The sequence below is a fragment of the Lactuca saligna genome, chromosome 7 (assembly GCF_052625555.1).
Source record: "Lactuca saligna cultivar CGN05327 chromosome 7, ASM5262555v1, whole genome shotgun sequence".
NCBI lineage: Eukaryota > Viridiplantae > Streptophyta > Magnoliopsida > Asterales > Asteraceae > Lactuca > Lactuca saligna.
Genome location: NC_136423.1, coordinates 159,829,629 through 159,973,807, shown reverse-complemented (window position 1 = coordinate 159,973,807; position 144,179 = coordinate 159,829,629). Strand labels below are relative to the sequence as shown.

The window sequence follows — 144,179 nt, the reverse complement described above, 5'->3', positions numbered from 1 at the left end:
CCAGTATACGACTTACCCACACACGCCTTCCGGCCCGGACCTTTCGGTCCACATAACATTGCCTTCCGGCCCGTAACATAATCGCCTTCCGGCCCATAACATATCGCCTTCCGGCCCGTATTAAATTGCCTTCCGGCCCATAGTATTTTGCCTTCCGGCCCATAATAGAATAAAACATAACACATGTAACATAACGCACATATCACATAAGTCATACATCATACCGTTCTTTCTATCACATAAAGTCTCGCCTTCCGGCCCGTATAAGCGTACATCACATATAAGCATACATCACATATAAAGCATCTACCTCTCTAGACATAGCATAAATATAACACATACGACCTTCCGGTCACGCAGTCAAACCCTTCCGGGTGAAGTATAGTGAGAAGACTCACCTCGTAGTGTGCAGGCTATAAACCCTTCGAGCTACCCGCACTCGATCCGCTAATCTGCAGGCTCCCTATAATACCACATACCTTAATTAATGATCTTATCAAACAAGACAACCGACCCTACCAAATTTCACACAGGTCAACGGTCAACTTGACCGGACTCGTCGAGTGCAAAGGGCAACTCGGCGAGTATAGACACCCCGACTCCACTCGTCGAGTCTAAAGAACGACTCGACGAGTTCTAGTAGATCTTCAAGCTACTCGCCGAGTCTGAAGAACAACTCGGCGAGTCCTAGTGAATCTTCAAGCTACTCGCCGAGTCTGAAGAATAACTCGGCGAGTCCTAGCCATGCAGTCAATCCGCTGCCTCCTGTATTTCGCATGATTTCGAAGTATATAGATATGGGGCTTCCTGGACTTTCACATATACTATTACAGGGGTTTTTAAACACTTGTAACAACACTATAATCTAACAATTCCTTAAATGGGTTTCCTAAACCCTAAATTCGCATACAACGTAAAAGCTACAGATTATGATCCGAAGATTACCTGGAAACGTGTTCCCTGTGTCCCCAACCTCCAGTACTCGACTCCTTGGACTTCCTTTGATCACCACCTTGCCTCTCCTTGTCTAACAATCTCTTCAAGCTTCCTCTAGCCCTCACTCTTGCTCCAGATGCCCACAAACTCCCAAGGTATCTTCAATCGGCCAAAAGACGCGACATGACGGCCATAAGATCATTATATACGATTCAGAATTGAAACGGCTAGGGTTCAGCTGAATCAGCGTCGACTCGCCGAGTCCCTATTTGGACTCGTCGAGTCCAGTCGTGTATCTGCGACCAGGACCATGGCCCTACTCGGCGAGTCATGCACCAACTCGCCGAGTCCCCCCCTAAATGTGCCCCGAAAATAATTTAAAGAAATACCTGAAATTCCGGGCTGTTACAACTCTCCCCCACTAGAACTAGACTTCGCCCTCGAAGTCTCATTCTGCGAATAATTCCGGATGTTGCTCCCGCATTTCTCTTTCCGGCTCCCAAGTCATCTCCGATCCCTTCCGATGTTGCCACTGAACCAACACCAGAGGTATCTCCTTGTTCCGTAGAACCTTGATCTTCCGATCCCTGATAGCTACTGGTCTTTCGGCGTAATTCAGGCTCGCATCCACCTGAATATCTTCCAACGGAACCACTGCTGCCTCATCGGCTATACACTTCCTCAACTGTGATACGTGGAAGGTATTGTGAATCTGACTCAGCTCCACTGGCAACTCCAACCGATAAGCTACCCGAACTACCCTTGCAATTACCCGAAATGGACCTATGAACCGGGGCCCCAATTTGCCCCTCTTCCTGAACCGGATCACCCCTTTCCAAGGAGAAACCTTTAGGAGAACGAAGTCGCCGACCTGGAATTCGAGCTCGGACCGGCGTCTGTCCGCGTAACTCTTCTGTCGGCTCTGGGCGGTCAATAACCTCTGCCTCACTCGTTGAATCTGTTCGGTCGTTTGAAGTACGATCTCTGTACTGCCCATCACTCTCTGTCCCACTTCTCCCCAGCAAATGGGAGTCCGACACCTCCTACCATACAACAACTCAAAAGGTGGCATACCAATGCTCGAATGATGGCTGTTGTTGTAGGAAAACTCAGCCAACGGCAGATGCGCATCCCAGCTACCCCCGAAGTCTAACACACACGCTCTAAGCATGTCTTCCAATGTCTGAATCGTCCGCTCGCTCTGACCGTCGGTCTGGGGATGGTATGCGGTACTAAAATGCAGTTTAGTACCCAACTCCTCATGGAATTTCTTCCAGAACCTGGAAGTGAAACGTACATCGCGGTCCGAAACAATCGAAATCGGTACCCCATGCCGAGACACTATCTCTCTCACGTATAACTCTGCCAACTTCTCTACTGATGAACTTTCGCTAATGGCAAGGAAGTGTGCACTCTTTGTTAGCCTATCCACAATCACCCAAATCGCATCGACTCCCCTGGCAGTTCTCGGCAATTTAGTGATGAAATCCATCGTGATCTGCTCCCACTTCCACTCAGGAATCTCCAAAGGTTGCAACTTACCGTGCGTTCTCTGATGCTCGGCCTTAACCCTACGGCAGGTCAAACACCTCTCAACGAACCAGGCGACGTCTCTCTTCATGCAAGGCCACCAGTACTCCTTTCTCAAATCCAAATACATTTTTGTAGCACCGGGATGGATTGAGAATTTCGATCTGTGTGCCTCCTCCATCAAAGTAACACGCGTACCGCCCACGAATGGTACCCAGATCCGACCCTGAAACGTCATAAGTCTCCGTCCATCCATAACGAACTCTGAAATCAACCCGACGACCCGCTCCTGTTTCTGCATCCCAGATTTCACAACCTCGGCCTGTGCCCCACGAATAGCATCTAATATCGGAGTCATCACCGTCAATCTCAAACATACGTCCCGCAATGGAGTGCTCTCCGTCCTACGACTCAATGCATCGGCTACTACATTAGCCTTGCCTGGGTAGTATAGGATCTCACAGTCATAATCGTTAACCACGTCTAACCATCTCCTCTGACGCATGTTTAGGTTGGGTTGATCCATCAAATACTTCAAACTCCTATGGTCCGTGTATATGGTACAACGAACCCCGTACAGGTAGTGACGCCAAATTTTGAGGGCGAACACTACTGCCCCCAACTCTAAGTCATGCGTGGGATATCTCGCTTCGTGAGGCTTTAGCTGCCTCGATGCATAGGCTATCACATGGCCCCTCTGCATCAACACTGCACCCAGTCCTGAGATCGATGCGTCGCAATATACGACAAAGTCCTCCATCCCTTCCGGAAGAGCTAATACTGGGGCTTCGCACAGTCTCTGACGAAGTGTCTCAAAGGAAGTCTGCTGCTCGGGTCCCCATGAAAATGTAACACCCTTCCGGGTCAATCTGGTGAGTGGCACCGCGATCTTGGAGAAGTCCCTAATGAACCTCCGATAGTACCCTGCCAACCCAAGGAAACTCCTGATCTCCGAAGGTGACTTCGGTGCCTCCCAACTCATCACCGCTTCCACCTTGGCCGGATCGACCAATATCCCTGCCTGATTTACAACGTGCCCCAGAAATTGAACCTCCCGTAACCAGAAGTCACATTTGGAGAATTTTGCATATAGCTTCTCCGACCTCAGTACCTCAAGGACCTCCCTCAAATGCCCCTCATGCTGCTCCCTAGACTGCGAATACACCAGAATGTCGTCGATGAATACAATCACAGACCGATCCAGCATCGGCCTGCATACCCTGTTCATGAGATCCATGAACACTGCTGGGGCATTGGTGAGCCCAAAAGGCATCACCACGAACTCGTAATGCCCATACCGCGTCCTAAAAGCTGTCTTCTGGACGTCCTCATCCCGCACTCTTACCTGATGGTACCCTGATCTCAAATCAATCTTGGAAAACCAAGATGCCCCTTGCAACTGATCAAATAGATCATCGATCCTCGGTAACGGATAGCGGTTCTTGACCGTCACCTTGTTCAGCTCCCGGTAATCGATACACATCCGGTGTGAACCATCCTTCTTCTTGACGAACAGAGTCGGTGCTCCCCACGGCGAGCTACTCGGCCGAATAAATCCCTTCCCCAACAACTCTAGAAGTTGCGAGGACAATTCTTGCATCTCTGGAGGTGCAAGACGATAAGTCACCTTCGCAATAGGCGCAGCCCCTGGAACTAGATCGATACCAAACTCTACTTGCCTCGCAGGAGGTACTCCCGGCAAATCCTCGGGAAAAACATCTGGGAACTCGCGCACCACTGGAACCTCCTTCAGTGTCTTCGGTCTCTCGGAACTCTTCCGCGTATCCATCACATACGCCACAAAACCATTACATCCCCGCTGCAGGCATTGTCTCGCCCTAGCGGCCGAACAAAAAGCTGCTCCCGAACGGGTACCCTCGCCGTATACCGTAAGAACTCCCCCACTAGGGTCTCGTATAGTCACCAGCTGACGCTCGCAGTCGATGACAGCGCTGAATCGGCTCAACCAGTCCATGCCTACAATGACACAGACATCCCCCATCGCAATAGGAATGAGGTCAATCGGAAACGCGACCCCGAAGATCTCCAGCACACATCCCCGAAGAACCTCCGTAGCACAAATCACCCTCTCAGCCGCAATAGAAACGCTCAAAGGCCGCCTTAACGGCTCACGACTAATGTCGATGTGCTGACTAAAAGCTAACGATACAAACGATCTACTCGCACCCGAATCAAATAACACTAGAGCAGGCATAGAGTTCACAAGGAAAGTACCTACACATACATTAACATAAGCATAGCATTTCGATCTTTAAGTACATACGTGAATGATAACATACCTGCCACAACATCGGGCGCAGCGCGGACTTCCTCCGCAGTCAGCTGAAAGGCTCTCCCGCGAGCCCTCGGGGCCTCGACCTTCGCCGGTCGGGTCTCAGTAGTCCGGGTAGTAGGTGTAGCTCCCTGACGAAGTTGCGGACACTCGGCCTTCCGATGGCCTGTCTGGTTGCAGTGAAAGCAAACCATAAACCCCTTAGGGAAATCCCTGGCAATATGTCCCTCCTTGCCACACTTGTAGCAACCACCAGCTCGACACACCCCCTCGTGACTCTTGCCGCACTTCGCGCAAGTGCGACCCTTCGGACCTCCCATCCTCGAATCAGCGAACTTAGTCCGCTTGGCTGCCGGCTGAGACTGAGCCGGTCGTCGATCCACCTGCCGAGACTCAGCCTCCTCCCTCGCTTGAGTCTCCAACTCGATCTCGCGCTTCCTGGCGTTCGCCTGAAGCTCAGTGAAAGTACGATAGGTGGAGTTTGACACAAACTCCCGGATCTCCCTCTTCAAAACACCCAAATAACGGCTCATCCGCGACTGCTCCGTAGATACCAGCTCGGGGCAGAACATTGCCCTCTCATGAAACTTCCGTGTGATCACTGCCACGGAATCAGTACCCTGCTTAAGGGTCAAGAACTCCTGAATCAATCGCTCCCTCTCTACCGGGGGAACGTACTCATCCTTGAACATCTCCGTAAACCTCTCCCATGTCACCGCCGAAATCTCTGCCTGAGTGAAGTTCGCCGTCACGAACTTCCACCAATCCTTCGCTCCCAGACGAAGCTGATTCAAGGTGAACCGTACCCTCAAGTGCTCCGGGCATGAGCAGGTATAGAAGCACCCCTCGATGTCGGCGATCCACCTCATAGCTGCAATCGGATCCTGCGTCCCATCAAATTCAGGGGGTTTCGTGTTGCTGAATTCCCTGAATAGTAATGAATCACCCCCTTGCGGCCTAGCAGCAGCCACAGCTGCGGAAGCGGCTGCAACTGCAGCTTCAGTAAGTGCGGCGTACCGCTCCTCAAACTCCTCCATCAGCGTGGTCTTAATAGACCCAAACATCTCCGGGATCTCAGCCCGAACCGCCGCAGCTACCTCTTCCTGAATAATCTGACGAATCTCCTCGTCACTCGCACCGCTCGAACGCGCCCCATTGCGTGTGATGACCATGATGTCTCTGAAATATAACATAAAATCATCAGAGACTCCACCAAGTACAATTGTACTCGATACGCGCCCTACTCAGTCTCCGATTTCCAGGGATTCTTACTTGGGTCTTCCACCGATCCAGTGTCTTCGGTAGTACGGGCCCAATACTACCGCCCACACCGTATCAGTATTTGTCCCAAATCTTCCTCCCCAAATCCCGAATAATGAGTACTCTACCTCTAGTATGCACTATCTACTTGCACGCTACCAAATATCTCATATGAGCAATCTCCCTAGACTAAGGCATCACAAAACAGGCAATTCTAGTCCTATCATGTATACCTAGTCTCCTAGCATGCATAACAATTCATAATTCAGTGCATAACATAACATCGTAAGGTATTCTGGGGATCTTTACCGTTCGGACGCTGGCTGCTCGTACACACTGTTCCATTCTTGTTTTACCGCCTTACCATTTATAAAATGTTGTGTCCTTATTATTTAAAAAGGTTTTTTCCTCAAATCCCCGGTCTGAGTTCAGTTGCACCCAAAAGTACACCCGAATCCCTCAAACCAAGGCTTTGATACCAATTGTAACAGCTCAAATTTTCAAATAAATTTTTCATTTAAAACAAAACATCATTATTCGACAAAAGAGTTTATTCCAAGTTTATTGTAAAAGTATAAATAATAAATCCCCAAGATCTTCAACAATGGCAGTGTGTACGTGTCACGCCGGCGCCTTCCCACGGTCATCACTAGTACCTGAAAAACATAAACACAACTAGTAAGCATAAATGCTTAGTGAGTTCCCCAGTATACGACTTACCCACACACGCCTTCCGGCCCGGACCTTTCGGTCCACATAACATTGCCTTCCGGCCCGTAACATAATCGCCTTCCGGCCCATAACATATCGCCTTCCGGCCCGTATTAAATTGCCTTCCGGCCCATAGTATTTTGCCTTCCGGCCCATAATAGAATAAAACATAACACATGTAACATAACGCACATATCACATAAGTCATACATCATACCGTTCTTTCTATCACATAAAGTCTCGCCTTCCGGCCCGTATAAGCGTACATCACATATAAGCATACATCACATATAAAGCATCTACCTCTCTAGACATAGCATAAATATAACACATACGACCTTCCGGTCACGCAGTCAAACCCTTCCGGGTGAAGTATAGTGAGAAGACTCACCTCGTAGTGTGTAGGCTATAAACCCTTCGAGCTACCCGCACTCGATCCGCTAATCTGCAGGCTCCCTATAATACCACATACCTTAATTAATGATCTTATCAAACAAGACAACCGACCCTACCAAATTTCACACAGGTCAACGGTCAACTTGACCGGACTCGTCGAGTGCAAAGGGCAACTCGGCGAGTATAGACACCCCGACTCCACTCGCCGAGTCTAAAGAACGATTCGACGAGTTCTAGTAGATCTTCAAGCTACTCGCCGAGTCTGAAGAACAACTCGGCGAGTCCTAGTGAATCTTCAAGCTACTCGCCGAGTCTGAAGAATAACTCGGCGAGTCCTAGCCATGCAGTCAATCCGCTGCCTCCTGTATTTCGCATGATTTCGAAGTATATAGATATGGGGTTTCCTGGACTTTCACATATACTATTACAGGGGTTTTTAAACACTTGTAACAACACTATAATCTAACAATTCCTTAAATGGGTTTCCTAAACCCTAAATTCGCATACAACGTAAAAGCTACAGATTATGATCCGAAGATTACCTGGAAACGTGTTCCCTGTGTCCCCAACCTCCAGTACTCGACTCCTTGGACTTCCTTTGATCACCACCTTGCCTCTCCTTGTCTAACAATCTCTTCAAGCTTCCTCTAGCCCTCACTCTTGCTCCAGATGCCCACAAACTCCCAAGGTATCTTCAATCGGCCAAAAGACGCGACATGACGGCCATAAGATCATTATATACGATTCAGAATTGAAACGGCTAGGGTTCAGCTGAATCAGCGTCGACTCGCCGAGTCCCTATTTGGACTCGTCGAGTCCAGTCGTGTATCTGCGACCAGGACCATGGCCCTACTCGGCGAGTCATGCACCAACTCGCCGAGTCCCCCCCCTAAATGTGCCCCGAAAATAATTTAAAGAAATACCTGAAATTCCGGGCTGTTACAGCGTGACTTCAAATCTAGACACCTCTAGGCCTCCTTGGGCCTAAAGATTCAACCTTTATCAAGATTTGGCCATCCTCTATTCCCTAAACCCTTATTAAGCTTCATATGAGTGTATTAACCCATTTGATGCCATGCATGGATATAAAGTTAGCAACTTTACGTGGTATCTTAACCCTAGGGTTTTCCCGCTTTCTGGATTCTGAATAAACTCGACGAGTTAGTTAGGGTTTTTCCCGATTTTCTGAGGTTTGAATGAACTCGACGAGTTACTAGCTGCACTCGACGAGTTCGGTCTACATGGACTTTTAACTTTGGTTGTTGACTTTGACTTTGACCGGGGTTCTGAGGGTATTTTGGTTATTCGGGTCTTGTTGGAATTGGTCCTATGGTGGTTGTAGGTGTTTGGGTTTCGAGTCATGATTCGAGAGCTTGACCTTTTCAGTTCAGTTCGACATTGTGAGGTGAGTTTTCCTCACCATACTTAGGGGTCGAAGACACTAATGCCGACCCATTGGATTGGTATCCTGATAGTTGTCGATATGCTGAGTATGAGTTAGCTATGCATGCAAGTTTGATATGATAGTCTAGAAGATCTGTAGGACTACGTGTGATATTTTCTGATTATATGTATGTGTATTTAGCTGTTAAATGTCGACATGTTGTGTGGGTAGGGTTGAGGTTATACTTCTCCGTACAGTAACCAACAAATCCTAGAGTATGCTAGATATGAGCTAAGAGCCAAGGAAAGCATGCCAGACTCATACTAAGGACATCTAAGCATTCTAGGTGCAAGTTGATGGCCAGGGGAGCATGGCAGACTTGCACTGAGGGTTGATCATTTATATTCCAGACGTAGCACTGAAGTGTAAAACCCAATCTAATGTGTCAATCAAAGTAACTAGAATTGATGTGAAATCCCATTCTAATGATTAATGAAAAATAGTTATAATGAATTAAGAACATAATTATCGAATCTTAAATGTACACTATATTGATCAATAGTCTAGTACATAAGATCTCTATGTTTCTCGGATCTCTCTATCTCTCTAAACGCGATATCATCTTCTTAGAATGATCAACCCTTTACATGGCCCAAATAATATTGTGTGTGTGTGTGTGTATATATATATATATATATATATATATATACACATACATACCTAGACATAATTGCAAAGGCCCAGCCCAAAACCCAACTGAAAGCATCATTAAGCCTACTGAAATCACATGGTGATTTCGGACCAAAAACCACTGAAATCATGGTGTTTTCGGTCCTAGACCGAGAACTCTAAAAACTATCAAAAGTAAAGTATAAATGTTTTGCTGTCAAACCAAAAAATAATGAGATAAAATAATAAGAATAATTAAAACTCAAATCACTGCTACTTCATACACTTAAGATAGTATATAGTAAGCAGGGTCAGTCCATAGGAATACGAGACTACTTATTTAGCCATATTCTCACACATTATACAAAAAATATTAAAGTGGGAGATTATGTTTGAACTAAAATTGAAATTCATAAAGAAATAAGATTGAAAACAAAAGTCAATAAAAGAAATACATTTCCGATTCTGATTTCTATACATATATTATGTTCAAATATGTAATATGGTTATGACTCATGTTTAATCAAGGTTGGTAATTTAGATATTAATAAACTCTAATATTTAAGTTGAAAAAATGTTTTATTCAAAACATCTTCTTCAAATAAAACTTCATTTAATTGATTCAATTTAAATAAGTTCTTGCATCAAATCATTGAATGACATTGAGTTCTTGCAACAATTACCAACAATGTTCAACATTCCTCTTAAGCTTGGGATTATGAACATTTAATCTTTGATTACTCTTATTTTGATCTAAATACAACCAATCAGGTGCATGTTACTAACATCAAATCCTAAAACAGATACGAATTTTTGATTAACTAGATTGATAAGAACCCTAATTCAGTGATCAAGTGAATAAAGAGAACCAATCAAACACATAATTAAGATCAAATAAAAGATTAGTAGATATTAAACATAAGTCAAGTGTAAATTACAACCTAACAACAAGTACTTACGAATTCAGAATCATAATTGATAAAGAAATCAGCTACACATGTCTAAATTAAACTACAAATTCAACAAGTTTAATCCTCAATTTGACATACAAAATGCAAATTAAAGTGTTTCCAGATGTTAATCAACTTCCAAAATCTCCCAAAATCCTTTCTCTTCTCCCAAAATACGACTTAACTTCCTCTAGAACTGGTTGTATCCCTTTTACAAAGGATGAAATTGTTTTAAAACTGACGACACGTTTACATGTACACCCCGTGTAAATTAACAATGACCATTTACACGACAGTGTAAACTCTAGAAGTAAAATGCTCAAATCTGCCACACCTTCGAAGTACACTGTTGTTAAAATATGTGTTTACACGGCCTGTGTAAACTCAAGGCTTTCATTTACACGGCCGTGTAAAACTCTGTAAAGTCAAAATCTTCATTTTCTTCTTAACTTCCTCCTCGATGCTCCAATAGTCCCGAAACTTCGTCCACATTTTTTATTCATCACTTCAACTAAGATCATACCTTCAAAAGTCCCTTAAATATCACAAAAGTATGTGAATGGAATTGGATCATGAAAAATTCAGAAAAATATGCAAAGTACATGAGTTTAAACCTAAATGCAATGCACTTTTATGGATTAAAACTACAAAATGAATGCATGAAATGCACCTAACAAATCTCCCCAAACTTGAACCTTTCTTGCCCTCAAGAAAGAACAAGAAAAGTTTTAACTGGAGAAAATAAAATAATATAAAAATAAAATAAAAGAAAAAAAATCAAAGCTAAAACTTTTTGAAATTTAATTCATGAAATTAAAACAAATATGATAAAGATCCAACACAATTAACCCTGTTTTTGTACCAAAGTTGAAAATGTACCTGTCGTGCCTTGAGTCAACTTGGCTTTAGTCTGAAATTATATAACAATAGAAATAATACTTTAGCTACTCCCTAATACAACTCAACAGAATCAAAGATCACAACACTTATTCCCTTTTTATATCATCAAACCAATTCATGGAACAAACTATGGTCTTACTCTAGTGAAATTGTATGTGACAGAACATGCTCAATCCTCTTTGTTTCACAAAATACATCAATGACCGATTCCAGCTATTTGTTGGTCGTCAACAATCTTTTTTTGAAAAATCTTTTCTAAAAATTCCCTAAAATTTACCCAGATTGATACAAACTTCAAACCACTTACTCCAATCAAAGTAATTAATATTCAGTCCCAATGTTATAAGTTCAAATCCAAGTCCAAATGAATCTTTTGGCAGCCAAACATTTTTTGTAAACATATTATTCAATTAACTATAAACAAATATGTACAAACTTCCAAATTACATTTTTTTCTACAAATAAAGCTCATGGCTTTTTTTGAAATCCATGTAACGGGATTACAACAAACATATCCAAATCAAATGACCTTAGTGTGTTAGATTTAAAAAAGATCCTTCGGGTTTACTTGCCCGAACCTCAAAAGTCACAGATTAGCTTTATTTGCTATTATTAAATTCATGACTTTCTATGGAACCCGTGTAGAGAACTTTCAACCCAATCAGTCCCAAACAATATTGCTTTAGGCGATTAAGTGTAGAACACCCCTGAGAATTTACTTATTCGAGTTCCAAAGGTCACATATTAACTTTATATATATATATATATATATATATATATATATATATATATATATATATATATATATTACTATTATTATATTTTTTTATATAACTAAGATAACACATAACACTCTTATTAATATATTTGCTAGGCCTAGTTGTTTATATTTTCATCATTGACTTTTCTATTGTGGGATATCTCACGGTCTATTACCATGAGGGGCTTCTAGACATTTTTTGGGGGACTAAAGTTAACAGGCAAAGACTCATACGTATAATCGGAAACTATGTCCCCAAGCAAGGTATATAAAAGGGAATGAGTAGAAGGGACTTTTTAGAGCACTGGAAGCCTCGAGACGCTGAAATTTTGTATTTTTTTTTTTTATGATTTTTTGAATTTTGCATTTTGAGTTCAATTGAGCATTTACTACTTATAAGACCAGTCATACGTCCAAAAGAATTGACTCATACCTGCTGTTATGCTCCAATATTGACAATCTTCTCACTTTCTGTTTTGCACAAGTAGCTTCAGGAGGTGTGTTCGTGTGTGATTAGCTTGCTTTAAGATTTTTCAATAAAAAGAGCAAGCCAATCTCAAGGCATATGACTCACTTACCAGCTCAAGTGTTTTGAAAAGATTCGGTTGCTTGGAATTGGATTAAAAAAAATTATTTATTTTTTATTTTTTTTTATTTTAACAAATGAATCAATGCAAAATGCAAATAATAATAAAAATTAGAAAGAAAATCTTTTTGGTTTTTTGGTTTTTTTTTTGGTTTTTTTTGGTTTTTTTTTTTAATTTTCTATGCAGAAAAATGATAAAGAAAATACAAATTAATGCAAAATTACATGCAACCTACATGCAACGGGATTATGCACGGATAGATGCCCCTCCCCAAGCTTAAAATCTAGCATCATCCTCGATACTTAAAGAGAGGCCTAGCAGGCCTATTGAGGGTCGGGCGGTGGTGGTTATGGTGGGAACTGTGAAGGATAATCAGTGGGATAATATGGAGACCACTGGGGTTGGATGATGATGGTTGCTGCTACGTGGGAAGGACAAGTACTCGGTGAAGGTCACTCAACAAAAAATGGATATTGCAATTTTGTTGCTCTTGAGCAACCCATCGCTGATCTTGTTCAGCCCATCTTAGCTCTTGCTGGGTCCAACGCTCTTCTTGAAGGTTATGGTAGTCTTGAAATTCGGAAGTGATTTCAACAACACCCGTGTAAATCTCTCCTACTTCCTACCGGAGGCTCGAATAATGATGGTCTAAGCGTGCAAGCTCTCCCATGTAAAGGTTGTGTGAGGGGAAACGAATGGGGAGAGACGAGCTTGAAGCACCTGTAGTTGGAGTTTGAGCAGTAGTGGTAGGAATTCTACGGGTTGCAGTGTAATTCCCGCAAATCCAGGCTAGTCAATTTAGAGACAATGAATGTCAAAATTGAGGTTTTAATGGAAGATTATTTAAAAGTATTAATCTTAACCAAGTTGTAGAATATGTCTCAAGGGTTCCGTACATATAAAGAACGCCAAAATTCGAGTTATAACGAAGAAGTTATGGCCCGTCGAAGTTTTACGGCAAAACCAACATGGTACCGGGAGACATAAATAGTGAATTTTTGATAAAGTACTTTTTAGCCTTAGTGATCTAAACAAAAGTTGTATTGTACGTTAAACCGAGAACATACAAAAAAAGAACACCCAAATCTGACTTCATATGAGGAAGTTATGAATTTTCTAAGATTTGGCCTAGTAGTGCACGACCCAAAGCTCGAATTTTAGTTCGAGCGGTTTTTGGCCTACGCAACCTAAATGAGAATTGAAGATCTCATTAATAGGAACTCAATGGTAAAAGGACAGATGAAAACAGAGTCCGTATGTAGAAGTTATGAATTGTACACGGACATTGAACATTATAATCTTCTCGTACTGTTAAATTTAAGATCGGTTGAGACTTAGCCAACGGAGTCTAAATGAAAGTTGTAGATCTTGTTTTTACCTATGCGTGGATATAAAGAACGTGAAAAACGAAGCTAGTATATGAATGTTACGGGGTTTAGAAGTTGGCAGGGTGTTGTGCGAAATCGGGTGACGTAGTTGAATTTGGACGAAGGCTTTCTCCCCAAGGCAAGCCACCTGAAGGTGACATGTGGCATGGACTCGATGAGTAGGAGGACCTACTCGACGAGTAGAGCTGTTTTCCAGCCTATAAATAGAGGTGTCGAGTTCCCTAATTAATAGGCAACATTAATTCAGCGCCGGTGAGCTCAAGACAATCAGCGTGGCATAAGTGTTGTGAGGTCCAATTTTCCTTGGATCTCTTGTATCGGATGGAAATGTCTGTTTGTGTGATCTATTGCATTGTTGGGACTGTAGACTATGTCTTGGGAGTGGTTTGTAGCCCAGTTTAGGGCATAGGTTGTTTCACCTGCTGCCGTCCAGTTGTGGGCGTTTGAGTTAGTGAGTGAGTCAGGGTGTGAACCCTAAAGAGAATGATTTCTAAAGCCCGAAAGCGGGAAGCTTGTTTGGACACCTTTGGAAAAGGGGTTTTATGTGGGAGGACTGCGGATGGAGTCCCACAAAAGGGGTATTCAACATGGTCAGGATTCAGTGGTTAGCAACCATTTGTGGTTGACAAATTAAAAGCGCCAAGAGAAATAACTCGTTGCCGAGGTATTAGTTGGAGCATTTATATGGTGGTCTTCAGGAAGTGAGTATGGAGTCAATCATGCATTAGTGGCTGTCGGTTTCACTGGGATTCAAGAAGTGATTATTTGATTCTTACAAGTGTGTGGTGTGTCGGGTCTAGCTAAGAAAGGAACACAAGTGGAAAAGAGTTGGTTGTCATCGAATAAATCGTTGGGAAGTGAGGAGGATTGAGAATCCTCGAATCTTCATGTATTATGAAGGATTAGTTGAATCTAAGTGAGGGAGTGTTACCCTGAGATGCTGAAGTGGAAAGGTTTTGAAACGGGGATAAGTTTCACATGAGAGTGTGGGTTATTTAGCGTGTATGGTAGACACGCGAGCCAGGGAACAAACCTCGGATTTCAGGAGAAGGTGAACGATCGACAGAAGGCCTGGTAGGGCGGTCCAATCATGCTGAAGGCTCTGTTTATGTTTGTAGATCTATGTTCGGGTATTGAGTAGGCTGCTATGCTTTAGCACTCAATAGGTCTGTTCCACGTTTTGAGCATGCTGCTAGAGTAGGCTGAGGATTCCGTTGTATCTTGGTTGATTGAAAGTTGTTATTAGTGGTCAGGCGGAGTTCAAAGGATCTTGGTGATCTCATCAGTTTGGAGTGTCTCCAAGGTTTCATCTTCTTGGATCAGGTAATACTCTAGTTGCGGACAGAGAGTGGATCCGAATGGTGTTTTAATTAAAATGTTGGATCCAGCAGTGTTTTAGCCGAGAATGTGGTAATAGACACAGGGGGCTGGGAATCGGCCATGGTTTTCAGAGAAAATGATTGATTGTTGTAAGGCCTAGGGTTAGGCCGAAAACTAAGAATATGGAATGGAGCTGGAGTTCGGAACCCCAAGAGGGCGAGAACAGTATGCATGGGAGAGATTCCTGGAAAGAATGGTTTAGGGTGATGTACGAAAATTTTGAGCGGTCCGGATAGACTAAAGCGCCGGTGGGCGTACCAGTCAGGCCAAAGGCTCGAAGAACGGTCCAGACATGTTGAAGGTTCTGAGGGTGGTCCAGATACGCTGAAGGCCTGGTAAGGCGGTCAAGTCATGCTGAAAACCCTGTGTGTGTGTTAGTCGATTGGTATGCGGAGAATGAGTGGGTATGTCGCCATGCAATGGCAATCGATAAGGTCTGGCCCCAAGTATTGATTAGGATGATGAAGTTAGCTAAAGGCTGTGTGTGGGCCTTGTTAGTTGCGATCTGATTCAGAGCATATGGGAGTTAGAGAGTAGCAATTTCTCTACATGGGTAGCATAGAGTGGAGTTTTAGCGATGTGGCACTTGTTCGTGTGATAAGGGTTGTTGACTAGACTTCCTTAAAGAATGGAGGAGAAAGGTATGTAGATCCGACAAGGAGTGTTGGACATCTGAAAGGAAAGCAGTAGTGTAAATGGATGAGCGAAAGTATTTCAGTTATTGATACTGAGCACTGAGATTGTACCAGTTATGTGGAAGCACATCCGGGTGGGATGTCCGTTGAGGTTGTGGAATGGTTAGCACTGATGTTGAATTAGAAGAGCTCGGAAGTGATGCAAGGGTAAGTCCTTGGGTTCCAATTTAGGGTTGTGGTCATGAGTTATGTATGTGGTGGTGTTCCATCCTAAGGATGGCTGGACCCATCGTTGGCATGCCTGGTTTTCTGGCTTGAGGTTGTTTGGGCCAGGTACGACGTGTATATGTGTTATAGATGGGTATCCATGAGAGTTGCTCGGAAGTTGTGGAATGTCTATCATGACAGCGCGGTAAGGGATTTAATCCAGGGAGCAAACGGGATGATTTTTCATCGATGCAGGTTAATAGAGGTGGCGCCAGATGGGCGAGAGATAGCGGGATAATACTGGGTTAAGACCCGGTGGTTTAGAATGGTATCAAGTTTTCGTAGGTGGCGAATGAAGGCGTAAGACGGAAGTAAGGTAGTGTCTTCTGGTGGCACTTAGGGATAAGTGTTATTATCAGAAAAAGGAAGCCGGTGGCCGGCTGGAAGCCGTTATCAGGACCCTACAAGGAAAGAGATGGATTTTAGGGATTCGATAGCAGTGTTTGAAGGAATCTGGGTCAGTTTGAGATTAGTGGATGCTTTGTGGGAATATCATCCGGAAGTTTGTGTTGCAGCACGCTTCGAGGACGAAGCCTAATTTAAGTGGGGGAGAGTTGTAACATCCCAAATTTCTGGAGTACAAATTAAGGGTTTAAAGTGTAATTTCAAAGAAGGGACTCGACGAATAGGTAAGCTTACTTGCCGAGTTGGAGCAGGTTTGGGTCGCGAATTAAGTGACCAACTCGCCGAGTCGGAAGCTGGACTCGACGAGTTGGTGCTGGGATGAGAGAAACCCTAATCTTAGGGTTTCCATCCTATGTAAAGGACTTAATGTCCTCTCCTCGGTTCCCTTAGCCCCCTTTGAGATCCAGTAAATCCTAGCTCGTGTGTATAAGGCCATTGGAGGGAGATTGAAGCTTTAAGGGGTGTTCTAGTGGAAGAAACTTGAAGATCAAAAGGGTTTGCATCAAGAAAGCAGTGTAGATCCAGAATCTACGACAATGTTGGGCACATCTTGGAGGTAATGAGTTGTTACCTTTCCTTTGTTACTCCTAGATTTATTCTTGAACGAGATTTGGGGTCATTTTGGTATGATTGGGATCCACTTCGGGTTTGGAGTCCAGATCTGAGGTTGCTACTTTAGATCTATAATTGTTGGTCTAGAAAGTCATAAAGCATCAGTTATTGAATTGTGGGTGAATCCCTTTCATCCAAAACCCAAGCCCTAGTGTGTTTTGGGCCTATATCTCCTTAGTTTCACGTAAAGTTTGCAACTTTATGTGAGGGTTAGACTGTAGAAGAGTGAACCTATGGATTGGAGCCCCTGCATGGCTCGAAAAGCCACTGTATGGGTTAAGAACCAGAGAGACTCGGCGAGTCACATGGGTGTACTCGATGAGTTTTATGGACATAAGCATGGACTCGGCGTGTTGGAAGAACGACTCGGCGAGTCAGTTGAAGATTGCCTTGGACTCGGCGAGTCTGGTCGCAGAACCCAACCCCTTTTGGTTAAAGCTTTGGATTAATGAGTCGGTTGGCGACTCGATGAGTTGGTCAAGACGGAATTCCGAGATCATTGGACTCGACGAGTCTTGGGGCGACTCGGCGAGTTGAGTTGTGTTATGGGAGTTTCTGAGTATGGGGACTCGACGAGTCGACGGGTTGACTCGGCTAGTAGAATCCACCAGGAAGGTTGACTTTGACTGAGGAGCTTGACTTTGACCAAGAGTTGACTAGTTTGACTTCCAAGGGTATTTTGGTAATTTTGGTATTTATGGAATTGGTTCTTTGGTAGTGTTCTGTGGTGAAGTTCGTGTCGGTGGTCGGAGCAGCTTGGTCTTATCTCTTCAGTCGGCAATTGCAGGTGAGTTATCCTGACTATATTATTAGGGTCTAAGGTACCAAGGCCGACCCTTTTAGTTGCTATCTTGGTTACACTATGCTACATATGGTTATGTTTTGTTAGATTGGTATCAGAATAGACAGTCTGTTGTTATGCTTATGTGATCCGTTAGGATTGGTATGTTAGTGACCTGGTTAGGTCGATGCCTTGGTCATGAGAGATTGCTATGATCGATGATTTGTGAGATAGCTATATCCGATATGTGTACTTGTACTGTTGATGTGCTTATTGATCTGTTAGGTCGGTGTCCTGGTAATTGGGACAATATTATGTTAGTAACCTGGTTAGGTCGGTATCCTGGTATATAGGAAGATGTTATGTTAGTGACCCGGTTTAGGTTGGTATCCTGGTATAGAGGATGATGCTATGTTAGTGACTGGTTCGGTCGATAACCTGGTAAGGATGATGCTATGCTTTATGATCTGCTAGATCGATTTGTTTGCCTATGGACTGTTATGTGATTTCCTGTTATATGTACACACGGTTATTTGCTTGATGTTGGGTTGAGGCGATCCTGCTTTGTGCTGAAGGCCAACATACCCTACTAGTGGTCCGGATAGATTGTAGGCCCGTATGGCGGTCCAGTCATACCGAAGGCTCAGATAGATCCAGATAGACTGAAGGCCTGGTGCGGGCGGTCCAGTCATACTGTAGACTCAGAGAGTGGACCAGGTTAACTGAAGGCCTGTTGAGGGCGGACCAGTCACGCTGCAGACTTGAGAGGCATGGTTGTTCTGTATTGTGATACAATATGTTATGATTATGGTTGTATGTGGTTGGTATTTTGGAGGTAACTCACTAAGCTTTCGGGCTTATAGTTCGGTGTTTTGTTTCAGGTACTTTAGGAGATCGTGGCAAGGCGAAGGCGTGATCGTACCCCTCCTCATGTTTTATGATTTATGTGATATGGCTTTGGGGAACACTCTGATTTTAAACTATTTTGAAAACAAATGTATGAACTTAATGGTTTTTGAATGAATTAAAATGTTTTAATTTGGCTCGAATTTTATGGCTGTTACAACCATGCTACTATCGGGTAAAGTACATCCTAATTATAGCTATGGGCTTAGACACCTAATCCAACATAAATATCTTGAGCATGGAGGTAGGGAGCCAAAGCAACAAGATGACGAGTTAAACTGGGCGAAACGAAGAATTTTCTTTGAACTCGAGTATTGTTCTTCTCTACAGCTGGAACACAACATAGATTTCATGCCTATCAAGAAAAATATGGACGAGATTTTGTTAGGTACTCTTCTAATGAACGATAAAGGTAAACACACATCAAATACACGAGAGGACTTCAGAATTCTAAACATTCGGAGAAATGAATGGTTGCAAAAAAAAAAAAAAAAAAAAAAAAAAAAAAAAAAAAAAAAAGAGTGACAAGTTTCATAGACCCCATGCAAGATAATTTTTCACAAAATCTAGTCGCCAACTCTTTTGTCAATTTATAAAAAATATTAAACTGCAAGATGGGTTTGGTTCCAACATCAGTAAGAAAGTGAACGATTCCAATACTAACATTATTAGGTTGAAAGCGCATGACCATCACATTCTTATGTAATGTTTGATACCGATTGGAGTTAGAGGGTTGTTAGACAGAGACACTTATACACCTATTGTAGACCATTGTACATTTTTCAAGCAACTTTGTTTCAGAACATTTAAGGTGGAGGATATGAGGAAAGAAAAAGTATACATTATTGCAATCTTGTCCAAGTTAGAATTGATTTATCCTCCAAAGTTTTTTGACATTATTGTTTATTTTCTTTTGCATTTACCTGATGAAGCGATTGCCGGAGGCCCGATATGTATGAGATTGATGTATCCCTTCAAATGATATATGAAAAAACTAAAAAACTATGTTAGAAACAAGGCGAGAGCGGAAGGTTCTATAGCTGAGGGTTATGTTGCTGAAAAAGCTTTATTATTTTGTTCGATGTACCTTCGAGATGTACAAACTCAATTTAGTCTTCCTGAAGGAAATGAAGATGTTGTCATTAAAAAAAATGTTTTGGATGTTTGAGTCTAAATGTCGACTAGCCAGCACAACTCAAATCAGAACTCTTAATTTAGCGAAAATGCTTGAAATGGAATGGTTTGTATAGAATAGTTGTGAAGAAGTCATACAATATATCAAGTAACTATTCTTATCTCTAACTTTTATCCTTATTTTTTTTTCTTTTTACATCGATATCTTTTTTTGATCAACGTAGGAGATTCAAATCTGAACATCCCCAAAGTGATGAAAAGAGAGAATTTCCTAACTGGTTTGGTGAAAAGGTAATACAAATTAAGAAACAAATTTGTTTCATTAATCTATAGAATACATAATACATATTACTTTATATTTCCTAGTTTCATCAAAGAAAACATAAAACTCTCCAGAATTCCATAAAGAGTTGTTGGCACTTGCAATGGATCCGCAAATGAATGCTTATACTTACACCGCATACATAGTCAATGGTGTTAGGTTTACGGTTCTTAGTCATGACGCACAACGCATAACACAAAACTCTAGGGTTTTAGCTGTGGGTGAGAAAGGAGAGAAATATTATGGCCAGTTAGAAGAGATTATAGAGTTGCGGTATACACATGATTATTCAACCGTAGTATTTCGTTGCAAGTGGTTTGATACTCGAACATGAATTATTTCTAGTGATAATTTCACAAGTATCAACACACGACGTGAAGCATACAAAGATGATCAACTCATATATGCTTCACAAGCCAAAAAAGTATTCTACATTATAGAGCCTTCTCGAACAAACCAAAACGATAACCATCGATGTGTTGCCGAGCATGTTAATCATCGAAGTATTGGGGATCTACCATCGAACGATGATCCTGTCCGACTTGCTTACAATTACTCCATCCGAAATGTTGATAATGGCTACCACGAAAATGTTTACAATGTCGACGTAGTTCAAAATATCTCTTCATCCGATGCTCCATTTTTTATCGAGTTCAACATGTACTTTCAAAACATTCATAGAGTCGTTGATGTAGAAAGTGCAACTTAAGTTCCTCCGCCAACTGATCGAGTTAATGATGTTTCTGATTGCGAGACTGATTACGATGAGACCAATTCTGATTATGATATCGAAAAACACATTGAAGGATACGAGGAAGATTCTTATTGAAATAGTTGTTATGTAATATGTATTTGTAATATGAACTTTATTTGGATTCCTAGTTTAAATAGAAATGTTTATTCCTATGTAATGTGTATTTGTAAAAAACAATTGTATCAGTATATTTTATAATTTTTCAAGAAATGATGACGATATGGATTTGGTTTGTGTACATCATGGCTGCTATTATGGGTTGTGGATATGGGGTGATGGAGCTGAGGACCCACCTTTCCCAGGTGGTACAGGTGCCGGTCATCATGAGTAGGACCGTAACTCTTATTATGAATTTTTATAGACTAATTTTATTCAATTATTATAAATTAAATACCGTTTCTAATAATTTTTTTAATTATATTTGTAGTTCAGCAACGTAGGAAAGTCTGAGGCGAAGCCAAAAATATTAAGCTTGAAAGAGCGCTCTTACAGAATAAGGACAAACGATTAACATGGATTCAGAAAGGCATACGACATGTGATCCCGTAGGAGAGCCAGCAACATGGGCATTAGCGGCGACACAAAGTATTACCGGCGACATGGACATTAGAGGCGACAAATCTCTTTACCGGCGACATTTTGGTCAATAGTGACAGAGTAGTAGCGGCGACCTATTATCCGCGACATGTCGCCGCTATTACTATTACAATTACCGGCAACTTCACTAATCTTTACCGGCAACATTTATCGCCGCTAATGGCCTTTTTTCTTGTAGTGAAATGCAAGCTTTTCCAATAATGTTGTCCTTACCTCGTGATGTTGTATAAAATGTGATTGAAAAGATCTTTTCAAACACCAACCAAAAAAAAATTATTTCATTTACAACTTGTTTTGTACCGATGATATACTTATAGAAATCATTTTTACACAGATAACATTTATTTATAGATTTTAACGAACATACTCTCACATTAATATGCTTTTCTTGACATTTGTTGATGGACAGTACGAATCACAAAGTAAAAATCGATATTTGTTATATAGTATTTACTAAATCTGGAGTGCACGAGGTAACCGAAAAATCAATAGGGGTAAGGCATTCACTATCAAGTCAATAAATATTACACATTTGTCATACCATAGCCAAAATCATATTCATCTCAAATCAATAATTCCGGCTTGTGATGTGTGTTGATTAAGTTCACAACATCTAATATGTAAAGTTATTTATTTAAAATGTATCACATTATAAAAACAATGAAATTTAAAATTTCTTGAAACATTTAGATATGTTGGACTGGGCTGGATCTGAACTGATAAGTCAATACCAGGGAACCTAAATTGGGCTCTACTGGATTATCCTACCCAACCCGTTCAAATTGAAACCTGTAGTTTTATCGATGAAATTCGCGACTGCCGGCCGCTGCCGTTTCATCGTCTAGACAACCGTATCCTATGTTCAAAGCCAGGTAAAACCCATTGTCTTTTGCTTTCTGTTGAGTCTTGATTTCCAGCCTTTATTGATATATATGCACTCTGTTATCTCTGCATTTCTTTGTCATACATATGAATTTGATCACTTCAGAGTATCTTTTACTTTTTTTTTTTTTTTTTTCTGAAACTGATTTTGTGGGATGCTGCAGATTGGTTTTTCCCTTTTACCTCAGTTGGCTATCAAGTTATTGGGAAACTAACTGTGTCGATTAATCATTGCAAGTGTTTGTTGAATGCCTAAACCAGCACATACTCTTTCGAGTTCCTAGTTGTTCTGCTTTTTAGACTTAATAGGTTCCAAGATTATGACACATTTTGCAAAAACCAATTCGTTCCAAAACCAGAATCCCATCTAGTGGAAAATATCACCCTCAAAATTACCATTTAATGTATGGCATTTGATAAGGAACATAACTTAGAAGCACAAGAAGCCCAGCCCACAGTGAGTGAGCCCAAAGTGTCCAAAGTTTGGAGGGTGTACAGAAGGAGACACTAAGGACAGTTGCATGGGTTTGCCACTAACGAGTTGCAGAATATTTAAACAGCCTCTGGAACAGTATTTATCTCTTATACAACTACGCTAATTTTCTTTCTGGTTTATGATTTTGGGATGATTGTTGGTAAGATAAGCATAGTTAAAGTATCTAGCAAGAGGATGATGAGTATCAGTACCTTTTTCTAATAGCTGTTGTAAGTAACATCAAGATTAAAATAACAAGCCTTGAGACTAAGGTTTGTGGGATGGAGATAGAGCTGAAATTGTGTTACCTTACATTACAAAAACTTGTTAGTCGAAATGAAGTGTGTTTGGATGATGTTGACTTTATTTCAAATTAGCTAGCAATACATTAAACCTTATCTTTATGTTCTCAATATAGCAATTTTGACTTGTCTAGGATTTTCATGGTTTGACTGCGTACTTATTCTGTCGTCCATCTAGTAGAAATTTGAACTTGTTTACAATATATGAATTAATGTTTTTATATTTAGCTTAAAAATAAGACTATGGTGTGTGATGATATATATATGCTTATCCCTTGTTTGTGGATCTTGTATTTTATGTTGAATTTGAATATGAGTAGAAAACAGAATCATGATGATGCATCTGTATCTTCACCTACCAAGAAGAGATTTTATCACAAGGGCTATTCAGCAGCAGCTTGGTCAGATGTTAACCATGATGTGCTTTTTTTGGATTATGATGCAACTGGGGATTGTTGATTTTGTTTGGTTTAGTTGAGTTCGCAAGTCACGAAGATCACTTGCACTCTCCAACTGGAAGATGTTTATGGCATCCAGACCCCCTGTTTCTATATGAATCACTTATCCAATGCTAGTACATCTCTCTTATGACTAAGATATTGTTAGTGTGTTGTTATTATGTTAAATAAGATGCAAGTTTGTTGTTATGGATTACATAATTCTGTTAATGGTAAAAAAATTAAGCATGTTGCTATTACATGTAAATCTATGAAAGTAATTGCTAAAATGGGTAAAAATTGGGTATATCATCTATATTTGTAAAAGGAGTAAATTACGTGATGTGTTGAAAATAGTGAAACAAGTGGTTGACTTGATTAAGTATGAAATGCTCATTGCGATATTAAGTAATAACATAAAAAGCGTTGGGGTTTAGTAGAATGAAATTCAAATTTGTGGACCAATGTGTAATTTGTTGAAGTGCAAAAGTATAAATGCCTAGTTTAGAAATTTAACTTCAATTTTGTCGTATATTTCCAATGATAAAGGGAGGGTTAACAACATATGCTTTGGTCTTGAATTGAGGAGAGAAACTAAAATATGGAAGAACACTCGGCGATCGGAAGTAAATATGGCAGCAATTGACCTATTTTTGTATCAGTGCTAATGCTTGATGAGGGTCCGAGTACAGAGGCTCGGTTGAACAAGGTATGTCTATTGAATTGACATTATTATGATTGTTTGTTTTCAACTTGATGATAAAAGTATGGTAATAGTCATACTTATAACCAAAATCATGCCTTGGAATCAACCCAAAAGAGATTAGGATGCTAAATGTTTGACCTAGAGTTTGTCAGATTTTGGTAATTGTTGATTTGATGTCGAAATTGATGTTTGTGAAACGAGATAAGCTCCTTTGTAGGAGTTAAGGTGATAGCTTATACTTGCAATTTACTAGAAATCACACAGAAATTATAAAAGGATAGGTTCTCACAATTATAGAGGTGAGTGCTCTCCCGAGTTCATAGAGAACTTTTCATTAAATTTCAACATAACCCCAAAACAAAGAGACATCAGGACTTATATAAGAAGCCTGGAACAAAAGACAAAAAGCTGACACTACCCTCCCCTGGAAGAATCTTCCATTCCACTACCATAATCGTGGGGAGAGCATTACAAAATAGAAAAGCAATAACAACTTGATAATGGATATAAAAAGAAAACGACCACCAGGACAAGCCTTTATTAGACTGGATTGGATTTGGGCCCATTTCTTCTTTTGTTGTAGACAAATGTGTCTTTGGGCCTATCAATACCTGCCTCCCAAACTTGAACCTTGCCCTCAAGGTTAAATTCTGGAAATCGGATCTTCATTTTGTCAAAGTCTTCCCACATCGCCTCTCCTTCTGTGAACCCTTTCCATTGAATGAGGACTTTCCTACCTGGTTCCTTACCCTTCCTAGGTCTTACCCCTCGCAACAGAAGTGGTTGCATAATTAGCTCCAATTCAGCATTGAGCTGTAGGGGCAACTCCGTGTTAGTGGCTGTTGTTCCATGGGCTGTCCGGAGTTGTGATACATGGAAAACTGGATGGATGCTGGCGGTAGGAGGCAGTTCCAACTTGTATGCAACTTTACCAATCTTTTGACAAATTGTGAAAGGGCCATAAAATCTCGGGGCTAATTTCTCAAATTTCCTTGCTGCTATGCTCTGCTGCCTGTATGGTCTCAGTTTCAGAAAGACCTTATCTCCTTCCTTAAACTCCACATCCCGCCTATGTTTATTAGCCTGTGCGGCCATTTTCTATTGTGCCCTCATCAGATTGACGCAAAGGTCATCCAGTACTGCATCCCGGTCCTCCAAAAGTTGATCAACTGCATCCATGTTGGTTTGTTGCCCTTCATAGCGAATGAGGGGAGGAGGCTCTCGTCCATACAGGGCTTTGAAGGGAGTGCAATTGGTGGCTGAGTGATGAGAGGTGTTGTAGCATAATTTTGCCAATGCTAACCATTTTGACCAACATCTAGGTTTTTCTGAACAAAAGCACCGTAAGTAAGTTTCCAAGCCGCGGTTCACCACCTCCGATTGCCCATCCGTTTGAGGGTGGTAGGCGGTGCTCCGTTTCAATTGAACACCATGCAATCGGAACAATTCCTTCCAAAATTGACTGATAAAGATCCTGTCTCTGTCACTAATTATGGATGAGGGAAACCCATGCAGCCTTAAAATTTCTTGGATGAACATCTTTGTGACCTTAGTTGCTGTGAAGGGATGTTTCGTATGAAGTGGGCATATTTCGTAAGCCTGTCTACTACTACCCATATCGTATCCCAATTTCTAGATTTGGGCAAGCCTTCGATGAAGTCCATGGTTACTTCTTCCCATGTTTGGGTGGGTATGGGAATGGGCTGGAGAAGACCTGCTGGGATGTATTGAGAGACTTATGAGTTTGACAGATTTGACAGTTTCTCACTTACTCTATGATGGAAGAGCGCATGCCCGACCAGTACACTTCGACAACTGCTCTCAAATACGTCTTCTTCTCACCTAGGTGTCCTCCAATTGGGGAATCATGAAAAATGGCCATTATTTAGGTCAAGAAGGCTGAGGTGGGTGAAATGACTAACCTTCCTTTGTACAACAGGTTCCCCTGAAAGATGGAGAACCCTTTGTGGCTGTTGGCCTCACCTTCCAAATCTGCCTTGATCTTTTGTATGAACTCTTCCTGTGTTAGTTCTGCCTTTAATTGGTCCCAAAAGATCCAAATTGTAGTGTTGATGTTGTTACAATTGGCCGAAATTTCCTTGCGGGAGAGGGCTTCAGCTACTCGATTGCTCGCTCCCGGGCGGTATTGGATTTCGAAGTCGAACCCCATAAGTTTAGAGACCCATCTTTGATATTCACTTCCGACTACCCGTTGTTCTAAAATAAATTTGAGACTTAATTGATCCGTACGAACAATGAACCTTCGTCCCAGCAGATAAGGTCGCCATTCGAGGATTGCCATCACGATTGCCATGAGCTCCTTTTCGTATATCGATTTCAATTGGGCCTTTGCTCCCAAGGTAGAGATGTAGTAAGCGATGGGGCGTTGATCTTGCATCAAGACCGCCCCCCAGTCCATACCCTGATGCATCAGTTTCCACCACGAAGTTCTTGTTGAAGCCGGGCATTGCCAGCACTGGAACGGTACTCATGGCCTTTTTGAGGAGGTGGAAAGCCTCTTCGGCATCGGGGTTCCATCCAAATTTGTCTTTTTTCAGTTGCTCTGTGAGAGGCTTGGTGATATGGGTATATCCCTTTACGAAGTTTCTGTAATATCCAGTGAGCCCCAAGAACCCTCGCAGCCCTCTGAGATTTGTTGGGGTGGGCCAATCCTGCATTGCTTGAATCTTGTTTGCTTCCGCCGACACCCCATCAGCCGACACTTCATGCCCCAAATAGGATAGTTGTTTCCCAAACTCGCACTTTTTGTAGTTGACAAACAGCCGATGTTGTTTCAGTTTCTCCAAGGCTGTTGTGACATGGATGTGATGTAGCTTCTCATTGGGGCTGTAGATCAAAATGTCATCGAAGAATACCAAGATGAATTTCCGGAGGAAGGGACGGAATATGTCGTTCATCAAGGCTTGAAATGTTGCCGGGGCGTTCGTCAGGCCGAATGGCATTACCCAAAATTCGTAATGCCCATCGTGTGTCCGGAAAGCCGTTTTTGGCACGTCTGCTGCCCTTACCCTTATTTGATGGTACCCGGACTTGAGGTCCAATTTGGTGAAGATAGTTGAACCATGTAACTCATCAATTACAGGAATGGGAAACTTGTCAGGCACCATAACCCTGTTTAGTGCTCGATAATCTATGCAGAAACGCCATGAGCCATCTTTTTTTTTTAACCAAAATCACGGGACTAGAGTAAGGGCTACTACTGGGCTATATCACCTTGGCTTGAAGCATCTTTTTTTATCATTCTTTCTATTTCCCCCTTCTGATAATGGGGGTACCGGTAAGGGCGGACACTCACCGGGGCAGTACCCTCCTTGGTTATGATTTTGTGTTCCATGGCTCGTGGTGGTGGTAATCATGTGGGTTCTTGGATAGACATTCAAATTAGCTCAAGATGTCTTGTAAGAATAAGGGCACAGGGTCCGGTGGTATAACCAGGTACTCGGTGTTGCTGAGTTCAGTTAGGTATCCATAAGGATCTTTGCTCAAGGTTCTTGCCATGGCCTTTAGAGAAATCAGGGACTTACCGAGCGACTTGTCCCCTTCGATCCGTGTTGTTCTCCCATTCACCTCAAACTCCATTGTTTGTTCCTTCCAGTTGGTTTTAGTCACGCCCAAAGTTTCAAGCCATTGCATCCCCAGTATCACGTCAGAGCTGCCTAACCTCAAGGGGAGGAAGTCTTCTGTGATGTCTAATTCCTTGAGGTGCAAAACCACTCCCTTCCAGACACCAGTTCCGCGCTCACTGTCTCCTGTTCCCATCCTTACCCCGTAGGGTTCAGTCTCGTTAACCGGAATGCCCGGAGAAGCTACCAAGTGAGATGCAATAAAGTTGTGAGTGGCCCCGGGATCGATTAGGGTTACCACCGGTTGGGACCCAATGGCTCCCCGGACCTTCATCGTTTTTTAGAGACGACAACCCCGCTACTGAGTTAAGTGACACCTCGATTTTTGGTCGAACCTCTGTAGATACCAAGGTGGCAGGGTCAGTTGCTTCCTGGGGGTCTTCGATGAGCGGTTCCTCTTCATCTACGAGGATGACATTCACCTGGGATTTACACACATGACCCTTGAACCAGCGTTCGTCACAACGGAAGCACACTCCTCGATTCCTCTTATCTTGTATCTGAGCTTCGGTGAGGGAGCATTGGAGTCATGAGAAGGAAATGGAATGATTCGGGTTTGCCCCACTAACCTTTTAGGTGTTACCCAGATTGACGAACGACCCGAATCCGCTAGCAAAAAGCGACATGTTCCTCTCTTCGATCTGTTGGGCTAAGTCGATGGCGCGGCCCAAGTTGTCAGGGGTCCATTATCTAAGCTCCGTCTTGATGTGGTCTTGAAGCCCATTGATAAAATTTCCCATGGCGACGCGTTCCGTTACCCCTTCCAACGGGGCTGACAACTCGATGAACCTTCGAACATACTCCTCCGCCGTCCCTGTTTACCTCAGAGCTGCCCATTGTTCGTATAAATCCCCCCCCCCTCGATGGATGGGACGAAACATTTTTAAGAAGACTTTCTTCATTTCTTCCCACGAGTTCATTATCGCCCGTTGATTGGTCCACCCGAACCACGCCAGAGCATCCCTGCTCAAGCTAAGAACCGCCACCGTTATCTTTTCTTCATCCAACAATTGGTAAATGGCGAAGTAACGCTCCTCTTGAAGAATCCATCCATCTGGATCCGTTCCATCAAATTGTGGCATGTCAATCTGCATGTGTCGGAACTCGTATCTTCCACCCCCGTCTTGTTATTTGTTTGGAAGAGAGAGCCAAAAACAATACCGTTTCCTCCGGGTCCGCTAGGTGCTCCTCCTTCGCTTGGATTCGAGCCAGTCCTGAATCGATGATCACTGAGCTTGCCGGTCCCTTATTTTTGTTCATCGATGAACCCGTGGGTGTCGAATGGCTTGATAGATTGTGAGGGGGTTGGTTTCTTCCTCCGGGTGCTCCGGCCATGACATCCAGTTTCTCCAAAACCTTGTCCATGGTTGTTTGCATCTCATCATGTCTCTGGTTTGTCTGGCTTTGACCTTGGAGGATATCGTCAATCCTTGCTCTCATCCCCTGGATTTCAGTCCCGTGTGATTGGAGCTGAACTTGCATCAACCCCACTTGTTCCTCCACCTTCTTCACGGCTGCTGCTTCCCTGGACGCTCCTCCTATGGAATCGGTTTGAGTGCTCTGATACCAAATGATAGCTTATACTTACAATTTACTAGAAATCACACAGAAATTATAAAAGGATATGTTCTCACAATTATAGAGGTGAGTGCTCTCCCGAGTTCATAGAGAACTTTTCATTAAATTTCAACATAACCCGAAAAAAAAGAGACATCATGACTTATATAAGAAGCCTGGAACAAAAGACAAAAAGCTGACACTACCCTCCCCTGGAAGAATCTTCCATTCCACTACCATAATCGTGGGGAGAGCATTACAAAACAGAAAAGCAATAACAACTTGATAACCGATATAAAAAGAAAACGACCACCCGGACAAGCCTTTATTAGACTGGATTGGATTTGGACCTGTTTCTTCTTTTGTTGTAGACAAATGTGTCTTTGGGCCTATCATAAAGCTGATGAATTTTTTCAAAACCATGAAAGAAAATGGATGAAACACACAGAATTCCCAGCTAGAACTATAAAAGGTATGTGTACCTTGTTTGTGTTTATTCAGATGAAATCCTTGAAGATAAATGTTAATTGATGCAGTTTTGGTTGGTATAGCTCTAGTTACTTGAGTTGATGGCTGATAAGCTTGACGTAGAAATTTGTGAGTTTGACCTAGTAATGAAGAATCGAGAGAACTTTACTGCTAAATGTCATAGTTGATATTATTAGGATGAATTAGCATCTGCGTAAATGTTAAAGTTTGTGGTATGGTGCATATTATAATATTATGATAAATATAATTAAGTTTTGTTATAAATTGTTCATTTTTTAGAATATTTTTCTTTTTAACATAAACTAATTGTTAAAAAATATTTATATTTTGTTTATTATAACAAAACACGTGAATCTTATACTATCACCCAGTACGAACCAATAGCATACGTGAGAGTCCATGATCATGCCACCATAAACGATAAACTGAAACAATGGACTCTTACTAAATGATATATCAATTAAAGTCTAACACAAAGAAATTCAGTTCAAACCAACACAACCTTACACTTAAAACACACACACGCTAAATGGTTTAACAGACTAAAATCCCTTGAAGCTTGTCTACATCTTCTCCTTGCCCTTTGAATGTGAAGATATGATACCTGTTGGTTAATTGATTCAAAATAATCACTGCCATGTGTCTTTAATTACTGCATTAGTAGAATCTTAAAAGTTGTTTTTCAGTTACAAAAGTCAAGAGTCTTAGTCTGTCTTTTTATCTTTCTTTCGGTTCATGTTTTTGTTTCCTATTTAAGCTCTGTAATTTCTCAGTTTTAGATGGCAGTGAAATATTATCCATTTTCCTCTTCTTTTGTTTACAAACAACAGTGGTAACAGAGCAGTTCCAGGTTCTGATCCGCTTCTTTCTTTATCAAGCAAAAGAAAGGAGTAACTGAGTGAAACACCTAAGAGAGATAGCAATGGCAAGAAACAACAACAGTTCTGCAACTCAGCCTCTGATTCCAGTCTTCAAAGGAGAAAAGTATCATTTGTGGAGTCTAAAAATGAAGACTTTGTTCAAATCCCAGGAGCTTTGGGAATTGGTGGAGAATGGATACACAGAGCCAACTCCAGCACCAGCTCAACCAGATCAACCGTTGCAGGACACTCGTAAGAAGGATGCAAAGGCTCTTCTATACATTCAATCGGCGTTGGATGATGAAATATTTCCTCGTATTGCTGCTACATCAACATCCACGGAGGCATGGGAAATTTTGAAGCAAGAATATATGGGTGATAAAAAGGTAATCACTGTGAAACTTCAATCACTTCATCGTGAATTTGAAACTTTGGTTATGAAAGAAAAGGAATTTGTGCAAGTATTTCTTTCTAGAGTATCTGGACTTGTCAGTCACATGAAAACTTATGGTGAAAATGTTAGTGAAGAAACAATAGTAAGCAAAGTCCTACGAAGCCTGACCAAGGAATTTAATCATGTTGTTGTCGCGATTGAAGAATCTAAGGACCTATCAACTTACACGTTTGATGAGTTGATGAGTTCTTTGATTGCGCACGAAGAAAGGTTAAATAGGGGCAGCGAAAAAGGTGATGAGAAAGCATTCCAAGTAAGAGGCAATTCTTTTAAAGGCAGACCAGAAAAATCTGGTGGTTCTTCCGGTGGTCGTGGGCAAGGAAGAGGCACTTTTCGAGGTCGTGGTCGTGGAAGAGGAAGAGGAAACTTTGCAGATCAACGTTACCAAAAGAGCAACCTGCAATGTCGGTATTGTAATAGATCTGGACATGTTGAAGCTGATTGTTGGACCAAGCAAAAAGATGAAAATAAAGCTAACTTTACTAAAAAGGTGGAAGAAGAAGGTAGGCTATTTATGACTATGTCTACAACTACTAATGTTTCAGATCGTGTGTGGTATATAGACAGTGGATGTTCGAATCACATGTCTGGTTCAAGATCTCCATTTCGAGATCTTGATGAAACAAACAAAAGTGAAGTCCGACTTGGGAATGACCGAAAGATTGAAGTTAAAGGCGAAGGTACAATCACTATTGAAACCATGCATGGTAATACTAAAGTTCTTCATGATGTTCAATTTGTACCAAGTTTAGCATACAACTTACTGAGTGTTGGACAGCTAATGAGAAGTGGACATCGTGTAGTATTTAATGATGACACGTGTTCCATAATTAACAAGAAATTTGGGCAGCCTATGGCAATTGTCCAAATGACTCAAAATCAAGTGTTCCCTCTCGATGTTACAAAAGATTATAAAGCCTTAACGGTTAGTTGTGATAATGAGGCCAGGCTTTGGCATCTACGATATGAGCATTTGAATGTAAATGGGCTGAGATTGCTAAGCAGAAAGGAGATGGTTTTCGGGCTGCCAAATATTGGTGAAGTTGGTTTTTGTGAAGGGTGTGTTTATGGAAAACAAAGCAGAAAGTCGTTTCCCGTTGCAAGTTCTTGGAGAGCTTCAGATTGCCTAGAACTCGTACATGCTGACTTGTGTGGTCCTATGAAAGCTGAGACATTTGGCGGAAGTCGGTATTTTTTTCCTGCTTACTGATGATTTCAGTCGTATGAGTTGGGTTTATTTCCTAAAACTCAAGTCAGAAGCCTTTGAGTGTTTCAAGAATTTCAAAGCACTTGTGGAGAAACAGAGTGGCGGGAACATCAAGGCTCTCAGAACTGATCGTGGTGGCGAGTTTTTATCTAATGAGTTTAATGATTTTTGTGATAAAAATGGCATTTACAGGTAATTAACAGCACCTGAAACACCCCAACAAAACGGGGTAGCAGAGAGGAAAAATAGAACAGTAGAAGAAATGGCAAGAAGCATGCTGAAAGCGAAGGGACTGTCTGATCAGTTTTGGGGAGAGGCTGTTGCAACTGCTGTGTATATTCTAAATATCTCTCCAACTAGAGCTGTTATGAATCGCACACCATATGAAGCTTGGACAAGTAGAAAACCCACAGTAAGTCACTTAAAAGTCTTTGGTTGTGTAGCATATGCTTTGGTAAATTCTCATTCAAAACTTGATGAAAAATCTCTAAAATGTATTTTCATTGGGTATAGTCCTCAATCCAAAGCATATCGTTTATATAACCCTCTTAGTGGCAAAGTGATAATAAGAAGGAATGTTGAGTTTAACGAAGAAGCAAGGTGGATACCTAATACCCAAAAAGAAAGAGATCAGGTTATAAACTTTGAAGATGTACCATCCACAAGTTCAGGAGATAATGCAAAAATACCCCAGGGCGGTCAAGGTTCTTCAAGTTCAGATTCTTCAAGTTCAGATTCAGATAATGACAATTCATCAAATAATCCACCACCGAGAGACACTTATGATGATACACCGAAGGAGTTCAAACCTGTGGCTGATGTTTACAACTCCTGTACATTTGCCTTGTATGCAACAGATCCAACCGATTATGAAGAAGCTGTTCAGCAACCTGAGTGGCAGAAAGCTGTGAAAGAAGAAATACAAGCCATTGAAAGAAACTCAACATGGGAGTTGGTTAATGTTCCAAAAGTATAATGCTGATGGAAGTCTTCAAAAACACAAAGCTCGTCTTGTTGCGAAAGGGTATTCACAAGAATACGGTATAGACTATGAGGAAACCTTTTCCCCTGTGGCTAGATTCGAGATAGTTAGAATAATTATAGCATTGTCTGCACAATTTCAACTACCTATTTTTCAATTTGATGTGAAGTCCGTCTTCTTGAATGGTGAGTTAAGTGAAGAAGTGTATGTAGCTCAACCTCAAGGATTTGTTGTTAAAGATGCTGAAAATAAAGCCTACAAGTTGCGAAAGGCTTTGTACGGTTTGAAGCAGGCTCGACGTGCATGGTATAGTAAGGTTGATTCTTTCTTTCAAGAAAACGGATTCAAAAGAAGTGAAATGAGCCCACTCTTTACCTTAAGCAACAAGGTAATCGAGAATTCTTGTTAGTCTGTCTTTACGTGGATGATATCATCTATATGGGAACATCTAAGTCCTTAATTGATGATTTTAAATCTTGCATGATGAGCACATTTGAGATGACAGATTTAGGGTTGTTAAAATATTTTCTTGGGGTTGAAGTGCTGCAAAGAAAAGATGGAATTTTTGTATGTCAAAAGAAGTATGCTACGGACCTGCTCAAAAAGTTCAATGTGACTGGTGGTAAAGTATCAACAACACCAATGAACATCAATGAGAAGCTACAACATGAAGATGGATCCGATAAAACAAACTCGAGTGTGTTTAGAAGTCTAGTTGGTGGTCTGAACTACCTGACACATAGTAGACCGGACATTTCTTTTCCTGTTAGCGTAGTATCAAGGTTTCTTCACAGCCCTACAAACTTGCATCTTGGTGCAGCCAAGAGGATTCTTCATTATGTAGCAGGTACCAATAATTATGGCATCTGGTATTCAAGAGTTTCTGAATTTAGGTTGGTTGGCTTCAGCGATAGTGATTGGGCTGGGTGCGTAGATGATCGCAAAAGCACATCAGGCAATGTTTTCAGCTTTGGTTCCGGAGCTGTAACATGGAGTTCTAAGAAGCAAGATACAGTGGCTCTATCGTCATCAGAAGCTGAGTACATAGCAGCAAACGCAGCAGCTCGACAAGCCTTATGGTTGCGAAAAGTTCTTGTTGATTTGTGTGTTGAGCAAGAAGATGCAACAGAGGTATTTTGTGACAACAGATCAACCATTGCAATGGCCAAGAACCCTGCTTTCCATGCTCGTACGAAGCATATAGATGTGCATTACCATTTTATTCGCAAGTTGATCACTGATGGAAAGATTAAACTGAGTTTTTGTGGAACAAATGAGCAGACAACAGATATATTCACTAAATCTCTTCCTCAAGCCAAACATGAGTTCTTTAGAATGCAGCTCGGAGTATGCAACTTTGAATCAAGGGGGAGTGTTGGTTAATTGATTCAAAATAATCACTGCCATGTGTCTTTAATTACTGCATTAGTAGAGTCTTAAAAGTTGTTTTTCAGTTACAAAAGTCAAGAGTCTTAACTGTCTTTTTATCTTTCTTTCAGTTCATGTTTTTGTTTCCTATTTAAGCTCTGTAATTTCTCAGTTTTAAATGGCAGTGAAATATTATCCATTTTTCCTCTTCTTCTATTTACAAACAACATGATCATGCCACCATAAACGATAAACTGAAACAATGGACTCTTACTAAATGATATATCAATTAAAGTCTAACACAAAGAAATTCAGTTCAAACCAACACAACCTTACACTTAAAACACACACACGCTAAATGGTTTAACAGACTAAAATCCCTTGAAGCTTGTCTACATCTTCTCCTTGCCCTTTGAATGTGAATATATGATACCTTCTGAGATATATGATAATGTATGTTTTACGCGGCTAGTTCATTGCTTTTTATCTATACAAAATACAGCGCCCACAGTCATAAAACTTGCGTTTCAGAAAATATGGTTACAATATCGATTACTACCAAATACTTTAAACATGCACTATATTATAATAATCCCGAAACAAAAATGTCTTTCACAGACATCATGTTAAAAATACCATTAACAAATAACATGCCGAAAACAGCGACCAACATCACATAACAAATCCAACTTAAAATATGAAATATTGTTTTAGTATGTTAATGTTAAAATATGTTAATAATACTTTCTTTGCTAAAATGTATGTATGGTTCGAAAATAATGCTTTTGACTAATGATATAAAAATGAAAGAAATTTTTAATTAGACAATTTTGAGAAACGTGTGTGTGTGTATCTAAGATAATATCACAAATATCTTCTAAAGGCTGCTTTAAAGTAAACAAATATTTAAAAAAAAATAGATTTGTAAAGAGATATTTTTGTCAATGACTTTTAACACAATAAAAAATCAAATAGGTTGAGGGGTTGAAAAGAGATCCACATATAAGGAATTATTGTACCTTGGTTTCTCCTTGTGTGACGAAGTGGCCTTACCCATCTGTCCTTTCTCTTTGTGAACCGATTGCTATACCTTTCATATAGAAAGTTTCCAATAACAACTCCAACAACCAACCCACTTGCAACTCCACAGAATACAAAGATCCAATCGATTGGTTCGTTTGGGAGGAGAGACTCGGACTCGGACGTATTGCTTGCAGGTGGAAGCCTTGATGGCATTGAACCTTGGCATTCGTTGTATAAAGGTTTTCCACACAATCGTGGATTCCCCATATAGGAGTCGTTTTCGAATGTATCAAATTGTTGACCTTTTGGTATTCGCCCTTCAAGTTGGTTGAATGACACGTTGAAAATGGAAAGGAAGTTGAGTAGCACCAACTGTTGGGGAATTTCTCCGGATAGCACGTTTTGGGAAAGATCCAAAGATTCAAGTTTCTTTAGGTACCCGAAAGATGGCATGACACGTCCAGTAAACTGATTGTTGGAAAGATTGAGTGATTCAAGGCCTCGAAGATCTTGGAGTGATGGTGGGATTTCTCCTTCAAAATGGTTACAAGAGAGATCAATAGCCGTGAATATGGTTAGAATCTTTTCGTACTTTGTTCTAACACCTTTGTGTATTATTGTCATACTGTAACTGTATAAAGCCGTTATGAATGTATTTATTGTACCGAATGGTATAATGGTTATATCTGATTCCATAACCGATGATTTGCTATCATAAACTGATTTCATGGCTTTCCAAGTTTGGAAGTAGTTTTGATGCAGTTGACCACTAAAATCATTGTTAGAGAGGTCTATGATCCGCAACTTAGGGAACTGTGAGGAAACAGTTGTCGAAGATTGAATCGGCCCATAAAATTTGTTAGCCCGCAACGAGAGAACTTGCAGGTTGGGAAGATTTCCCAACCAAGAAGGAAAGACGTCATGGAACGAGTTATCTCCAAGATTGAGAAACTCTAAATTGGTACAATTTGTCAATGATCTTGGTAGCTGACCCGTAAACTGATTTTTGTTAAAATCAATATATTTCAACTGGCTTCCATTCATAAACACATTCATCATTATGCCATGAAAGTTATTTCTGCTCAGATCCAAAACCAACAATGAATTGAATAGGTTACCAAAACATGGAGGAAGAGTTCCACTCATGTTGTTAGAAGACAAACGTAATAAGCGCAGAGATTTCACTTCACATATCAATGGTGGTATTTCTCCAGTCAGATTGTTATCTGAGGCTACATAAACAACTGTGGTTTGTGGTGGAATTGGTAGCTTCCCTTGTAACTGACTATTCTTGATCAAAAAAATTTGTAAACGGCTCCATGGTAGAAATTGAGGATGCTGTTGAAAGCCTGTGATGGAGTTGTGTGAAAGGTCAACCGCATGTAATGTTTCTTTGCTGTTGTTCCAGATCCACACTGGTACCATGCCATCAATCTTGTTGCTGTCGAGAAATAAGATTTCCAATTTATTTTGGAAGCGCAAAAAGGCAGGGAATTCCTTCAAGTTACATGTCGACAGTGCTAGGTTTTTAAGTTCCGGTAAGGTGCTATTGGTGTAATTGTTGGTGGCCACTAATGATATCATGTTATGACCTAAGTCGAGAGTTTCGAGTTTGTTGAGTCCTAAGAACATGTCTACGTCTACACTCCCACTGAAATTATTGAAGCTAAATTGAAAAACTTTAAGACTTTTAAAGTTGGAAAATGAACTTGAAATTGGTCCTTGCAGTTGATTTCGTTGAAGGTCTATAAATGATAGTTGGGTGAGGTTGAAAAACCAGGATGGTATATGACCCGTAAAAGAATTTATTCCCATCCCAACAACACTAAGTTTTGTTAGGTTTGCAAGAAAGGCTGGTATTTTACTGTTTATGTTAGTATCGTATACATGCAGCTCTTCAAGTTCAGCCAGCATGCCAAGCCAGTTGGGCAAGACTCCCTTATCAAATCTGTTATCACTGAGATCTAAAATCATGAGTTTGGAAAGACTTACCAAGGAAGGAACAAAGCCTGTGAACTTATTCCCACCAAGAGATAATTTAGTGAATTGTGTCATGTTAGAGAGTGAACCTGGAATGTGCCCTGTGAAAGAGCAATTGGAAAGGCTCAAGGATGTCAAATGGTTTAGATTACTTATGGATTCTGGTAAAATCCCGGAAAAACTTGTTAAATGTAGATGCACAAGTTCAAGTAAGCTGCTGTTACGAAACTCACGAAAGGTGCCTGTGAGGTTTATATTTAATGCCAAATCAAGAGTTTTCAACTTCGGTAGCTGAAAAATGGCTGCAGGGAATTCATCTTGAAGCAAACAGTTTTCTAGCGTGATTGACCTCAAAGAAGAAAAGTTGGCCAAGAAATGAGGTACAGAAGAACTAATGTCAACCCATGAGAGATGGAGTTCTTCGAGTCCTGTTAAGTTTTGCACTAGGTTTTTGAGGCCAGAAGGATTTTGAAGCTTTAGCGGATTCAATGACAGATCTAAAGACGACAAGTGCATCAACTGTGAGATCTCATTCGGGACATGGCCACTAAACCCAGAATAAGAGAGATTGAGGCTTCTTAATTGCTTTAAATGAGAAATCTCAGATGGGATTTGAGATTCATAAAAGTAGTTGAAGGCAAGGTTGAGGCTTTGAAGATGAACAAGGCTGAAGAGGGTGCTGGTAGAATTGATATGCCCACAAAGAGAGCATCCGCTCAAGTCAAGGCCAATCACATGACCATACTGATCATGGTCATTGCTGCACTCCACCCCATACCATGAACAACAATCAAAACCAGCATTTGATGCATTGATGGTGGGCTTCCAAGAGTGGAATGTCTGAAACCAACTAGCACCACAAAACGGTTCATCATCTGGATAAATCATGCTTTGCTTAAACTGAAACAAGGCTGAGCATTCCTGATCATGGCTTAGGGATGATCCAATGCAGGTGAGTGTGAAAAAAAAGTATAAAAGGGAGATGGCTTGCAACAAGCTGAAGTGATTCATGTATGGAGCCATGAAAGAAAGGTTTGATATTTAATTGTTTGTGGATGTGTAATGTTCAATGATCCATGATCATTATATAGACCATCTCCAAGTTAAGTTTAACCTTCCACCATAACTAGATAAGATGTCACATATATGGCTGTGAGCAAAGGGGAACCAATAAAATGTATCTGGAAGTCAACTAACAGAGTCTAAGAAAAAAATACCACCAGAAGAGAAATATATGGACTAAATACAAGGAAAAAAAACTTGGTTTATTTGCGCATTAATAATAAAAATTTTTATTAATTAAATGACCTGAACTACTATTGTCTTTTTCTGAAAGTAATACAAGTTGGAATGTTAAAAACAACTGGTTATTCTTGTTATGGATTTAGAAAATTTAGTATATATACTTTTACCTTTAGTTGGTCTTCTGTTTTGATTTTCATAGCCTTCTGTCATTTGATGACTGCATCAAAAAAATTAGAAACTTGATATGTGGAAAGTGGAAAGTAGAAGCTCAGGGTTCGATCTTTTTCGTATTTCTATGAAGTGTTATCCAGATAAATGATTTTGTTTGGATGAAGTGTTCTAGCTAAAATGAATTTATTTCTTTTTTTTTTTAAGTCAATAAAATATCTAAATGATGGTAAATGATCTTTTTTTCTTCTGTCTAAATTTGTGCAAAATAAAAAAACAAGCATCTTTGTGAAAAATGTTCTGAATGTAAATTTTATAGTAAATTAAAGTTTCGGTCATTATGGTTGACACTTGGTTAGTCCAAGTTTTGAAAAATTGGTATGGATCATCCTCATGTTTATCATTTTCTTGTTTTTAGTATTACAATTTAATTCCATGTATGTATAGCATATTTTTTTGTACGACTAATTCACACTCCTAATCTACTTCTAAATCTAGAGTTGAACCCTGAAACTATTTTGTTGAGGGATCTTTTCCAACAACTCCTTATATCACTACTGTCATATGCTATTTGGTGATATATAAGATAATTCCAAAGCTGTTCTAGCAAAACTGAAGAGCTCTTGTATTAATTTGCACATGTTAATTAACATATTAAATAAATGTTAAATCATATTTCCACTCAAACAGTTTATATTTTTGTTATGAGATGAAGAATCAAATACAACAACGAAACCTTTGACACCTTAAAGACGGATGATTAATGTTTACTCAGACACAAACTTCTAAACTTCTGACCTCATCAACCTGCATACGATTGTAGATTGTATAGTTGGTTGTTGTTTTACTAAACATCTTTGAAAAAATGATGGCATGTATGATTATAATAATGTCCAAAATCATTTGTATTACGAGATTTTATTCAAATCAAATCCTATAAAATCACCCGTATTTTGTGGTCCAGTATTCTGCATAGCTGTCATTATAATTTTTTTCGGGAACCACAAATATTTTACACTGATATTATTATCATAGATAACCTATCATGCAGGTTACATATCCCCATTCTATTGGAATTTTCAACACCCACAAAGACTCGACTTTTGATCGTGGAAAATTTCAAATAATGACAACAATGTTGTATGTCTTTACATATTTGTTTGACGACATCGTTGGAAATTTTTGTTTGAAGTGGTATAACGACAAGAATATTGGAAAATATCAACTTTACATGGAAGTTTTTAAATTATGACGTATACAATGTACAATAATGGAGACAAATACAGTGGGGGCTCCAACAAACGTCTAGAATGGGCAATAAGATACTTATAGAATATAAACAATTAAATACTATAAGACCGCTCAAAAATTATGTATTATTAATTTTACTTAAAAAGTAAATTAAAAGGTGTTTGGGATTTACTTATTAAAACGACTTTTTTTTAGAAATGATTATTAATTTATCTTGTGTCAAAACAGAGTTTAAAAGAAAATTGGATTGCTTATTTGGTTCCAAAATGCAATAAGTTGATAAGTTATTTTGTATTGATTGATAAATTTTGCTTATGTGACAAAATCAAAAGACTAAACTTGCTTATTACCTACAGGTACCAAACCGCAATAAATCAATAAGCACTTCAAATAAGCAATCCCAAACAACTCATATGTTATTAATTTTCCTTAAAAGTAAATCAAGTCATAAATAAATGTCAACAAACTAACCTAAAGAATTTCATCCCATGGTTTAAATAAACCGGTTAAAATGGGCTAGAGACCGGTTATGGAGGGTCTACTGATTACAATAGTTATAACATTAACATTATGAAGTCCAACCTGATAATAGAACGGTTGGAGGTGCACAAACCAGGCTCTCAACTGGTTATAGTTGGTCGTTGCCTAGGTCCGATGTACCGTAACATGTTATGGGTCGGTATGTTGTAATAGGTGACGGTTTCGATGTACCATAACAAATTATGGGTCTAGTCCCAAAAATGATATAATGGGTATAAGTTATAACCGGTCCTTAACATCGTTTATCACTTTTGGTTATCCGTTCACAAGTCAGGATGTATTCAAAAGTTTTTTTTTTTGTAAGGTAATTAAGATGTCTTCATCTTAGTCCTCTTAGCCTTGACTAAATCACACATTTTAATGGCATCTCGTCCAATTATGTCCAAGATATAACATCTTTCTTAATGATATCTCGATCGAAGTTTTTTGATTTAGCTTTTACATCTTGTATGAATTTGTATAATTTATTTAGTTTAAAACTAACTTGAAAAAAAAATTTCAACATCATCATATTTTGGCCCTAAACTTTCATTTTCTTTCCTAGTTTATATATAGAATATATGTTCCATGAACTAGACCATGAGTGTTTTTTTATAAATCTTAATGAAAGGCACATACTTGAGTTTTGACATAACATCAAATATTCTATTGGGTAGGCATATGTCTTGCGATAGACTTAAAGTCTCCATGCAAGCTGCAGTGAGATTTATGGCATAATTTGCAACCATTTAAAGTTTGTTATTAATGGATATAACATGTATTGTTCCTTAGCCTTTTGATTATATTCAGCAAAGTGGTTGAACTTGTAGTGGAATGTTTCACTTGTTGAATGTTAAAAATTGAGTCTTTTTTATGTCTTTGTATTCTTGGTTATTGCGCTGTATTTACACAATTGACCTACACCAGTTGTCTCCGCCTCCTAAAATCATTATATGGAATGCCGGTTGATGGTTAGTTTTGTATACATGTTCGTTGAACTTTAAGTTTTATGTGCACGTTTGTTTGAGTACAGTTGCTTATGTTGGTACAGACCCTTTAAAAACACACACACAACACACACTACTCACGTATGTATGTGAACAAAAACTTGTTCTTTATATTCAATAAACAAGGTTACTACTTATGCAAGGAAAGCTACTGCTATATATACTACTCTAACTATGCTATCTAATCTAATTAATAGATCATAATCACGTAAACTTACTCCTAAAGTAAAGCTAGATATGGGATAAAACCCCTCATGAATTGGTCTTAATTCTGAACAAGTAAACCTTTCTTATTTTCCATGTTTATTATATGTGGATATCCTCCATCAGTTACTAATACCCGTAAGCTACGGGATCATGACCCATTGACCCGTATCTATGACCCGATAAATAAATGATCATTAACCCAACAATCACCCCTTAATCGTTTATTCACACTTTTCACTCACATCAGCATCTAACCACTTTCTTTTCGAACCAACTCGATTCTTGACTTTTCCCGGACACCCGACCTGCACCTCAGTCACGTCCAAAGTCCTCCATACCCGGCTGTTGTTTGTCACCACACATAATCCGTTTTCATCTAACACTTCTGTGAAACGCGAGCTGTCTTCCACCAATCAAAAAAACAAAGCAACCCGCTTTTCCCATCTTCTTTCATCTGCAAAAATGAAACAAACCCAAAGCCACCTGCTTGACGGATCTTTTCTGTTCGTTTTCTCATGCATGTCCGGTAACTCTCTCCATTTTCCGGTGACATACCCACAACCTACCGCTGGAAGAACTACCATTCTCGCCTTCACAGCCAAGAGCACAACCTTTGGATTCTACACCAGTGAAAATCATGAGCAACAACACCTCGAAGCACCCTCACAATCGCCTTCATCTCTGTTAACACCCATTGTATGCTATACAGAGAAGCACAACAACCCTCTACGACCTAATTCAACATCATCGCTTCTTGTTTCAACCGGCAAATCACCACAATAAACTGCAGCCACCTGCTGCACACAACAGTTTCTGCCATGACTAGAACCTCGAAGAAGCCATTGCCAAACACTCGGCTTTCGCTGTGATGGCGGCCCCGCACCCGAAGGCTCCTTCCTTTCGAAAGTCGATTCTCAAACCGGCCCTCTTCAACCTTCGCACTGATACCAATTGTTGGTACAGGCCCTTTAAAAACACACACACAACACACACTACTCACGTATGTATGTGAACAAAAACTTGTTCTTTATATTCAATAAACAAAGTTACTACTAATGCAAGGAAATCTACTGCTATATATACTACTCTAACTATGCTATCTAATCTAATTAATAGATCATAATCACGTAAACTTACTCCTAAAGTAAAGCTAGATATGGGATAAAACCCCTCATGAATCGGTCTTACTTTTGAACAAGTAAACCTTTCTTATTTTCCATGTTTATTATATGTGGATATCCTCCATCAGTTACCAATACCCGTAAGCTACGGTATCACGACCCATTGACCCGTATTTGTGACCCGATAAATAAAGGATTAACCCAACAGCTTATGGCACTCCACACGAGCAAGTTGGCATAATATGGCGGTCCACAAGAGCAAGCTGCTTATGGCAATCCGTGTAAACAGAGCTACTTATGCCAATAAACAACCAACATTGCTTAAGTGATAAGCAAGTTCTCAAGCAGCAGGGCAGGTTTTCTTAAAGAGCGTGTTTTGAACGTTCAAGTGGGGCCAGATTTGTCAATGTTCACTTCGGCCCATGATGTTTTCTGAGCCCATTATTATTAGATCAACGTTTGTAAATAGTCTCATTTACTATAACTTTAATGTATTGTACGAAAAAAGCATTTTACCACAGGATATAATAAATCTCTCTCATGTTTGTCCTGGACATAACCGATCATTCTAATCGTGTGAACCATGTAAATTGATTTTGTTTTCTTCTTTTGATTTTGTATTTAATTGTATGAACCACATAAATTAATTGTGTCGTGTTATTTTGATTTTGCATTTATTAATCTGGTGAGATCTTTTATCTTTTGTTGAAATATTGTTTTAACCTAAGGCTATTAAGGGTCTATTTTACGTACCTCATGCAATTACAACAATGTAAAACAAAATTGTATTTAGGAATCAAATGATGAAATTGTGAAAATGTAGGATTGACTATTATTTGGTAACATATTTTATACTACTGTTTTGTAGAATCACCCACAAAAAATACGACTCTGATAAAAAGACGGGGTTTCCTAGAAAATGTCTTGAAAATAGTTTTTTCCTGAGGGATTTTATATCGTCGATAAAACCCTCCTACGAAAACCTTTGCAAAGAGAAAAGTCAGTTGTAGGAAGTATCAATGACTTTCCTACACATGCCTAGTAGGGTTTTTCGATAATGTTGTCATTGCCGCTAAAACTATTATAGACTTGATTAGTTCTGAAATAAGACTAATAAGTTTTAAACATAATTATGATATTCAGTTTTGTTTATTTTAAAAATACATTTTCCCGTTCTAAAAGTTTGTTGACCTTCATTTCTTTACACTTCTTCTTTATTTTATAAATACACTTCTTCTTTATTCAGACATCTCCAAGCAAAGTTGTTTTTTTTTTTTTCAATTTTGTTGTCGTTACCACTAAAATTATTAGTTATTTATGCTCCAATATTGTTGTCGTTATTTAAAAACAATATCCATGAACGAAGTTGAGACAATCTTTATTGGTTTATAAAATTCCAATAGGACGGGGAAGTGTAACTTACTTAATGGGTTATATGTGATAATGACATCAATGCAGAATATTCCTATGATATGCTTTGAAAAAAAATATCATGATGCAAATGATTTTAAAAAGTTTAGTATAATCATTCGTTTCTATTTTCTTCAAATGTTCTTTTTTAAAAGAACTACCAAGTATACAATTTATAATCATATGTAGACCACATTTGTGTTTTTTTTATGAACAACCAAGTATACAATTGTTGAACAATCTATGATATTTTTGCCATGGTAAGTGTGTCCCAAGTATCCAAAGTAGCAAGTGCAACATACACATTTTTATATCAACTTAAATAAACTATAAATGATGTGTTACATGTAGTATTATTTAAATACTTACCTCCCATTGGCCGAGTTCTCATACAATAATAGTTACCATACCAGTATTGATCGACCACTATTTAAGATGTTAGAAGGTGCAGGACTCATGTTTGTTGGGGGGAGGTTGGGCATCAAGTCATGGGTAGTACAGAGGTTGTATTGAAAACTACTAATTTGATTCAATATGTGTGCGACAGGTTGCGGGTCATGTAAATCCGGCAAAGGAGTTATGCAGATCAGCGACATTCGGATCTTGAGTTTCAGGTGGGAGACTTGGTGCTTTTGAAGGTGTCACCTTTGAAAGGTGTCATCCAATTCTAGAAGTGGGGTAATTTAGGCCGCAAATTCATTGGACTTTTTAGAATTTCAGCACAGGTGGGCAAGGTAGCTTACCAGTTGGATTTGCCCGATGAGCTCATCCATATTCGTAACACCTCCCATGTGTCTCGGCTTCGGAAGTGTGTGGTCGATGAGTCCGCAGTTGTTCCTCTGGATGACATTCAGGTTGATGATCGCCTGAATTATGTGAAGAGACCGGTGGCGATCTTAGATCGGAAGATAAATACTCTACGCAACAAGGAAGTGTCACGGGTCAAGGTCTAGTGGCAACATCGAAAGGGTTCTCAGTGGACGTGGGAGCCTGAGGCAGAGATATGAGAGCACTACCCAGATTTATTCGCGACAACAGACTTTGTGGACGAAGTCTACTTCAAGTGGGGGAGAGTTGGAACAACTATTTTTTAGGAATTCGGTTTAACCCTTGAGTTGTGCTTTAATTGCAAGTTTTAGTCCTCGATGGAAGTTTCATAATTTTGGAGTCAGCTAGAGTACGTGGGGCATAGACCTTCATACACAGAGCGTACTCTAGATCGCATTAGTATGTTGCACATATGCTAATACGTCGGGCGTACACAGCCAGGGTGAAAACAAAAAATTTTAGGGTTTAGACCCTACTTGAGCACATTTATGGTTACATGCACCTTCTTATCTTCAGCCTCCCTCCTCATTTCGAAACCCTAAAGAGTGTTTGTGCATTGTGAAGCTTGTTGAACCATTTTTAGTGCCATTTGGAGCTTTTGGTTATTGCTATTCATAAATGTGAACAATAGTGTGGTTTTCAGACCAGCGTGTCGTTTCAGTTTTTCGTCTATCTATAAGGTGAGTCTTTCTTACCACCTGAATTGGGCCAAAGGCACCAAGGCCGACCCGCTTTTTTGTATGAGTAGAAACTATATGCTATTGTATGATTTTATATCATTTTATTGTATGGTTTATGTATTGAGCTAGTTTAAGCTTAGAGTCACTACAGACTCGAGGTTGATATGGACCTGGGGGTTGAATCAGACCCGACACAACTACTTGTTGTTATTTTGGGTTGATACGAACACTAGTGTTGATACGGATCCCACATAGCCACATGCTGTTATATTATATGTATGTTGTATGTGGTAATTTGGGAAGCTCACTAAGATTTATGTTTACAATTTATGTGTATGGTTTTAGGTACTTCTAGTTGAAAAGAGAAGATTCGGCATGATGGCAGAGCATCCTCCCCATATGATTTCCCTAATACATGTATTTGCACTTTGATGTTTTGGAATACTGTAATGAATGATGGCTTTTGGTACTATCAATGAATGAAAATTAATGGTTTTTAAATGAAAAATTTTAGTACTGTTTTTGGGTTGTTTCAAGTCACCACTACTTGCTTCACCCAAAATCGGAGCGTCATCACTCGAAGGCTAAACATGACACCTTATGAAGAAAGGAATGGTCGAACACATAACATCTCCTTTCTTCATGTTTTTGGATGCAGATGTTTCATTAAGAACAATTGAGACTAACTTACCAAGTTTCAAAAGCCTATCGAGTTCTTAATTGACGTACTAGAATCATTGAAGAAAGCCTATCGAGTTCTCAACTGACGTACTAGAATCATTGAAGAAAGATTTGATATGAGTTTTGACGACAAATTCAATCAAAATTCGGAACCAACTCATTTCACAACGCACATCATGGAGTCTGATGCTCAATCTCCTAGTTCTATGAATTTCCAGGTGATGTATGGAGTTGATTTTGAAAGTGTTTTTGGATCACTAGAAACTGCACTGGACTCTGAAGTCTGATGAAGATCACTTCCAACTCCGACTCCACCGGTCTCTCAACCATTATCTAGTCTGATTCCAAATTGTTTCAACCTTCTCAGGTTAAGGGGGAGAATGTCTCTACTTCCATTCATCAAGGTCAGAGAAGCATTCCAAACCATGGATTAAACACTAAATGATTTCAATATGCAACAGACCAATTCGTTGAAATTGATCCCATTCCAAACAATGAGGATGATTTGACCTTCTTTGATTTTCCTTCGGAAGATGCAACAATAGCTGGTTCAGAAGTTCAAGGGGAGCGTCATCCCTAAAATCAAGATATCCAGGGGGAGCAATACAATCCTATCATTGACATGGGATCATCATCATCACAAGAACTTCCTCGACTGGATGTCTAGATGAAGGATCACCCTCTAAACCAAGTGGTCGGAAACTTGAATGCCGGAGTATAAACTCGCTCGGATACCTATATTCAAAATGAATGTCACTTCTTTACATTTATCTTATTCGTTGAAACGAAACACGTCAAAGAAACGTTAGACCATTTCGATTGGGTAACCGCTATGTAAGAAGAGCTTGTTGAGTTTAACAGAAACCAAGTTTGCACTCTTATGTATCCTCCTTCAGATCACCTAATTGTCGAATCTCGTTGGATTTACCGAAACAAACTAGATGACGCAGGAGTAATCATCAGAAACAAAATGGGATTTGTGGGTAGAGGATTCACAGAGATTGAAGGTCTAGATTACGATGCGACTTTTGCTCCTGGTTCTCATCTAGTTGCTATTCATATCTTTCTCACTTATGCTACTCACAAGGCCTTTAAATTCTACCAGATGGATGTCAAAAGTGTCTTCCTCAACGGTGAACTTACTGAAGAAGTTTATATTCAACATCCTTCGGGTTTTGTAAATCTAACTTTTCCGAATTACCGCTACAAACTGTAGAAAACTGTCTATGGTATGAAGCAAGCTCCTTGCGCTTGGTATGAAACTCTTACTTGCTTTCTGAAGCGATATGATTTTCAATTTGGATTTCTTGATCCTACATTGTACCGAAGAACCAATGGAAAGCATCTTATGCTTGCTCAAATATATGTTGATGATATCATCTTCGGATGAACAGACGCCACAATGTTTGTTGACTTTGCTAAGTTAATGGTTAGCTGATTCCAAATGAGCATGAATCGTGAATTGAGTTTCTTCCTTGGATTACAAATTAAACAAACAAACTGAGGAATATTCAAACACCAAGAGAAATACGCTCCCAAACTTTTGAAGAAGGGTTGAATGAAGACCTATGCCTATGCCAAGGTACCCATGGGTTTCAAACACAAAATCTTCTCCGATCTAACTGGTGATGCCATTGATTAGAATAAGCATAGGGAAATGATCGGATCGTTGCTATACCTGACTGCAAATCGCCCCGACCGCATGTTCACAACATGTTTGTGTGCGAGATTCTAGGCTAATACAAAAATGTCTCACGTCATTGTGGTGAAACAAATTGTTCTATATCTCAAGGGAACGAAGAGCCTCAGAGAGTTCTTTCGTACCCTGCAAATGATAGTTTTATGTTGCATGTATACTCTGACTCGAACTATGGTGGACTTCAACATGATTTGAAGAGCACCTCTGGAGGATGTCAGTTCCTCGAAGGAAAACTAGTTAGCTAGTCATTCAAGAAGCAGAACTGTTTCGCACTCTCAACAACCAAAGTTGAATATATTGTCGCTGTCAGTTGTACATCTCAGGTTCTCTAGACGAAGTCTCAATTGTTATTGTTAGACTATGGTTTTTGATTCACATAGATTCCGATCTAATGTGAGTCATAGAGTGCTATCTCCACTTCTCATAATCCGATCCTACACTCCATGACCAAACACATAGACATTAGTACCATTTCATAAAAGATCATGTTCTAAACGGTAACATTAAACTCATTTTTGTTCCTACTGTTGATGAAATTATTGATCTCTTCATTATAGCATTACAAGAAGCCAAATTTAATGGTTTCTTGAACAAGATGGGAAGGATGTTCCCTAATCTACAGTTCTTCAAGGAGGTTTTCACTCTCCGATGGCAACATCAGAAATTCAAAGGGCACTATTGAGTGTTTATCCTTAAATCCAATTCTCAGGAAGACAACACAGTTGTTTTCCTTGGATCCCATTGATTATGACAAATTCGTTTGCATCATGATCGAGTTCATCTCCCTCCACCATATTTCGATTCCTCTAACCAAACAACCCGATCCAAAATTCGCTCTCAAATTGGTTACCAAAGCAATAAAAAGGATTAGGTGTTCCAAAGGGGTTATTGAAGTCTACATGACTGAAGACATGATTGTTCCTGTTACAATGGAGTTATTCCTTCGAGCCATTGGAATTCCTCCCAATTCGGAAGGATCTGTCATGGTGGAGCTTACTGCTGCCACTGAGTTTCAAGGTTTTCTAAATCAAATTGGGAATATTTTCATAAATTAGGATAAAATATTACGGATTTTCTGAAAATTTCCCTTTATTATATAGTATTTATTAAATATGGAGTGCACACTTAATCGAAAGGTCAATAGGGGTAAGTCAATCATTATCAAGTCGATGAATATTTCAATTTTGTCATTCCCAAGCCAAAATCATATTCATCTCAAGTCTATATTTCGGTCTTGTGATGTGTTGATTAAGTTCACGACATCAAATATGAAAAGTTGTTTATTTAAAATGTATCACATTACAAAAACAATGAAATTTAAAATTTCTTGAAATCTTTAGATATGCTGGACTGGACTGGATATGAACCAATAAGTCAATAACAGGGGACCTAATTTGGGCTTCACTCCGTTCAAATTAAAACCTGTAGTTTTGTCGATGAATTTCGCGACTGCTGGCCGCTGCTGTTTCATCTTCTAGATATACCGTATCCAATGTTCAAAGCCAGGTAAAAACCCATTGTCTGTTGCTTTCTCTTGAATCTTGATTTCGAGCCCTTGTTGATATATATGCACTCCGTTATCTCCGCATTTCTTTGTCGTACATATGAATTTGATCAGTTCAGAGTATCTTTTACTTTTTATTCTGAAATTGATTTTGTGGGATTTGCAGACTCATATAACCATTGGTTTTTGCCTTTTACCTCCTTAGTTAGCTATCAACTTGTTGGGAAACTAACTGTGTCGATCAGTCATTGCAAGTGTTTGATTGAATTCCTAAACCAGCACATACTCTTTCGAGTTCCCAGTTGTTCTGCTTTTTATACTTACCAGGTTCCATGATTACGACCCATTTTGCAAAAACCAATTTGTTCCAAAACAAGAATCCCATCTAGTGGAAAATGATCACCATCAAAATTACAATTTAATGTATACTTAAGAGGGGTAAGGGCATATGATAAGGAACATAACTTAGAAGCACAACAAGCCCAGCCCACAGTTAGTGAGCCCAAAGAGTCCAAAGTTTGGAGGGTGTACAGAAGGAGACAAAAAGGATAGTTGCATGGGGTTGCCACCAAAGAGTCGGTATGACAGAAGAGAGAGAAAGAATTGGAGAATTATTTAATTAGGCTGAGGAACAGTATTTATCTCTTATACAACTACTGCTAATTTTCTTTCTGGTTTATGATTTTGAGATAATTGTTGGTAAGATACGTATAATTAAAGTATCTAGCATGCAAAAAAATGATAAGTAACATCAATATTAAAATAACAAGCCTTCAGACTAAGGTTTATGGGAGGGAGATAGAGCAGAAATTGTATTACCTTACATTACAAAATCTCATTAGTCGAAATGAAGTGTGTTTGGATGATGTTGACTTTATTTCAAATTAGCTAGCCATACATTAAACCTTATTTTTATGTTCTCAATAAAACAATTTTGGCTTTCTAGGATTTTCTTGGTTTGACTGGGTACTTATTCTGTCGTCCATCTAGTAAAAATTTGAACTTGTTTACATGATATGAATTAATGTTTTTATATTTAGCTTAAAAATAACAAGCCTTCAGACTAAGGTGTGTGTGATGATGTGTATGCTTATCCCTTGTTTGTGTTATCTTGTATTTTATGTTGAATTTGAATATTTATTGTTTTGTTTGCAACCGTAGGAATGGCCAAGACAAGGAGTACGATAGAAAACAGAATCATAATGATGCATCTGCATCTACCAAGAAGAGATTTTATGAGAAGGGTTATTCAGATCTTAACCATGATGTGCTTTTTTTTTATTATGATGCAACTGGGAATCATTGATTTTATTTGGTTTAGTGGAGTTTGCAATACATTACTTCTGTCATATATGATCTACATTTCTTCAAGGAGAAGATATATGTCTTATTCAGTTGTTCTTTATATGTGTTACAACTCTACCCAAACCCCAAATTTACATTATTACTCCAGACCAACAATTTTCAATGTCCATGCTTCTGGGTGGAGTTTGTAACTACAGCTGCAAACTTGTATGTGATGATTAATTTGGGCTGGCTTCACAAACTAGATTTTGATGAAATGAAGTGGGTGCGCTGTGAAAAGGTTGATGAACATGCAGATGTTAAACTTGGAATTTGGGCTAACATTTGGTCAATGTGGTACTTTCCGCATGATTTTTTAAATATTAATCTCTTACACCATGAGCCATAGACGTATGTATGACAAGTCAAACTGGATTTTTATTTGAAACATTTCAGCATTTTGTGATCTAATGGTGGATTTGAATTTTGCAGTTTATTGTGTAAATACATGATTCTTGAGGTGGCATGACTTTAACAGTATTATCTTATTTTCATGTGATTTTTTGTCTTTCACTTTTGTATGTGTTTCTATTACATGATTGGTTACTTTTGTGGGATTCAAGTTAGAAGCTCTATAGTTAATGAAAAGCTTGGAGACCTAAATGATGAAATCAAACAAAGGCAATCCGATTTCATCTTCTTAATTGTGTATGTGTTTATGTGATCTCACATTATGGTGCTAGGAATTTACACTCATGGTCTTAATTGTGTGTGATAAGAATTGGTAAGGATTACTTGCATTTTTTCAGTATACATGATCAACATGTTGCTTTATTTTTTAAATTATCTGTTTCTTGGCTTTCATTTCACGTGTTCCATTGATTAGGAATAGTGATTGAGATTTAATGGTAATGACATAAGAAATTCACAGAAACAAGGTAACAAAAATATCAATGTGCAACAAATTAAATAACCAGGGTTTCTTCCTCTCTCTAAGAAATCAATTGCAAAGAGCAACAAAATCATAACCATTCATTCTATGTTAAAGATCATCACTAGCCCAATAAAACAAATATTATTTAGAAGACTTTAGCTTGTTCTAGAATGCTCTAGAAGATTCTAGAACATTATGGAAGACTATGGAAGACTCTGGAATATACCGGAAGAGTCTAGAATACTCTGGAACGACATGGAAGACCCTGGAAGGTTATGGATCATTCTAGAAGACACTGGAGCAACCTAGACTTCTCCAGAACATGGAAGAACGTTCTAGAAACATATGGAAGGATGTAAAGTATGTTAGATAGTTCTAGAGTTATCTAGTATGTAGTAAGTGTATGCTAGTATCTAGAACCATCCTAAGAGGCCTATAAATAGGTATGGAGCTCATTTGCTCCAAACCATCCAAGAGAGCCTCAAAGAGAGAAAAGTGTGTAGTAGTCTCACAAAGTGTAAGGTCTTCTTAAGTGTCGTAATAAAAGTCTTGTTGTTTCCCATATAAAGAGTCGTGTTCAACAATCTGGTATCAGAGCAAGGTTTCTTGATAGTGAGAACGAGTGATTCTCGTTGTATCGTGAGTAGTTTGTGACTCTGCAAGTTTAGTGTCGAAACTAGCTTGTTTGGTATTACTGAGATACTGCCAACACGATGGGTGATCTCCAAGTCGTCGGAGGAATCAAGAAACTCAACAACAACAACTACAAAACGTGGGAAACATGTATGAAGTCCTACTTACAAGGACAAGATCTATGGGAGGTCGTTGGTGGAAGCGAAACTATGCCACCAGAGGAAGATGTTAATGGTGCTTTGCGCAAATGGAAAATCAAAGCAGGCAAAGCAATGTTTGCCTTGAAGACCACAATCGAAGAATAAATGTTGGAGCATATTCGGGATGAGAACACCCCGAAAGAAGCTTGGGACACGTTTGTGATGCTTTTCTCAAAGAAGAATGATGCGAGACTACAACTTTTGGAGAACGAGCTATTATCAATCTCACAACGTGACATGACGATTGCTCAATATTTCCACAAGGTCAAGTCGATATGTCGGGAGATTACTGAACTAGATCCGCAATCCGTCATTGCAGAAGCTCGAATGAAAAGGATCATCATCCATGGACTCAGGCCAGAATATAGAAGCTTCATTACTGCCGTACAAGGATGGCCTGTTCAACCATCACTTGTAGAGTTTGAGAATTTGCTGGCCAGCCAAGAAGCTATGGCTAAGCAAATGGGAGGCATCACGCTGAAGAGTGAAGAAGAAGCACTCTACACAAGTAAAAGTCGGAGGAATTTCAAGCCACCTTCTAAAGAAGGATACAAAAATGCTGACAAAGGGAAGAGTCAGCAAGGAACCTCACAACCATGGAGATCTCAAAAGACCGACATTAAGAGTTCTTGGGGGAGGAGGTTCGAAGGCAACTGCAACAACTGTGGAAAGTGGGGCCACATGTCCAAGGATTGTTGGTCAAAGAAAAAGTCTGTGGAAAGCAATGTAGTAACTTCCAAAAAGGAAATAGAGGATGAATGGGATGCTGAGGCATTATATGTCATAGAAGAAAACGAGTTGGCACTCATGGCAATTATGGGAGAGCGTATCGACTATGAAAATGACTGGATCATTGATTCAGGATGCTCCAATCACAAGACTGGCGATCAGAACAAACTACAAGACGTAAAGGAGTACAAAGGGAGTCGCATGGTACTTACAGCCAACAATGCACGACTTCCAATTGCTCAGATTGGAAAAACGACGATCATGCCTGGTAATAAATCTGACATGGTGTCACTACATAATGTGTATCACGTGCCAGGTATGAAGAAGAACTTGTTGTCGGTATCGCAACTAACATCGTCAGGCAACTACGTCTTGTTTGGCCCACAAGATGTGAAGGTCTATCGAGATCTTAAAATATCAGAAACGCCAACAATGGAAGGACGAAGATTGGAGTCCGTTTATGTGCTCTCCGTAGAGTCTGCCTATGTAGATAAGACTCGTAAGAATGAGATAGCAGATCTATGGCATGCACGGCTGGGATATGTTGGTTATCACAAGTTGAAGGTAATAATGGAGAAATCCATGCTCAATGGCTTACCTCAACTTGAAGTTAAAACAGATGGTGTTTGTGCTGGATGTCAGTATGGTAAGGCTCATCAATTACCATACAAGGAGTCAAATTTTAGAGCAAAGAAGCCACTAGAGTTAATTCACTCAGATGTGTTCGGTCCAGTCAAGCAGACATCAGTTAGCGGGATGCGGTACATGGTGACGTTCATTGATGATTATTCGAGATATGTGTGGGTTTTCTTCATGAAAGAAAAGTCCGAAACATTCTCAAAGTTTCTAGAATTCAAGACAACGGTCGAGGGAGAAGTGAGAAAGAAGATTCGGTGTCTACGCTCAGACAATGGAGGAGAATACACCTCGGAAGAATTTAATCGCTATCTGCAAGAATGTGGTATACGTCATCAATTCACATGTGCCAAAACACCTCAACAAAATGGTGTAGCTGAGAGAAAGAATCGGCACCTTGCAGAAATTTGTCGAAGCATGCTACACGCGAAGAATGTCCCAGGAAGATTTTGGGCTGAAGCAATGCAAACTGCTTCCCATGTGATCAATAAACTTCCCCAACCAAGGTTAGGTTTCATCTCACCATTTGAGACACTATGGAACATGAAACCTACTGTTAGCTACTTCCGAGTATTTGGCTGCGTTTGCTACGTATTTGTGCCTAGTCATTTACGTAGCAAGTTTGACAAGAAAGCAGTCAGGTGTATATTTGTTGGATACGACAATCAAAGAAAAGGGTGGAGATGTTGTGATCCAACAAGTGGAAGATGCTACACTTCAAGAGATGTGGTGTTCGATGAAGCATCTTCATGGTGGTCCTCAGAGAAGAAAGTAATACCAGACTCGGAAAATATTGAAGAAGTTTTAAAAGAAAAGATGGGGGAGCAAACTGCACATATTTGGTCAAGTGTTGATACACCTGAAGATCCGAGCGACACTGATGTCATTGAGCAAGAAGTAACTCAAACAAGTGATGCCGGTGAAAGGGAGCCACCGCCTCCACAACTTCGAAGGACGGAAAGAATCCGAAAGCCTAATCCCAAGTATGCTAATGCGGACATTTTAGAAGACGGTGTTAAAGAGCCGGAGACATATGAAGAAGCAGTTAAGAATAAAGCTTGGCAGAAGGCAATGGAAGAAGAAGTTACAGCCTTAAAGCAGAATCAAATGTGGGAACTGGTACCAAGACCAAGAGATATAAAACCGGTTTCATGCAAGTGGGTCTATAAATTAAAACGACGCACAAATGGATCAATTGAGAGATACAAGGCTCGTCTGGTGGCTCGAGGGTTCTCACAACAATATGGACTGGACTATGATGAAACATTTAGTCCAGTGGCGAAGATAACTACTGTACGAGTGCTGCTAGCTCTTGCGGCTAGTAAAGACTGGAAATTATGGCAGATGGATGTGAAGAATGCTTTCTTGCATGGAGAATTAGATCGAGAGATCTACATGAACCAACCAAAGGGATTTGAGGATGCAGTTAATCCCACTCATGTGTGCAAGTTGAGAAAAGCTCTTTATGGATTGAAGCAGGCACCAAGAGCCTGGTATGGTAAGATTGCTGAATTTCTTACCCAAAGTGGTTATTCAGTTGCACATGCAGACTCAAGCCTGTTCGTCAAAGAAAAAGAAGGGAAGTTGGCAATTGTGTTGGTTTATGTGGATGACTTGATCATCACCGGGGATGACGAAAGAGAAATCCATCAAACAAGAGAAAATCTATCGGTGCGATTCCAAATGAAAGAGCTGGGGGAGCTTAAACACTTCTTGGGGTTAGAAGTTGATCGTACAAAGGAAGGGTTGTTCCTCTGCCAACAAAAGTATACAAGAGATATACTTCAAAAGTTTGGCATGTTGGAGTGTAAGCCAATATCAACACCAATAGAGCCAAATGCCAAGATATGTGCTCATGAAGGAAAAGAGTTGGACGATGGTACGATGTATCGACAACTAGTAGGTAGTCTTATCTACCTAACTTTATCTCGGCCTGACATTGCTTATGCAGTTGGAGTTATGAGTCGATACATGCAAAGTCCGAAGAAACCTCATTTGGATGTTGCCCGACGGATCTTGAGATATGTCAAAGGTACAATTGACTATGGTCTCTTGTATAAAAGAGGAGAAGACTGCAAGTTGGTTGGATATTGTGATGCTGACTATGCAGGAGACCATGATACCCGAAGATCAACCTCTGGGTATGTGTTCAAGCTTGGGTCGGGGCCAATATCATGGTGTAGTAAAAGACAACCAACCGTATCGTTGTCAACCACAGAAGCGGAGTACAAAGCAGCGGCCGTAGCAGCTCAAGAAAGTACATGGTTGGTACTCCTAATGGAGGACTTACATCAAAAAGTTGACTATGCAGTACCACTTCACTGTGACAACCAATCTGCAATTCGGCTGGCGGAAAATCCAGTATTTCATGCTAGAACAAAGCATGTGGAAGTGCATTATCACTTTATCAGAGAAAAAGTCTTGATGGAAGAAATTGAGATGCGACATATCAAGACCGATGACCAAATAGCAGACTTGTTCACCAAAGGGCTGAGTACTGGAAAATGTGAAGGTTTTCGCTGTCAGCTTAACATGGTACGAAGAATGAGGGCTAGTGTTGAGGGGGAGTGTTAAAGATCATCAAGCTGAATGAATGATGTAGAATTCGATAGATTTTTGGAATTCTAAGTCATATGGGTTATTGTTGATTTTAGTGGAGAAATTGATGTTAAGTGAAATTAATTAAACACATTGTAGGTGTTAAGATTCATGATATTTTTTAGAAGCATGAAAGAAAAAGCAGTAAACACCTTGAGACAGAATTCCCAACAAGAATTTTATAAAGTATTTGTATATATACAACAGAAATTGTTAGATATATATTTTAATTGACATAATCCATCTTAGTATATCATCTTTAGCCTCTAGGATGATGTTACGTTTAAAATTGAAATCAGTGAGTTTAACATAGTAATGAAAAACAGAGACAACTTCATTGGTATCCTGAATCTGGATTCATACAAAATAATCCAATCTGATGCATCTCATATTCATCATTTTTCTTTTAAAACTCATATTGACACAACCCAAAATCTGAGGCTGTGACTACTCACCAATAGCTTACATAACAGTCCATGATCATGCCACCAAAAACAAAAAACTTAAACAGTGGAAATCTTAATAAATTATGTCACTAACCTTACATCAACATAATCTTTGACTTGTAATAAACATACTCAACGGTAAAACATATTAAAATCCCTTGAATGCCTGCTGCACCTTCTCCTTGCTGTTCGAACATGAAGCTATGATACTCCTGAGATACATGCTAATGTGAGGTTTATGTTGGTAATTCATGGTTTACTACACATAGAAGATACCACACCCATGGTCGTAAAATGTGTTTTTCAGAAAACTATATATAACACATTCAAAACAAATATAGCTATGAAAAACATCATGACAAATGTACCATAAACAAATATCATGTTTTAAACATAGACCGACATCACATAACCGGGCAAAAACATCCAACTTAAAGTAAAAAAAAAAAAAAAAAAAAAAAAAAAAAAATCTTTTGTATTTTGAAATTAAACCTTCTATGCGAATATGCATATTTGGCTTAACATGTAATTTGATTAAATTTTTTGATAAATGATGAAAAACTAAGAGTAATTGTTAATAAGAAAAAGTTGAGAAACATATGTATTACAGTATTTTATATATTTGTAGATACAATACATAAAATATTTTCAATTTTGTTGAGTAGTAGAGACTGCATAAACAATATAAATTATTATCTTGGAAGTTGTACTGTAAGATAACGGATTATTGTACCTTAGTGTCTCCTTGTGTTACAAAGTGGCCTTACCCATATGTCCTTCCTCTTTGTGAACCCATCACTACACCTTTTATATAGAAGATTTCCAATAACAACCCCAACAACCAGCCCACTTCCAACTCCACAAAATATGATGATCCAATCAATTCTTTCACTTGGGAAGAGAGACTCTGAGGCATTGCTTGCTGGTGGACGTCTTGACGCTTTTGAGCCTTGACATTTTTTGGATAAAGGTTTTCCGCATAATCCAGGATTCCCCTTGTAGGAATCATTTTCAAATGTATTAAATTGTTGCCCTGTGGGTATGCGCCCACCAAGATGGTTGAATGACACATTGAAAATGGAAAGGAAGTTGAGTTGCACCAACTGTGAAGGAATTTCTCCAGATAACTTGTTTTGGGAGAGGTCTATAGATTCAAGATTCTTTAGATATCCCAAGGACTGCATGACTTGTCCAGTAAAATGATTGTTGGAAAGATTGAGTGATTGAAGCCCTTGAAGATCTTGGAGTGATTGCGGGATTTCTCCTTCAAAATGGTTACAAGAGAGATCAATAGCCGTGAATATGGTTAAAATCTTTTCAAACCTGGTTCTGACACCTTTATGTACTATTGTCATCGAGTATACCGAGTATATACTGAATGATTTGAAGGACATATTGGTTTCCATAACATATGATTCACCATCATAAACGGATTTCATGGAATCCCATGTTTGGAAGTATTTATGGTGCAAATGACTACTAAAAGCATTGTTAGAGAGGTCTATGATCCGCAACTTAGGGAACTGTGGCCAAACAGTTGCGGAACCTTGAAGTGGACCAGAAAATTTGTTTGACCGCAAAACCAGAACTTGTAGATTGGAAAGGGTTCCCAACCAAGAAGGAAATACATCATCAAAAAGGTTATCTCCAAGAGAGAGAACCTCTAAATTTGTACAATTTGTCAATGACCTTGGCAGCTGACCCGTAAATCGATTTTCACTCAAATCAATACTTCTCAAAGGGCTTCCTAGCGTAAAATCATTCATCATTGTACCATCAAAGTTATTTCGTCTCAGATCCAAAACCAACAGAGAATTGCTTAAGTTACTCAAACATGGAGGTAGAGTTCCACTCATGTTGTTAGAAGACAAATCTAACAGTTGAATAGATTTCACTTCACATATCAATTCTGGTATTTCTCCTGTCAAATAATTGTTTGGGGCTGAATAAACAGTTGTGGTGTGTGGTGGAATTGGTAGTTGTCCTCCTATGTGATTATTACCGATGAAAAAACCTTCCAAAAATCGCCATGGTAGAAAATGTGGATTCTTATGAAAGCCAGTGATGGAGTTATCTGAAACATCAAACTGTTGTAATGTTTCTCGGCTGTTGTTCCAAATCCACACTGGTACCAGGCCATCAATTTTGTTGAAGCCGAAAAATAAGGCTGTCATTTTATTTTGAAAGCGCAAAAAGGCTGGAAACTCCTTCAAGTTGCATGATTGTAGGTCTAAGACTTTTAAATTTGGTAAGGTGGTATTGGTGTAGTTGTTGGTGACCACTAATGATATGTTGTTATCACTTAAGTAGAGAGTTTCGAGGTTGTTGAGTCCTACGAATATGCCGAAATCTACCCTACCACTGAAATTATTCATACGTAGGCCAAGATATTGCAGACTTTCGAAGTTGGAAAATGACCTTGAAATTGGTCCCTGCAATTGATTATACTTAAGGTTTAACCTTCTTAGTTGGGTGAGGTTGAAAAACGAGGATGGTATATGCCCAATAAGTGAATTTCTTTCGATTGAAACAACACCAAGTTTGGTTAGGTTTGCAAGAAAGTGTGGGATTTCACAGTTTATGCTCATATTAGCTAGATATAGTTCACTAAGTTTAGTCAGTTTGCCAAGCCAGTTAGGGAAGCAACCATTCTCGAATTTGTTACCATCAAGTTGCAAAACATGGAGTCTGGAAAGACCAACCAATGAAGGAACAAAGCCTGTGAACTTATTGCTACCAAGACCCAATGTAGTGAGCTGCGTCATGTTATTGAGTGAACTTGGAATGCGCCCTGAGAAACCAGTGAAAGATAGATTCACATGTTCAAGTAAACTGTTGTTATAAAATTCAGGTAAAGATCCAGTGAGGTTGGTATTGGATGCCACATCAAGAATTTTCAACTTTGGTAGCCCAAGAATAGTGGCAGGGAATTCATTCCAAAGTGAACAATCTGATAACCTTATTGACGTCAAAGAAGAAAAGTTGGACAAGAAATGAGGCACAAAAGAACTAATGTCAACCCCGGAGAGATCGAGTTCTTTGAGTCCTGTTAAGTTTTGCAGTAGTTTCTTGAGGCCACTAGGACTTTCAAGCTTTAGTGGATTCCTTGACAGATCTAAAGAAAACAATTGCACCAACTGCGAGATTTCATTCGGTATTTGGCCACTAAACCCAGAATCAGAGAGATTGAGGCTTCTTAATTGCTTTAGACGACCAATCTCAGATGGTATCTCAGATTCATCAAAGTCATTCATGGCAAGGTTGAGGCTTTGAAGATGCACAAGGCTGAAGAGCTTGCTGCTAGAGCTGATATGCCCACAAAGAAACCTTTCGCTCAAGTCAAGGGCAACCACAAGAGGGTACTCATGGTCGTTGCTACACTCCACCCCATACCACAAACAACAATCAAAACCAGCATCTGATGGATTGCTTGTGGGTTTCCAAGAGTCAAATGTCTGAAACCAACTGGCAGCACAAGCCGCATCATCTTGATGAATTAGGCTTTGCTTAAACTGAAACAAGGCTGAGCATTCTTCATCCTGGCTTACCGATGATCCAGCGCATGTGACTGTGACCATAACATAAAGAAGGGCGATGATTTGCAACATGTTGAAGTGATTTAAGTATGGAGACACAAAAAAGGGGTATATATAATATTATATTTGTTTGTAGATATGAGATGTATCATAAAGAGGATGTCTTTGTTTAACATTCAGCCATATAACTAGATAAGAAATGAAAGATCTAGATACATAGATGAAGAGGGAAAAATAAAAGGTAGATAATGAATCAGCTAATAGAGCCAAAATAGTATGACTTTGACTAAAAACTGTTGACTAAGTATAACAAAACAACAATATATCCTTCAAACGATTAAACTTTCTTGGTTTGTATGCCTAGGCTCATTTAGGATAGTCAAATGAAAGTACCTTTCAAGTTCAGTTTACGTGATCTTGTGGTTTAAATGGAGCAACTTTTATATTCAAAACTTTGACAAGATTTTCATTGGTGCAACGTGAACCAATCATTGGTGGTTATATATATATATATATATATATATATATATATATATATATATATATATATATATATATATATATATATATATATATATATATATATATATATATGTTCAGATTCATTTGAGACCATTCTAATTTTGTGAGACCGTGAGACCAAATTTAAAAATAATTTTAAAATGCAAAATAAATGGAAAAATCCAAAAATTCTTTTTTTAAATATTATTTTCGGAACTTAAATTAACTAAAAAAAATTAAAAAAAATCCAGTTTTTTTTTGAAATATATGAAATATTCTAAATAGAATATTACACTGACATATTCTAAAAAATAATTTTAAAACGCAAAATAAATGGAAAAATCTAAAAATTCTTTTTTTAAATATTATTTTCAGAACTTGAATTAACAAAAAAAATATTAAAAAAATTAAAAAAAAATTCTATTTTTTTTTTGAAAAATACGTGAAATATTCTAAATAGAATATTACACTGTACATATTCTAAAAATAATTTTAAAATGCAAAATAAATGGAAAAATCAAAAAAAAATTTTAATATTATTTTCGGAACTTGAATTAACTAAAAAAAATAAAAAAATGTATCTCACGGTCTCACAAAATTAGGCCGTCTCACATGAACCTAACCCTATATATATATATATATATATATATATATATATATATATATATATATATATATATATATATATATATATATATATATATATATATATATATAGGATTAAATGTGAATTACAAGTATTGTGTGATTGTATGACTAGATTTGGACCCTTAGATTATAATTTTTGATGGTTAAGATTATTATGGTCTACCATAGTTATTGTGTGATACATCACACATTAACAATGTTTTTTTTTTCAAAAAAAATTAATTAACTGCATTATAGACATTTTTATTCAATACCAAGTAAGGAAGTTACTATTATTTAAGGAGTTACAGTTCTTTTCTTTTCAAATCCATTTTAGCTAACCATTTTTTTTGAAACGTTGTTTCAGATCATATAGCCATGAACTTATATACTTCTTTCATTCTTAAATAATCTAACTACAGTTTAGTGATTGTTTGAGAATTCAAATTATTAAAGAATAAGCTTGTATATATTTTTTAATAATAACATTTTGTATCAAAATAACAATGATTCTTATTGTACAATTGAAATATTCTTCCGAGAAAAATGTAAAAAGTAACAAAAAAAAATCACAATTTTACAAATCACAGAGTATCATATGATAATATGATCATGCTTTGTATTCTTTTTATCATATTTTGTAATAATATGGAGTAGGAATGAATGTTAAGAATCAAAATAAGTAAACATAAAACAAGAATGTATATACATCATTTTAAAGAACATATATAACCTCTTATCCTACATTTTCAAGAATTTGACATCATTTCGGAAGAATATACAAAGAAAAATTATGATATATAAGACATTCTGTAAGAATCTATCATCATTCTTTAAGAATTTGTCGTCATTCTTGAAGAATCAATATGCCCTTGTTTTTTGATGGTTTTCGCATGCCTTCATATTTACCTGTTGATGTTTGAATTGAAACACACAAATGGACATTAGATATCATATGGTGCAAAAGAGGTCAAGAACATTCACAATAAGGATGTCTAGTCACAATGGGAAAAATAAATTCAACTCCATTAGAGTTCAAAACTCATACGAATGCAATTTGATCTTCCATTAAAGCAACTACTCACTTGAGAATCAAAACCCATCACTCTGCTTTATATTGGGTGCAACTCCATAGTCAAACATACTTGTTTAAGCGTAAATTCAAGTCAACTAATAACAATAAAGCTACACGATTCTAGAAAAAAAAATGATAGATTAATGAAAAATGCATCCAAACATGATAAATCATATAAATTTCTATATTTTGAACACAAAAATTCTATGAACAGATTTCAGAAAACAATTAGATTTAGAAGAAAAAAAACTGACATCCAAGTGATAGTGATGAATTGGTGACGGAAGTAAAGAGATGAACAACTTATTTGAAAAAGTAGAGGATACAGGCTCACTAACAGTGAACATCTCATTGCATGAATCCAAAGCCTATCAAAATGCAAGAACATAAACTAAAAAAGAACATAAGCTCAAAAAAGTATAAAATGACAAAATTTCACTAAAACTCATCAAACTAAAATAAAATAATTTACCTAATCAACTATAGCATACATGATAACAGTTTTACATAGAATACAACATCAAACACCTGTACCAATAACCTACGCCACTGCAGCGCAAAAAACAATAAAAAAACATCAAATTCCAAGAACATTACACAAACCCTGTATGCCAAACATCATGTAATTAATCCCATAATCAAGTATAAATCCGTGATCAACATATGTAGTTAATAAATATACCAATAGATTTATTTGAACAATGTTACATATTCTGATTTATTCTTTAAGAATAGTAATGATGGACAAGGTGAAATTTCCAAGAGAACGTACTAAAAACATAAGTCTTAAATAATGATTTGGAGCATTGTATTCAGTGAATATTCTAGAAGAATGGTTCTATAAATATTTTGTCAGAATGATTTTGTAAATATTCTGTTAGAATGATTTTGGAAATATTCTTTTAGAGTGATTTTGTAAATAATCTGGTAGAATAATTTTAAATATATGTAATAATGAGTAGTCATTAGTAAGATCATCAAAAGTTTTACATATATAAAATCAAAAACCATTGAGTTGTTAGAAACTTGAAAATCACATGTTATGCATATCCAGTCACTTTTAGAAGCTTGAAAAATCACACATGCTTTCTTAAAATTTGAAAATCAAACATGATATAACTAGCAACTTTTATAGTTGAAAGGTTTTGACATCAAAAGCCAAATACTCCTGGAATCAAATAAGTTTCAGCCAGTTCAATAGAAGATTTCATTTAGGCATATAATCGAACACTTCATGTTCATATAAAAATACAAATAGATGAAATGAATCAGCAGTTTAATCATTGTAACTCTAACTGTAAATCTGGTTGAGAAAAACCTTACTTTGTATCTAAGTATAGATAAAACAAAATTAAGGATTGATGACCTACCAAAGTGCAACCCAAATCAGAAAATATACACCCAGATTGTTATCATAATCAATTAGTCAAAGTACTTGATTGACGCAATTCCAGTTCATATGCAAAGAAATGATATGAAAATCAAGATTTTGAGAAGAGAATATAGGTAACTTGAAAGGAGATTCATGAACCAATAGTGAAGATAAAGGTGACAATTGTCTCTAGAAAAATATGGTCGGAGAGTTACCTCTAGTGGGTCTCCTTGAGCAGTCTCTAATCGGGCCACAGGGGACGCATCCGACGTGTTGATTTCGTGGGGTTCTCTGGTGGAATAGCTTCCCTATGGGACCCCTCCCTTTTCTAGGTCTTTGAATCAAATATGTGGGAAAAGAACAAAAAACGGGGAAGGAGATGATAATGTAAGTTTGGTTGTTTTCCTAAGGTGGTGATTTTGTGGAAGCAGGTAATGTTGGTGATGGAGCAACAGATGAGGCAAGGGGCGATCGACACACACACACACACACGTTTGATATACACCGTTAATATTCAGGGGGTGATTTTTCCTTCTGGTTTCTTCCTGAGATCGAGGTGAACAAGGTGAATGAGTGAATTAAGGGTAAAAAATAACCGATCCTCTATTTAAGGGAAATATCTATAATTTTGGATTTTATTTTTGGTTATTAAAATAATTTTAAGTAAAATTCCGAAATTACCCTTGAATCTTGATTGGTCAGGAATCCGTCACACATTCACACAATAATTAGAGCTTATATATGAACCTAACTCTATATATATATATATATATATATATATATATATATATATATATATATATATATATATATATATATATATATATATATATATATATATGGTCGGGTTCCAGTGAGGACTCATTTTAAAATGAGGACTCATGAGGACACCTTAAAAAATTGGAAAAAAAAAATCTAAAAAAAATACACATCATAAAATCGAGTCCTCACTTTAAAATGTTCTCACGAGTCCTCACTTTAAGGTGTTCTCACGAGTCGTCACTTTAAAATGAGTCCTCGCCTGATCTTATCTCTCTCTCTCTCTCTCTCTCTCTATATATATATATATATATATATATATATATATATATATATATATATTTGCAATTTAAAGATTAAATGTAGCAAGAACTTCTGGCCGAATCCCTGCTTCTTGATTCTTTACTTGAATCGTCATTATTCTTTTACTTTGTTTTGGTTCTCGTCCCAGGCTAAGATAAAATGACTATTTTTCTAAAAATTTTATAATGTTTTCTTATAAGTTTAATAAGCTAAATGGATCTCCATCCCCTCCACTTTTCCACACAAATGGAACAGTGGAAATAGTTAAAAAGTGTAACATGAAAGAAAATTTATAGAAAGTTGGAAATTTAAGTATTCAAGAACGCAATTTTATAGTTTTGAATAGTTTTTTATTTTCATTGACTACTTTAAATTTATTATTCCCACAAATGTGACCATTTGATGTTGTTCTAAAAAATGTGCCCCTTTAATTGTTGAAGGTCATTACGAGCCCAATAGAACGAATGTTATTGTCTAGAAGAAGTTAGCTTGTTCTAGAATGGTCAGGAAGATTCTAGAATATTATGGAATATAATGGAGGAGTCTAGAAGACGCCAGAAAACTCTAGAATACTCTAGAAAATATGGAAGACACTGGAAGTTTATGGAACATTCTAGAAGACTATAGAATGTCATAGTCTTCTCTAGAAGCTTCCTAAGAGGCTTATCAATAGGTGTGGAGCTCATTTTCTTCAAACCATCCGAGAAACACTTCAAAGAAAGCAATGTTTGTAGTAGTTTCTCAAAGTGTAAGTTCTTCTTAAGTGGTCTTAATAAAAGTACTATTTTTTCCCACATAAAGATTTGTGTTCAACAATCTGGTAATTTGCAAGGTTTCTTGATAGTGAGAACAAGTGATTCTCTTTGTATCAGGAGTAGTCTGTTAATCTACAAGTTAGCGTTGATGCTAATTTGTTTGGTATTACTGAGGTACTGCCAACATGATGAGTGATCTCCAAGTCGTTGGAGGAATCAAGAAACTTAACAACAACAAGTACAATATGTGGGAACATGTATGAAGTCCTACTTACATGGACAAGATCTATGGGACGTCTTTTGCGTAAGTGAAACTACGCCACCAAAGGAAGATATTAATGGCGCTTTGCGCAAATGGAAAATCAAAGAAGACAAAGCGATGTTTTCCTTGAAGACCACAATTGAAGAAGAGATGTTGGAGCATATTCGAGATGGGAACACACCAAAAGAAGCTTGGGACACATTTGTGATGCTTTTCTCAAAGAAGAATGATACAGGACTACAACTTTTGGACAACAAGCTATTATCAATCTCACAACATGACATGAAGATTGCTCAGTATTTCCATAAGGTCAAATAGACCGTAAATCTTGGGGACTATCTCCCCTACTACTACTAGCATATAACATCGTATCATACTAGCACATAACATATTAGGTAGTAGCAAACCTAGATGAATATCACAAAGACAATCATCTAACATATGACTCTTACTGGTGGGCTGGCATTGGTGCCTTAGACCCACTTCTACTGGAAGGTAAATCACCTTGCAAGGCTGACTGCTGAAAATTTGATCGACAGATGTCTAAATGCTGCTCCGGTGATCCCCCGACTATAAATCCATAAAACACTTAATCAGACACTGATAACTATTCTTAGGGTAAAATGACTATTTTACCCCTGACCAAGTCAAAGTCAAAGTTAACTTCCAGTTGACCCGACTCACCGAGTTGGGCCGCCAACTCGTCGAGTCCTTATCCTTTCATATGTCCTTCTTTACACCTCTGCTCGTCAAGTTTGGCAAAGACTCGATGAGTTCTCCTTCTAAAACAACCCTGAATGAACCTTCATCCGACTCGCCGAGTTATATGAACAACTCGTCGAGTTCATCTCCATCCTATGAACAAGTCTTGCCCTCAACTTGCTGAGTTATGAACAACTCGTTGAGTTCATCTTTGAAAGTTGGGAGATTGCCTTGGAATCGCCAAGTCTGTTCATACACTCGTCGAGTCCTATGATTACTAGGTCTATGGCTAAATCCAATGCGTTGGGTCACTCCCCCAGACCCCTTTAAGACCACTCTAACATTCACTGGATTCCTTCGAACCATAACATAAAAGGGAAGTTAAGCCATGGACTCGCTGAGTCCCAAGAACGACTCGCCTATTCGAGAATGACCAAATCTTATTTCTCGATTTCTGACAACACTTGACCAAAAGATAGATCTAGGCTTCTAAGATCGATCTAGCACGTAAAGCATGGGACTATGAGCTCAAATGGCCCTAAATGAGACTCTTAAGATGCATGGGGTTTTCCAAGGCTCCAAAATCAGTTCCTTTCTGCCTTGTAACCCCTTAAGGACCTTGGATCAGAAGTCTTAGTCCCTAACCATGATTGCACTCATGATTGGTCACCAAGAATGGCTCCTAAAAGCCCAAAATCACCCTAAAAAGAGATCTAAAACATGAAAGAGCAAGGTATCAAGTTTATACCTCTAAAGAACTGCAGAGGGTGCACAAAATCGAACTCGCCTGGCCTACTCTTGATTCCTCAAGCTTTTCTCTTCCTTCTTATGTTCCAAAATCACCAAAAACCACCACCAAGGCCTTATATCTTTACACAAACAATTAGGGTTTGATATGCAGGGTTTTGAGAGCAATAGGGACGAAGCGAGGTTGAATGAGATGTTTAAATAGGGTGCAATCCCTTAGATTAGGGTTTTCTCCAAACAGCGCCTACTCGTCGAGTCGGTTTGCTGATGCATCGAGTAGGTCACTAAACTCCCACGTCCAAAGTCGATTCTACTCGATGAATTGGACCTCAACTCGCCGAGTCCCAGGCGAAAATGCTATAATTACTTGAATGAAAAATACGTACCAGGAACCGGGTGCTACAAATCTCCCCCACTTATGTTAGACTTTGTCCTCGAAGTCTGGTGCTTGATCCTAAAAAAGCTCTAGGTAATGCTCCATCATCTCGTCCTCCGGCTCCCACGTCCATTCCGAGCCTTTTCGGTGCCACCATTGCATCTTCACCAGCTTGACCTTCTTGTTCCTCAAATCCTTTGACTTTCGGTCGAGGATTGCCACATGCCGCTCAATGTAATTCAGGCTTTCATCCACCTGAATATCTGATTGGTCTATATTTATAACACAATAAATTGTACTAAATATGTTGAATTAATGTATGATTGCCCAAGAATGGCACTACTTTGATGAGTTGTTGAACTTTATATGCAGGTCATTATATACGACTAAATTGGGTGGAAACTGCAAGAAAAATGAGCAAAATGAAGTTAACATGCGTGGGAGACAAATTGCTAAACGAATGAAGAAAAATGGTGCCGAGAAATTTGACCACTCTTCAATGTTTTGATCATATCTCAAAATCTGGAGCTCTGATTGAAATGAATGAAGAAGTTCTAAAAACTAGACAAATTTTCCTGAAACTTTCATGTTTTGCATTTTTACTGATTCTGCCGTTTTCATCACCAAAAAGGGGCAACAAATATGAGACGTCCTAAAACGCATCTAAGACATCCCCTAGGACGCCTACCCGTTTTAGGCCATTTTCAAGTGAAAATCAAGGATGACAGAAGGCATGTAAAACGCCTTGAAGGACACCCAGACGTCCTATATGACATCTAAGATGCCTACTAGGACGTCGACATGGAAAACAACTCTGAAAATCAGTTTTTAGCACCTATTTAAAGGAGATTTAACCCTAATCGACTTTGGACTTCTCCCTTGTGATTTTCACCAGTATTGGAGGGTTCCAAACCTTCTCCAAACACGTTCTTGATCATCAATTTCTGAATCAAAGCCAAGAAATCATCAAATTCATTATCAAGCAACGTTTGAAGATCATTCAACCGGTGAATTGTCATCAATTCCAGCAAACTCCAGATTTGGTTACTTCTTCTCCAAGGTTTCATCTTTTCATGATTGATTGATCATTAGACTTTATTAGTTTTATGATTTCAAGTATTTTTATGAATTATAGTATGAATTCCATTGTTTTTATTCAATTTGTGTGCTTTTTGATTGTTATGGAAGACTAAACCACATAGGTTACTTCCGGGAACGTTGTAGGATGTTAGGATGAAATCGTTTTGATTATTACTTTTATTCTAGTCAATTTCAGTTATTGTTTCATTCTTAAAGTTATGATTTTTACTTACAATGATTGGAGTTGGGTTTTCTTATTCGGTGATATTCCAACTAAGATAGTGTATTGTTAATTCACTAATCATTCTGAATTCAAGTAGTTTAGGAACTAAGATGATCAGTTGAACAGACATACATTATTCCAAATTTGTATTATTATATATTCAACATTGTAATAGGTAATTGTAAGACACATTATCACCAAACTACTAGTTGTTCCTAATCCAGTTAGACATAGAGAGTAAGACAACTAGTTGGGATAACATATTGTGTGATCAAAACTATTTGTTGCAAGTTAATCAACCTTAATTATGTCTAGGTAATTAAATTGGAATTTAAGAGAAGAAAAATGTGTAAGTCCAACCATCTAAACAACTGAACCGGAAGTATCTTGTTTCTTTTTCTCATTAATAGTAGTTTGTTTTAGTAGTTCTTACATTACCAAGTTTTTAGCTTTTTCATAAACTTTTAGTTTAAATAATTTTGTGACAATTGCTAGTAGTTTTTCATTAACTATTCATTCTAACACAAAGTTTGACCACAACCTCCTCGTGGATTCGACCCTTACTTACCCTAGCTATCTAGTGTGTGTGAGGTTCATTTTTGACCGAGACAACGACCTCGATCAAAATTTAGCGCCGTTGTCGGGGAGATTGTGCACTTAAACTATTGTGTTGAACTAGTCATTACATTTTTTTAATTTTTTCTGTTTTATTTTTAGTTCATAATCTTCACTCTTTTATTGTTTTTTATTATTTTGTAGGGATAGTCATGAATGGAGGAATACACTTACATGGATCAAGATATTTGGTTGGGGAATGAAAATCCAACCCAATATCAATACTATAATGATCCATACAATGATTCATATAATGATGATCCATATGACGATGATTGTTAGTGGACTGGCAATTCGACTCAAAACCAACACCATGAATCACCTTGTTTTCCGGAAGACCAAGAATCAAATGAATCTTCATTCAGCAAAAAGTTGGATCAAATGATAAAGATGCTGAATGAAACCTTCAACAAGGAGGAAGACAATTCCAAATTAATTTTGGAGATTGAAGATCAACTAGAACGAATAATGGAGCAACTAAAGCAACAACCACCGGGAAAACCTTCACACACTACCCAAGTAAATGAGGTAAGTTTTCTATGCATTAATAGCATTATGGATAATCCTACACCACCCGAACTTGAGGTTGTGGTGGAGGATGATGTACCTTTAATTGATAATGATACCCAAAGTATGTTTGAAATCAAAGAAGTTGTAATTGAATTGGAGAAGTATAATAAAGCGCTTCATGAGTTAGAAGCGTCCAAAGTTGGGGAGAGGTTTGTTGCGGCTAATACCATACCCTACCCAACAACTTTTAAAAAAAAAACCGACCCACAACTTCTTCTGATGGAGTCTAAAATATTGGCCAAATACAAACAACCAAGTATAATCATTGATCATCCTTTTTTGGAAACTATATATGCTCATATTAGTTGTCAGGAAGGTGTGATAAATGTGACATTTGTAAGCCATAAATTGAGAGTCCTATTCTTTGGACCTACCAATGATCCTCCAATTAGTGGTGACCTGGTTTTAATTAATACGATCGATGATTATGTTTATGAGCATACCGCAAATATGCTCAATGGCACCGCCCACAATTTGGAGATAATTTTATCAAGTAACAGGTCAAAAGCATCAGATGATTGCATGAGTTAACACAAGAAAAGAAGATTAGGGAATAAGAAGCATGATTATACACAATCTAAAAAATCAAAAATGAAAGTGTTACATGATATCAAGCATCGATTAAAGAAGTTTACTAGATGGAAAGATGCATGGCTCTTCAAAGCAAGGTTTAAGCATCATCGTGGAAGGATTAAACACAAAATGGTTTATTTAGTCAAAGAATGCATTCCACATGATGTGATTCCTCAAAGTAAGTTGAGCAACCTCATGTTTGGATTTCAAAAAAGTCCACTAACATATGATCCTACATAGACATCGGTTGAGGTAACCTGTCCCGCTAATGATGTTAAACTTGGCAATTTTGGAACTTTGTGGGTGTGTTCACGGCAAACCCTCACGCGACTTCATTCGTCCCCTAGGGGTTTAAAAGGCTTGTTGTACGTTCCAAGTGCAATCGTAGACCCCGATGAAATTGAGGGCTAGTTAGTGTAGTTTGTTTTTATTTGATTTGATTTGTGTGCTTGTAGTTGGTGTCTTTTATTATTTTAGGAATTTATTTTTTGATGCATCGAGGACGATGCAAAACTTAAAGTTAGGGAGGGGTGTACACAAGAAAAAGATGGCGGATTGAAGAAAAAGTGATTTTTTTAAAACAAAAATCATAATTATTCGATGTTTATTCGGGCATAACGAAACATTATGCAGATACCTCCAACGAGTGAAGTTTTTTTTTTGGAAATCAAAATCGCCTCTACCATCAGTACCATCAGGTTTGTCGTCCTCCCTCCATATTTTTAATTTCTTTTACATTAACTTTGATGGATTTTGTTTGGATAGTCAACTTAGGATGAATGTACTTCTATCTTAAACTTTATGTTTTAATTATCTTATCCTGGAGTTGGTCACCATGAAATCTGTGATGAGTTAGTAGCTCCTCTATGTCTTGAATGGAACTCATCAAGATGGAAAATGATAGGAGTTTTGTACATCGAGTCATAATATCTATTTCATATTGATTTTGTGGGTTGCTTATCCAGTTTGGGAATACTTATATATATTTAAAATTTGTTATGTGAAATACCCAAGTCTTTGAAAAATGAAGGTTTTTGGATAGAGCCTACAATCTTTCAATTGAGGACCCAACCGAACAATATGTGTCATCACGCTCTGAATACTTGGTCTTACTTACTCCTGCGCCTTTGGGGTTGGGAGGGGACTATTATTGTTTTCAGACAACCAAAAAGCATCATAAGACATTGAAGAACTTCCAAGTACATATATTCAAGCTCAAGTCAAATACAAAAATTATCAAATCCAAGGAAGCCATCAAAGAACATGAAGAATGCAAAATCAAGATAAATATGAAGAAAAGTTCAACTTGAAGACATTGTGTGAAACAATATGTGACCCCTCGATAGCGGGAGTGTATGGGTTGGTCCATTAAGAGTTACCGACCGCGCTAACTATGTTAGTGAACCTTGAAAACAGGACTTTGGTAATGAGTTCAACTTATTACTCATGAGGTTGATTATTGTAAAGGATTCAAAAACTAGAGGGTTTCAAAAAACAAAGTAAAATAAGCATAGCATGTATTTTGTTTAAAAGTCGGGATAAGCAACTAAAAATCCCCAAAATCAACATATTGATGTATGGAATTCGTGATTCCATTGAGTTTTTCTTAGGATAAGAGAGTAAGACTACACTGATTATTTCAGGCTAACCTCGGGACGAGTTTGGAATAAAGTTGGGGAGGTTTGATCGGTCTATATTTATAACACAATAAATTGTACTAGATATGTTGAATTAATGTATGATTGCCCAAGAATGACACTACTTTGATGGGTTGTTGAACTTTATATGCAGGTCATCTTATACGACTAAATTGGGTGGAAACTACAAGAAAAATGAGCAAAATGAAGTTAACGAACGTGGGAGACGAATTGCTAAAGGAATGAAGAAAAATGGTGCTGAGAAATTTGACCACTCTTCAATGTTTTGATTATATCTCAAGATCTAGAGCTCTGATTGACATGAATGAAGAAGTTTTGAAAACTAGACAAAATTTCCTACAACTTTCATGTTTTGTGTTTTTACTGATTCTGCCATTTGCATCACCAAAACGGGGAAAGGACGACAGAAGGCATGTAAAACGCCCTAAAGGACACCCAGACGTCCTATATGGCGTCTAAGACGCCTACTAGGACGCCGACGCGGAAAACAGCTCCGAAAATCAGTTTTTTAGCATCTATTTAAAGGAGATTTAACCTAATCGACTTTGGACTTCTCCCCTATGATTTTCACCAGTTTTGGAGGGTTCCAAACCTTCTCCAAACGCGTTCTTGATCATCAATTTCCAAATCAAAGTCAAGAAATCATCAAATTCATTATCAAGCAACGTTTGAAGATCATTCAACCGGTGAATCGTCATCAATTCTAGCAAACTCCAAATTTGGTTACTTCTTCTCCAAGGTTTCATTTTTTCATGATTGATTGATCATTAGACTTTATTAGTTTTATGATTTCAAGTTTGTTTATGAATTATAGTATGAATTCCATTGTTTTTATTCAATTTGTGTGCTTTTTGATTGTTATGGAAGACTAAACCATATAGGTTACTTCCGGGAACGTTGTAGGATGTTAGGATGAAATCGTTTTGATTATTACTTTTATTCTAGTCAATTTCAATTATTGTTTCATTCTTAAAGTTATGATTTTTACTTACAATGATTGGAGTTGGGTTTTCTTATTGGGTGATATTCCAACTAATATAGTGTAGTGTTAATTCACTAATCATTATGAATTCAAGTAGTTTAGGAACTAAGATGATCCATTGAACAGACATACATTATTCCAAATTTGTAGTATTATATATTCAACATTCTAATAGGTAATCGTAAGACACATTATCACCAAACCACTAGTTGTTCCTAATCTAGTTAGACATAGAGAGTAAGACAACTAGTTGGGATAACATATTGTGTGATCAAAATTATCTATTGCAAGTTAATCAACCTTAATTATGTCTAGGTAATTAAATTCGAATTTAAGGGTAGAAAAACGTGTAAGTCCAACAACCTAAACAACTAAACAGGAAGTATCTTGTTTTTCTCCTATTTGATAGTAGCTTGTTTTAGTACTTCTTGCATTACCAAGTTTTTAGCTTTTTCATCAACTTTTAGTTTAAATAATTTTGTGACAATTGCTAGTAGTTTTTCATTAATTATTTTAACACAAAGCTTGACCACAACCTCCTCGTGCATTCGACCCTTACTTACCCTAGCTATCTAGTGTGTGTGAGGTTTGTTTTTGACCGAGACAATGAACTCGATCAATATCCTCCTGAGGTACCACTGCCGATTCATCCACCAATCACTTCCGCAAATGGGAGACATGGAACGTACTGTGAATCTGACTAAGTTTGGCCGGTAGATCCAGTCAATATGCCACTTGCCCACCCGGGCTATAACCCTGAAAGCTCCAATATACCTGGGGCCCAGCTTGCCCCACTTCCTGAATCGGATAACGCCCTTCCATGGCGACACCTTCAGGAGGACCATATCCCCGACCTGGAACTCGAGGTCCAAGCGGCGCTTGTTGGCATAACTTTTCTGCAGACTCTAAGCAGTCTGAAGCCTGCTCCTGACTTGCTGAATCCTCTCTATCGTCTTGAGCACCACTTCGGTGCTCCCCATGACCCTCTAACCCACCTTACCCCAGCATATTGGGGTCCTACACTTCCTCCCGTATAACATCTCAAAGGGATGATGATCAAAAAACTCGCGTGGTAGTTGTTGTTGTAGGAGAACTCAACTAATGGAAGATAGGTATCCCAACTATCGCCGAAGTCTAACACGCATGCCCGCATCATATCCTCTAGTGTTTAGATGGTCCGCTCGCTCTGCCTATCCGCCTGCGGGTGAAAAGAGATGCTAAAGTGTAGACGAGTACCCAACTCATCGTGGAATTTCTTCCAAAATCTGGAAGTAAAATGAACATCTCTGTCAGAAATCACGGAGACTAGCACTCCATGCCGAGCCACCACCTCTCGAATGTAGATTTCGGCCAACTTCTCGGCCGATATATTCTCCTGGATCGGTATGAAATGGCACTCTTTGTCAATCGATCCACAATAACCCATATGGAAGCTACTCCCCGCGTGGCCCTGGGAAGTTTGGTGATGAAATCCATGGTAATATCTTCCCATTTCCACATGGGAATATCTAATGGCTGCATCTTGCCGTGTGGCCTCTGGTGCTCGGCCTTTACCTTCTTACAGGTCAAGCATCGCTCCACATACCATGCTACTGTTGGAATAGTGTCTAAGTCTGTAACTATATTTGATATATACTAACCCGGTTATGCATGATCCTTTAGGGTTGCCTTCTCCAAAGCAACTTAACAAGGTAATTTAAGGAGAAAAAAAGAGTATTATGATTTATTAATATATTATAAGAATAATATATTAAAGGAAAAATCATATTTATTTAATTAGTATTGGTCATAAATAAATTAGGAATTAATTTGGTGATCAAAAGAGATTAATTGAATAAAGGGGTATAAACTGTCAAATGTATGATAGTTGAGTTTTGGGTTAAGGAAACCTAATGGGCTTAAGAGGGAACGAAATTATGATGGGTATCCATCATATTTTCATCCAAGGCCTTATTCCAGAAGGTTCCATGGGCTGCTTGGTGGCTAAGTTGTCCATTAGGGTTTAGACTGAAACCCTAGTAACCTGTAAGTATAAATATGACCCCTAGGGCATTGAATTCGGCTACCACTTGATTCTAAAAGATCCCTAGGCTGATTTCTAGCCTCTCTCTCCATCTCTCATATTGCCTTCTTGCTTGTGGGGTTTGTAAACCATTAGAGGAGTTGCATTTGTGACTCTAAGCTCAAGAGAAGAAGAAAGAGAAGATCTAAGCCAACAATTTAAGAGGTAAACATCTAGATCTGATTCTATATGTTATTTTTGTTGTTTATATGCTAGATTAGGGTTTGTAAGTCTTGAAATCAAAGCATGTTCAATAGTGAAACCTAGATCCAAGCATTAGGGTTTGTATGAGCACATAGGAGTGTTTCTTATGCATAAAACCCATCAGTGGTATCAAAGCATTGATTGGTTTCACTTGTATGTGATGCTTAACTGCTTTATTTGCTAAAATTCAAGTTTTTGGCCCCTGCCCGACTCAACTCGGCGAGTCAGTATCTGGACTCAACGAGTTGGCCCCTACTCGGCGAGTCCAGGTCAGACTCGGCAAGTCGGTGCATCAGGCAGAGGGTATTCGGGTTTTACCTGCTGTTTTGACTTGGATTTGATGCTTAAATTGTTTTATGAAGTTAAAATCCGAATTTTATCTTAATTAAGTGATTATCCTTGCCAAAACAATAGATAATTTCAAATCTTTTAATATTAGTTGTTTATATGATAAATATGGATTGTTTAAAATTATTTGGTAATTATCTAATGACTAAAATTAAGATTAGGTCAAATATAGATAATTATGAAATTAATTGGTTAATTTGAATTATTTTTTATTTGATCTCTTGTGTTTTGAAAAGTTCAATTCTTGCCCTCAAGTCTTGAAATTTAAATTTATGATTAAAAGTTTAATTTTGAGTAATTTAAATTTCAAACCCTTAGAATTTTACAAGTTTAAAATTCAACCCTATACTATTATATATTATTACAAGTTTAATTAATATATATATACATATATATATATATATATATATATATATATATATGTATAACTTAAAATGCTAGTCTTACCGTTAGTAGGCCTCATTCACGAAGTCGGTCTATAAGGTGGGTATAAGGTTGCTGCCTATAAAATGGCGCTTAATGGGTGTACACTCACACCTACCGTTTGCTTGACTGGTGGAGGGTCGTTAGCCGAACGGGTAGGATAGGGCAACCCTCTCCTCCTTAAAAGTATAATGTTAAATATAAAGTAACTACATGTTTTATAAATTCCCATTCCTAGTTACTTTAGGGTAAAATGTGAAAATGATGCTAATCCATGGAATTACACTTCGTACCCTTGTCAAACATTGATGGAGCGCGTGTAGTTAACCGCCACATCAATTTGGGGATGACAGTGGTAGCGAAGGGTGACTTGATGTTTTTCATAGATCAATGGAGCGTGTGTGGTTTACCGGCACATTGATTAGGTGATAAAGACATTGAGTGCACCACGTTGGTTCGCATGGTTATTCACAAATTTGTTTGTGATCCTCGGCATCCCAGTCGCAAATTTGAAATGCATATCGAGATTTAAACATGCCATTGAAAAGCTCAATGAATCTCAAAGATCTAGGAGTTTTCAATACATTTAAAACCTAAATTACTTTTTCGTTTTTCATGGTGAGAATTAGTGAATCGTCATTCACTTGCCTTCAAATTATTTACTTTTAGAGTACGGCATCCCTTTCTAAGTTGTAAATAATGTTGTTGGATCCTAGCCCTAATTTCTCATTTGGGTGTTTAATTAGGGATTCATTTCTAATCAAACTTTGTTCCTTTCTTTTTCAGATGTCTGCAAACAACAACAACAACGCTTCTCGGTCATTCTCGTTGATGAACTTGTGTCAGAAAGTGACATTTGATGGTTCAAATTTCAACGAGTGGATGAGGTATATTCGCATGATCACACGCTATGAGGACAAAGAATATGTCCTCGATGAAAAGCTTGAGAAGATCATCCCAGATGTTGCTACTCCTGAAGAATTGGCCACCTTTGAGGCCCATGAGCGTGATGCCACGAAAGTTCACTGCATCATGCTGGCCACCATGAACCTTGAACTTCAAAAGTCCTATGAGGACATGTATCCATATGAAATGCATCAGGATTTGCTGGACAGGTATCACCAGAGTGCGAGGCAAGAGCGCTATGAGATCATTACTAACATGATCACCGCTAAGATGGGGAGTGGAGAATCCCTAACCTCTCATTTTTAGAAAATGAAAAGGTATGTTGATCGTCTTCCCAAACTTAATGTTAAGTTTGATGCGGATTTGGCCATCGATATAATCCTCCAGTCCTTGCCCTCCTGCTACAATCAATTTAGGATGACCTACCATATGAACAAAGAGGAGGTCTCCTTGAGCAAGCTCCAAGGACTCTTGAGGACTGCTGAGAGCAACCTCAGAGACAAATCCGTTGCACCGTCCCCTGCTGTGGCCGCTCCTGTGATGGCGATAGGTCAAAGAAAGGGAAAAAAGAGGAAGGCTCCATGTAAGAGCCACCATAAGGGGAAACCTCGTGATGGTTCATCCTCAAGTGGGACCAAAGCAGACCCTGCTAAACCCTCTTCCGATCCAAAAGAAGCAGAGTGCTTCTATTGCCACCAAAAGGGCCACTGGAAGTGAAGCTGCCCACAATATCTGCAGGACATAAGCGATGGGAAGATCAATCCCACCTTTGCAGGTATGTATTCTATTAAATCTAAAAACTCATCATTTGCTACTTCATGGGTTCTTGATACAGGGTGTCGTTACCACATTTGTTCTGACATGCAGGGCCTAAAAAGAAGTAGGGAGATGGAACATGGGAAGATGAACCTGATTATGGGGAACAGAAGATCGTCGCATGTGACCAAAGTCGGTGTTTATTCTTTAGTGTTAAGTAATGGGTTAGGGATAGATTTAGAGAATTGCTGTTATTTGCCAGATATGGCAAGAAACATTATTTCTTTTCACGGGTTGTTTAGACAATGTTTCAGATATTCTTTTGATAATAGTAATGGTTCTATTAACGTTTATTTGAATGGTGTCTTTTATTTCAATGCATTACCTTCTAATGGAATTTATGAATCTGTGATGATTGTTGATAATTTAGGAAATAATGTTTTGAATATTGATTCGTCTACTAGTCTAGACAAAGCATGCTTGTGGCATTGTTGCCTTGGCCATGTCAACAAGAAACGCATAGCCCAACTCCAAAAGGATGGAGTGTTGGAGTCATTCGACCTAAGGGACGATGACACGTGTGAATCTTGTTTACTTGGGAAGATGACCAAGTCACCCTTTACTGGCACTTGTGAAAGGGGTGAGGGTTTATTGGATCTCATACACACCGATGTATGCGGGCCCTTTAGATCCACCACAAGGGATGCTTGTCGCTTCTACGTGACTTTTACAGATGATTATAGCAGATATGGATATATCTACTTGATCAAGCAAAAGTCGGAAACCTTTGAAAAGTTCAAAGAGTTTAAGAATGAAGTGAAGAATTAGTTGGGCAGGAAAACCAAGACGCTTCGGTCAGACCGAGGAGGAGAGTACCTAAGTCTTGAGTTTCACGAGTATCTAAAAGAATACGGAATCGTTTTGCAATTGACGCCTCTGAGGATGCCACAATTGAATGGTGTGGCTAAGAGACGTAATCGGACCTTGTTGGACATGGTTCGTTCTATGATGAGTCGGACTTCGTTACCAATAGCTTTCTGGGGGTATGCCTTAGAGACTGCCGCCCATATACTTAACTTAGTTCCCACCAAGAAGGTTTCCAAGACTCCTCACGAGATGTGGATAGGGAATGCTCCCTCGTTGGCACATATTAAGGTTTGGGGTTGCGAGGCTTTCGTAAGATGAGAGACTCACGACAAGCTAGAACCTCGCAGTGAGAAGTGTTATTTCATCGGCAAATCCACAGAAGTCTTTTGGTTACCTTTTCTATAGATCGAGTGACAATGTTGTCTTCGTTGCTAGAAGACGAGTTTTCCAAGAAAGGGAATTGATAAGCCAAGAAGACAGTGGGAGGCAAATTGAACTTGAAGAGATTCAAGATCAAAATGATGAAGGAACCTCTGACACTGGCACTCAACTTGAGGAGGAAGCTCTTGTTGAACCTGTTGATGAGTCCTTACCTCTTCGACGTTCCAGTAGAGCTAGTGTTCCACCCCAGTTGTATGGTTTTCATATCACTACTGAAGGGGATATGTTTATTAGTGATAGTACACTAGTGAATTTGGATGAACCTAGCAGCTACAAGGAAGCCATGGCAGGCCCGGAGTGATATGGGCATATTTAGTCATATAATTCATGCATTATCTTAATACTTTATGTTGTTGTTGTCTCATATAATGAACCAAAGGTGCTTAATTAGCTTAAATATTTCAATTTCAGTAACAAATACATGCTCGGAAGGAAAAGGAAACAGAACTAGCGATTGGAGGCCTGGATATTGGATTTTGAAGAAAGAAGGATGTTGCTGGACAGCTTGACCCCTCGTTAGTGTTTTGGCTATATCTCATGAACCATAACTCCGATTGACGAGATTCAAAATGTTCTGAAAAGTAGACACAATTTCGGACGACTTTCGTGTTTTGAGAAAATGCTGATTCGAAACGTACTCGGCGAGTAGGGTCGATTACTCGGCGAGTTGTATCGAACTTTCGTGATTCAATTCTGGACGCGCTGACTTGCCGTACACGGGTTTTAAGTGACGGACTCGCCGAGTAGGTCACTGGACTCGCCGAGTAGCCTCTGTTTTGTGAAAATCTATATATAGGGACTTTCAGATCGATACCCTAGCATATAGATGAATCCTTGGAGGCCAATTGTCGACTAAAGGTGATGTTGGAGCGTGGGAAGCAAGGGAATGAACCCTACATTCAATTTTAAGGAGAATCAAGTCAAAATCAAGTTTACTCTCACCTAATCTCTTGTTTGAAATATGTTTTTACCAATTGATTTCGTTTTTGAGCTTGTTTTTGCTGTAATCATGAGCTAAAACTCATATCTTCTGTTTAGGTAGATGAATTTGTGAACATGGATTGATTATTTGATTAGGATTAATTTTAATTGGTGATTATGTTTTATTAAGCTTGTTAAAGAACCTTATGTATTAACAATAACTATTCTTCGGTTAATAAATCAGTAATTAAGTTGTATGAGCATCTCTTAGTTGCTAATTTCATATGATTTATGTGACCACATAGTTGTATGTCTAGGAATAACGAATGTGAAACTAGAATTAACTTGAAGATACGTAAGTTAATGTGTGAGCTTGTGTGATACACCATCAACAAGAGGTTAATTGAATCACCAATTTGATTAGCTAATTACAAGTCTTTCTAAACCCGAATCAACAAACTAGGAAATTCATTAATTTAGACAACTGGCCATTGGTTGAATTAATATGTTTTCTAAGGATTAGCTATAGCGAATGTGAATCTAATCACTTTACTCGGTAACCAATGAAGAATTAATCCGATATATTTACTATAAAATCATCCATGTGAACAAATGATTCGAAACTAAACAGAAGGCCTTTTTAATCATTGAATTTAGTTGATCTTTGTTTTCTTAGCTATTAGTTGCTTAGTTTGCGTGTTAGTAAAATATTTAAGTTTCTAGTCTTGCAAAACTAGAGAAACCCCCTTTCTATTACTTGTTTTATTTAGATAATATTAGCATTTATTTTAATTGTTTACCGTTCCCTGTGTTCGATACCCTACTTGCTTGAACTATATTACTAATCGATAGGTACACTGCCTTTCGTGTGTTTATTTTGTGTCTAAGTTAGTAGGATTAAAACTAGTTTGTTTCACACACATCACGGAGTCTGCTAAATGGAAGGAGGCGATGGACAGTGAGATTCAGTCCATGTATGACAACCAAGTTTGGAATTTGGTTGATAATGTACCGGGTTGTAAGATAGTCGGGTGCAAGTGGATCTTCAAGAAGAAGACGGACATGGATGGGAAAGTGCATACTTATAAAGCGCGATTGGTTGCGAAGGGCTTTACTCAAACTCCCAGAGTTGACTATGATGAGACCTTCTCACCAGTTGCGAAGATAAAGTCAATTAGGGTGATGCTTGCCATAGCTGCATTTCATGATTATGAAATATGGCAAATGGACGTGAAAACCGCTTTCCTTAATGGGAAGTTGGTTGAGGATGTCTACATGAATCAGCCAGAGGGTTTTGTCGATGCGAAGCATCCAAATAGAGTATGCAAGCATGAGAAATCCATTTATGGATTGAAACAAGCGTCTCGCAGATGGAATCTTTTTTTTGACGAGAAGGTTAAAGAGTTTGGCTTTCTGCGAAGCGAAGATGAATCTTGTGTGTATGTCAAAGCCAGTGGGAGTATAGTAAGCTTCCTCGTATTGTATGTCAAGGACATACTACTCATAGGAAACAATGTCCCGACCTTGTAGGAGGTCAAATCCTGGCTTGGGAAATGTTTCGCTATGAAGGACCTCGGAGAGGCTGCTTATATTCTGGGAATAAGAATAGTAAGAAATAGGGAAAAGAGACTGATAGGACTCAATCAGGAGACATACTTGGAAAAGGTACTAAAGCGTTTTAGTATGGAAAATTCCAAGAAAGGGGAGTTGCCAATCCAAAGCAATACCAAGCTGAGTAAGAATCAGAGCCCGAGTACTTAGGCAGAGATAGCTGATATGAGCCGAGTACCTTACGCTTCCGTAGTAGGCTCTATCATGTACGCTATGACTTGTACTCGCCCTGATGTTGCCTTCGCTTTGAGCATGGTTAGCAGATATCAAGGGAATCCTAGTAGAGCTCATTGGATTGCAGTTAAGAATATTCTTACGTACCTTCGGAGGACCAAGGAATGGTTTCTAGTCCTCCGTGGGAGTGATGACTTAAGGGTACGAGGTTACAGTGATGCTAGTTTTCAGACGGATCGGGATAACTTCCGATCGCAGTCGGGTTGGGTCTTTACCCTAAATGGAGGAGTAGTGACTTGGAAAAGTTCCAAGCAAGAAACCGTAGCCGATTCAACGTGCGAATCAGAGTATATTGCAGCGAGCGAAGCATCAAAGGAGGCTATATGGTTGAAGAACTTCATTGGAGACCTTGGAGTTGTGCCATCCATAAAGGAGCCGATGGAAATTTTCTGTGATAATGAAGGAGCGGTTGCGTTGACCAAGGAACCGAGAGATCATGGCAGATCTCGACATATTGACAGAAAATACCATTTCATCAAACATCGGGTAGAAGAGGGACTCCTCATTGTGAAGAGGGTATCATCAGAAGAAAACCCAACAAATCCCCTTACGAAGGGATTAAGTAGGGTCAGACACTTGCAGCACGCTAGGAGCATTGGGCTGAAGGATGATATAATTTTGGATTAGATAGGAAATGTGTAATAGATAGTTTGTACTTGACATTCGATGAATAAATAAAATGTGTTATTTATGAGTAAAGCTACTATCTTGTGTTGGTTATTTATCTATTGTTTCCATTTTGCATGTTTTGACTTCCTGAATGATAGGATTATTCAAAAGGTCCGCAGTCGGTCATATTTTGGAAGTAGATATGAATGAAGACTGTCATGAATTGTTTGTAGATTGTCTAAAAGGTTTTAGACAAAGCAAAGGTTTGCTGCAAAGTTCATGAGTGCTTATGAATATGAGTTGAGCATTGGATTAAACCCGAGGTTGCTGTATCACTTAGTGGTGTTTTATCTTAAGTGATCACAAAGCGATAACATCATATAGTCTTAAAACTTAGAGATATGGTTGTTGTTTTCTAGTTGGTTATACATTGATAATGTGTAAACGCATCAGTAACTTGATGCTATAAAACACATTATTGTGTGTGATCCATTAGTAAATAATAGATGCATATGAGTCAAAGTTGATCTGTTCCTTTTATTATATGAGAATAAAAGTGATATATTGGCCGCTTGATGATTTGGTTTGACTTATGTGCCGGGCCCGGTCAGAATGAAGTTGATGTGTTCAACTAAATTCTATGTCAAACAAGTCGGACATCAAGGAACTATTGTTGGACAATAAGCATTGTCAGCATGACATCCAGAACAGAGGATTATACGATCCCTTATCTAAAGGACAAGTTGATCAGAGTTGACAACGAAGTATAAGAGCTACGATTGCTAATCGGATTCGGAAGTCATATGTGAGATATAGTTACTAGACTTATCCAAGTGGGAGACTGTTGGAATAGTGTCTAAGCCTGTAACTATATTTGATATATACTGACCCGGTTATGCATGGTCCTTTTGGGTTGCCTTCTCCAAAGCAACTTGACAAGGTAATTTAAGGAGAAAGAGAGAGTATTATGATTTATTAATATATTATAAGAATAATATATTAAAGGAGAAATCATATTTATTTAATTAGTATTGGTCAAAAATTAATTAGGAATTAATTTGGTGATCAAAAAAGATTAATTGAATAAAGGGGTATAAACTGTCAAATGTATGATAGTTGAGTTTTGGGTTAAGGAAACCTAATGGCTTAAGGGGAACGAAATTATGATGGGTATCAATCATATTTTCGTCCAAGGCCTTATTCCAGAAGGTTCCATGGGCTGCTTGGTGGCTAAGCTATCCATTAGGGTTTAGACTGAAACCCTAGTAACCTGTAAGTATAAATATGACCCCTAGGGCATTGAATTCGGCTACCAATTGATTCTAAGAGATCCCTAGGCCAATTTCTAGCCTCTCTCTCCATCTCTCATATGGCCTTCTTGCTTGTGGGGTTTGTGAACCATTAGAGGAGTTGCATTTGTGACTCTAAGCTCAAGAGAAGAAGAAAGAGAAGATCTAAGCCAACAATTTAATAGGTAAACATCTAGATCTGATTCTATATGTTATTTTTGTTGTTTATATGCTAGATTAGGGTTTGTAAGTCTTGGAATCAAAGCATGTTCAATAGTGAAACCTAGATCCAAGCATTAGGGTTTGTATGAGCACATAGGAGTGTTTCTTATGCACAAAACCCATCAGCTACATCCTGCTTAATCCAGGGCCACCAATAGTCAAGACGAAGATCTCTATACATCTTCGTCGCCCTAGAATGAATGGAGAATTGAGACTTGTGCGCCTCCTCCATCAGAACCTGACGTACACCCCTGTGGTATGGAACCCACACCCTGCGGTGTAGTGTCAATAACCCTCGACTATCATAGTCGAAGGAGGAAACCTGACTCACTATACATTCGCTCTTCCGGTGTTCCTCCTTCATGCCTCCTGTTGGGCCACTCGGATCCGCTCCAACAACAGTCCCACCACGGTCAACCTCATACAGATACCCCTGATCGGTGTTGTCTTGCGGCTAAGCGCGTCGGACACAACATTGGCCTTCCTCGGATGGTAGAGGATCTCGCAATTGTAATGCTTCACCGCATCATGGCACCGATGCTGCCTCATATTTAGATTCAGCTAATCCATGAGATACCTCAGGATCTTGTGGTCAACGTAGATGGTACAACGAACCACAAAGAGGTAATGACACCAAATATTGAGGGAAAAAACAACAACCCCCAGCTCCAAATCATGCGTCAGATAATTCACCTCATGAGGCTTCAGCTGCCTCGAAGCGTATGCAATAACATGTTCTCTCTGTATCAAAACTGCACCCAAACCCAAGATAGATGCATCGCAATATACGACAAAATCCTCCATGACCTCTGGCAGAGCTAAGATTGGCGCCTCGCACAATCTCTGTCTCAATGTCTCAAATGCATCCTACTGCTCAGGCCTCCAGTGAAAGACCATGGTTTTCCTCGTCAGCCTGGTCAGGGGTACAACTATCTTGGAGAAATCCTGGATGAATCTCTGATAATAGCCAGCTAATCCTAGGAAACTCTGAATCTTAGATGAAGACGTCGGAACCTCCCATCTCATCACAACCTCCACTTTGGCTGGGTCAACCGGTATCCCATTTTGGTTGACAAGGTGCCCAAGAAACTACACCTCGCGCAATGTGGAACTCACACTTGGAGAACTTAGGATACAAGTTCTCCCTCCTCAAAGTATCCAGAACATCCCGCAAGTGCTCCTCATGCTGCTCTTGAGTCTTGGAATAAACCAAGATGTCATCGATGAAAACTATCACGGACCGATCCAACATTGGTCTGCACACGCAGTTCATGAGATCCATGAGCGCGACAGGAGCATTAGTGAGCCCGAAAGGCATCACCACGAACTCATAGTGACCATAACGCATCCGAAAGGAAGTCTTCTTTACATCCTCCTCTCTGACCCTCATCTGATGATAACCTGAACGCAAATCAATCTTGGAGAACCAAGATGCTCCCTGTAGCTGGTCAAAGAGGTCATCGATCCTCGGGAGTGGGTAACGGTTCTTCCCCATTACCATATTCAGCTCCTGGTAATCTATACACATCTGATGCAACCCATCCTTCTTCTTTACAAACAGAATCGGGGCTCCCCGGGGCAAAATGCTCGGTTTAATGAATCCCTTGTCTAACAGCTCCTGCAGCTACATAGACAACTCCTGCATCTCAAGAGGAGCCAATCGATACAGTGCCTTGGCTATCGGAGTCGAACCAGGGACTAGGTCGATCCTGAACTCTACCTACCTCTCCGGAGGTACCCCAGGAAACTCCTCAGGGAATACATCCGCAAACTCTCGTACCATGGGCACATCGCCCACCGTCGCCTTACCCGCTTCCTGAGTATCCATAACATAAGCGACAAATCCTGCACAACCCTGCTAAAGGTAGCGCCTAACTCTCGCTGCTGAACATAGAGCTGGTCCTTGTTGTGGCCTCTCGCCCTGAATCACCAGCTCTCCCCCACTTGCGATCCTGATCCGTACCAACTGCTGCGTGTAGTCAATCACTGCCCTATTGGGGCTTAGCCAATCCATACCAATAATAACCTTGTTCCCCCGCAAAGGTATGGGAACCAAATATACCAGGTAACGCTCCACAAACAACCTCAAAACACAATCTAGGTAGACCTCTGATGCTTGCACTAATCGGTCGTCCACAATATCGACCTCTAGGGGCAATCCAACATGCCCGAGGACTCAAGAAACTTCTTGCTAAGTGCAAGAGAAACAAATGATCGGGTAGCACCCAAATCAAACAATAACTGAACTGGGATGTCGTTCACATGGAACGATCCCGTCACCACATCGTGTGCGGCACGTGCCTCCTTGATAGTCAACTCGAAGGCCTGGCTCCTAACCACTGGAGCCTCTGACTTGCCCTGCCGGCCATCCGTGATCCACAGGGTCGCTGGAGCTGGCGCCTTCAATGGTGTTGTTGCTGTCAACTTGGGGAAATTGGCCTTCTTATGGCCCCTCTGGTAGTAGTGGAAACACAACTCGGATGTCTGAATAGTGGGTACATGGGTGGTGCAATCCCAGATGAAATGCCCCAACTTGCCGCACTTATAGCAGCCCGACGATCCCAACTTGCACGCTCCCTTATGTGACTTGTCGCATTTCCTACAGCGGCCTCAGCTCTGATGGCCTTTTGGCCCAGCGTCTGATCCTTTGGGCTTCTTCCCTAAAGCCCTAGTCACATGTCCTTCTTTGGCCTTCCTCTTCCGGACATGCTCCAGGTCAATCTCCCTCTCCCTTGCCCTGGCAATCATGCAATCCAGGGTAAGGCAAGCTGAAAAACTGACATACTCCCGAATGTCGGCTCGCAGCATGTCATGGTAGCGGGTCATCCTCATATCCTCGTCTCCCGCATACTGGGGCACCAGTAACACCCTCTCCCGGAACTTGGTGGTGATCTCCACCACTGTCTCAGTCACATCAGGAACTCCCGGGCCAACTGCTGGAGCTCCACCGCAAGCACGAACTCAGCTCTGAATCGGGTCACAAAATCTGGCCATATCATAGCCTCAATAGTCGAGGCTCCCAGAGAGTCACCAACCAACTCCCACCAATCCCTGGCCCAGTCTCTCAAGCATCCTGCTGCATATCGTACCTTCGCCCCTCAGGGCAGAAGCTAGTCAACTGTGCAGACTCAATGTCTGTAATCCATCGTCTGGAAGCAATAAGGTGATGGGTTTTACACAAATAAACATCATATGTACTCATGCAAACCCTAATGCTTGGATCTAGGCTTCTCTATTGTACATACAATGAATCCACGACTTGTAAATTCTAGATCTAGTAGTATGAATTTGAAATTTAACATAATAAATCAGATCTAGATGATTACCTTTTGTTGATTGCTTGATACCTTCTTGATTCTTCTTGTCTTGGAGCTTAGAGTCACAAGTGTAACTCCTCTAATGGCTTACAAGCCCTAACTAGCAACAAGACAATTATGAGAGAGAAGATATGATGCTAAAATCAGCCTAGGGTTTCTCTTGGGATCAAGTGACCGAAAATTGTATATAGGGATCTCTATTTATACTGCAGGCTGCTAGGGTTTCTACCAAAACCCTAATGGACAACTTAATCACCAAGCAGCCCATGGAATCTTCTGGAATAGGGCCTATGAAAGAAATTTTGTTGGATCCCCATCATAATTTCGTTTCCCCTTTGATCCATAAGGTTTCCTAACCCTAAATCCAACTATCACACATTTGACAGTTTAATCCTGTTTATTTAATTAATCTCTTATTAGTCACTAAATTAATTCCTAATTAATTTATGACCAATATTAATCAAATAATATGATTTCTTTTTTAATATATTATTCTTATAATATATATTAATAAATCATAATATCTTCTCTCTCTCCATAAATTACCTTGTCAAGTTGCTATGGTGAAGGCAACCCAAAAGGACCATGCACAACGGGGTCAAGTATTTACCAAATATAGTTACGGGCTTAGACACTAATCCAACATGAGGTGCTTCACCCCATGGAAATCCGGCACACCACTACCCATGAAATCCTTAAAGGACAGTGTGCGTGATCCTGACTGGCTGGTCGCCATGTCACTCCTGAACGCCCTGAGGCGATCCTCTATAGCTCGATGATCCCTTCTTTGATCGACCCGAAGATGACCGGGGCCATATCAAGGATGCCTCTAGTGATATCGGACGCGATGAACTCATGTAGCCTCTCATCCATTGGTTCGGATCCTGAACCCGAACCCGATCCCACCCCTAAATTGCCAACTGCTAACCTCGGACGTAGTACCACCATTTGAGTTTTAGCCATGTCCATAATTTGAGTTTTAGCTTCTTTTTTAGTGTCTTTTCCTTCCATGGCTAACATATCTTCTTCCTGATTTTGAAATGCTAACACACTTAATTCCTTCCTCTTACAATGATGTCCTTGAAAGAACCTTTCATCACACCTATAACATAGGCCTTTAGACTTATTTTCTTGCAAATCCTGATCTAACGGTTTTCTATATGTGCCCAGATTCTTTTCATTAGGAATGGTGTTTCCAGCAGTTATGGTGTTCCTACTTTTTGACTCATTTACACTAAATAATTCCAATTATTGTTCCCATTATCTACACTTTCATATGCATTTAGGATTTTATTTTTCTCTTCAATTTTACTTGCAACATCCATTGCATTGCATCGAACAGGTTTGTAGCGGATAAAATTCTTAATTCCACCTTGATGTTAGATGTTAATTCATTTACGAATTGACTTAAGAAAACCTCACCAGAAATACCTTCAAGTGGGGCAACCAATGACACAAATTTCCTGTGATACTCTGTTATGGAAGCTTCCTGCTTCAATGCTAGAAACTGTTCAAAAAGAGAACATGTAGAAGTGGAACGGAATTGCCTCAACAGAAGGGATTTCATCTCCTCCCATCTTGTTATCGGTTTTCTCCTATTTTCCCACCGGTATCATCGAAGCACATCACCTTCAAAACAAATTACACCAACTTCAGTCTTCTCTACATTGTTGAGTCGATGCTAAACCACCAATCATATTTACTTACTCAAGGAAGGGAAAGAAATAAAATAAACCATTACTCACTTATTCAAGAAAGGGCAAGAAAGGAAAGTAAATGTGAATAAGCAATTCGTGAGAAGCAGGGGCAATTACGTAACTTATTTTTTCAATTATGTTCTTTATATAGTCAGGAGCAGTTGTGAGGGATCATTCAGTTAAGTTGTAGTTTATTTTCTTTGGGAGACCCTGGCATCTTGAACCACCAAAATTTCTATCTTTTTATGCAATATTTTGATTATCAGTAATATGAACTTAGTTTGTTAAATCCATAATTTTCTGTATTCCATCTTGATATTCTGTTTGATTAATTACTACAAGTAAGATCTTAGAAAAGTGGTATCAGAGCAAATGGCTCCTGGACCCAGCAGTACCCAGAGAATCGAAGAAGTAGAAGCGAATTTGGAAGGTATGAAGAACAACATTGAAAAACTGCAACAACAACTTTCCAGTCAATTCACAACATCGACAGCGAAAATGACAGAGGAATACGAAAAATTGAGGATGTTGTTTGAGAATAGAGGGAAATCACAAATAAGAGATGAATCCGGCTATCACAGTAGTAATCGACCATCTCCCCCTCCGAAAAATGGCCAAGGAGGATCCAATTGGCGTTTTAGGAAACTTAATATTCCCTTGTTTGATGGCACCAACCCCGATGGTTGGATCCTTAGAGCGGAAAGGTATTTCCAGTTTTATGGATTACAAGAAGAATAGAAAATCGAAGCAGCAGTACTAGTAGCATTAGACGGCGACGCGTTGCTTTGGTACCGGTGGGAACATCGTAGAAGACCAATCCGTGACTGGGAAGACTTGAAGACGGTGGTTCTCCGACAATTTCGATCAATGAAAGCAGGAACGTTGTAGGAGCAGTGGTTATCCGTCACTCAAACAGGATCCGTTCTAGAATATCAACGGAAGTTCATCGAATACTCAGCACCGTTAATTGGGGTAATAGAAGTTGTGGCAATGGGTAAGTTTTTTAATGGGCTAAAACATGAATTACAGGCTGAAGTTAGAATATTGGGCCCATGAATTACACCAAATCATCTACGTTGTCATATACCAAAAACACTCAATTATGGTCCAATCCTCAAAATCGAACTTCTGTGTCTTCATCAACTCCTGGCTGAGCAATTACAGCAGCAAAACCTGTTATTGCAGCTTCATACCCTAAATTTGGAAGAGAGATGAAACGACTATCGGAGAAAGAGTTACAAGAAAAGAAGGATAAAGGGCTCTGCTTCAAATGTGATGAAAAATGGCGGGTAGGTCATCAATGTAAAAAGAAGGAACTCAGTATCATTTTAGCCCTAGATGAAGATGAGGATGAGGAAGACCACGAAGAAGAGGCAGAAATAAATAGCACCACAAAAGTATGTTTAAATTCTATCTTAGGCATCACTAAACCTAAAACTATGAAGAAGCTAAAAGGGATAATACAAAATGAGGAAGTGGTGGTCATGATAGACCTAGGAACAACCCACAATTTCATTGCTCTCAAGACTGTTGAATGATTGCAGATTCCTGCCAGAGGATTCGGAGTGGCATTAGGGACGGGGGTTGCGATTCAAGGGCAAGGAGTATGCCAAGGAGTAACTCTGCAGCTTCAAGAGTTGACTATCATTGAAGATTTTTTACGCCTAACACTTGGAAACTCAGATGTCATCCTAGGGGTCCAATGGCTAGAAAAGTTAGGACCTGTTACGACTAACTACTAACTGGAGGACTCAACTCATGCAATTCAAGGTGGATGGTAGAACAACAACTCTTCAAGGAGATCATTCATTAGAATGTTCCAAGGTGGCTTTAAAAAACATGATGAAGACTTTATGCAACATTAAAGAAGGATAATTGAACCAAGTGGAAAAACCGGATAACAATGAAAGAAGTCAAATTCCAGAATTCATGACTGAATTATTGCACAGGCATCAGGATCTTTTTGAAATGCCCAAGGGGTTACCACTATCAAGAGGTCCGGAACATGCCATTCGGCTGCAAACAGTACTAATCCTGTAAGTGTCCTATCGTTATCCTCAAAGTCAAAAAAGAAGAGATTAGTAAATTGACGGGAGAAATGCTTCACGCCAGTATCATACAACCATCAATTAGTCCATTCTCGAGTCCGGTCTTACTAGTTAAGAAAAAGAATGGGGGATGGCGTTTTTGTGTGGAGTACTATAGAGCCTTGGCGGTGGCAGATATTCAAATTATCAATGAATTATTAGATGAGTTGCACGGAGCCAAGATTTTCAAAAAACTTGACCTTAAGTCGGGGTATCATCAGATCAGAGTCAATACGGAGGATATCCTAAAAACAGCATTCCATACTCATGAAGGTCATTACGAGTTTTTGGTAATGCCTTTTGGCTTAACCAACGCTCCAGCCACGTTCCAATCATCGATGAACGATGTTTTTCGACCATTTTTAAGTAAATTTGTGTTGGTCTTTTTTTATGACATTTTGATTTATATCCGGTCGAAAGATCAACATTTGGAGCATGTGCAATGTGTTTTTAGCACACTCAGTGAAAATCAATTGTATGTCAATCGCGAGAAATGTAATTTTGGTCGGGAGGCAGTTACCTACTTGGGGAATGTCATCTCCAACCCGTTGACCCGGATAAAATACAAGCGATTATGAACTAGACTTCACCACAGAATGTGAGAGGATTAAGGGGGTTTCTTGGGCTTACCGGTTATTATCGGAAATTTATATGGAGAGATGCTTCTTGGGCTTACTGGTTATTATCGGAAATTTATACACGTCCCTATGGTATACTGTTTTTTTCAATTTTTAATAGTCTTTTTTAAATAATAAGTTCTAGTCCTAATAGTAGCACATACAAATCTTTGATCATTTCCCTTTGTAGGAAAAAGCATATTGAAAAGGTCATTAGTGTAACTTCCCCTTTTATTTACCAAGAACAAGGCAGGACATCAATATCGATAATAACATCATTACAACAAAATTTTACAATGGAACAATATTCAACAACTATGGAACAATTTGAATTTTGGTTAGTGAAATGGTCCTTTTACTGTTTCAACATTGGAACAAAACTGAAACCTATTTATTAATCAAACCATGATTGTTTTAACTTGACCGATTTACCCCTGGTGTACTGTTTAGAAAGAAATTGATTTACCTCAGGTTGAGAAGAAAATGACAGAATGTTCCAATTATGGTCCCTATAGTAGGGGTTCCAATTCCGGTTCCTTTGAGGTACTGCAATGCTAAAAACCAAAGTATTATTCTCCTATTAATACACATAATCAAGATAGGATTTTGATCAATATCAAGATTTTGAGCACTAGTATCCATGTCCTCCTCAAACTAAACACAGACGTACCAACTCACTTAACTAGAAAAGACCTTATTGCCCTCACTAACTCTACAACTAAAACTACCACCGGGAAAGACTGTTGTCAACTGCAATTTGGGATTAAAATCCTATTCTTTTTTTTTTTAGTTTTACCAAACAAAGAACTTGTATAGATTTGGAATCTAAATTCATCATAATCCCTTGGACCAAAAGCACCCTTAGAATAGAATTAGAATCTTAGTTCAATTTTACTTTTTCATTCTACATATATAACCAAAATTTCTCTTTCATGTCTTGTCATGCAGTGATTTGATTCAATCAGGCTCGATGATAATTCATATTCAGTTTATTCCTATGTGCTCAATGCTACCAAACCTTACAGCAAATTAACAATGATCTAAAAAAACAAGTGTTTGCGAAGATTTTATTGTTGGGTTAATCTTGATGGTTCGGTTAAAGTACGGGTCAAGTCGGTTATGGGTTTGAACGGGTCAGTCCAGGTTCTTTATGCACAGGTTAATAATGAAGATTTAGTCCAAAGAAGGACCTGGTGGAGCTTCAATAAACGTGGACTTAGTAGTCCTATCTTTGTGGCTTTAGCTAATAGTTTTCCTTTTTCTTAGCATGATTATTATTATAAATAGAGTAGGGTTTATCTTCTAGTTGGAGTAGGACGTGTATGTATGTATTTTCTGTTTTCCATGAATGAGCAATACACAGAAAATTGTCCTATCTTCAGATTGCATGTTCTTTCTTTTACTGTGAATATTAGTGCATGTTTGATCTTGTGTAGAGCATGTTCCAACATTTATATATAAAAGATGTTGGGTTGTGTAAATAGGGGGAGGGGAGGGGTGTTGTGGTCAATTAAATGGTGTAAGATTGGAATGATTTACTTAATAATAAGTTTTCAGCTTATTTAAGTGACATCTGATCTTGGAACAAAGAAAGAAGTTCATTGTATGCAGAAAAGTTTAAGCAAAATAGAGAAAAAGAACAAATAAACTAAGTTCAATACTTATCCATAAGACTATAACCAGATTTTACAGCTTCAAAGATATCTATGCAAGAACTTTCTTTGGATGTCAATGACAATCATATGTATCATTCATAATATAACTATAAAGAGGATTTCAATTGGGTATATGTTGGCTTCAATAACGGTGTGTTAACAATAATAAAGTAAATTCGGCCATAACATTTAGAAAGAGATACTACATTCAGCGGTAAGTCAAAACTCCAAACCTAATGTTTTTATCATGATGAAATGCTTGCTATTTATTTTCTTATTTTTCCAGGTTGTTTGTTTTTGCAGTAGGTGTATTATACATGTCTTTGTTGTATGGTCTTTACGTACCAGACTGGAGCTTTGAAGTCATGAACCAAAACTTTTCTTTATCGATACCAGAATATGGGAAAGAGACTCAAATCGTGAGTACTAAACATCTATTTGAAATGAAGACCTTGTAAATCCAAATCTCCCTTGCACCCCAACCTAATTCCGATCGACTACATCAATTATACTAACACTCATCTCCTTGATTTCGCTCAGAAAGAACGATACGAATTTAGGTATAAAAATTGCACCTGTATTAAACTATGCGAAGAGAATTAAGCACTACTCAATGAACTCCAGTCGGAGCGTTGACGCCTTCAGCACCGTCGAGGGCGGCGGCAAGAGAGAGAGCCAGAGCCCGGAGGCGATTCTACGCGTTGTCGGCCTTCGTTCACAGTTCTGGGGAGCTTAATTTAGGTTAAGGCGATATGATGCAGCATAGCTCATCCCTCGGAAATTCCCTTTAGTTGATTTTACCAAATTGCCCTTAGAATTAAAAAATAAAATTTTAATTTTACCAACCGATGGAAGTTGTAACGGATTACCGACATATTTAATTATGTTGCCAAACCGTCGCAAAAGACGGTGCTAGTATCCTAAAATCCATCGCAAACTGTCATTTTTTCCGACGGATTTTTTCCGTTGCTAAAATTTTGTCGATATTGCTCTGCTTTCTAGTAATGAGACACCAGACTTGAATCAAAGCAATTGCAAGTGATCAGGGTAGCAATTGATAGATTTTTGTATCTGCCGGTGCTTTATCCGGATCAAAGTACAGAAGAAGATCGGTTGAGCAAGGAATGTGTATTGAATTGATGTCTTGGTTTGATATTGCTCAAAATTGGTGATAAAAGTATGGTTAATACTTAATAGTTAAGATATAACCGTTATCAAGCCTCAGAATCAACCCAAAAGAGATCAGATATTGGGAGTTTCTTGTTATAAGGGTTATTGTTGACTTAACGTAGAAATTGATGTTAGTTAAATGAGTAAAGCAAGCCATATAGTTGTTTAAAAGCATGCAAGAAACACATTGACACAAAAATCGTCGAGAATATAGTCCAAGTTAGTATATCACATTTTAAAACAAGTATGCCTTTTATGTATCAAGGATACACATAGGCAACACAAGTCTAAGGTATATAAAAAATCTTACAACAAAAGTCTAACTCAAAGAAATATAATTGAAATACACATACTTAACAGTAAACAAACTAAAATCCTAACTCAGAGCAAATCCACATACTTAACAATAATTAGACTCAAATCCCTTGACCTTATACATCTTATCCTTGTCCTTCGAACTTGAAGTTATGATACTCCTGAGATACATGTTAAGGTAAGGATTATAACGTATCCATAGTATTTTAAATTTAAAATATGTAAATAATACAATCTTTGCTTAGATGCATATCTGGTTTGATATATAATTTAAGGGAAAACTTCAATAGAGAACCATTATAAATGGTTCTCCAAAGAACCAAACATTTTTTTCAAGTTTTAGACCTTATTCTTTATCGAAAAAACAAAAAACTAAAAATATCTAAATTCATAACTTCACATTATGCATGCTAATGTATTTTTCGGATTCACCGTATGAATTTAGATTCACAATTATGAATCTGCACAGATTCACACTGTGAATTCGACGAAACAAAAGATGTCCATATTTTTTATCGAATTTGATATCATTTGAAATATGATAAAAAGTTATGAATTCCTGTATTTTTAGTTTTTTTTATTGATTAAAAATATGCTCTTAAAGTTGAAAAAAAAGATTGGTTCTTTTGTTCCATGATTAATAATGGTTCTTTATTGAGTCTCACCCTATAGTTTAATAATGTTTTTGATTATGATGAAAACCTGAAAGTAACTATTAACAAGACAATGTTAAGAAACATATCTCGGTTAATCACACAAATATCTTGTAACGATTGCTTTCAAGTAACAAATGTAGTTTAAAAAAAATCCTTTATAAAAGTATCAGAGTTTTGTAGATGACGCTCATATAATATTGTCTTGGAAAATAGCTTCAAAGTTGTAAGGTAATATAAAGGATTATTGTACCTTTGTTTCTCCTTGTGTTACGAAGTTGCCTTACCCATCTGTCCTTCCTCTTTGTGGACTGATCACTATATCTTCCATATAGAAAGTTTCCAATAAAAATCCCAACAACCAGCCCACTTCCAACTCCACAGAATATAATGATCCAATCAATTCTTTCGCTTGGGAAGAGAGATTCGGACAAATTGGTTGGTGGTGGAAGTCTTGAAGCCTTTGAAATTTGACATTCCTCGGATAAAGGATGTCCACACAATCGAGAATTCCCCGTGTAGGAGCTCTTGTCGAATGTATTGAACTGCTTTCCCTGGGGTATGCGCCCCTCAAGATTGTTGAATGACACATTGAAAATTGAAAGGAAGTTGAGTTGCACCAACTGTTGAGGAATTTCTCCAGATAATTTATTGTGGGAGAGATCCAAAGCTTCGACATTCTTTAGAGATTCTAGTGAGGGCAGAACGTGTCCTGTAAAATGATTGTTGGAAAGATTGAGTGATTGAAGCCCTTGAAGATCTTGGATTGATAGTGGGATTTCTCCTTCAAAATGGTTACAAGAGAGATCAATAGCCATATCTATGGTTAAGATATGTTCGTACTGTGTATTGACAGCTTTGTGAATTACTCTTATTGTATAATCCCAAATGAAACCAGATGATTTGTCATTGACTTCCATAACAGATGATTTGCCAACAAATTTCATTGCATTCCAAGTCTGGAAGTACTTTTGGTCCAATTGACCACTAAAACCATTGTTAGAGAGGTCTATGATCCGTAACTTAGAGAAGTGTGTGGAAACAGCTGTGGAACCTTGAATTGGACCATAAAGTTTGTTGGACCGCAAATCAAGAACTTGCAACTCCGGAAGAGTTCCCATCCAAAAAGGAAATACATCATCAAAAGAGTTAGCTCCAAGAGAGAGAACCTTTAAATTGGTACAATTTGTCAATGATCTTGGGAGCTGACCCGTAAATCTATTTTCACTCACATCAAAACTTTTCAACATGCATCCGTGCATAAATGAATTCATAATTTTGCCATGAAAGTTGTTTCTGCTCAGATCCAAAAACGACAACGAATTGCTTAAGCTACCAAAACACAGAGGAAGTGTTCCACTTAGGTTGTTAGAAAACAAATCAAACATTTGTAGAGATTTCATTTCACATATCATTGGTGGTATTTCTCCGGTCAGATTGTTATTTTCGGCTGCATAAGCGATTGTAGTTTGTGGTGGAATTGGTAGCCGTCCTTGCACCTGATTATGACTGATGAAAAATAGTTGTAAAGATCTCCATGGGAGAAAACGAGGATGCTGATGAAAGCCAGTGATGGAGTTGTATGAAAGGTCAATCTTCTGTAATGTTTCTTTGCTGTTATTCCAAATCCACACCGGTACCAGGCCATCAATTTTGTTGTCATTGAGACGTAAGTCTATCAATTTATCTTGGAAGCGCAAAAAGGAAGGAAATTCCTTCAAGTTGCATGATTCGAGGTTGAATTCAATTAGTTGTGGTAATGTGTTATTGGTGTAATTGTTGGCAGAAAGTAATGATATCCTGTTATCACCTAACCTGAGAGTATCAAGTTTGTTGAGGTGTAGGAACATGTCTATGTCTACCCTCCCTTCGAGATTATTCGAGAATAGGCTAACAAATTGAAGACTTTTGAATTTGGAAAATGAGCTTGAAATTGGTCCTTGCAATTGATTTTCTTGAAGTTGTATATATGTTAGTTTTGTGAGGTTGAAAAATGATGATGGTATTTGACCAGTAAGGAAATTTCTTCCCATCGTGACCACACCAAGCTCGGTTAGGTTTGCAAGAGAGGGTGGGATTTCACCTTTTATGTTCATACCAGTTAGATGCAGTTCATTAAGTTTTGTTAGCTTGGCAAGCCAATTGGGCAAGCGTCCCTTTTTGAATTTGTTACCACCAAGATTCAAAACATTGAGTTTTAAAAGACTTGCCAATGAAGGAACAAAGCCTGTGAACTTATTGCCAGCAAGACTCAAGAAATTGAGTTGCGTCAAGTTAGAAAGCGAACCTGGAATGGTACCTGAGAAAGAGCAATCCGAAAGGCCCAATTTAAGCAAGCTGCTGTTATGAAATTCAGGAATGGAACCAATGAGGTTGGTATTTGATGCCACATCAAGTATTTCTAACTTTGGCATCTCAAGTATGGCTTTCGGGAATTCATTCTGAAGCAAACAATTATACAGCCCGATTGACCTCAAAGAAGAAAAGTTGGCTAAGAAATGAGGTACGGAAGAACTAATGTCAACCCATGAGAGATCGAGTTCTTCGAGTCCTGTTAAGTTTTGCAGTAGATTCTCGAAGCCACTAGGAGTTTGAAGCTTTAGTAGATTCATCGACAGATCTAAGGAAGACAGATGCATCAAGTGTGAGATTTCGTTTGGGATTTGGCCAGTAAACCCAGAATAAGAGAGATTGAGGGTTCTTAATTGCTTTAGATGAGCAATCTCAGATGGGATTTGAGATTCAACAAAGTTGTTCATGGCAAGGTTTAGGCTTTGAAGATGAACAAGGCTGAAGAGGGTGCTGGTAGAATTGATATGCCCGCAAAGAGAGCATTCACTCAAGTCAAGGCCGATCACATGACCATTTTCATGGTAATTTCTGCACTCAACCCCATACCACGAACAACAATCAAAACCAGCATCTGATGCATTGCTAGTTGGCTTCCAAGACTGGAAGGTTTGAAACCAACTAGCATTGCAAAGCGCATCATCTTGATGAATTAAGCTTTGCTTAAACTGAAACAAGGCTGAGCATTCCTCATCATGGCTAGGTGATGATCCTGTGCAGGTGAGTGTGAACAAAACGTATAAAAGGGAGATGGCTTGCAACAAGCTGAAGTGATTCATGTATGAAGCCATGAAAGAAAGTAGGTTTAATATTTTGATTGTCTATGGACGGGTAACGTTCATTATATAGACCTTCTCCAAGATTAGCAACCATACCTAGATAAGATGTCACGTGGTTAAGAGGGAGGGGAACCAATGAAATATTGTAGCTCAAGAATCAACTAATAAAACTAAAAAAATACGATATATAGAAGAGAAAATTATAGAATATAGACCAAATACAAGGAAAAAAGACCTTCGTTTATTTGCAAAAATTTAATAATAATCTAAAAATCTTGTATTAGTATCGTTTTTTCTGAAATCTATAAAAGTTGGAATGTTAAAAACAATTGATTTCTCTACTAATGTTTTCAGATAAATTAGTATATATTACTTTAATCTTTAGTTGTTCCATTTGTCTAATTTTGTGCTAAATAATAATAATAACCTAGCATCTCTTTAGAAAAGGTTCTGAATTAACAAAAGTTCAAAATTTATTGTATGCTTAACTATTAATTATTTCATAAAAATTTTGAATGTCAATTCAAATTACAATTTCCAACTGTGATGATTTAACAAATACACATGTCAAAGGTCATACGCATTAATTTCTTACCTAATAAATGATGAAAGTATTCAAAAGTTCAATATAGAATTAAAAATATATTACATTTGATGTAAAATAGTGATACAGATTCTTGAGAATTTAATATAAATGTGAAATATAAATATTCTATAAATAAAGAAAGAGTTTGATACAAATAATAATACATATATCATATGATATATGTATTTATTGATTATATATTTATTAATATTGTTATATATATACATATATGATTATATATTTATATATTTATTAATTGAGGTACCCAAAGTCACTATACTACGTCGTTTTATATCATATATATACATTGTGGTTGTCCAAAGTTCTTATAATTCAACTTTTAACTTGATTTATTTCCACGATTTTTATAAATTTCACATTTATCATTCTCTTATATAATTTTTATTTCTAATTAATATATATATATATATATATATATATATATATATATATATATATATATATAACAAAGTAGCTATTCGACAAAAATATGTGATGTAAGAAGAAGATAATAATGAAATTTTGAAAATCTTGAAAATAAATCAAGTTAGGGTTGAAATTTAAGAACATTATAATAAATATATCAAACAAAACAACGTATTATAATGAGTTTGGATACTTAAGCTTATGTATCCTTAAGTGTATATTGACTTTTCCCATATAATTAACAAATAAATAATTAAACTATATCAAAAAAAATATTTTTGAAATGGATGGCAGTCATGCGTGGCACACTTGGTAAGTGAAAGAGAGCAACAAAAACAGAAGTCTTACAAATATTTGTAAAATAGAACTGATCCATGGATCTTTTGGCGACTTGCTAGTATCTTTTTATTAATACTCGTTTTCTTCAAATTCTTTTCTTAATTCCTTCTTTTACAATACACCTAAAATATTATCTATAGTAAAAAAAAAAAAATTTAAAAATAGCCAAGTAGTAAGTCAACTATAGACGACTTCATGAAAGTCTTCTTTTTGTCCTTTTAGAACGTATAGCATAGACAAACACTAATAAGATGGAGCCCTCGACACAGCCTCACAACGTCCCTAATTAATGTGTTGGTTATTATTATTATATATTTATATATAATAATAATAATAATAATAATAATAATAATAAATATATATATAATAATAAAATGAGAAAGAAAACCAACACATTAATTAGGGACGTTGTAAGGCCTGTGTTGAGGGCTCCATCTTATTATATATATATATATATATATATATATATATATATATATATATATATATATATATATAGAGAGAGAGAGAGAGAGAGAGAGGGAGAGAGAGAGAGAGTCAAGATCAAATAAGAAGGAAATTTTTGGTAGGAAGGTAAGAAGTTTTTTTCTACATATTTTTTTCGCGAACAAACAAAATGAATCATTAGATAATTCATTTGTAAGATGATTCACAAGAAAAAATTCTCAAAAAAACATTTCGATGATTCATTTATACAATGATTTTGTTGTTATTCACTAAAATTGTCATAAAAATGAATTTTTTCTTAATTTACTTAAAAATGAATCAAAAAGATGTATTTTTAGAAATTTTTTCTTATGAATCATCTTACAAATGAATCATCTTGATTCATTTATTTTTTTCGTCATAAAAATATGTAGAAAAAAAAATTCTTACCTTCCTATCAAAAAAAATTTCTTACTGGATCTATATATATATATATATATATATATATATATATATATATATATATATATATATATATATATATATATATATATATATATATATATATATATATAGAGAGAGAGAGAGAGAGAGAGTTAGGTTCATGTGAGACGGTCTAATTTTGTGAGACCGTGAGACGCATTTTTTTAATTTTTTTAATTTTTTTTAGTTAATTCAAGTTCCGAAAATAATATTTAAAAAAAGAATTTTTGGATTTTCCATTTATTTTGCATTTTAAAATTATTTTTTTAGAACATGTCAGTGTAATATTCTATTAGAATATTTCACGTATTTTTCAAAAAAAAAAAAGGAATTTATTTTTATTTTTTTATTTAATTCAAGTTCCGAAAATAATATTTAAAAAAGAATTTTTAGATTTTTCCATTTATTCTGCATTTTAAAATTATTTTTAGATTTGGTCTCACGGTCTCACAAATTAGAATGGTTTCAAATGAACCTGAACCTATATATATATATATATATATATATATATATATATATATATATATATATATATATATAGAGAGAGAGAGAGAGAGAGAGAGAGAAAGACTAAGGTTCAATAAAGAACCATAATTAACCAATGAACCAATTGTGAAAGTTAGAAATTATAACGATCAACGGCCAAGGAAATAAATGTACACTTTTACATTGGACGCACACACACCAGATTATAACAAAAAATTCACCTTTAAAAAAAACTCACCACTTTTTTTCGTTTAAAATTTTTTAGACCATGTTTTTTATTGAAAAAACCGAATATACCGTTGTTCATAATTTTTCGTCATCTTTCTATAGAGATCCATGATAATATATAAAAAACAAACTTATTTTTTTCTAAAAAACCCACTTCATTTTCTTTGATGAAAAAAGTTAAGGTCTATTTTTCTATAGAAAAAAATTAATAAATATATCAAAATTCATATTTTTTTTTTTGTACTTTTTAAACAAATGTTCATATTCATGTTAAAAAAACGATATTTCAGTTGTGATTCAAATTGTGAACCTGTTTAGATTCATAAACCTCCTCAGATTCACAGTGTGCATAATAATAAGTCAGATTCACAGTGTGAATCTGAATTGATCGGAGTTTTTTCAAATTGTGAATTTTAAATTTGAAATATTTACAATTTAGATTTACAGTGTAAATCTACACTGATCGAAGTGTTTTTTTTTTTTTTTTTTTTTTTTTTTTTTTGTGAATCTGAACTGTTCGAGATTTTTCATATTATGAACATTAAAAACTGAAATATTTACGGTTTAAACTCACAGTGTGAACCTACAATGTTCGAGGGTTTTTTTTTTTTTTTTAAATCGGTGTTGATGTTTATTAATAGAGTACAAAAAATTAATATTTTTGTATAATTAGTTTTTTTTTTTGATAAAAATAAACTTAAATATTGAAGAAACTAAAAAAAATTAAGTGGGTTTTTTTCGAAAAAAAAAAAGTTAGTTTTTTATATATCATCATGGATCTCTATGGAAAGAGGACAAAAAATCGTGAACAATAGTATATTCGATTTTTTTTTTCGATAAAAGACTTGGCCTAAAAATAATTTTAAATGAAAAAAGAAAGTGAGTTTTGTTATAACCCGGTACATGTGGGTCTAGTATAAAAGTTTACAATCCTTCCTTCTGTCGTTGATAGCTTTAAATTCTGATGTTTTGGATTGATTCCTTTGTTCCTTGATTAATAATGGTTCTATATTGAACTTCTCTCTCTCTCTCTCTCTCTCTCTCTTTATATATATATATATATATATATATATATATATATATATATATATATATATATATATATATATATATATATATATATATAGAGAGAGAGAGAGAGAGAGAGTTAGGTTCAATTGTTTAAACTAAGTATTGTGTTAGTGTATGCATAAATGTAGATCAATTAAAAATAAGTAAAAAAGATTAAATAATTAAATAAATAAACAAGGGTATTTTAGTAATTTGATAATTAGTTTCCACAAATAATCCTAATAATCTTGCTAGCATTCAATTTTAACCTAATTTATTTTCTTATATACAGTCGATGTCTTCCATAAAAAAAGAATGAACTGAAACAAAAAAGAAGGGCTTTATTTCCCCGTGTTCATCACCTGACTAATAGATCGGGCAAAGATCGGGGAGAAGCATCGGGGTATTCCGATTTGACTATAATCATTCGTCTAGATTTGGAATACAAGCTCTGTTTATATCATCGAGGGGGTACAAAGCGCAAAACCCTAATTTGCTCACTGATACTCAGTCCCGTGAATTAACTCTCAAATCTTAATCTGTTCTGATTCTATCTATTTCATCGAATTCTTCCTGTGATGATCGCTTTGTGTTATCATCATCTATACTATGGCTGTGAAATAGAAAAAATCACCAAAATCAAGCCTCAAACTTCATAGCAGCCACGTTTCTCCTCTAAAGTTTGAGAAATTGTTCAATCCATAAGCTTTTTGGGACAAGGTTTGCTTTCTGAATTCAATCTATTTTTGTATTTCTCATAAATTTATGTATCAAATATGACCGTCACAATGTATTTCCATCCTTGATCATGTTACGTTATGGTAAAATGTCACATGTAAACCTTCGTCTGTAGGGGAATTTGATTTGTGATTTATTTCTAGGTTCCATGTTCTGTTGGTTTCCATGAATAAAATTTATGACACCTTATTAATTATGGTTAATTGTATCTGCAAACCAAACACGTGGCATCTCGCCGAGAATCGTATGGGCATAGATAAGTGAACGCTAGAATCTAGATGCAAGATTATGACACCTAACACTACTAGAAAAACAGCCTTTTACGACGCTCATTGCACGTCGTAAAAGGCTCAGACGACGCGCAAATGCGCGTCAAGGAAGGCCATGTCATAAAGAGAGACGACGCGCTTTTGCGCGTCATCTACAGACGACGCGCATTTACGACGCTCATTTACGACGCGCAATTACGACGCGCGTTTAAGACACGCAATGCGTATCAAGGAAGGCCCTGTCATAAAGGAAGACGACACGCATTCGCGTGTCGTAACCTTACGACACGCGTGTTAATGAAACGCAATGCGTATCAAGAAAGGCCCTGTCAAGAAAGGCCATGTCATAAATGAAGACGATACACATTTTTGCGTATCGTAATTTTAAATTTTTTTTAAAAAAAAATTATTTATAGATTTACTGATTTTCAAATTAAATTTGCATTTCATGTCTCACAATACAAAAAATACAATATATTGCACAAAATTTAATGTCATATAAATAATCATTCCAATAATAGACAAATGTAACATTTCAACATTTTTTTATATAATTAACTAAATTGTTCGCCAAATTTCCTAAACTACCAACATACTTTTCTATGAAGAGCATTAACACTATTCTTTTCCATCAAAAACTTCAAACCTGCATAATTAAATTAATGTTTAATCAGCTACAGGTCAATAAGGTAGATTTAAACAAAAGATTTTCATAATAGTAAGATTTTACTTACCACTGTTGTTAATGACATTGAAAGAAGCAGCCCAACAAATACCCCCTCAGAAGGATTACTACCACATAATTGTTGATATTTGATACTTTGTTACTAAATGAAACCAAAAACAAAGTTAAAAAGTAAACAAAATCAGAAGGTTTTAGTCAAACTTACAGAGGCTGTATTTCCAAATATTACTACATGACATTGATTGAACCATCTGCAGATTTACCATTTTGTCCCTATGAGATTCACTATTGAACACATTCTACAGTTTGTAAACTATAATATATATATATATATATATATATATATATATATATATATATATATATATATATATATATATATAATCATTGTGAAAAGCAAGAAATTAGAAGTGGAATGTGATTGCATACCATCAAACTATATAAAACATAAACAAATTAACCACTGCACATGTTAAATGAAAAAAGTAAAGCATATGATAGTAAGCAATTTAAAAAAATAGGAAAAACCTACCCGAGATTGAGAAAGAAAGGTTTGGTTCTGCTTCTTAGGTATTATTATAATGGATGAGCGGAGAGACATATATGATTCTGGTTATCCAAACATAATGGGCTCATTTTTTGGGTTGGACAAAAGAAAAGATTGCAATCTTTTTTTGTCTGGTCTCAATGGACGTCAAAGTAGTACAAGTAAGATAACTTCTGTTAATTATTATTTATTAGGTGAGGTCCAGTCTTGGACCATCTGTTGTACCATACATACAAAAATTACATATTATCCACAAATACATATTTATATATTTCAATTTTTATTATCATTAACACAATCTACTTTGAGCTTTTTGTTTTTCTTATTCATCTTTAGCATTGTACATTCAACATCTTATTAGGACCTAAATGTTTTCCATTTGGATGACATTGTGGTAAAAATTTTAAAGTAAAAAATTATAACACAAAGGAACGAAAGTAGGATGCTATAATAAAAATACATCATCATATATGCTATTTTTTTTGGTTCAAAAAACAATTTAAGAGGTTATAAACATCTGGTAAAGGTATGCTAGATCAACCCATTGGACCTACTTTTTTAGGTATATCTATCAATAAAATATGAGTATAAAAAACAATTCATTTGGTGCTAGTAAACAAGACAAGACACTCTTTAAAATGATATATCTAAAGAAATTATAAAAGCAAAAGCATACCTGATGAGAAGCATTAATTCTTGGCGCATCCCACCAAAGTTTGAACTGCTTCCGGCCACAATCACTGCTTTCTTAATATTTCCCACCTGATTGGTTAGTGGTTACATACCACACATAGAAAATAAGACTCATATCTATATTTACCAAAGTAATAAATTAAAAGATTTGTATTGTACCTGAATCGGAGCAGTAGTGGTCCACTTCCTTCGCTTTTCAAGTTCCACTTGTTTTATACCATACAAAGAAGGGTCTCTAGCAGCTACAAAAATAGTCTTTTCCAGCTCATCCACCTTCCCTATCACAAAAATTCATTTTCAGAACTCAAAACAGATTTCATCTTTCTTAATTTGTCTTGTATTTCAGATACATACCTGCCATTCAATGCTCTCGCAATTGGAAAGGAGTTCCTTTCTCAGCTAGGATTGCTCCCCGCTGACGCGTTCCCATTCATGAAAGCTGCCCTGGAGGCTATCAATCAAAAAATAAATGATTATAAGATGATAAAACACTAACATACTTTCCCTATACCAGGAGGATCGTAGAGAAGAACAGCAGAGGGCTTACATAGCCCAGATGAAAACAAATCTTTATGCAGAAAGGGGAGCTGTAAATGCATTACCAATATGTCACAACTTATGCCAAAGCTTACAACAACCAACTGGAATTCAAGATTCCATTCCTATGTAGTATGTACCTGAACTGTATAAAGAATAGATTTTTTCACATCTTCCAGCTCACCAACATCCTCCCACTTAACATTAGCGACCTACACACACACATACACAAATCAAACTTATTACCCTGTAGAATAGATGTAATGCCACCAACCATTTTTTATTTTACACACCTTGGGATTCCCCAAAGCTGATGCATTCCTTTTCTTTAACCGCTCCAAAGCTTTGACCATGAATTCTTTGTTGTCACCCAACTTCTCAAAGCTACTGCCATTAATAGGAATCAAACTTGAACTAGCATCAGCAACTAAAGCCCTAATATCCCTTGGCATGAAACCAAAAGTCTGTCCAAACATATCTTTTACAACATCCTCTATACAAGTCTGCAAGGAGCATACATCATTCTTTAGATTTTAAGATAAATATATGTATACAGTAAAATGTTCTTATTCTTATTCTTACTTACATCTGGAACCAATTTAGGGATAAGGTGAAGTGACTGGGATAGCATTTCCACTCTCTGGTCTTCGGTCAAACCTCCCATTTTCGTTTCATGGCTAAAACAACGCCTAATTGTAGGTGGCAACCCTTCAGAGTTATCAGCAGCTGCAACTAGCAGCACAAGATGGGTATTAACCGTGTTCATATGCTGCATAATGAGAGTAAAACAATGAGCAACCAATAGATAATTGACATGTTTTTATGGCAGAAATCATCATCTCAAAATATCAACCTCTGCTTCTTCTTCTTCATCTTCATAATCATCATCTTGTCTAAATGGCTCGGTGAATTCCCTAATGACAGATGCAACTTCAGAATTCATACCAACTTGATCATTTTGTGAACCATCATTAGAGCTCAAATTGCCGAAAGCTTCAAAATTTCTGAAGAAGAAGCCCTAAGCAGCTGCATATCCATGAACCATAACAAGAGTTAGTGAATCCTCCTTGCTGTCGAAGGTGAAAATGTTGATAAATCTTGGTTCATTGCTGGAACAACGAAACCTGAGATGCATGGAGTGTGTGCAACTGTTAACAAATTATCAGAATAGGATTGAGAAGCAGAAAAGTACGGGGGGACGATCTCGCACCTAAGAAATCAAACAAGAATGAGAATAAGGGAGAAGGAACAAAGAATACCTGAGATGCATAAAGAGTAAAACTGGGGATCGTGGAATGAAGAGGAGATCGCGGTCTCCTCCATAGGGATGTGAACGAACCCTAACAAATCAACTCCGAAAATATAGGCATCTTTCACTTAGATCGATTGAAGATAATGAAATCGACTGGAGACATTGAAGCGAACGATTGAAGATAGTTGAAGAGATAAGAGTATAACAATATCAAGAAATATAACCTAAAACTTTGAATCAACAATGCCATGAAATCGAACCGGAGGGTGAAGAAGGTGCGACTTCATCCAAGTTCTCATCGTCTGAATTAATTAGGGATTTAAATCTGGGTTTTTTCTATTGGGCGTTTTAGGGATGATGTGCTAGGGTTTTTCCAGGATGATGAGTTAGGTAGGGTTCAAAATCGAATTGAAATATCGGGGCTTTATATGAATGAATGAAATATGAAACAGCGATTTGATTTTCATGTTAAATATTTTCCGAATGAATAAGAAGATGATTATGGTGAAAGAGAAGGGTGGAGAGAAAGGTAGGAGAAAAGTAGAATGTGTGGATTGATTTCATGAGGGTTGACCCACTCATCATTGTTAGCTTCCATCCCTAAAGTCACCGGTGTGGCGTCTATTTTCTTTGGAGCCACCGTCGCTGCCATATTCTTTCCCTCAAGCCAGAATCTCTGCGAAGATCAATGAGATGAGACAACATTTGTTGCAGCCATGGAAGATCTCTACGAAATTGCAGATTGGGTTTTAGGTTAGAGAAAGAGATAAAGAGAGAAAGCGAGAGAGAGAGAGGGGGGGGGGAGACGAAGACCCTAGGCTTCTTTCTTGGTAATTGGAATAGGAGGCGGGGTTTTAATTTTTGAGATTTCATTTCCCGCTTGAAACGCGTGTTTCATTAAAAAAATATAAAGCGACACACTTACATGACGCACATCTTATGAAAGGCATCCTCCGTATTTCTTTTTTTTTTCTTTTCTGACACTAAGTTTAGGGCTTGCACAAAAAGCACATCCTCTATCCTTCAAATTTTAGAAGAGATGACATTATTTTTGGGGCACACACTTTTACGTATCGTAAATCACCGCGTGTCATTGTTTGCGCGTCATTAAAGGTCTTTTTTCTAGTAGTGTAATTAATATAGGGTTTAATGTTTGCGCTAATAAATTTATATGGTTATTCTGGTACATAACAAATTCAGAAGGAAAATAAGATGATCATAACTATGAGTACGAATAGGAGTTTCATGAAGCTTCTTTATGGAAATTAAAAAGAGAAAATTTGCTATCAAGTATCAATGTTAGCTGACTCAACTTTGGCTATTATCTATTTATACGACTTGAATTTAACCTGAGTTACCTTATAAGCACTAACTGTCTATCAATCTTGGTATGAATGAATGAAAGGATATATCGGGGATAGATTTTTGGGAAAATGGAAAAAATAGCAACATTCTTTTTTTTAATCCATGATAGCAACATACTTATATTCATGTTTATTAATAACAGTCTTGCTTTAATACTTACTTATGTTCATGTTTATCAATAACAATCTTGCTCTATTGGAATGGAATCACGAATTCCAATTCTATTAGAATGGAAAGACGAATTCCAATTATGTTGGAATCACAGATGTTGATGCTTGAAGAACAGACCACAAAATTGAAATGTACCACATTATTTTTTAGATTGTATTAGTCGTTGTTAGATTTTGATGTTTTCTTTTCCATTTTGATTGTTTTTTTGTTTTATTCCTTAACAGTGAATGTAATTCTTAACAATTGTTACGCGTATTCTATAAAAAATAATGTGTTTTTTGTTTTTATTCTTCAATTGATTATTCAAGGATTTTTTATTCTATAAGAAGTTTTTAAATTCATGATCAAGAAATAGGTTCAAGAATATTTTTATTATTTATGGTTCAAGAATATTTTTATTTTTGAATATACTCATAAACATATTCTGTCAGAATGTCCGAATTAAAAAAATTATAATACGTAAAATCGGATTTTTAAAATTAATACAATCTATGATCCATTAAAAAAAATGCAATTTTCTTTTATTAAATCTATATTAATTGACTAAATTACCCTTGTAATTAATTAAGATGATATTTTCAATTATATTTAGGGGGTGTTTGGATTAGATTTTTAACTTATTGCTTATAGTTTATTTGTGGTGGGAATAAGCAATAAGCACCTCTTTTTTTCCTATCCAAACACCCCCTTAATGCAATATAATCACTTTTTTAAAATAAGTAAATTTGATTGGCCCACATTTATGCATACAATAACACAATAATTACTTTGAATAGAATAACCTAAGCATATATATATATATATATATATATATATATATATATATATATATATATATATATATATATATATATATATATATATATATATAGGTTTAGGTTCTATAGAAAATAAAAAACCCTAAAAATCATAAAAATGCATATTTTTCAACATACAAAGTTAATTCGAGCACAACCGATTATAGAGCAACATATAACACGTATTGAATTCCAACATTTGGTTATACCCTTACAGACTCATGGTGAGCAGTTAGCACCTGAAGCTGTCCTATTTGCCTAAAATTGTGAAATCAGAATCAAATGTAAATAGTCAAGTTCTAATAAACTATAAGAGGGATTGAAGAGTATAAGTATTTATCTTTATTTGTTATTCATTTATTTTCAAATTAAGGGTTAATACCTGAACTTCACTTTAATAAGAACTCCGTCATGTTCATCTGTGAAAACACAAAAATCAAATCAATAAAGTCGCTGATGAATGTATCATAAAATTCCAGGGGTATTTTGAAGATGAACAAGGCTGAAGAGGGTGCTGGTAGAATTATCTTTTGCTCAAGTCAAGGCCAATGACATGACCATACTCATGGTCATTGCTGCACTCCACACCATACCACGAACAACAATCAAAACCAGCATCCGATGCAATGCTTCTGGGCTTCCAAGATTGGAACGTTTGAAACCAACCAGTAGCACAAAACTCATCATCTTGATGAATTAAGCTTTGCTTACACAGATACAAGGTGGAGCATTCCTCATCATGGGTTAGTGATGATCCACTGCAAATGAGGGTGACCAAAAAGTAGAAAAGGGAGATTGTTTGCAACAAGCTGAAGTGACTCAAGTATGAAGCCATGGAAAAAGGGTTTGAAATATTTTAATTGTCTGTGGACGTGCAATGTTCTTTATATAGACCATTTGTATGTTGTTCAACCATAAATGAATAAGACAAGCACTATCTAGAGAGAAATGAAGCATGACTCCCCATAGTGGAAAGATAATAAACATATTGCTTTTGCTTTAGCTAGGTAAATGAAGAATCAACTGCTAAGCCAAAGAAAAAAACTGGGGAAAGAAAATATGGACCAAATACATGAAATGATGATATATTATTATTTATTATGTTTATTATAAAAATATGTTTTTAAGCATTTTGTATTTTTTTATTTCTTAAACTTTAACAAAATTTTCTTTTTCAGCAATTCGTGGCCTAGCTTTAATAATTGCATTTATGGATAATGTCATTAAATAGTAACCAAGTTTTAAATTTGTTCCACATAAGCACATCAAATCTTTGCTTGAACTAGCTTAATTAACCACCCAAGTTTTTTTAATTCCTCTGTTATGAACCAGTATACCTTTTTGTTTCATTTCTATGTAGTTTGAAAATAGAAATACCAGCTACGTGTTCTTATGGATCTTGTTTCACAATGGTCCTATTCACTTTCTTAGGGATGAGAAATGAAGGTTCACATTGGTAAAATGAAGCACAAATAGTAGAGAAAACTTTTCCATTTAGTTTTTATGTGTTGATAGTTCCTTGATTCTAGCTTGTACGCTTTAGCTATTTATAGATTTTATATGTAATGTTCAGGGTTAGGAGTATGTAGAGGGTTATAAGAAGGGGATCAATTATTGTGGCACTGAATGTTGCTCATCCGGCTCTTAAAGAAGGTACTTTTGACTTTTTGTTACTATTTCATGACATAGTCGCTTGTTTTTATTAGAGCATGGGTTGGCCTAATCTGATTGTGGACATTAATTAATTGGCCTTTTGACATATAATTCTAAAGGGGAAAATCAACTTTCCCCTTTTTTTGAACAACAAAAACCAACTATTAAAAAAATCCTCTACCGGTTTGTTGTTTACATTTGGGTTTTTGTTTTGGATGAAAATTATTTGATTCACCGGAAACCCCCGAACAACACCCCTTATTGCTTGTTACCCTTATTTTTATACACTCGGTGTACATTCAAAGATGGATGAAATTGCTTGTTACCCTTATTTTTATGTAGGTTGGGCTGCTTTTGCCATCTTTTGTTTACCATTTTTAAAATATAAACTTAAATTAATCCCCCTTTTATTATTATTATTATTATTATTATTATTAATCTCTTATGAATTTGATATTATTTTGATTTTTAACTTTTCTTCCTAGAATATATTTTAACCCAAAACACTTAGAAGTCAAGAACATATTACACACGTGTGAACACCATTATTCTGGTTTACCATCATAGTCAATCCACTTGTAGTGTGAACATTAATGGCGGTCCACAAACCAAAAAAACAAGATACAATGGTCATGTATTGTTTTCCTCCAAGTGTTCTTGCTAGAGCTACAGGAACAACCACATGCAAACTGTTGAACCTTTAGAGATATTAACAAAAAAAAAAAAAAAAAGTGTGTAGTATAAGTTGCTCCAGACCTCTGCTAGGCGTCTACAATCGCTAATTTTTTGCAAGAACTTTTCCCAAAATCAAACCCAATAAGCTTTATGGTTTTCCCAAAAATTCATATATTTTTTTTTTCAAACATTTATTTTTAACTTTTTTGTTGTTAATTGTATAAAAACAAGTTAGTTCTAACATTAATCCATCCGGTTCCAACACTAATATAAGTCCACATGCTCACCAATTATATTAAATCCCACATTCATTATTACCCCATACACTCATGAGATTCCACAACTCAATTGAAGTTCTTCTGGCCCTAAGCATAACAATGCAAAATCTAATATTATATTTTTGAAGCATCAACTTCTGAACTATGATCTTTATATAAAAAAATAAATAACACATTTAAGAAAATGTGAAAAATCAAAAAATATAAATATGTGGACCAATTGATTATATTGATCTATATATTTACTAACTAAGTATTTTAACTATTTTTTTATAAGAATAAAAATAGAACTAAAATCAATAATATTCAATAGTTATATTATTTTGAGAAAAAACATCATAAATGGTCTCTGTGGTTACCCAAAATCTGAAGTTTAGTCCCCGTGGTTTAAAAACCTCATAAATGATCCCTGTGCTTTCAAAACTTTTGACGATTGGTTTTTATTGCTAGCTCCGTTAAATTTTGTTCGTTAACTAAAGGGTATTTTCGTCATTTCACTACCATAGGGACCATTTGTGATGTTTTCACTTATTTTTTTTAAAAGAGAATAATATGCAGATGGTCCTCTCTCTCTCTCTCTCTCTCAAACCAACCCACCCACCTTTGTCTTTCTCCCTCGTCTCCAAGAAATGACGAAGAGGATGAAGAAATGACGAAGAGGAGGAAGAAAGGAGATTAGACCATGATTTAAGCTAATTTGAGCAGGTTTGGAGAGTTCAGTCGATGATCAGGAGACATATATACACAAGTTTGTATTTATATGTCTTTTCTATATTATTATCACCATCTTCATCTATTTCTGGTTTGAAAATGAGACATAGATCTCCCCTGCCAACTAATTGGTCTTGATGTATTCGATTTCTTGATTTTCTGGGTATTGCAATGATTGAATTCAAGTCCAAGTTATGATTAGATATCACATGATCTTTTGTACATTAGGTGATGTTTGAGGGTATGATTTGGATGAGATTTTTCTTTCAGGCATTTCATCGAACATATGTTGTGCAAGATTCATTTCCATTCTTTTATCTTATGTTGTGCAAGACTCGTTTCCCTTCTTTTATCTGTTTTATGCACATGTCTTAGATCCATCCTTGTCTTCAAATATTCAATTTTGTAAACAAAAGAAACAAGTTTATAGGAGTGCAGATGAGTGATGTTGTCGATGAGCTCAACTTTTGATTAGAACCCAAAACAGAAGAATGAGAGGTTAAGCTCTTTTTTGTGGTTGTGGTACAATCAAAGAATCAACTGATCGATTGCATAATTCCTTCAAAGTAGAGAATGAACAGGTAGAGTTATAGTTTGTCAACAATCCTAACAATCATCTTCCAAACTTCTTGCTAAGTCTGATTCAATTTGTATCCAATTGGTATGCTTCTCCATTTCATTGAAAACATTGAGACTGATTCATGGAAATCAACAACTTTAATGGCAACAATAATACCGATTTATCTTGCCAATAGTTTGGATAGTTCAACTTCCAACTAAACATTTATTGGCCAACAAACAAATTCGCTGAAAAAGCCGAGTCAAAGATTTGGGTTTACTTTATGTTAGACAACAAAAGAAACTTAAATTTCGTTATATTTCATTACATTGGTTTTAAAGAGAGAGAGAGAGAGAGAGAGAGAGAGAGAGAGAGAGAGGACCCATCTGCATATTATTCCATTTTTTTCTTTAAAAAAATTGAAAACATCATAAATGGTCCCTGTAGTAGTGAAATGACGTAAATGTCCTTCAGATAACGGACAAAACTTAACGGAGTTAGCAATAAGGACCAATCGTCAAAAGTTTTGAAAGTACATGAACCATTTATGAGGTTTTTAAACCACGTGGACTAAACTTCAGATTTTGGGTAACCACAGGGACCATTTATGATGTTTTTTCTTATTTTGAACATAGTATAAAAATTAAAGGGTATAGCTTGTTAAAAATAAAAGATAACATTATTTATTTATTTAAAGTCATACATATTAATACATTGAAATTAATAAAAATATAAGATAAATATTGTAAAAATAAAAGAAATAATTAAAAAGGTGTGTATAAAACTAAGTGGTGGAAATTAATAATTAAACAAATTTGGGTGGAAATGGTCATTGGAGAAATGTCCACTATGGTTCTAACTTCTTTGATGGGTAAAAGGATTTTAAAATGTATCATTTGGCTGGTGTGCAGTGTGCTTTATTTTTCTCTATATTAAATCTAATGTACTTATATATTTTTAAATACTAGCAATGATTTATTTTGCACCAATATTAGCATTGCACTGTATTTGTTACATATTGCTATTATCAATAAACAAATATTGGTACGTGGCAATTATGAGGAAGACACAGTAAGAATGTTGCTATTATGTTAAATAAAATATAAGTAAGTTGGTATCATGATTCATGGATTACACATTTCTATCAACTATAAAAAGTTGTAAGTACATAGCTGTTATTGAAAAAGTGTTCAAGTTCCTTGCTATTATGGGTGAAAAAAATAAAGTACATTGTTTATTTTGGTTGGAGTAACTATGTTGCTATATCCAGCAATTTTTACCCTTTCTTCTCAAGACCATTGAATGGATTAATTATCTCACACAGATCAATTGAGTAAAATTAGAACAAAATTTAAGTTGTGTTCATACAACTCGAAATTTTCTAGCTGTTACATTTTGGACTAAAAAATTATTTATTGAAATATTGTAAAGAAAGTTATGTAATTTGGGAAAATAATGAAAGGTTGTCCAGCTCAATATATGCTGATTGGGATATGAAGTGATAATATCAAAAGCATTGAGGTTTAATTACGAGAAATATAAAGTTGGAGACAATCTGTAATTTATGAAAGTTTAAAATCATAAATACGTAATTATTTAATGGAGGTGTTAGGCAGTAGACACCAGACATGAATCGAGAAGGAAAGAAGTGAAATACTCAGTAATTGGAAGTCAACAGTATAGCAATATTGGTTCTTCTGGGTCGGATACAGAAGATCGGTTATGCAAGGTATGTGTATTGAATTGATGAATTGGTTTAATTTTGTTCAAACTGGTGTTAAAAGTATGGTTAATAGGTAAGATGTATCCTTAATCAAGCCACAAAATCAACCCAAAAGGGATATGAATGAAACAAATGATTGACCTAGATTGCATCAGATTTTGGTAGTTGTCATATAGGGTTATTGTTGATTTGTTGTATAAACTGATGTTACCTAAATTGCATCAGATTAAGGCTCGGTATTTTTAAAAAAGCATGGAAGAAACTGGACAAAACTGATGTACACTAGGGCTTATTTACAAAATTGTAGAACTATATTGAATGACCGGGACTAAAATCAAAAGAAATACAGAACGATCTTGGCTATCAAGAGTCCAAGATACTAGCTTAACAAGGAAAGTTACCAAATTGCCCTTCAGTAATCTTTTATTATATTTCTGGTACTTCTACTTATTTCTCTTAGATCTACTAAGAAGTAAAACAATACCCATCCCCCAAAACGTATACCTTGCCCTCAAGGTGAACATTTAGAACCTTTAAGAACCAACCTCTATTAAATGGTAGCTCCCCAAAATGTTGAAGTACTTCATCCTTTTTAACCATGTCCATCATTTGAGTTTTAGCTTCTTTTTTAGTGTCTTTTTCTTCCATGGCTAACATCTCTTCTTTATCATCTTCTTCCTGATTTTGGAATGCTAACCCACTTAATTCCTTCCTCTTACAATGATGTCCTCGAAAGAACCTTTCATCACACCTATAACATAGGCCTTTAGACTTTTTTTTTCTCTCAAATCTTGATCTAACAGTCTTCTATATATATGTGCCCAGATTCTTTTCATTAGTAATGGTGTTTCCAGGAGTTATGGTATTCCTACTTTTTGACTCATTACACTAAAAAATTTCAATTATTGTTCCCATTCTTTACACTTTCATATGCATTTAGGATTTTATTTTTCTCTTCAATTTTATTTGCAATATGCATTGCATTGCATCGGACAGGTTTGTAGGGGATAAAAGTCTTAATTCCACCTTGATATTAGATGTTAATTCATTTACGAATTGACTTAAGAAACCCTCACCAGAGATACCTTCAAATGGGGCAACCAATGACACAAATTTCCTGTGATACTCTGTTATGGAACCTTCCTGCTTCAATGCTAGAAATTATTCATAAAGAGAACATGTAGAAGTGGAACGGAATTGCTTCAACAGGAGGGATTTCATCTCCTACCATCTTGTTCTCGGTTTTCTCCTATTTTCCCACTGGTACCATCGAAGCACATCACCTTCAAAAGAAATTACACCAACTTCAATCTTCTCTACATTGTTAAGTCGATTCAAACTGAAATCAAACCTTAGAAACCATCCATCGGGATCGGAACTGTCAAACACCGGAATCACATCAACTTTCATGGACCTATGGACCGTGTGATCCCTAGTCTATAAATAGGGATAGCTGTTAGTTATTTATTTGTACCTTGAATTTTAGTCAGTAGATCAATCTTTGTTAAATTGTACTTATAATCTCTATTTGAAAACTCTCGAATAAGATTACTCCCTCCTACCGTGGAAATAGGTCACCTTGACCAAAACACATAAATATTATGTCTTCGTGTATGTGGTGTAGCGAGTTATCAACTTTACTTCCTAGCAAGTGGTATCGGAGCTTGGCAGGTTATGTTGATGAATTGTACTTGTAATCTTTGTTTGATTCCTAACAATTATGTTGATGAAAATTACAAATAAAATGTTATATTGGTATATTTTATTTTTCAACTTAAGTATTAAAATATGTATTTTTTGGAAGATAAATACCAAAACCATAATCTTCAAAGTATGTAGGGTTAAATGAAAAATGGTTGAAAGTATGTTTCATTTGCATGCATTTTTCCTTGAGCCAAACAACATAAACATTGGAGATCTTACTAAATGATATATCAAAAATCTTACAATGAAACAATTGAAAGCAACATAGTCTTAACATAAATATACACATACCTAAAGGTAATACGCATTAAAATCCTTTGAAAATCCTATGTACCTTCTCCATGCCCTTGGAACTTTAAGCTATAGCAAGTCCTGAAATACATGCTAAGGTAAGGTTTATGTTTTTAAGTTCACATTTTTTATTTATAGAAAATAAAGCATTCACGATCATAAAACATGCATGTCAGAAAACCTTGTACCTTCGTTTCTCCTCGTGTTACGAAGTGGCCTTACCCATCTGTCCTTCCTCTTTCTGAACCTATCATAATACTTTGTATATAGAACGTTTCCAAAAACAATGCCAACAACCATCCCGCTTCCAAATCCACAGAATATGATGATCCAATCAATTCTTTCGCTTGGGAGGAGAGAAACAGCCTCAGATGTATTGCTTGCTGGTGGAAGTATTGATGCCTTCGAATCTTGACATTCCTTAGATAAAGGATGTCCACACAACCATGGATTCCCCTTGTAGGAGCTGTAGTCAAATGTATCAAATTGTTTCCCTTGGGGTATGCGTCCATCAAGATGGTTCATTGACACGTTGAAAATGGAAAGAAAGCCTAGTTGCACCAACTGTTGAGGAATTTCTCCGGATAGCTCGTTTTGGGAGAGATCCAATGATTCAAGATTCTTCAGGTACCCTAACGATGGAAAGATATGCCCGGTAAAATGATTGTTGGAAAGATTGAGTGATTCAATCCCTTGAAGATCTTGGAGTGATAGCGGGATTTCTCCTTCAAAATCGTTGCAAGAGAGATCAACAGCAGTGAATATGGTTAAAATCTCTTCGTACTCTCTTTTGACACCTTTGTATATTAATGTCATCGTGTATGGCGACTTTGTGTTGAATGAGCTGAAGGACATTGTTGTTTCCAGAACAAATGATTCTCCAATTGATTTCATAGCTAAACACGTGTGGAAGAACTTATGGTGCAATCGACCACTAAAACGGTTGTTAGAAAGGTCTATGATCCGCAACTTAGGGAACTGTGAGCAAGCAGTTGTTGAACCTTGAATTGGACCATGAAATTTGTTGGACCGCAAAACAAGAACTTGAAGCTTGGGGAGAATTCCCAACCAAGAAGGAAAAATGTCATCGAACGAGTTGTCTCCAAGAGAGAGAACCTCTAGATTGGTACAATTTGTCAGTGATCGTGGTAGCTGACCCACAAATCTATTCTCACTCAAATCAATACTTTCCAACAGGCTTCCATGCCTAAATGCATTCATCATTATGCCATGAAAATTATTTCGTCTCAAATTTAATTCCACCAACGAATTGCTTAAGCTGCCTAAACATGAAGGAAGTGTTCCACTCATGTTATTAGAAGACAAATCCAACTCTCGTAGAGATTTCAATTCACATAACCATGGTGGTATTTCTCCAGTCAGATTATTGTTTGAGACACCATAAAGAACCGTGGTTTGTGGTGGAAGTGGTAGCTGCCCCTGTACCTGATTATACGAGATGTAAAATCCTTGTAAACGTTTCCATGGGAGAAAATGAGGATGCTGATGAAAGCCAGTGATGGAGTTGTACGAAAGGCTAATCAGCTGTAACGTTTCTTGGCTGTTGTTCAATATCCACACAGGTACCATGCCATGAATTTTGTTGTGTCCGAGAAGTAAAATCCTCAATTTTTGTTGGAATCTCAAAAATGAAGGGAATTCCTTCAAGTTGCACGATTGAAGTTCTACATCTTTCAATTCTGGTAAGGTGCTATTCGAGTAGTTCTTGGTAGCCACTAAAGATATCCTGTTAAAACCCAATGTGAGAGTTTCGAGCTTCTTAAGTTGTAGGAACATGTCTAAGTCTACCTTACCGCTGAAATCGTTCCACTGTAGACGAAGATGTTGAAGACTTTTGAAGTTCGAAAATGAGCTTGAAATTGGTCCTTGCAATTGGTTTTCTTGAAGGCTTAAAATTCTTAGTTGGCTGATGTTGAACAACGAGGATGGTATATGACCTGTAAGAACATTTTTTCCCATTTGGAGCACACTAAGTTTGGTTAGGTTTGCAAGAAAGGGTGGGATTTCACCGTTTATGTTCATATCAGCTATATAAAGTTCATTAAGTGTAGTCAGCTTGCCAAGCCAACTAGGCAAGTATCCCTTCTCGAATTTGTTACCTGTAAGTTCCAAAATATTGAGTTTCGAATGACTTATCAATGAAGGAACCAAACCTATGAACTTATTCATACCTAAACCTAAGTAAGTGAGTTGTGTCAAGTTAGAGAGTGAAGCGGGAATGCGCCCTGAGAAAGAGCACTTGGTAAGGCGCAAGATTATCAAATGATTTAGTTTGCTTATGGAATTTGGTACAATCCCAAAGAAGCCAGTCAAACCTAGATTCACATATTCAAGTAAGCTGTTGTTATGAAATTCATGAAAGGAACCAAAGAGGTTAGGATTGGATGCCACGTCAAGAATTTTCAACTTTGGTAGCTGAAATATTGCTTCAGGAAATTTATTCCTAAGCGAGCAGTTTTTTAGCTTGATTGATCTTAAAGAAGAAAAGTTTGTCAATAAATGAGGTACAGAAGAACTAATGTCAACCCCCGAGAGATGGAGTTCTTTGAGCCCTGTCATGTTTTGCACTAGATCCTTGAAGCCACTAGGACTTTGTAGCTTTAGTGGATTTTGTGATAGATCTAAAGAAGACAACTGCATCAGCTGTGAGATTTCATTTGGGATTCGGCCAATAAACCCAGAATCAGAGAGATTGAGACTTCTCAATTGCTTTAGACGAGCAATCTCAGATGGGATTTGAGATTCATAAAAGTGGTTAAGTGAAAGGTTGAGATTCTGAAGATGAACAAGGCTGAAGAGGGTGCTATTAGAGTTGATATGCCCGCAAAGAAAGCTTTCACTCAAGTCAAGGCCGACCACATGACCAGACTCATTGTCGTTGCTGCACTCCACCCCATACCACGAACAACAATCAAAACCAGCATCCGATGCATTGCTTCTGGGCTTCCAAGATTGGAATGTTTGAAACCCAAGAACAGCACAAGCTGGATCATCCTGATGAGTCATGCTTTGCTTAAACTGAAACAAGGCTGAGCATTCATCATCATGGCTAATTACTGATGATCCTGTGCGTGTGACTATTACAAACACGTATAGAAGGGAGATGACTCTCAACATGTTGAAGTGATTCAAATATTGAACCATGAAAGGATGGTTTAGTATATTAATTGTTTGTGAGTTGTGACATGTGATAGCATAATATAGACCATCTATGAGTTTAACATTCAGCCATATAACTAGATTAGAAATGAACGTTCTGGACATGGAGATGACTTATGAGTCACCAATATCAATCATATAAAAATGGCTATGTGTAAGGTGACAAAGAAAGATGATGACTAAAAAGAGGGAAAAGAAGGATAAATAAAAGGCAGTTGAAGAATCAACTAATAGAGCCAAGAAAGAAAGACTTTGACTAAGAAATGTTGACTAAATATAACAAAACAACAATTTATCATTCAATTGATTGAATTTGTGTTGTTTGTATGCCTAGGATCATTTAAGATAATCAAAGAAGTACCTTTCAAAGTTCAATTTACGTGATATGATGGTTTAGATCAACTTTTGTATTTGAAACTATTAATTAGACTCTGTAATTATCTTGTAGATATGATTGTAATCCTACAGAAACTTTCACAAGATATTCATTGTTGTAACCTGAACCAATGATTGGTTGTTGTTTATTCTGCCCCCCTTTTTGGTATTTTCTAGGAAGAGCCTATTGACCCATTCCACTATTTTGCAATTTGAAGATTAAATGCAGCACAAAGTTCAGGCCATCAAAGCCCAACTTCTCAATACTTCTGCAGAAGGGCAGAGGAATTTGATGATCAAATTCAGTGGTTTCTTTAGAGATAGAAATTAATGTGAATATATCCTTCCATTAAAATTGAGTTTTATATTGATTGCCATTGCTGAATTTGAATATTCTTCCATAAATGTTGTCTACTTTAATACTTTTGATGGTGAGAAAATATACAATCAACACAAATTCAATGTGCATGTTGTTGCGCACATTGTTTTCTATTTTCATACAAGTTTTTTGGTTCGAGTAATTAGGGTAAAGCACATTGAAATCTTTCAAGAACCTTTCCTATCATGAAAGCTACTGATGTTGCCTCAAGAGCACTGGATGCGCGTTGCTAAATTTCCCTGAATGCCAATGGATAAAAATTTGTTGCTAAATTTACCCTAAGATACTAAAAGATGAAAATTAAATCGGTTAACTATCATTAACGATAATGTGTCACACTAAAGGATCACACTTTTGTCATTTTTGAGACAAACTAGCGATGGAAATCCGGCTCTAATAATTAGTGACTGATTGTAAATTATAAAACACCAAGTTCACCTGCTACGACTTTCTAAGGGCCTCGCTGCCAACAAAGACACCTTAGAATACAAGGTTGCTGGTGTTTTGTGAGGGATTTCTTGTTGTTTAATTTGATGATTGTAAGTATTTGAAACTTGAGATACACATACAGAGAACTTCTGACCCTTATATGATTTGTTTGTCTTCTAAACTAAATTTTTAAAGTTTACTTATTTGACTAGTTAAAAATAAAAATATAACACTCATTGATTCATTATGTGGTCCTATGGATGGCTTCTAAGTTCTAACCTTCACATATACTATTGGTGGGGAAAAATCTTTACTTTCTCAAAATATGTAAATGAAAATGGTCTAATTAACATAATACAAAACTTCAAAAATGGTCCCTGTGACCTTTGAAAATATCAAGTTTAATCCCTAAGTTCAAAAAACCTCACAGATGGTCCCTGTGGTTTCAAAACTTTTAACAAACAGTCCCTTAGCCACATAAAAAGACTAATATGCCCTTTCTATTTCTTTTTAGAATTAAATTTACCTAATCTTATTTAAAAAAATAAAAAGACAAAATAAATAATTCATTGGGCCCACCTTCTCTCTCTCTCTCTCTCTCTCTCTCTCTCTCTCTCTCTCTCTCTCTCCATAAAAAACGAACATCGTCTTCTTCATCTGTTTGGGGATTTGGAGGAACGAACAAATCGGAAGCGATGAGAAGTTTCGATGGTGGTCATTCAAATCACGAGGAGAGACAGAGTCATCGATCTCCGGCTACCCTCTGAGGCTTTAACTTGCATCATCACCGGTTGAGAGCTAAGGGAACAGGTCTCCGTCTTCGTTTGTTCGGAGAAGCTGCAATCACAAATGGAAGGCTGCGATCAGGAAGCTCCGATGGTAGAGTGTGGTTCTGCAGTAGTTAAGAAGTCACAAGGGGGAAAAGGTGGATGCGGCTATAATGCTCGAAGAGGGAAGAGCAGTCGGTTTTTCCGATGAGCTCCTTCTCGGCTGATAGCTCACTCATCGGAGTTGTGGCTTCAAATCACCAATAGTAGGCAGAGAGAGGAGGTGTTGGAGGTGACGGAGAACCAAGTGAGGATGGCTGGGGAGTTGTAACAGCTTGCTAGTGTATCGAGTCTTCTTCCTCTCACTTTATCGAAGCCAAAATTGAGGACCACTACAAACGAGGGGATGTTTTGAGTTGTTAATCGATAGGGAAGAATGAGGGAGGAAGGAGAGAAACTGAAACAGGGGCGGTAGCCTTGGTTCGTCGAATTCTTTCCTCACAAACACCCCCACCTGCTGTTGTTTTCCATTCTTGCTTCTCCCTTCTCGATCAGACGAGGATCGAAAAACCTCCCTCGATTTATGCCTTCGCTTGATGTCTGCTGGTGTTATTGCTTTTAGGATTGATTATCGAAGAAGGAGATGGAAAAGGGGGGTTGTTTCAAAATCAAGAGGTGATGTTTCAAAATCAAGAGGCTTGGGCTATAAACTAGTTTATTGAAACAAATAAGTATTAAAGCCCAATAGTTTAATTTAAAAAAATCAGATGTAAATCTAATGGTTGACTTCTCAATTGTCGACAGTCAACTCGACGACTCGTCTTCTGTTTCTCATCAGATCGTCGACATTGCAACCTTACTCGTCTCAATTGTCGTTGCCTGTGGCCTTCCGGAAGGAGAATTTCGGCCACCTCCTCCTCCTCCATCACAATGAAACAAGTTAGTATAACCAAAATACTCAATCTTATTATGTATATAGGTTAATTCCAATTCCAATTTTTTGTCATTATGTTTTAGAAGGTAACAATTAACTTTGTTAAATTAGGGACTTAGGGTTATACTTAATGATTATTTGTTGTTGCAACTTGAAATTAAGTTATGGTTGATATATTTTGATTGTAGATTTCTATTTTCACATTTGTTGTTGAAACTTGGAATCAAGTTTATAGTAGATATATCTTGATAATTGATAATTTGATTGTATGTTGTTATTTGTTAACTGTTGTTGAAACTTGAAAATTGAAATCAAGTTCATAGTTTATATATTTTGATTGTAGGTTTCTATTAAAAGTTTTTTAAAAAGACATTTAGATGTTGGGGACAACAATGTTGAACGAACTTAAAAAAAATAGGTCTAATGAAAGTAATCAAGTTCCACAAACCAATCAACCTATGCCAAAACTACAAGAAACACAATCTAATAAACCTACTCAAAAACCAAAAGTGACACAATCTTTTGATTTGAACAATCTTCCTTTAGACTCGGGGGATAGGCCAAAGATTACATCTTATAATCCTAATCAAAGGGATGAAATAAGGAGGGCATATTTGATTAAAGGGACTTGTCAACCAAAAGGGCATAGTTTTGAATATATCTTATTTAGTAATAAACTAAGAAGTTTTGTTGTACAGTGGTTTACTAATTTTCGATGGTTAGAATATATCATAAAATATAAGAAGACATATTGTTTTTGTTGCTACTTTTTTGAGAGACGTAGTGGGGGAACAAGGTGGAAGAATTCTTTGAACATGATGATGTTGTGGCGGTTGCGAAGAAACATGATGATGTTGAAGAATTCTTTGAACAACTAGCTTTGGTGGTTATCGTCGTTTGTGGGTCTTGTAAGATAAAGATATGACATGAGAGATGCAAAAAAGTGGCAGTTGAAATTGGTATTGGTGAAACTGAAACATGAAGAGGGTTGAATCAAGAGATTTCTCTTGTTCGAGCTAGAGATACTAGATGGGGTTCACATTTTAGAACAATTGTAAGTTTGGTGAATTTGTTTCCAGAAGTTGTTGCGGTACTTAAATATGTCAAGGAGGAAGGGTCTACTTTATCTAACCATAATCAAACAAAGGTTATTTTGTCATATTTCAAAACACTTGATTCTGTGTTTCTTTTACACTTGATGTTGGAAATTCTATGCCTCATAGATACCTTATCAAAGCATCTTTAAAAAAAAGATCAAAATATTTTGGAAGCAGTTTCATTAGTAAAAGCAATGTTTTGAAAACCAAACCAGACATCGAATCGGATGTTTTACCGGTTCGATAGTTCAACTGGTCTGACCGGTTGGACCAGTCCTAAAAACTGGAATATATATATATATATATATATATATATATATATATATATATATATATATATATATATATATATATATATATATATATATATTGAATATGTGATTGTTGGGTAACTAAGCTTGGGTGTAGAACCCTTTGAAACGTACATCATTTTCCTAGAAAATCATCAAAATACGTTTATTTTTCTAATTACTCTAATTATCCTAAATTGTTTCCAAGTTTATCTAATTCACATATTACGTTTGTTATTGATACGATTCTTTCTCCAACTAAAATCTCCTTGATGATCTTCGGGGTTTTGGGGAAAGTAACTGAAAACGTTCTGGAACTGAATGTTGTAAGTCGTCTTTTCCATTGCTACTTTATCACATGTATTTCTTTATCCTCCTTGATCACAACCCCTGTAACTAGTTTCATTGGGACTTTAGGCCACGTGATTTTTTTAATTGCCGGCTTACATTCACTTCTTCTTTTGGATTTGATTTTTTACCCATAATTTGTAGGCTTGTAATCGCTAGCTTCATTGGCATTTTAGGCCACTTATTATTATTTTTTTGGTTTTTGTTTTTGTAAGTAGGCTTACATCCTACTTCATTTTGTATGTAATTTGGATTTGGATTTTTTTCCCCATAATTTGTAGGTGTGTGACACGATCAGCTGCCTTCTCCCCTATTCAATTTGGAAGTTTGAACTTTTGTAACATTTAATAATATATATATATATATATATATATATATATATATATATATATATATATATATATATATATATATATACACACACACACACATATATATATATATATATATATATATATATATATATATATATATATATATATATTTTGGGTGTTGTTACAGGATTTAGTGTACAAACCTACTACTTTGTTGTTGTAATTCTGTAGGACCATTTTAGTTCAGCGTACTAGTCTAAATGATGTCCCAGGTAAAATTTTAAGCTTTTTTATTTTTATGCATGCTATCTATTGTTCTGTTCCATATGAGTTCTGGTTTTGTTTTATAACCCCATGTATTTTGGGTGGTTTTAATACACATATAATATTCCTGTCCATTAAAAAAATAATATTTGTTTGTTTGTTGATGGAGGACATACAAATAAAGATCAATACAGAAAACCAAGGAGATTACCGGCCTTATGAAACACATAGAACTGAAGATATTGACATAAATGGCCATTGGGAATCATTATCTTAGAGTGAGAAAATAAGCGATGTGGATGAAAGTCTTAAATGTGACGATGATGAAATTAATGATACAAGTATCATGGGAAAGGTATTGAATACACGCCATGATGCATATAAGTTTTATAACCGATATGCCTTTTTACATGGATTTGGCATACGTATTCATTGTAATTATAAAAACAAGACAACAAAGAAGATTTATCGTAAGATGTACGTGTGCAACAAAACAAGGTTTTAAACGTTTGAAGGGTGATAGTCAAATGGGATAACAAAGAAACGTCGTAGAGATTTAAGGACCGGATGTGAAGCGATGCTTCGAATTTCAAAAAGGAAAGATGGAAAATGGTTTGTGGATATTTTTAATGATACACATAATCATGATTAAAGTCTTACACCGACCAAAGTAATGAAACATCGTTCTCATGGAAAGTTCCACCGCTCAATGGCATGTAAATCTCTTATGGTTGAGCTTCGTCAATCAGGGTTGAAGCCTTCTCAAATTAAAAAAGGTTGTAAATGCAATGAAAACTCCATGTGAAGCTAATGTTACTTCAAAACAATGTGCTGATGTCTTATCTGAGCAACGAAAGCAATATAAAGGTAAAGAGTTTTATGGAGTTATCAAACATTTTCAAGATAAAGCACTAGTTGATCTTAACCAATATTTTGTTGTGGATTTATTTGAGGATGGGTCGCCTAGAAATACTTTTTGGGCTGATGGAAGGTCAAGGGATGCCTATCTTAAATTTGGAGATGTTGTTGTCTTTGATGTTACATACATGACAAACAAATTTAAGATGCCATTTTCTCCTTTTGTTGGGGTGAACCATCATGGTCAATCAATATTATTTGGTGGTGCATTGCTAGAAAATGAAAATGAAGAAACTTTCCAATGGTTATTTGAGCATTTCTTAAAGTGCATGTTCAATAAGTACCCATCTGCAATTATAACGGATCAATACAGGGCTATGGGTAATGCTATAAAAAAAAGTGTTTCCAAACACTCGACATCGCTACTATGCATGGCATATTAAGAAACATGAGATAGAACATCTTCAACCGCTTGTAACCCATTATAGTGATTTCAAAGAATCTTATAAACAATGGATAAAGGGTGATTCAATAGAAGATTTTGAAGCAGAGTGGGAAGTTATGTGTGTTAAATATAACCTCGAAAATAATCGTTGGATCACCGAGATGTATAACCAACGAAATCATTGGGTTAAAGCCTATTTGAAGGATGTTTTCTTCGCAGGCATGACAACATGCGGACAAAGCGAGAGTATTCATTCCTTTTTTTTTGATGAATTTGTTAATTCCAAGACTATGTTGAATGAGTTTGTGGTTCAGTATGATAAAGCAGTTGCATCTCGAAGAGCCGTTGAAGAAGATGAGGACTTTAAGACTATGAACTCAAAGGCAGTTCTTTCGTCAGTTCATCCAATAGAAGCAAAATCTGGAGATTGTTATACTAGAAAGATTTTTGAGGATTTAAAAAAATGGAATCTAACTCATGAGACACTAAGCAAATGTACAGAAGAAATCAAATATCGGGTTGGGAAAGTGAATGTTGATAGAGCACATTGGAGACTTGTCATCTTTCATCTCAAAAATCAAGTGAATGTCACATGTTCATTTGCTAAATTTGAAACATATGGCATATTATGCAAGCATTGTCTATATGTGATGAAGAAGAGACATGTTCAAACCCTTCCTAATCATTATATTTTACCTAGGTGGACACTTGATTCTAGGTTCAAGGTGAGCACTTGTAGCATTGGATTGGACGAAATGAATAATGAAAAGCAAGTCAGTGCCTTAACCTTATGGTATGTGCGTGCAAACAGTAACAAAGCAATCGAACATGCAAAAACTTCCCCTTCAAAGATAAGAAAACTCAACAGTTTATTAGTAAAGTTTTTAGAAGATGGAGTTATTCAGAATAAGCCAAATGCACCTGAAAGTCCATCTCAAAGTTCTTGTGCAGGATTTACTCAAGTAGACATGATGCCTCAGTTGTCTATTCGGGATCCTACTATCCTGATTAATACGAAAGGACGTCCTAAAAATGAAACCAGAATCAAGTCTTCTTTAGAGATGGCGAAGAAAAAGAGAACTTGTTCTCACTGAAAGGGATTGGGTCATTATGCCACCAGGTGTCCAACGAAAAAGGTGATTTGTAATTTTTTATTTTTTAAGATTTCATGATTTTCCTTGTCCAATGCTCACATTTTCTCGTCTTAGGCGGAGGAGGCTTTACAAGACAAACAATGATGTTACTCTTGAATGGTTCTATCACAACTCCTTGGCAGTGAAGGGTGAAGAAGTGTTGTTGAAGGACATCTACAAATTTTCATTCATTCAGTTTAGCAGCTACATAATCTTTAATTTTGAAATTTTAAACTATATCAAACATACAGTTCTTGAAGTCTCTACAGTCAAATAGCTTGCACGGGTTCTTCTTTCTTTGTTGCAGTTCTGAAATATTTTATCCCCTCAAGTTACTTTTGTATTAATGGATTGTTCTTTTTGTTTTTTTACATATTATAGCAGCCTATTTTTAATGTCATTCTAATATGGTATTGAACTTCTAGTTTTGTTTCTTATTAATTTTTTAGTGGAAATGTGGAATGAATGGTTACAGACAGCACCTGATCAAATTACCACTAAACTTGAAACTATAACAATTATTACATTGCAATTTAACCCAATTTCTGTTTTTACCGTACCTGATACATTTTTAACAGACCTGACCATTCATTAAAGCATTAAAAACCAATATTATGTTTCATTTTGCAATAGAATCACCCATCGTTTTATGCAGTAATACTTTTACCATACAATCAATGATATTAAATTGAATTTTGCTGTCAAAAAAGTTGAATTTTTCATCATTATTTCAATTCTTTTTCTTATTTATTGAAACTGGAACAAATTGACCTCAAAATTAAAACTAAAATGCCATTTACTATTATTTACATTTGATTCTATACATTTCCAAGAGGCAAAACAACCCCAAACGCTAAAAGATAATAACAAAAGAGCACCAAATGAAATCTAAAGAAATTACAGTAGGATGGATCAATGTTTTGAAATGGGTTATTATGCATTCGCATCTGAATCACCAAAAGGGTTGGAATAAACTTTAAATTCTTCAAATTCTTGAATTGGGCTCTGAAGCGTTGAAGAAGCAGACCTCATTAGATCTGTAAACTTGAATTTTCATAATTATGCAATTATGTGTAAATGGGACACTTAAAACTTCCATGAGGGAGCTAGAAAGTTGGGACCTTTATTTGAACTGGACAAGCTAACTCCAAGTTAGAAAAAAACCATTTATCTTCCAGAACCTTCGAAATTCAAAAGGGAAACCATTATTTTCAAGCTTCAACCTCAGAGTGCTTAATCTTCAACAAATCTACGAGCACTAAGAGAGTAGTACATATAATAACAGGATTCTAAAAAGTTACACCATGTAGTGACTTGTAGAACGTTTGAGATAAAGCTCTCTTGGGTCAATTATGAACAATGATTGATACAGACCCAAATACATCCAACAGCCAGCTCGAGAAAGAAACAAAACTATGCTAAATTAATCAATCTGAGCTCAAGTACTTCATATGTAGAGATGGGTATTCATCAATGGGACCATTATGAAATTTTAGCTGCAGCACCACTCGACCTCAACTAACACATGAACGAACTTAGGGAAAAAAGTGGGAACCACACGGTGATCTTGGAGTGAATCGGAACGAAGAGGAACGAAATGGAACATATAGCAACAATTTATAGATCGAAATAAGAGACATAGCATAGCTGAAGGAAAAACACACATCGATTGAGAAGGAAGAAAGCAAACATCGAAGACAGGGGAGGAAGAAACCAAAAACTCTAGAAGCCAGATCCCGACGGAACGAATACTAAGTTGTACAATGAAGATAACTTATTTTCCTCCAAAACGACGTAGTTATACATGTTCCACACCTAAAATTTAATACCCAACAACCACATATTCCCTAACCCCATATATATATATATATATATATATATATATATATATATATATATATATATATATATCATAAACAAAAGAATTTGGGATAATAACTTTCTATTAGAAATTCAGATATTTTTGGATTATTTCAATTATTGATTCTTTCCTTATCTTATTCACATAATTTTAGTCCTTTATTGTGTTTCCTTTTCTTATCATTGAAGATTGAGTCTCTTATTTCCTTCCTCTATATATATTGTATTTCCCCCGTAGTGAATGAATGGAGAATATATTTGACTTCCAAAATTTTATATGGTATCAGAGCGGGTTACGTACAACTTGAACATAACCCTAAAATAACAATCTCCATTCAACATGGCTGGGGAAGACGACAATGGCAGTGGCTCATCAAACAAGACTAACAACGAAACATCCGACCATGGCTCTCCTTACAATCTTCACCCGTCAGACTATCCGAGGCAAATGCATGTGAATGAAACATTAAACGACAACAACTATCTTGATTGGGTTCAGCAAATGGAGAATTCTCTGTATGCAAAAAATAAAATAGGGTTCGTTAACGGAATCCTTCAGAAACCAGAGAAGACACACGCTAATCACATGGGCTGGTTTTGATGTGATACCATGATTAAAGGGTGGCTGACTACAGCCATGGAAAAGGAAATCAGATCTAGTGTCAAATATGCTAGCACTGCCGAAGAAATCTGGAACGACCTCCGTGAACGCTTCGGGATGGAAAGCGCACCTAAGGCGTATGAACTAAAACAACTTCTCACAACAACTAAGCAAGACGGGGCTTCTGTTTCTGCATATTACACCAAGTTAAGGGCACTTTGGGACGAGATAAGTTCAATTTTTAATATACCCAAATGTTCTTCTGCAGGTTGCAAATGTGGGATCAGTAAAAGACTCACTGAACTAAGAGACAAGGAGAGATTATACGAGTTCTTACTTGCACTTGACAGTGAGTTATCCATGATCAGAACCCAAATATTATCAATGAAGCCTACTCCTACTTTAGGTGAGGCATACGACCTTGTGGCAGAAGACGAGCAGCAACGGGCAATCTTAACTGGAAAAAGGACCAATAGTGAAACAGTTGCGTTTCAATCTCACATAAAGTATGATGCTGATGTTTGGTCACAGAGAAAAATGGGTCCAAGAAATTCAAAAAGACGAGGAAACATTAAAGTTGAACATTGTGATTTTTGTGGGAAAGATGGACACACTCGTGACAGTTGTTTCAAGCGGATCGGGTACCCGGAATGGTGGCCTAGCAAAGGGAAACCAGAAAAAGGAAAAGCGAAAGTAGCTTTTGTTGAACACAACTCTTAGTGTGGGAAACAACAAGACTTTTATTAAGACACTTAAGGAGAACTTACACTTTGTGAGACTACTACACACTTTGCTTTCTTGGATGGTTTGGAGCAAATGAGCTCCATACCTATTTATAGGCCTCTTAGGAAGGTTCTAGATACTAGCATACACTTACTACATACTAGATAACTCTAGAACTATCTAACATACTCTACATACTTCCATATGTTTCTAGAACGTTCTACCATGTTCTGGAGAGGTCTAGGTTGCTTCAGTGTCTTCTAGAATGATCCATATCCTTCCAGGGTCTTCCATGTCGTTCTAGAGTATTCTAGACTCTTCCGGTATATTCCAGAGTCTTCCATAATGTTCTAGAATCTTCTAGAGCATTCTAGAACAAGCTAAAGTCTTCTAAATAATATTTGTTTTATTGGGCTAGTGATGATCTTTAACACTCCCCCTCAACACTAGCCCTCATTCTTCGTACCATGTTAAGCTGACAGCGAAAACCTTCACATTTTCCAGTACTCAGCCCTTTGGTGAACAAGTCTGCTATTTGGTCATCGGTCTTGATCTGCCGCATCTCAATTTCTTCCATCAAGACTTTCTCTCTGATAAAGTGATAATGCACTTCCACATGCTTTGTTCTAGCATGAAATACTGGATTTTCTACCAGCCGAATTGCAGATTGGTTGTCACAGTGAAGTGGTACTGCATAGTAAACTTTTTGATGTAAGTCCTCCATTAGGAGTACCAACCATGTACTTTCTTGAGCTGCTACGGCCGCTGCTTTGTACTCCGCTTCCGTGGTTGACAATGATACTGTTGGTTGTCTTTTACTAGACCATGATATTTGTCCCGACCCAAGCTTGAACACATACCCAGTGGTTGATCTTCGGGTATCATGGTCTCCTGCATAGTCAGCATCACAATATCCAACCAACTTGCAGTCTTCTCCTCTTTTATACAAGAGACCATAGTCAATTGTACCTTTGACATATCTCAAGATCCGTCGGGCAGCATCCAAATGAGGTTTCTTCGAACTTTTCATGTATCGACTCATAACTCCAACTGCATAAGCAATGTCAGGCCGAGATAAAGTTAGGTAGATAAGACTACCTACTAGTTGTCGATACATCATTCCATCGTCCAACTCTTTTCCTTCATGAGCACATATCTTGGCATTTGGCTCTATTGGTGTTGATATTGGCTTACACTCCAACATGCCAAACTTTTGAAGTATATCTCTTGTATACTTTTGTTGGCAGAGGAACAACCCTTCCTTTGTACAATCAACTTCTAACCCCAAGAAGTGTTTAAGCTCCCCCAGCTCTTTCATTTGGAATCGCACCGATAGATTTTCTCTTGTTTGATGGATTTCTCTTTCGTCATCCCCGGTGATGATCAAGTCATCCACATAAACCAACACAATTTCCAACTTCCTTTCTTTTTCTTTGACGAACAGGCTTGAGTCTGCATGTGCAACTGAATAACCACTTCGGGTAAGAAATTCAGCAATCTTACCATACCAGGCTCTTGGTGCCTACTTCAATCCGTAAAGAGCTTTTCTCAACTTGCACACATGATTGGGATTAAATTCATCCTCAAATCCCTTTGGTTGGTTCATGTAGATCTCTCGGTCTAATTCTCCATGCAAGAAAGCATTCTTCACATCCATCTGCCATAATTTCCAATCTTTACTAGCTGCAAGAGCTAACAACACCCGTACAGTAGTGATCTTCGCCACTGGACTAAATGTTTCATCATAGTCCAATCCATATTGTTGTGAGAACCCTTGAGCCACCAGACGAGCCTTGTATCTCTCAATTGATCCATCTGGGCGACGCTTTATTTTATAAACCCACTTGCAGGAAATGGGTTTTAAATCTCTTGGTCTTGGTACTAGTTCCCAAGTTTGATTCTGCTCTAAGGCTGTAACTTCTTCTTCCATCGCCTTCTGCCAAGCTTTATTCTTAATTGCTTCTTCATATGTCTCCGGCTCTTTAACACCATCTTCTAAAATGGCCGCATTAGCATACTTGGGATTAGGCTTTCGGATTCTTTCCGTCCTTCGAAGTTGTGGAGGCGGCGACTCCCTTTCACCGGCATCACTTGTTTGAGTTACTTCTTGCTCAATGACATCAGTGTCGCTCGGATCTTCAGGTGTATCAACACTTGACCAAATATGTGCAGTTTGCTCCCCCATCTTTTGTTTTAAAACTTCTTCAATATTTTCCGAGTCTGGTAGTACTTTCTTCTCTGATGACCACCATGAAGATGCTTCATCGAACACTACATCTCTTGAAGTGTAGCATCTTCCGCTTGTTGGATCACAACACCTCCATCCTTTTCTTTGATTGTCATATCCAACAAATATACACCTGACTGCTTTCTTGTCAAACTTGCTACGTAAATGACTAGGTACAAATACGTAGCAGATGCAACCAAATACTCGGAAGTAGCTAACAGTAGGTTTCATGTTCCATAGTGTCTCAAATGGTAATATGAAACCTAACCTTGGTTGGGGAAGTTTATTGATCACATGGGTAGCGGTTCGCATTGCTTCAGCCCAAAATCTTCCTGGAACATTCTTCGCGTGTAGCATGCTTCGACAAATTTCTGCAAGATGTCGATTCTTTCTCTCAGCTACACCATTTTGTTGAGGTGTGTTGGCACATGTGAATTGATGACGTATACCACATTCTTTTAGATAGCGATTGAATTCTTCTGAGGTGTATTCTCCTCCATTGTCTGAGCGTAGACACTGAATCTTCTTTCTCACTTCTCCTTCGACCGTTGTCTTGAATTCTAGAAACTTTGAGAATGTTTCAGATTTTTCTTTCATGAAGAAAACCCACACATATCTTGAATAATCATCAATGAACGTCACCATGTACCACATCTCACTAACTGATGTCTGCTTGACTGGACCGAACACATCTGAGTGAATTAACTCTAGTGGCTTCTTTGCTCTAAAATTTGACTCCTTGTATGGTAATTGATGAGCTTTACCATACTGACATCCAGCACAAACAACATCTGTTTTAACTTCAAGTTGAGGTAAGCCATTGAGCATGGATTTCTCCATTATTACCTTCAACTTGTGATAACCAACATGTCCCAACCGTGCATGCCATAGATCTGTTGTCTCATTCTTACGAGTCTTATCTACATAGGCAGACTCTGCGGAGAGCACATAAACGGACTCCACTCTTCATCCTTCCATTGTTGGCATTTCTGATATTTTAAGATCTCAATAGACCTTCACATCTTGTGGGCCAAACAGGACGTAGTTGCCTGACGATGTTAGTTGCGATACCGACAACAAGTTCTTCTTCATACCTGGCACGTGATACACATTATGTAGTGACACCATGTCAGATTTATTACGAGGCATGATCGTCATTTTTCCAATCTGAGCAATTAAAAGTCGTGCATTGTTGGCTGTAAGTACCATGCGACTCCCTTTGTACTCCTTCACGTCTTGTAGTTTGTTCTGATCACCAGTCATGTGATTGGAGCATCCTGAATCAATGATCCAGTCATTTTCATAGTTGATACGCTCTCCCATCATTGTCATGAGTGCTAACTCATTTTCTTCTATGGCACATAATGCCTCAGCATCCCATTCATCCTCTATTTCCTTTTTGGAAGTTACTACATTGCTTTCCACAGACTTTTTCTTTGACCAACAATCCTTGGACATGTGGCCCCACTTTCCACAGTTGTTGCAGTTGCCTTCGAACCTCCTCCCCCGAGAACTCTTATTGTCGGTCTTTTGAGATCTCCATGGTTGTGAGGTTCCTGGTTGACTCTTCCCTTTGTCAGCATTTTTGTATCCTTCTTTAGAAGGTGGCTTAAAATTCCTCCAACTTTTACTTGTGTAGAGTGCTTCTTCTTCACTCTTCAGCGTGATGCCTCCCATTTGCTTAACCATAGCTTCTTGGCTGGCCAGCAAATTCTCAAACTCTACAAGTGATGGTTGAACGGGCCATCCTTGTACAGCAGTAATGAAGCTTCTATATTCTGGCCTGAGTTCATGGATGATGATCCTTTTCATTCGAGCTTCTGCAATGATGGATTGCGGATCTAGTTCAGTAATCTCCCGACATATCGACTTGACCTTGTGGAAATATTGAGCAATCGTCATGTCACGTTGTGAGATTGATAATAGCTCGTTCTCCAAAAGTTGTAGTCTCGTATCATTCTTCTTTGAGAAAAGCATCACAAACATGTCCCAAGCTTCTTTCGGGGTGTTCTCATCCCGAATATGCTCCAACATCTCTTCTTTGATTGTGGTCTTCAAGGCAAACATTGCTTTGCCTGCTTTGATTTTCCATTTGCGCAAAGCACCATTAACGTCTTCATCTGGTGGCGTAGTTTCGCTTCCACCAACGACCTCCCATAGATCTTGTCCTTGTAAGTAGGACTTCATACATGTTTCCCACGTTTTGTAGTTGTTGTTGTTGAGTTTCTTGATTCCTATGACGACTTGGAGATCACCCATCGTGTTGGCAGTACCTCGGTAATACCAAACAAGCTAGTTTCGACACTAAACTTGCAGAGTTACAAACTACTCACGATACAACGAGAATCACTTGTTCTCACTATCAAGAAACCTTGCTCTGATACCAGATTGTTGAACACGACTCTTAGTGTGGGAAACAACAAGACTTTTATTAAGACACTTAAGGAGAACTTACACTTTGTGAGACTACTACACACTTTGCTTTCTTGGATGGTTTGGAGCAAATGAGCTCCATACCTATTTATAGGCCTCTTAGGAAGGTTCTAGATACTAGCATACACTTACTACATACTAGATAACTCTAGAACTATCTAACATACTCTACATGCTTCCATATGTTTCTAGAACGTTCTACCATGTTCTGGAGAGGTCTAGGTTGCTCCAGTGTCTTCTAGAATGATCCATATCCTTCCAGGGTCTTCCATGTCGTTCTAGAGTATTCTAGACTCTTCCGGTATATTCCAGAGTCTTCCATAGTCTTCCATAATGTTCTAGAATCTTCTAGAGCATTCTAGAACAAGCTAAAGTCTTCTAAATAATATTTGTTTTATTGGGCTAGTGATGATCTTTAACAGCTTTTGTTGAAACAGAACGGGACTCAGTGAATGATAATCATGGTGATGAAAAGATTACTTTAACTGGACTAAGCAGCGAACAATATAGGCAATTTGTCAATCTGTTCACAGCGAAAAATTCTTAGAATATTGATGTTACTCAACCGGCAACCAACATGGTAGGTAAATTTGACGAAGGTAACGATTGTGTTGTAGACTCAGGTTGTACTGAGCATATAACCCACATTCTTGATTCCCTTCACAACAATGTTGAACCATCATATGAATTACCTGTGACAATACCAAATGGCGACTCTATTCCTATAAAGGGAAAAGGAACTTGTACTTTACCTAACGGGAGTGAAATCCGAGATGTTTTATATGTTCTGGACTTCACGTGTAACTTGTTATCTGTTAGCCGGTTAGCAAAAGGACTTAAATACGCCATAACATTCTTCCCAGATTTTTTTGTTATGCAGGACTTGAGTTCGAGGAGATTGATTGGGATGGGTAGTTGCCAACAAGGTCTATATCGGATGAAAGTCAAAGAAAATAAAAGAGAAGCCTTAGAAACAACAAGTGAAGTATGGCACAAACGCTTGGGACATGCCTCACATAGCAAACTTTCACATTTTGATTTTTTTTCTTTAAGATCAAACAATATGGTTTGTGACTCTTGTGCAAGGGAAAAGTTTACTAGATTGCCCTTTTCTACCGGTTCTATCAAATCATCAGAGTGTTTTGAAATTTTACATTGCAATATATAGGGAAAATATCGAACGCCTTCACTTACGCATGCTAATTATTTTCTTACGGTTGTTGATGATTTTAGTCAATCAGTATGGGTTTTTATTTTACGACGTAAATCTAATGCAAGTGATTGCTTGGTTGGTTTCTATAAAATGATCAAAACTGAATTTAACAAATGTGTAAAAAGGGTCCAGTGTGATAATGGGTGGATTTCACCTCGAATCGCATGGTGAACTTCTACACGGAACAAGGAATTCTTCTCGAAACCACTTGTCCCCATACCCCTCAACAAAAAGGGGTTATTGAGCGAAAACATCGACATATACTCGAGACAGCAAGAGCTCTACGATTTGAAGCAAAGTTACCTTCTACCTTTTGGGGTGAGTGAATCTTAACGGCGACTTACATCATAAATCGTCTCCCTTCCAAGACGATTGATAACAAAACCCCATATGAAATTGTCTATAACAAAAAACCAAGTTATGACCACATGAAAGTTTTTGGTTGTCTTGCATATTATCGCAACACAGAAACAAGAGGAGATAAGTTTGAGGAAAGGGGGAGACCGGGAATTTTCTTGGGCTACCCGCATGGCACAAAGGGATATAAGATTTTTGATATAAAGAACAAGAAAATGGTGGTGTCAAGAGACGTAAAATTTGTTGAGAATATGTTTCCCCATGGTATAGAAAAAATACAAATTGAAAATGAAGAAGGCGATATATTTGAAGCACCCACATGGCATCATAAAACCTTTACCGATGAACAAACTGTCACTAATAAAGAAGATGATCAAAGTGTACCAGTAGGCCAATGAAGAAGTTAATGTTCCACAAAATATGCATGAAGATGATTTCCCCATGCAAGACAAAGTTGACAGTGTGAATGTAAATTCAAATGGCTTGCACATGGATTCAAATAATTCATACACGCATGAAGAAGATTCGGTTGAAATTAATGTTCAAAATCCTCCACTCACTAGAGAAAGAAGGAACAGGTCACGGCTGGCCTACCTCGATGACTACATTGTTAACTTGCCATCATCCATAGACCGAGCAACACACCCATCACCAATCGAGACTCCTCTACGGTACATTCTTTAGCCAATTTTATTTCTTACAAAAATTGCACTCATTCTCACAGAGCATTCCTAGCGGGAATCAACACCAATAATGAGCCAAAGAGTTTCAACCAAGTCGTAAAAAATGTGAATTGGAGAGAAGCCATGAAGAATGAGATACTAGCCCTTGAACAAAACGGTACATGGACCCTTGAAGAATTGTCGAAAGGGAAGCGTGCGATTGATTTAAAATGGATATATAAAATAAAATACAAACCGAATGGTGAGATAGAAAGATACAAGGCGAGACTAGTAGCAAACGGTTTCACTCAAATGGAAGACATTGACTTTCATGACACTTTCGCCCTGGTAGCCAAACTCGTCACCGTTCGGACCCTTTTAGCAATGGCGGTAAAAAAAATTGGATTATCAATCAACTTGATGTAAAGTTGTAAACAATGCCTTCTTACATGGAGAATTACACGAAGAGGTCTATATGAAAATCCCACAAGGTTTCGAGAAAGGAAAGGAAAACAAAGTATGCCGTCTGAGAAAATCCCTTTACGGTCTCAAGCAAGCTTCAAGGAATTGGTATCAAAAATTTACTTCTTCGTTACATATGATCGGTTTCAGACAGTCTTAAGCAGACCACTCGTTATTCATCCTTAAAACAGAAAACTCATTCGTGGCACCACTCATATATGTAGACGATGTCATATTGTGGGAAACGATGTGAAAAAAACAAAGACATTCTTGAATGAGAAGATTAGCATTAAGGATCTAGGCCCCTTGAAATACTTCTTAGGTATCGAAGTGACTCGTACTCAAGACGAAATAGTTCTCAATCAAAGGAAGTATATTCTTGATATCCTGGAGGATAGTGGAATGATGGGGTGTCGCCTAGCACTTTTCCTATGGAGCAAAATGCTAAACTCCAAACGAATGATGAAGATAAGCGAGTGGATGCAAATAAATATAGAAGACTAGTAGGAAGATTGCTATACTTACAAGCAACCAACCCCGACATTACCTACTCGGTTAACGTTTTAAGCCATTTTGTGACGGATCCTCGTGAACGTCACATGAATGTTGTTATGAGGATGTTGAGATACTTAAAAGCTACATCGGCACATGGGATACTCTTTCCAAAGGAGGGTAAAGCAAATTTAAGTTCCTATACCGATTCAGATTGGCTTGGGTGTCCAGATACGAGAAGATCGAGGACCGGTTACTTATTACTTCTGGGGGTGCCCCGATATCATGGAAATCGAAAAAGCAGTCTGTTGTGTCTTATTTTTCCGTAGAACCTGAATATGGAGCAATGAAAACTACAGTTAGTGATGTCATTTGGCTTCGATGGCTTCTAAAAGAGTTAGGTCTAGAAACAAGTCATCCTACTCAACTATTATGTGACAACATGGCTGTGAAACACATTGCACACAATCGGTATTTCACGAGCGCACCAAGCACATTGAAATGGATTGTTATTTTGCCTGTGAATGCATCGAGTTGAAAGAAGTGAAACCGTTACACATCGAAACTAAATCTCAAGTTGCGTATTTCTTTACCAAAGCTTTGGGAGCTAAACAACTTCAATCTCTACTTAACAAGTTGGGCATTTGCAACCTTCATGCTCCAACTTGAGGGGGAGTTTTGGATTATTCCAATTATTGATTCTTTCCTTGTCTTTTCACGTAATTTTAGTCCTTTATTGTGTTTCCTTTTCTTAGCCTTGAAGATAGGGTCTCTTATTTCCTTCCTCTATATATATTGTATTTTCCCTGTAATGAATGAATGGAGAATATATTTAACTTCCAAAATTTTATAGATATTTATTGTTAAGTTCATACATGAAAGTGTGTGTTGTGTTATGTGTAAAAGAATAAATTATATTTGTGTATATGTGTATTAAATATACGTATTCTGTGTTTGTGTTTTATATATATGTATATATTAAGTTGTCGTGTAAGAAAAATTCTAAGTAAACATATATAATATATATTTAATGTGTGTGTTGTGTAAATTGTAAAGGAGATTGTATAGGAAGTTGTATATTTAGTGCAAAGGAATATGGAAGAGTTACATTTGAATAATCCCACATCGGTGGGTGAGAAATAGAAGGCAAAGTGAGTAAATAAAAGGAAGCATTATCAGATTTTAGTGGAACAAACAAAGTATCATCGGCGGGCTCTTTTTGAGTCGGCTAGCTCTTTTGGGCTGGATACCAGAAAATTATTATTTTTTTCACTAACTTGGTTTTAGAGCCGGTTGAACCAAGCCGGTTTTTTATGGTTTATAAGTAAACCTACGGTTTTTTATGGTTTGGGTTACAAGCAGTTTATTGAGGATAAAAAACCAGTAACCTTGTCAGTTCTCGGTTGAATAGGTCCAACCGGCCTGTCCGGTCGAGTTTTCAAAACATTGAGTAAAAGGGACAAAGAAAGCATTACTAGTTTTTAGAAAAGATTGGTTTCCACAAATTTGGAAAAAGGTATGTGCTTTTTGTGAAAATCATATTTGGGTTAGAGTAAAACCTATCACCATTATGGTATACTTGTTCCAAATATCGTTGTTCTTCACCTATATGTTCTGAAACCTTCCTAAAACCTTTTAGACATATATCTTTATCATATTAAAGTTTTGGAAAACGTTAGAACCCTTGTAGGGGTATTTTTTTTTGTCATTTATTGACTTTAATACATGTTGCATAGGTGGTGTTTGAGAGTGTGACTCCAACGAAAGGAACAAGAAGAGGACTAGCCAACCTTCTTGTGATTAAGGTGAGTACATGTTGGTATTTTCCCACTTTGGGGTTAATAGCAAAATGATTTATATAATAATGAAATACCAATGCTTAGATATAAACCTTTTGGAATGAAAGCGTTAAAATTATTTTCAAAAGAATGTTTTGAAAAAATTCCTTGAAGGAAATAACATTTTTGAAAGTGAAAGATGTCTTTGAAAGAATGTCTTGAAGGTAAGAATGTTTTTGAAAGTAATGAATGTATTGAAAGAACGAATGTTTTCGTAATGTGTGTTGAACTGTTTTGAAAATATATGTGCTTTACTTTTGAAATAAGTATTTAGATACTAATGCATAAAAGGTGTAAAGAATGGAAGGAAAATACAATAATGTATTGAATGTGTAAAGCATGGAAAGTAATGAAATAAATATATTACTCGAGCCATGATGTCCTCGTAATGAGATATAACAGAATCTATTGGGGTGGCGCCACCTTTGTGAGATAGATGTCCTAATATAATTGATGTATTAGTGGACTAATTTTGCTCTTTCCACCTTGGTATAAACTTGGGGATATTGCTAGGCCCTAAGTATAAAAATGACAACAGTTCAACACCAAGATTAGCCCTTAATGAAATAAGGAATGGAAAGTGAAAAGAAATGTGTATTGAAGTATTTTTATGACTAATGAAATGTTTTGATACATAATGGAATGTGGAAAATGTCTATTTGAAACTTTTTTTGCAAAGATGAAATGATTATGATGAAAATGTGAGAAATGTTTTGGGTCACAAACCCACGTAGCTCACAAGACAATGTTTTCTTACTTATCTCTTTGTAATGCCTAAAGTGTCGATCAATTTTATTGTTATTTATTAGGTTACATATAATCAATATATATAGGTTTAGATAATATACATTGATATCCTCTATTCTATAATACATTTAATTGTGTCTAATACGCCCCCACAAGCTAAGGGCGGGGAAAGACCTGCAGCTTGGATCTTAGTTGTATGAACCTTGGAGTTGGAAATGGCTTTGTGAAGATGTCGGCTATTTGATCATGTGTAGAGATGAGTCGGACTTGGATATATTTATTTGCAACCTTTTCTCTAACAAAGTGGAAGTCAACTTCCACATGCTTTGTGCGCACATGAAACACTGGATTATCTGAAAGATAAGTTACCCTAAGGTTATCACACCATAAGACCGAGGATGTAGAGTTGTTAACACCAAGTTCTCGAAGAAGAGATTGAAGCCAGGTGAGCTCAGCAACCTTGTCAGCAAGAGCCTTGTATTCTAACTTTGTTGAAGAGCTAGATACGGTTGGTTGTTTCTGTGCGCTCCAAGATATTAAATTGGAACCAAAATATTGAAAATCCCCCCATGGACCGACGATCATCTAGACAACCTGCCCAGTCAACATCTGAAAAGGCAGTTAAGGTATTTGATCTCTTCAAAACAGAGTCGATAAATGCTTGTAGTTGAGTGCTTGAGGTTTGGAGAATAAGCATGCCATGATCAACAGTGCCTTGAAGGTAGTGAAGAATTCTCTTAACAACAGACCAATGGACAATGGTTGTCAGTCGGAGCATGCATAAACTGAAATACCTTGTTTATGGCAAAGGTAATGCCTGGCCTGGATAAGGTCACATACTGAAGGGCTCCAACAACTTGGTGATACCTACCGGATCGGAAAAGAGAGGGTTGTCATTAGCTGTCAGAGGGCTAAAGGTGTTCATCGAAATTCGATTCGGCTTATATTTTGACAAACCAGCCTTTTGGAGAAGTTCCAAAATGTATTTTCGTTGAGAAAGGATGATGTTAAACCCTCTTGGAACAATTTCAATGCCTAGAAAATATGATAGAGAGTCGAGATCATTGATAAAAAACGTGGCAACAAGTTTTTGAATAGATTTATTAACAAGAGCGGTATTGTTGCCCG

General features: G+C 37.3%; 7 protein-coding genes, 1 long non-coding RNA gene and 1 pseudogene across 11 annotated transcripts; 2 read left to right on the top strand and 7 right to left on the bottom strand.

Annotated features, from left to right (window-relative positions):
• Positions 1-24,899: 24,899 nt before the first annotated feature.
• LOC145007399 (uncharacterized) lies at positions 24,900-25,454 on the bottom strand. Its single transcript, XM_078966340.1, has one exon. The coding sequence runs from the start codon at positions 25,452-25,454 to the stop codon at positions 24,900-24,902; it is 555 nt and encodes a 184-aa protein (XP_078822466.1).
• Positions 25,455-35,175: 9,721 nt separating this feature from the next.
• Positions 35,176-39,009, bottom strand: LOC145004588 (receptor-like protein 6). Its single transcript, XM_078963532.1, has 2 exons — positions 35,940-39,009; positions 35,176-35,407 (listed from the first exon to the last, which is right to left on the bottom strand). The coding sequence occupies exons 1-2, from the start codon at positions 38,944-38,946 to the stop codon at positions 35,394-35,396; spliced, it is 3,021 nt and encodes a 1,006-aa protein (XP_078819658.1). The 5' UTR covers positions 38,947-39,009; the 3' UTR covers positions 35,176-35,393.
• Positions 39,010-57,618: 18,609 nt separating this feature from the next.
• LOC145007584 (receptor-like protein 7) lies at positions 57,619-61,349 on the bottom strand. Its single transcript, XM_078966497.1, has 2 exons — positions 58,437-61,349; positions 57,619-57,915 (listed from the first exon to the last, which is right to left on the bottom strand). The coding sequence occupies exon 1, from the start codon at positions 61,309-61,311 to the stop codon at positions 58,438-58,440; it is 2,874 nt and encodes a 957-aa protein (XP_078822623.1). The 5' UTR covers positions 61,312-61,349; the 3' UTR covers positions 57,619-57,915; position 58,437.
• Positions 61,350-63,084: 1,735 nt separating this feature from the next.
• On the bottom strand, positions 63,085-95,412 carry LOC145006088 (uncharacterized). 2 transcript variants are annotated; one of them, XR_013662776.1, is made up of 4 exons: positions 95,261-95,412; positions 95,031-95,168; positions 93,497-93,584; positions 63,085-63,276 (listed from the first exon to the last, which is right to left on the bottom strand). It is a non-coding gene; the product is annotated as an uncharacterized LOC145006088 (long non-coding RNA). The 2 variants fall into 2 exon arrangements; XR_013662775.1 differs by lacking the exon at positions 95,031-95,168.
• A 642-nt stretch (positions 95,413-96,054) lies between these two features.
• Positions 96,055-100,014, bottom strand: LOC145004979 (receptor-like protein 7). Its single transcript, XM_078964011.1, has 2 exons — positions 97,077-100,014; positions 96,055-96,331 (listed from the first exon to the last, which is right to left on the bottom strand). Exons 1-2 carry the CDS (start codon positions 99,961-99,963, stop codon positions 96,321-96,323), a joined length of 2,898 nt encoding a protein of 965 aa, XP_078820137.1. The 5' UTR covers positions 99,964-100,014; the 3' UTR covers positions 96,055-96,320.
• Positions 100,015-105,486: 5,472 nt separating this feature from the next.
• Positions 105,487-111,962, bottom strand: LOC145006592 (peroxisomal ATPase PEX6-like). 2 transcript variants are annotated; one of them, XM_078965672.1, is made up of 13 exons: positions 111,412-111,962; positions 108,704-109,423; positions 108,298-108,470; positions 108,031-108,213; positions 107,738-107,947; positions 107,585-107,656; positions 107,455-107,494; positions 107,262-107,358; positions 107,067-107,185; positions 106,891-106,976; positions 105,873-105,952; positions 105,717-105,774; positions 105,487-105,628 (listed from the first exon to the last, which is right to left on the bottom strand). In XM_078965672.1, the coding sequence occupies exons 3-8, from the start codon at positions 108,385-108,387 to the stop codon at positions 107,303-107,305; spliced, it is 651 nt and encodes a 216-aa protein (XP_078821798.1). In that variant the 5' UTR covers positions 108,388-108,470; positions 108,704-109,423; positions 111,412-111,962; the 3' UTR covers positions 105,487-105,628; positions 105,717-105,774; positions 105,873-105,952; positions 106,891-106,976; positions 107,067-107,185; positions 107,262-107,302. The 2 variants fall into 2 exon arrangements, with proteins under 2 accessions (XP_078821798.1, XP_078821797.1); XM_078965671.1 differs by lacking the exon at positions 108,704-109,423 and having other exon boundaries at positions 105,717-105,918.
• Positions 111,963-118,779: 6,817 nt separating this feature from the next.
• LOC145007398 (receptor-like protein 6) lies at positions 118,780-121,203 on the bottom strand. Its single transcript, XM_078966339.1, has one exon. It carries the CDS (start codon positions 121,201-121,203, stop codon positions 118,780-118,782), a length of 2,424 nt encoding a protein of 807 aa, XP_078822465.1.
• Positions 121,204-127,177: 5,974 nt separating this feature from the next.
• Positions 127,178-129,717, top strand: LOC145006174 (protein FAR1-RELATED SEQUENCE 5-like; annotated as a pseudogene). The gene is made up of 2 exons (XR_013662824.1): positions 127,178-129,439; positions 129,512-129,717. The product of XR_013662824.1 is annotated as a protein FAR1-RELATED SEQUENCE 5-like (transcript).
• A 2,216-nt stretch (positions 129,718-131,933) lies between these two features.
• LOC145007396 (uncharacterized) lies at positions 131,934-132,617 on the top strand. Its single transcript, XM_078966338.1, has one exon. It carries the CDS (start codon positions 131,934-131,936, stop codon positions 132,615-132,617), a length of 684 nt encoding a protein of 227 aa, XP_078822464.1.
• The last annotated feature ends 11,562 nt before the right edge of the window (positions 132,618-144,179 follow it).

What these genes read in the sequence shown, in the direction of transcription:
- LOC145007584 (XM_078966497.1), bottom strand. Translation starts at nt 61,311, where the DNA reads ATGTTGCAAATCATCGCCCTTCTTTATGTTATGGTCACAGTCACATGC.
- LOC145007396 (XM_078966338.1), top strand. Translation starts at nt 131,934, where the DNA reads ATGGAAAAGGAAATCAGATCTAGTGTCAAATATGCTAGCACTGCCGAA.
- LOC145007399 (XM_078966340.1), bottom strand. Translation starts at nt 25,454, where the DNA reads ATGGCCGCACAGGCTAATAAACATAGGCGGGATGTGGAGTTTAAGGAA.
- LOC145007398 (XM_078966339.1), bottom strand. Translation starts at nt 121,203, where the DNA reads ATGACAGGGCTCAAAGAACTCCATCTCTCGGGGGTTGACATTAGTTCT.
- LOC145004979 (XM_078964011.1), bottom strand. Translation starts at nt 99,963, where the DNA reads ATGGCTTCATACATGAATCACTTCAGCTTGTTGCAAGCCATCTCCCTT.
- LOC145006592 (XM_078965672.1), bottom strand. Translation starts at nt 108,387, where the DNA reads ATGAATTCTGAAGTTGCATCTGTCATTAGGGAATTCACCGAGCCATTT. An exon ending in TCCCTAAATTGGTTCCAGAT is followed by an intron (nt 107,948 to 108,030) that starts GTAAGTAAGAAT and finishes TGCTCCTTGCAG; the next exon opens with ACTTGTATAGAGGATGTTGT. An exon ending in CTATTCTTTATACAGTTCAG is followed by an intron (nt 107,495 to 107,584) that starts GTACATACTACA and finishes ATGCATTTACAG; the next exon opens with CTCCCCTTTCTGCATAAAGA.
- LOC145004588 (XM_078963532.1), bottom strand. Translation starts at nt 38,946, where the DNA reads ATGGCTCCATACATGAATCACTTCAGCTTGTTGCAAGCCATCTCCCTT.